This window comes from Ahaetulla prasina, chromosome 13 (genome assembly GCF_028640845.1).
Source record: "Ahaetulla prasina isolate Xishuangbanna chromosome 13, ASM2864084v1, whole genome shotgun sequence".
Lineage (NCBI taxonomy): Eukaryota > Metazoa > Chordata > Lepidosauria > Squamata > Colubridae > Ahaetulla > Ahaetulla prasina.
In genome coordinates, this window is record NC_080551.1 from 24,176,111 (window position 1) to 24,309,676 (window position 133,566).

The window sequence follows — 133,566 nt, forward strand, 5'->3', positions numbered from 1 at the left end:
CCCCAGGCTCCAGAGCCTTTCTAGGAGCCTGGGGAGGGTGAAAACAGCCTTCCCCACCCACCCCCCTCTGGAAGTCAGAAACTGCCCATTTGCTGACTTCCAGTGGGACCAAAAGGCCTGCTTTGAGCTCGTGTGCCCACTGATATGGCTCTGCATGCCACCTGTGGCACGCATGCCATAGGTTCGCCATCACGGGTCTAGGGTCTCCTGCTTGAGGAGGGGGCTGGACTACAAGACCTCCAAGGTCCATTCCAACGCTGTTATTCTGTTAAGTCTGCAACCTCCTTGGCTTCTCATGCTTCAGTTGAAACCCAGCCACAGGAGAATTCCTCTTAGGGAATTCTTGTTGTTTTCAGATCAAGAAGAGGGACAACCAGAGGTGGTGATACGTAGCCAGTTCAATCTAGGAGTGTCGCATTCTTTCTAAGATGTCTATGCCAGATAGAGATGGAGCAGTTCAACTTGATTGCATGGACCAACACTCAACTGCTCAAGGACCTCTGATGGTTACCATCCTGATCTGGAGTAAGAGGCAGGATCTGGTATAGCCCAGGGCACTAACCTAGCCCCATTGTGTTGTGGCCCGCCGGTGGCCAGTGGAGCTGGCAGCAGAGTTGGACAGTGAGGAGTTTGGAGAGGAACACGGGCTAGTCCTGGAGGCTGGGGAAAGCTCAGATGAGGGCTCTGCGTCAGAGGCAGAAAGGGAGCTAGACAGCAGTGAGGCAGAGGAACAGCTGGAGCCTGTCTCCAGTGTGCGCATGCGCAGAGCTACCAGAAGACAAGAACAACTAAGAAAGCAGGGTCGACTTGGGAGTAAAGCCACGCCTTGGAGGTGATTGGCCCCTCCCAAACAAAAGAGGAGCGAATGGGGAGGGGGCTTTTGCAGGAAACAATTCATTCATTTGGTCGTTTCAAGAGTGGAAAGTTCTGTTCGTGACTCTAAGAGACTCTGTGCCAGGTTTTGCCTTACCCTGCATTTGGAAACTAGTTATCTGGCAGCTTTCCAAGCGAGATAAGGTTTGTGTTGATAAATATTCCTCTGAAAGACTGTTGGCCAAGCCTTGCTGACTGCGAATGAAAGGATTTCACAGTCGTGTAAATAAAAGAGGTTTTGGCAGGACCAGGACTCTGCTTCCTGTTTTTTAAGGGAGCCTAGGTCAGAATACATTGTGGCGGCTTCCATGACGGCTGGCACCATCTTCCTGCTTCTGCTCCAGCAACTGCAATTGGAAGACTCCACCTGAGACTGTTTCTGGTCGGCAGGGACAACAGCTGGCGCTTCCTCACTTTCTCCTCCAGACTTTTCTTATTCTGCTACCCCTAAGCCTCCAGCAGCTCCTTCAGCCATCCTCTCAACAGCCTGGCATTAAGATGAAATTCTGCAGTGTTAATCAAGCCAATCACGACTTGAATCATCGATTTGATTCAGCGAAATGATCCGATTTGATTGACTGTTCATCTTAGGCATTCAGATTAAACCATCAAGTTGATTTCATTTGGATTCTGAATTGATTTTCCCAAAAAAAAAAGAAAAAAGAAAAAAAGGCTGTTTTGACCCACGGGGCAAAAAGTGTGCAAATCACTCCACTCAATCCAATTCAATCCAACACTTTAAACTGACTTTCTGAGCTGGAGAACTGGAGCAGAACCACGATGCAGCCCAATCACCTCTGAATCAGATCTCCAAATACAATACTTGCGCAGTCCTCCCTAAACTCCAGGGCTTAAAGCAAATCCTCACTTTTATCGGTTAAAAAAAAAATAATAACAGAGCAGATGGAATTCTAGAGAAGCTGATTTGGGGAAGAGGTTCTCCTTGACTCCTGTCATGTCCCACCCCCACTCCGATGAATGAGTCAAGGAAGTCTGTAACAAATTTGGCAACGAAGCCACTGCAGCTTGCCAAGTGCCTTCGAGGTTTATCAGGGCAGGCAGGAGTCCAAGTTGTGACTTCAGCGATAGGATCCGATTATCAGCAAACTACATAAGACTTTGCTTGACTCAAGGTTGGAATGCCAAAAGCAGGTCCTTTATATAGGCTGTGGGATGTGGCTCCATGACTCAGCATTTATCCAGGCCTGCCCCACCCTTCCTTCTGCTGGTGTCGCCTCTCAGATCTCCGGAAGCAAGGGTCCACCCACCCTACATTGTCTTCAGCTGGATCTGCTGTCAGCGTCTGGGAAAGGGAGGAGTCAGAGGGAGTAGGCCCGGGTAATTCCACCACCTGGCTGGCTTCCTGCTCTGAAGGCTGAGCCAAAGGAACACACGCTGTATGAGTGAGGTTTATTGGGCTTCTCCTTTCACTCCTTGAATCCTCTCTGGGCATGGGGCCAGGGCCGGGGGCTGGAGTCATGACAGGCCATTCATCTTCATTATCGGAGTCTGATAAAAGGCCCGGTTGGAGACAGGAGGGGCCCGGCTGAGGAGAGGAGGGAGGACGAGCCACAACAACTCCATGGATGCGTGCAAATGCCTGCTAATTTAGGGTGTAACACCTAAGTCCTCTCCAGAGGTTGTCTAACGCCAATCCAGCAGTCGCAACACTGACTTTGGGGAAGTTGTGATGGGCATGGAAGGGAAACTAAGGTTGAATAACTTAGAGGACATTCAAGGGCAGTGATGGCTAACTTTTTCCGGACTGAGTCCCCAAAGCATGCGCGCGCCCCCGAACCTCCAAAATGCAATGCATCTGCAGCCCCTGCACTTGCTCCCCGCCATCCTGCTCATGTGTGCACGGCCCCCATGCATGTCCCCGCCCCCCATGCATGTGCAACAGAGGACCAAAGACCAGCTGGCCAGTGGGAAGTGCACGTGCATGCGCAGCGCTGAACTGGAGTGACGGCTCACGTGCCATCAGAGAGGGCACTGCATGCCACCTCTGGCACGCTAGCCATAGGTTCGTCATCATGGCTCAAGGGTATGAATGGTGTTAGACCACCTCTGGAGAGGACTTAGATTCCCCATTCATACCCTTGAGCCGTGATGGCGAACCTATGGCTAGCGTGCCAGAGGTGGAACGCAGTGCCCTCTCTGATGGCACGTGAGCCGTCACTCCAGTTCAGCGCTGCGCATGCGCGTGCACCTCCCACTGGCCAGCTGGTCTTTGGTCCTCTGTTGCACATGCATTGGGGGCGGGAACATGCGTGGGGGCCGTGCACACATGAGCAGGAGGGCGGGGAGCAAGTGCAGGGGCTGCAGACGCATTGCATTTTGGAGGTTCGGGGGCACGCGCATGCTTTGGGGACTCAGTCCGGAAAAAGTTAGCCATCACTGCCCTTGAGTGTCCTCTAAGTTATTCAACCATTAGTTACATATTCAACTCTTATTATAGCATGAAGACAGCAACAGCTGGATAATGCTAATTATTAGTGAGAAAATATCCAAGGAGATTCTAAGTCACCCAGATCGTGGTTGTCTTAAAAATGGGTTTGTTTTTTTTTCCAAAAGGCAACTGGACTATGCTTTTTCCTTGAGGAAGAGGACACTGCACACCAGAACAACTAAACACAAGAACAGTTTTTTCCCGAAGGCCATCACTCTGCTAAACAAATAATTCCCTCAACGCTGTCAAACTATTTACTAAATATGCACTACTATTAATCTTCTCATAGTTCCCATCACCAATCTGTTTCCACTTATGACTGTATGACTGTAACTTTGTTGCTGGCAATCCTTATGATTTATATTGATATATTGACCATCAATTGTGTTGTAAATGTTGTACCTTGATGAAGGTATCTTTTCTTTTATGTACACTGAGAGCATATGCACCAAGACAAATTCCTTGTGTGTCCAATCACACTTGGCCAATAAAAAATTCTATTCTGTTCTATTCTATTTCACTTCTTATCCAAGAAGCTTCATCAATTCCAATGAGAAAAATGATCAGAGAGAACTCAAGGCCAACCTTATGAGAGAAGGAAGCAACATCGAAGTTTAGAGTAGAGATTTGGCATGTTGTATTTTGACCAATTAATTCCAACCTGCTTCCAAAAACTCCTAACTTCCATTTCCTTCTTCCTTCTTCTTGTTCTTCGTTGGATGGTCAATAGCCACCAAATCCACATCAGGGGAAAATTATGGCTCCTCTAACAACTTGTGGCTTTTGGACATGGCTGACATCCTCATGCAGTTGCGTAACTATTGAGGATAAAACTACAAAGTCTTCTAAAGGGAACAGAGTCCAACAACATCTGGTCTGTATATTTAATAAAGGGTTTTTTTCTTGTAATTATAGTATTGCTTCATTTAGGAACAGTTCCAAACAGTCCTATATTTTTTTTCAAAGTGTATTTTGCAACAAAGTTCAGTACAATTAAGGGGCGTGCATTAGAGCACAAAAGTGCCTACCGTTCCTGTCCTATTGTTCCCTTCATCATATCAAATTGATATAGTTGATGCATATTTTTTTTACATATATGTATATATTTTCTTCAAAATATGTTGTTTTATCAATGACAATTGTTTGTGTATACTGTTGTGACAAAAAGAAATAAAAAAAACCCAATATTATATGTGCAATCCACTGAAAATTCACCCTTTGGTTGTCTTCTCCTTCTCCTTCTTCATCGTCATTGTCTATTCCACCATCTGATAATGCACAGTTCTCTGTTCATTTTTCTAAGGGATGTAAGATTATTTAAGATCGATAAATAGGTGATAGACAGACAGACAGGGAGACAGAAATAAGAGTATGCATGTGTCCATATATTATGCAACTAATCCCAATTTGTGATTTTCAATCAAGACCCATGGTGGTAAATAAGCACCCAATAAAGTTCACCTAAAGGCACGCACATTTATGGAATTTATTTCCTGAGTGTAACACTTTATCTGGCACACTTAAATCTGTCTTCTGTACTTGCGAACTGGCTGTTATACCTTCCCTAATGTGTGCAAGATTTGAATATTCCAAACGTTCTCATAAATGTACACGCTTGAGGTGTTGCACGACAAAGCTTTTCACACAGGCTTGAAAATATGCTTTATGGAATAGAGACCTTGCATTTCTAGAGTCTTGGGTATCAGAAGGAAAGAAGCTGGGAGCTTGGAGAAGTAACATAAGAGTTGGACAGTTCACGGCAGAAGAAAAATATATTTGGTCTTCCATGAAAAGCCATGTTTACTTACATGAAGGTAGAGAAGGAAGAGCAGGGGTGACTTTTTTCCTCTTCTCTAGGACAATGAGACATTTCAGGAATGGGGACACAGAAAGTCTAATCTCAATTGTTACTAATGTTATTGTCATACCAATACAGGCATCTAAAAAGATCCAGAACCAGGTGAGCATTTCAGAACATGATTCTGGATCCTTTTCCAATAGTGATCTGGAGTGTAAGCCCACCCACCCCAATTCTGAATTAAATCAAGATAGCTTAGCTACATGAATTTCACCCATGGAGGGGTTGACGAACGGTTGACACCAGATGGGTCTGCATGGAACATAAATAACTAAAGAATAAGGTTGGCTTGGAACACTGCGTGGTGTGCAGTCCTTTCTTTCTGGATTTGCATTTCTGAGCAATCTCAGAATAAATACTGGCCCATCCCTTTACCTTGGGGAGTTTATTTCCCAAGGCTCTGCTTTCTCCTTATTTTCTTGTCATGTTGGGTTGCTATCACCCACAAAAGGTAGAGATTCAGTGGAGACGTTCCAGATTTAGTCCAAAAACGTAAGTCGAGGGTGCCATCTTCTGGAGAAGGTCTGTAATCCTACCACTAAACTTCATATTGTATATTCCTTGATGTTGAGTGTACTTGCTGAATGACAGTTTCCAGGTGTGGGATGCTGGGAAATGTAGTCTAGCATCATCTTGTAGTTCAACATTTGGACCTGCAGATAACCCCAAGTTAAGATTCCTAAACTGAATTCCACCTGCATTTATGGCAGACCTTCAAGATATGAAATAATTCAATCAACTCTCTGGATTACAGTAAATAATCAAATTACTTTCCCAAAACGGACAGCAGGATCCAAGGCCCAGGAGAACTTCTGCATCAAAGAATTGTACTGTGGACATATTGTCTATAAATTATTTTATTGTACTTTAAGTAATCACCGAAAAAGGACGATTCGTCTCCCTTTTCTTCAGAAACCGTTTCCAAACTTAAATCCATGGGGAAGAGTAAACCATAGATAAAAACACTGCCTTGAAAAAAAAATTATCAGGAGATTCCAGAAGGCGAGGAAGAAGTCAGGAAGGACTTGGCCAGGATTTTCCAAATGAGAACTTCGGTTCCATGGACTGAAAAATGACCTGCAGCCCCAACTGGGCCACCTTCCATCCACAACTTCTTAAACTCCTCACACTGCCCACCAGCTGGCTTGAACCTAGTGGATGAAGCTCTCCCAGGATGAGACCTTGGGTAGCTGAACCTCGCTGAAGATCATCTGGTCTTCCAGCTGTGGTCCACACTCACTCTTGGATGAGGCAAACCGTAGGCGTGCCATGGGAATATTCAGAGTGGCGAACGCCCAGACTGAAGCATGGGGCTCTGGGCTTGTGGATAGTGACCTGCTCTGGGCTATAGTCCAGAGGGCCCGGAGTATGTTCCTTGCTGGAAGGAATTAACCTTTGAGACAGTGTATAGGATGGCTGATGTCTCAAGTAAACGTCTGGCTCCGGAATAGTGTAGGCGGCTGGGCCAGGCCCTTTTCTCAGCATATAATCTCGTCCAGGAGCAATGGAAGTGATTGACAGGCAGGGAGCTGCTCTTTTATTGGGCACCATGGGGCCCAGGGTCGCAGGCAATGTATATTTGTTGGGAGCCGGAGTTGGGTTGTTCAGCCAATAGGGCGTTCTTGCACCGATGGTATAGGCGGGAGCATTCAGCTCATCAATGGGGTGCAATTTCTCCACATGATACTCATTCGGAGAAGGAGTTGTCACTATATCTAGGAAGCCAGAGAAAATCATTACCGGCAATGAGTCTAGCAGAAAAACAGAGTTGGAAGGGACCTTGGAGATCTTCTAGTCCAGGTGTCAGCAACCTGCGGCTCCAGAGCCGCATGCAGCTCTTTAGGCCGTCTGCTGTGGCTCCCTGTCAGGTGATCCCACCACTGGCTGGGCCCGCCCCTTGCCCTCCCCTCCCAGTCACTCGTCTCCTGTCCTGAAAAGGTAAGGGCGACCGTGAGTGATGGAGAAGCAGGTGGGGCAGAGACAGAGAGATATAGAGAGAGGGGAGAGAGAGAGACATAGAGAGATACAGAGAGGGAGTCATGTGACTGTGTTGTGTCCTCCCTCGCCTCCGTCCGAGTGATGGCTTAATTAGCTGGCACTATCAGCTCTGGCAGCAGAATAGCCAGTGTCTGCCAAGAGCCTCCGTTATCTTCCACGACGCTGGTGAGTCACCCAGAAACAAACTTCAGCTCTTAATCAGTGGATTTGCCTGTTACAAAGAGACACAGCAGCTCTCGCTGTCTTTTATATCCATAAAAGATATAAAAGTTATGGCTCCATAACTCAGCACTTCCTGGGCCTGCCCCACCCTTGCTTCTGTTGTTCCCTCCTCCACCTGGCCTGCTCTGGCTCCTGGAGCTGAGCCAGGGAAGCCGGTGCTCCTGAGGTAAGTCCTGACAGCCCTTCCCCCTCACTGTCAAAGTCGCTTTCTGGCAGCAGGCCCGGCTTAGGGGGCGCAGACACAACAGACTGGTGGAAGTGAGTGACATGAAGTTGGCCACGCCCACCCAGGTTTTGTGGGCCCCGGTGTCTTCTTTTCTGTGGGAAACGGGTCCAAATGGCCCTTCGAGTATTTTAGGTTGCAGACCCCTGTTCTAGTCCAACCCCCTGCTTATGGTATGGAATGGACATATTGTCTTTATGCTTAAGCTATAGAATGGAATGGAATGGAATGGAATGGAATGGAAATGTATAGAGTAGAATAGAATAGAAATAGAAAAAAAGTTCTGTCACTTTAAATGTACATTAATCAGCATACATTAAAATGAAATTTCGTTGCTTTCAGCTCTCAAACGATAAGCATTACGCATATACCCACATACACCCACATATATGACACAGAGAAACATCACAGTCTAGTTCAAATTTATACATATACATGGGGGGGGGGCAATCTTGCGAATTGACCATTCAGAATGCCTAGGGTCTCCTGCTTGAGCAGGGGGTTGGACTAGAAGACCTCCAAGGTTCCTCCCAAATCCTGCCCTCCCATTTAAAAGAACTAGCCTAGTTCCTGTAAAACATGTTGGTTTGCTGCCGGAACTAGTAAGGAGACACCATATCAAGGCCAAAGGAACTGCATATGTGATCCTCCATCTTGAATATGGTTGGACTTGAACTCCTAGAAAATACCATATCAAGAACTTACTGTAAAGTATCTTTTCATCCCATTCATGGTTTCTAAAAAGTGGCCGCCAAGCTGCTTCCCTTTGACTGGGAAAAGCTTCGTTTCATTCTCATTTTCGTCCCCATAGCTCCATCCCATCCACCAATCATTCCGATGGAAGCACCTACAACTTGCAACTTACTTGTGCTCTTTCCTCGCTGTTGCATGAAGAATGACACCGGCCTCCATATCCCTAAGCGGGAAACGCTAGGATCCACGTAGTAACAAGGTCCAGGGCTTTCCAGAACCATGATTGCTTCAAAGAAAAGAAGAACTGTCATAGGAAGCCAAAGCTGGCTTTACTGGATGACTTCATGTGGTTCTAATGACCATCCATTTCTCTAGCTACCAAAATGCTTGAGGTGGCAAGAAGGGCCACTTTCCAAATAAACTGGCCACAGTCTTTCAGGAGGTAATTAACTTCTAGCTGAGCTACGGTCCTAAAATTGCCGATTCAGGAAATGAATGAATCAAAACGGGCCTCTAGGAATCATCTGCTCGGGAAAGGAAACCACTCGGTCCACTAAATTCCCAGCAGGTGGCCGTCCAACCTTTTTCTCAACTTGTAGGGAGGAGAATCCAGCATTCTTCCAGCCCTTTAAAGAGTTGGCTGTAATAAATGCTCAGCTGGACTTTTATTTTTGCAACGACTTTGGGAAAATAGCTGTTGCTAAGTCATCAAAGGATATGGAAGACATCACTGCAATATTACACCATCTTAGCTTCTTACTCAGTTGCCAAGCCCAGCTCAACCTTTTGATGGAATGAATATGGACTGCTTTCACACCCACATACTCACACGTGTGTGTGTGTGTGTGTGTGTGTGTGTGATATATATATATATATGTATGTATGTATGTAGGTAGGTCTTTGGTTATTCGGGTTTTCTCCCGCGTAAAATTGGAAGTGTCTTGGCAACGTTTCGACAAAGTCTCATTCGTCATCTTCAGGCTTCAGCTTCAGGCTTCTGGGAGCAACGAAGCTGAAGCCTGAAGATGACGAATGAGACTTCGTCGAAACGTCGCCAAGACACTTCCAATTTGACATGGGAGAAAACCCGAATAACCAAAGACCTACATACAAACCCCCGCGAAAACCTCAGAAAACACACACATACACACATATACACACTCACTTTTGTTGTCAGCAGTTTGGACATTAATGGCTGCATGTTGCGTTATTTTGAGGGGACAGCACATTTACACTGTTATACAAGCTGTATATTCACTACTTTACATTGTAGCCAAATGTCATTTCTTCAGTGTTGTCACATGAAAAGATATATCTATATCATCTATCCATCTATCTATCTATCTATCTATCTATCTATCTATCTATCTATCTATCTATCTATCTACATACAGTGGTGACATATGAACCGGTTTGCTACCAGTTTGTTGGCCGTGCATGCTCACTGAGCACCAAGCGTTCTGTGTGCGCATATGCAATTTACACCAAATGCGCACTGCGTACGGATGCATAATACACACCAAAAGGAGGCTTGGGAAGATAAGTAGGACAGCAGGGGGAGGAATCAGCTGTGGCACGCGATCTTGGGAATCTTTTAAAAAACTTTTTTAAAGCATTTTTTACTACCGGTTTGACGAACCAGTAGCATTTTTTACTACCGGTTCGGGCAAACTGGACTGCAGCTCCTGTCAGCCCATAGCATTAGTCAAGCTAAGAATTGCTGATGAGAACTAAAGTTCAACAGGTAGAGAAGCCATAGACTGATCATCCTTATTTTAGATCAGGGGTCTCCAAACCTGGCAACTTTAAGACTTGTGGACTTCAACTTCCAGAATTCCTCAGCCAGCCAGGTTGGCTAAGGAATTCCGGAGTTGAAGTCCGTAAATCTTAATGTTACAAAGTTTGGAGACCCCTGATTTGGATGAACTTAGAGGTTTTTCTCCAGGTTTTCAGGCATATTACAAGAGTTGCTTATGAATCAGGCCACTTCGATCATAACCTCATTACACTGAGAATGTCTTCTGAAGAAGCCGCAACAGAGTCGTCTACCGTGTCTTTAAGACCTCATTTTCTCTAAAGCCTTGAAAAGGGTCATTTAGAACAGTGAAGAGTGTCATTGAGCTAATCTCATTCAGGATTAGCTGAAGATTCTGTTGGAAATAGGAAGGTTTAATATGGTTTGTTTGCTTCTGGACTCAAGTCTTTTAAACCCACAAAGTCCTACTTTGATTTTTGCTATGAAGGTGAGAATAACCGAATTTAGCTTTTATCCTGTTCAAATGGAGACTTTAAAAAAAAAAAAAAAAGAACAGAGGAGAGGAGTTTTGATCACAAATCTCCTGAGTTCTTATTCATTTTGGGCTTGAAAACATGGTAGGTCTCAGGAACACAAATTGCACAATACAGGTGAAGTTTGCTTGGTATGGTGATTAGAACACATGCAGTCATGATTAGCATGAATCCATAAGGATCCTTGATGAGTTTCTTCGGGATCCAGAATCCCTTTCCCGGCTTACTTTTTGGGCTGGACTTCACACGCATGGTATAAGCTGGCTCAGCATACTTAGTGCAGTCATGATTCTTAATACCAGTACAAGGATATCGGTTGTACTTCCCAGGTCCTGGACCTAAAACGGGATCAAAATCACCAGCTGATCATGAGATCACAAGCAGAGAACCAGAGAAAGCTTTCCGTAGAAACACAACATCCAAGTCTTGGCAGAAAAGTAACAGGACTTGGTCTGGCCATTCTCTTTTGGGAGCATTAATCATCTGGTCATCCAAGTTTTCTAGTGAGCATTTCCCCTTTTCCTGAAAGCTCAATTTTGGCAAGATTATTAGGCAATATGTACCCCATTGGGTCATCATTTTGGAGGTATTTCCCTACCTAAACAAAGAAACAGAATGACCAAAGATGGGCCAAAAAACTCAGAAGTGACTTCCCACTGGCTTCCCCATTGAGTTTCCTTGTGAGAATCTGGCAGGAAGCATTGTAAATCTTTCCTTCCCTTCCCTTCCCTTCCCTTCTTTCCTTCCTTCCTTCCTTCCATCCTTCCTTCCTCTCTATTTCTTTCTCCTTTCCACTTCTCACTTCCGTCCCTTCTTCCCTTCCCTTCCCAGCAGAGAGGTAAGTGACTGCTGCTGGATGGGGGAGGAAGTGAGGGATTGCATGAGTGGCTGGGAAATTGTCCCAAAATGTTGTAAATGAAGATCATGTGACCACAACAGCAGCAGCCAGTAGCACTGAAACAGCCACAACTTCCCCAAGGGTTACTCCATTAGGAGTAATGGATTGTGGCTGCATTCTATAAATTAGCCCCATCTGAGTACCTTGATTCAAAAATTGTTGCCCTATGATACACTGTTTTTCCCCATTGAAAGTCACCACAAGAGTGTTCTATTACTCTATTCCAGAAAATGATAACTCCTTTCCGCTTCCTGTTCTAAGTTTTCTAGTAGTCTCACCCATAATTCTGAGCTGGGCAGATGAGGTGAATGGCTGAAGGCTGATGATTCTATATTTGTGGAGACATCAAGAAGAATAAGAATAAGAGTAGAGTAGAATAGAATAGAATTAGAAATAGAATAGAAATAAATAGAAATAATAGGAATGGAATGGAATGGAATGGAATGGAATAGAATAGAATAGAATAGAATAGAATAGAATAGAATAGAATAGAATAGAATAGAATAGAATAGAATAGAATAGAGTAGGCTAGGGTAGTGTAGGGTAGGGTAGACTAGGCTAGGGTAGAGTAGATTAGAAGAATGAAGAATAGAGAAGAGGAGAGGAGAGGAGAATAGAAGAATGAAGAATAGAGTAGAGTAGAGTAGAGTAGAATAGAATAGAATAGAATAGAATAGAATAGAATAGAATAGAATAGAATAGAATAGAATAGAGTAGAGTAGGGTAGGGTAGGGTAGGGTAGGGTAGGGTAGACTAGGCTAGGGTAGAGTAGAGTAGAAGAATGAAGAATAGAGGAGAGGAGAGGAGAGGAGAGGAGAGGAGAGGAGAGGAGAGGAGAATAGAAGAATGAAGAATAGAGTAGAGTAGAGTAGAGTAGAGTAGAGTAGAGTAGAGTAGAGTAGAGTAGAGTAGAGTAGAGTAGAGTAGAGTAGAGTAGAGTAGAGTAGAATAGAATAGAATAGAGTAGGGTAGGGTAGGGTAGGGTAGGGTAGGGTAGACTAGGCTAGGGTAGAGTAGAGTAGAAGAATGAAGAATAGAGGAGAGGAGAGGAGAGGAGAGGAGAGGAGAGGAGAGGAGAATAGAAGAATGAAGAATAGAGTAGAGTAGAGTAGAGTAGTGTAGAGTAGAGTAGAGTAGAGTAGAGTAGAGTAGAGTAGAGTAGAGTAGAGTAGAATAGAATAGAATAGAATAGAATAGAATAGAATAGAATAGAATAGAATAGAATTCTTTATTGTCACTTTGAATGTACACTAATCAGCATACATTAAAATGAAATGACACTGCATACATGCAGTTCTCAAAGTATCTCCTCCTCTAATATAAATGTAAATGTGACAAGAAGCTAAGAGACCCTCCTTTCCTGATCGCTGGGATCACTCTTGTACCTGGGCATCATTTCTTTCCCTCTGGCACCCAGCTCACCTTTAAATTTGGCACTGATTAAGGCGTACTTTTTCTGGCTTCCTGGTGCTCTGACTGGATTTGGAGAGGAACCAGGCTTGATGAAGCAAGTAACTTTCTCATTGGGTTTTTTCAGTGCGGAGGTTGCCATTTGAATAACAATGCTACGCTCTGTGAGGAGTAATGCACCACTGAATTCCCTATGTATAAAATAAAATTGAAATGACTTGAGTACGTGCAGATCTGGAACCTCAGGAGCTGAGATCAGGGCCGAAGGGATCAACAAAGGCAAGATGGCACCCAGAATGCTCTTTGATCAAATCCTCAACCAACCCAAAAGGGTAGGGCTTCCTCCAAGTAATTGCTTTAGTTCATTACAAGATGCAAATCTTTCATTATAAGCTACAGATACGAGCTGGGCATTGTGGTATCAACAAGTAATCGTTTAGACTAGGGAAGTTCAAAGACATTGAAGATAAGTTCAGATAAATGAATAGATAAGAAGAAAAAGGTTACATCAGGGACAGTGTTGAGCAGAGGTGGGTTTCAGCAGGTTCTGACCAGTTCTGGAGAACTGGGAGCGGAAATTTTGAGTAGTTCGGAGAACCGGTTGTAAAAATTCTGACTGGCCCCGCTCCCATCTATTCTCTGCCTCCAGAGTCCCAGCTGATTGGGAGGAAATGGGGATTTTGCAGTAACCTTCCCCTGGAGTGGGGAGGGAATGGAGATTTTACAGTATCCTTCCCATGCCACACCCACCAAGCCACGCCCATCAAGCCATGCCACACCCAGCAAGCCACACCCACAGAACCGGTAGTAAAAAAAATTGAAACTCACCAGTTGGTGTTGAGTATAATTTCAAATATGCGAATAAACATGGCTGAAGGAAAGGACAGGACAGGAAAGGAAAGGAAAGGAAGTACAAGAAAGTACAAAAAAAAATTGTACTTGAAGTATTGCATATTTGTTTCATGGACTCCTTTGACTGTTCTGCCCATCCTGCAGATGTCCCTGCTCCTAGCAGCTTAAGACAAACCCACCACATTCCCCCACCCTCAAAAAAAAGCCATTAACAGAAACTAAAACCCGGATGACAACAACCCGTAAGAGATGAAGGAAGAAAAAGACGGAGGGGGATCAAGGCGCAGGAAAAACATGACCAGATGAAAGCAGCCATCATGGCCATCTGAGAGACAGCTCTGACAGGACTCCAGAAGGATATTCCTCACTTGGGAACATCAAACATCCTCCTGCCTCAGGATCACAAGTGTCCACTCAGAATCCAACAATGGAAATTGCTGCCATCACAGGAGCTGACAGATCCCCAAACAGATGGATGCGAGCATTTTTTTTTTTTAAAAAATGGTCCTCTTTTTCAGGAAAATGGGAGGGAAGGAGGGAAGAAGGAAGGAAGGAAATGGGAATGAGAGCAGGCAGGGAGACAGGGAGGGAGGAAGGGAGGGAGGGAGGGAGGGAGGAAGGAAGGAAGGAAGGAAGGAAGGAAGGAAGGAAGGAAGGAAGGAAGGAAGGAAGGAAGGAAGGAAGGACGGTGCCAAATATAAAAAGTGGACATTTCTTTTTATCTTGACAACCCAGTGAGCAAAGAACCCCTTCCAAGCCATCTTGACCTACCCAACCTTGACAGATCTCTGAAAATTCAAGCGGCTTGAAGCTGGCCAAGGCTGGGTAGGGAGATCCCTGGGCAACCCAACAGACCTTGAGGTTTACGCTATGGCAGAAGCCAGATGGTTCTTGTCATTAATGGGGAATGAACCTGGGGTGGTTCTTATGACAACCAATTAAAATCACCGCTCTTTCTTTCAATCGTCTTACTCTGCCAAGGCAGCTTTTCAGCTTAGCTGGGAGGTGAAGCAGGCGGTCGATTGAAAAGAAATCACTTCTGAAGCATCTTTCCGGCCCCTTCCCCTGGATCCACACGCCCACCAGCTGCCTTGTGGAACATCAACAGTTCCTCCTCTCCGCATTGGCTGCCTGGTTGCTAAGGCAACAGTGATGCAGGCCAGAAGGCTGACTTGTTTACTCTCATTTTGCTATGATTCTGGCAGAAAACGGCCAAAGCTGACCTGCGTCGGAGGCTCCTGGCTGGGCTTTCTCCTTGCAATGCACAAGAGCTCTGGAGCAGGAGTCTCCAACCTTGGCAACTTTAAGACTTGTGGACTTCAACTTCCAGAATTCCTCAGCCGGCTTTGCCAGCTGAGTGTTGTAACCGAGGCCCAAATAGTGATTACCAAACACAATTCAGCCCTGAACAAACTTATTTTATTAAAACGGCTGAGAATTCATTCATTCTCGGCTTAGTCCAAAACAAATTCTTCATAAACAGTCCTTCGGCCTTATCACCAACCTTTGATGGCAACCTGCCAAAGGATTTCCTTGGCAAAAACCCCACAAAGTTCAAGAGACACTGACAAGAAGCAATGGAATTCAACGTTGCTTTTCTACAAAGAACCCAAAGGCTCGTTGCTGCTCTTTTAAGCCTTATGGGAAGGGCCAATCATCTTCTGGCCTTACTCTCGAGTTGTCCTTTTTGCTTCAGCTGCTCTTGCCTTCTGGCAGCTCTTCTCATGCGTGCCCTAGGAACAGACTCCTCCTGTTCCTCTGCCTCTCTGCTGTCCACCTCTGGAGACTTCGGAGTCCATGCCCCAGGGAGGGAGGGAGGGAGGGGGATAAATAGAAAGTCAGAGCAAGGGATAAGAGAGAGAGAGAGAGAGAGAGAGAGAGAGAGAGAAAGACAGACAAAGACAGAGAGAGGGGGAAGAGAGGGAAAGAAAGAGAGAGAGAGGCAGAGACACAGAGAGACAGAAACAGAGAAAGACAGACACAGAGAGACAGAGAGAGAGTAAAGTTAGAAGAAGCCATTCCAGAAAAATCATGAGGGGCCCCCATAAAATTATTTGTTTATTTATTTTTCTTTTATTAATTTGATTTCTATACCGCCCTTCTCCCAAAGGACTCAGGGCGGTTTCCAGCCAAATAAAACACAATTATACATGTAATATAAAATTTAAAAAATATATTAAAAAACTAATTCAACTTAGCTGAATTAAAGCTTAAAAACAAGAATAAAACTATGATAAACCCCTATTAAAATTACTAATTATTTCAAGCCAGCCCTGCGCGGTAGAATAAAAACGTCTTCAACTCGCGACAAAAGGTCCGGAGGTCAGGAAGTTGTTGTAATCCTGGAGGGAGCTCATTCCAGAGGGCAGGTGCCCCTACAGAGAAGGCCCTCACCCTGGGGGTTGGCAGTCAACATTGTTTGACTGACGGCACCCTGAGGAGGCCCTCCCTATGGGAGCGCACAGGTTGATGGGAGGCTATTGGTGGCGGCAGGCGGTCCCGTAAATAACCCGGTCCTATGCCATGGAACGCTTTAAAGGTGGTAACCAACACCTTGAATTGCACCCGGAAGACCACCGGCAACCAGTGCAGCTTGCGCAGGAGAGGTGTTACATGGGAGCCTCGAGTCGCTCCCTCTATCACCCATGCAGCTGCGGGTGTTTGTTTGTTTGTTCATCAAATGTTGGTGCCGCCCATCTCATTCTCTTTCTCACCCCCACTGAGATGCTGTTGGACCATTTTGGTTGCTCCAGTCTGCAGATGATCCACTGGGAGCATTTTTTTAAATGGCAGGCATTCTATGCTGTCTTGCGGGACGCCAGGGGCGAGATATAATTTGCTTATTGGCTCTTCAGAAGGCTCTTAAAACATGACATTCTGGGCAGAGCTTCTTTTAACCGGGGATGGCTTCCATTCATTTTTCATATTCATGGTTTTCACCTTGGTTTTATGGCCTTATCGTAAACTGCCTAGAAAGGTTGATAGCTGCGGGGAGATAGGAAATTCATCGTTATCCCTGTCTTGGGGAGAGATTTGCAGAAGTGATCATGGTTCTTCCCTTTTTTACGACTTGGGTGGGCGATGCGCCATCCAAAAATAACAACCATGAGAGCCATTCAGTGGGAATTTTTTTTAGGCTGGAGCCTGGGTGTTCAGCATTCAAAAACAGCACACCATTGCTCCTTGGATGGATGGGGGCGGAATTGCTGACATCCGACTCCTTGGCAAATTTACGCATCGGGTTTGAGACCATTCAGGCCCAAACCAATCTATTTATTTATTCCTCCTTGACGCAAAAGACATGTGGATAATATTTAATCTGCTAACCTTTTTTTGAGTCAGTCTACTGGTGGGGATATCAGCTGCCCTGAACTCCTGGAGAAAGAAAAGGATCAAAAATCTGTCAAAAGAATAATTTTTGAAGCGTGCATCTCCATTGACTAAAAGCATGGTTTGCTAGTCTGCTTGGAAGTGCAGAAAAAGCGGGATGACTCACACTCAAGGGTCCTTGAGTGGCTCAGACTGCTAAGACAGTCTGTTATTAACAGCAGCTGCTTGCAATTACTGCAGGTTCAAGCCCCACCAGGCCCAAGGTTGACTCAGCCTTCCATCCTTTATAAGATAGGTAAAATGAGGACTCAGATTGTTGGGGGCAATAAAGTTGACTTTGTATATAATATACAAATGGATGAAGACTATTGCTTGACACAGCGTAAGCCGCCCTGAGTCTTCGGAGAAGGGCGGGATATAAATGCAAAAAAAACCCAAAAAACCCACGTCTGCTTTGGGCACCAGGGTGGGGCGGAAGATAAATGAATGATCCTGCATGGACTACATGGTTTTGGAGAGGAGAAGAACTTGGCAAGGGCTGATCAGTGGCCGAAGAAGTCCAGAGCAGTTGGCGACAAAGGTTCTTCCCTCCCAAACAATGAGAAAAAAAGGATGATAGCATCTCTGAACTTCTCAAAGGAAGAACGCCAAAGAACTACAGTCTGTCGCAACCATAATAGGGATGTTTGGTTTATAGGCAGATGGCCAACATCTCATCCTTGGATGGAAGACACTGAAGGATGTTGAAGGCATAGCTGTCCGCTGCACAGGAAGTCAAGCCCCCCCCCCCACCATGGCCTGGCTGGATCCCTTACAGTTGACTCTTCCCCGCACATGTGGATCCAGATGTTGAGCTGGAAAGGAAGGGAAACCAACTGCTGCAGAGACATGAAATGTTTCTATGGAGAGCAGTCTTGGCTGGATGGCTGCAGTTCCCCTAGACCTTTCTGATGGTGAAGGAACCAGGGGGAAGGAAGGGAACATTGTTCTGAAGTGAAGACCCCTGTATAATTTATTTATTAAATTTGTTTGCTGCCCATCTCATCACGAGAGGACTCTGGTCCATCCCCATGTTTTCTTTGACAGGAATCAGAATTAGTGAGTGGCAAATGTGAGTGAAAAGGCAGCCCGCATCTCAAAACCACCTGGAAAGAAGGCTGCTCCACACAGGAAGCCCAGGAGGGCCTGAGTATTCACAGAATACCATGATAAAATGTAAGAATATCTATTCTTACAAATAGGATATTTATAAGTTGGAGTTGAACTGTGGGGTCCTTGGTGCTCCCTGAGCGTGGCGGTTTTCTCGCAGACGTTTCAAGACCCAACTACGTAACAACATCAGTGCTAAAAGAGGCTTATGGAGAGGAGGAGGAGGAGGAGGAGGAAGAGGAGGAGGAGGGGCGGGAGCCCTTGCATTCAGGAGTATCTTTAGGAGTGTTGAAAAAAGCCAAGTGGGCTGCCCTAACTACCCAATCAAAGCCCTACAAACTCAGTGTACCCCCCCCCAACTTTCCAGCAACCCTTCCCCCCCACCCTTTTTGTTTTTCCATACTCCTATTTTGGCTCCTGCCCTGATGTCGTTGTGATGAAAATGACAACTGGTCCCACATATTCGCCCAGAGGCCTTTGAGAGCTTTCGCCCTTTGGCTTTCACCAAGAGACACTTCTTGCGTTTGACACAAACCCGGTCAAGTGTTCAGCGGATCATCTGATAGGAGGATTAAGGAAGCCCTCAGATGGAAACGGCGCTGGGGAGGGTGTGATTGTGATGGCATGATAGAGGGAACGGGGAGAGCTGATGGGCTGCCCTTTATTGAAATGAGATCCAGAAGATTATTGGTTGCAGCTCATTAAAGTCTCCTTACAAGGCGGGTGGAAACGGGCCAGATCTAAATGGTTGTTAGAATCAGATTGTAACAGGACAGAATCAAGAAGATAATTTTGAAGATGGAGTACTTTTTGCTATTTGTATCCCTCCTTCCTTCCTTCCTTCCTTCCTTCCTTCCTTCCTTCCTTCCTTCCTCCCTTCCTTCCTCCAATCCTCCCTCCCTTTCCTTCTTTTCTCTCTCCCTCCCTCCCTCCCTCATTCCTTATCCTTCTTCCCTTCCTCCCTCTCTCTCTATCTCTTCCTTCCCTCCCCCCTCCTTCTTTTCTTGCCCTTTCTTCCTGAATCCCTCCCTCCAACTATGGTAGAAGGAGCAACTACCCAGCCAAACTGGAGAAGAATCATCCCAACAGACTGTGATGAATATTAACTCCCGGTGCTGAACTGGGCCAAGATTTCTCTACCAAGACTCACTCCCAACTGAACCCTGGGAAGATGCTACAATAGTCAGAGCATCTTGAGTTATGTCTGCTTTTCCTCCGGTGCAGGGTTGCAATGTGTAACATCCAATAATAAGGCTTGGAAATCTCAGCATTTTACAGTGCTGGAGATTTTATATCCAACCTCTTGGAAATGCTGCTGTCTACAAGCATCGACATTCCTGGGAAAGGGAAGGAAAAGGAATGGTGTAAACAGGAGTTAGCAGGAGCAAGAATCTATACATTGCATTGTTGTGGGGTGTTACCCATCCCCAGCCTATAAATAGGACTGGAAGAGTGGGCAGAGCAGTAGGCCCAGCATGAAGGAAATGTTTGTCCGGGCAGTTGGCAGTGGGGTGAAAAGGAGCCTTTGGGTCTCGACTCTGGAGCAGGAAATAGTTGTGTAGGAGACAGTCCATTAGTAAACCTGACTGCCTTGGTCCTACTGCGGTTGCTGTATTCGTTGGTTCCATTTTCTGTTGGCCATAGTTGGTTTCAGCATAGTTTGTTGAATAAGCCCAAGTTACTGAGCTGAAACAATAACAAAGCTATAAACCATGCCTTACAAACATGGGTTTATTCAACACGGGAAGCCAAAGCCAAGCAACCATTGTGTGGTTTTGGACAATAGGCCAATCGGTTGCTTGGACCGATTCACATAATGTTGCACAAGTCATGGTATACATACCAGGGGTGAAATTCAGCAGGTTCTGGAGAACCGGTAGTGAAAATTTTGAGTAGTTTGGAGCAGGGGTCTCCAATCTTGGTCCCTTTAAGACTTGTGGACTTCAACTCCCAGAGTCCCTCAGCCAGCAAAGCTGGCTGAGGAACTCTGGGAGTTGAAGTCCACAAGTCTTAAAGGGTTCAAGGTTGGAGACCCCTGGTTTGGAAAACCAGCAAATATCACCTCTGGCTGGCCCCAGGGTGGGGTGGGAATGGGGATTTTGCAGTATCCTTCCCCTGGAGTGGGGAGGGAATGGGGATATTGCAGTATCCTTCCCCTGCCACGCCATTAAAGCTTACCAAGACAGGAGAAACATCTTAGCAGTCCCAACTGGTGGATGGGCAGATTTGCAGATTAACAAGAGTTGGAAGGGACCTTGGAGGCCTTCTAGTCCAACCCCCTGCCCAGGCAGGAAACCCTACACCATCTCAGTCAGATGGTTATCCAACATTTTCTTAAAAATTTCCAGTGTTGGAGCATTCACAACTTCTGCAGGCAAGTCGTTCCACTTATTAATTGTTCTAACTGTCAGGAAATTTCTCCTTAGTTCTAAGTTGCTTCTTTCCTTGATCAGTTTCCACTCATTGCTTCTTGTTCTACCCTCAGGTGCTTTGGAGAACAGCCCGACTCCCGCTACTTTGTGGCAACCCCTGAGATATTGGAAGACTGCTATCATGTCTCCCCTAGTCCTTCTTTTCATTAAACTAGACATACCCAGTTTCATATGTTTTAGCCTCCAGTCCCCTAATCCTCTTTGTTGCTCTTCTCTGCACTCTTTCTAGAGTCTCAACATCTTTTTTACATCGTGGCGACTTTTTAAAAGCATTTTAAAATGCTTTTAAAAAGTTTTTTAAAAGGTTCCGACAATCGCGCGGCACAGCTCTGATCTTGGGAACCTTTTTTTACCTTTTTTAAGCATTTTTTTCCTACCGGTTCAGGCAAATAGGTAGTAAAAAAAATGCTTTTAAAAAAGGAAAAAGACGGCTCAGACGATCAAACCTGTGCCATGCAATCATTTTTACTTTTTAAAGCATTTTTTTTACTACCTATTCGCCTGAACTGGTAGTAAAAAAAATGCTTAAAACGTAAAAAAAAAAAGTTCTAACGATCAGCTGAGCGACGTGTGATTGTTGGAACTTTTTTTTTTTACTTTTTAAAGCATTTTTAACTACTGGTTTGGGTGAATAGGTAGTAAAAAAAGTTCCAATGATCGTGCGTCACTCAGCTGACTGTCGGAACTGGGTTTTTTTACATTTTTTTACTACCAGTTCAGTGAACCAGTAGCATTTTTTACTACCGGTTCGAGCAAACTGGCCTGAACCGGTAGCCTTTCACCCTTGGTTTTAGCCTCCAATCCCTTAATCATCTTGGTTGCTCTTCTCTGCACTCTTTCTAGAGTCTCAGCATCATATTTATTTGAATATTTGTCACCTTCTTCACCATTGTGAAAAGTAGTGGAAAGGACGGAAGCATCTGTTGTAAAATCCAATCAGGCCAAATCACTCAAGCTTGGCCAAAGACGATATTCCAGAATCTTAATTCAATTAAGCAATGTATTGACTAAAACCCAGAGGGAGAGGCTCATAAAAGTCCTCCAGAGCCAAGCAAGCGCTACATTTACGTAAGATCTTTATTAATGATCTAGGAAACAAGTATAAACAACCCATTAATTCTGTTTCATAGTTCTTGCCCAAACAGGAGCCACCACAAAAAAGAAAAAAAGAAAAAAGAGAGAGGTCAGACTTTTAAGTAGGAGCCAGCAAATCCCCAAGCAGGTCTCCAGGCTGGATCAAAGGCCCTGATTGCCTTGTGTGAATTGTGGGAATTTGTGAAAGAAGCAGTCCTTGTAAAACTGGGGCTCCAGCAGAAAGCTTGCTAGATTCTGGAGTGGGCTGCTGGGGGTTTGCAGGGGTTTGGGAGAACCTCTAGCTAAGATTCTGTGCAGTTCAGAGAACCCCCAAATCTCACTCCTGGCTGGCTCCTCCCACCCCCACCCCCCCTCTTCCCAGGAGTCCCTACGCAGCAGAGACATCTATGTTACCAGTAGCATTTGGAAATGAAGGTTGCCATTTATGTGATGAGTGCTCCCTTACTAGAAGTTTTCAAGAAGAGACAGGACTGCTGATCAATGGATAGAAGGAAGATATTTACCCAGTGGTGGGATTCAAGTAATTTAACAACTGGTTCTCTGCCCTAATGATTTCTTCCAACAACCAGTTCACCAAACTGCTCAGAAAATTAACAACCGGTTCTTCCGAAGTGGTGCGAACTGGCTGAATCCCACCACTGTATCTACCATATCTATCTCTTCCACAGACTGAGGAGATATTCCACACTCCCAAAGCAGTGAAAGAGGAACTGGACAAACACACAACCGGTCGGTGATTTTTTTCAAGAGCAAATCCACCGGATCCGCCTTCCAAGTTGGCCTTCGGGTTTTAAGTCCAATTCTCCTTCTCTGAGTCGCTTCACTGTTCCTGTCCCCCATGAAAACCCCAAAATGATCTGGGGGGAGAGAAAGAAAAGAGAAAGGAAGTGTTATGTGCCTCTGAGGAGAGAAATGGGGAGGAATTGACGTTCCCTTTAAGAGGGGAACTCATCTGTAATATGAGAGCCTTTAGCCCAGCCTGCTTGTGACTGCTGAGGAAATTCAGATTGTCCCTCCCTTGTCCCAGCAGCAAGTTTATTAAATATAGTAGTAGCTGAAACCTCAATTGGAAACAGACAGCCTCTGTTTCTAACGCCTGACTCACCCACTTGATCCTCCTCGGGGTGAGAGGAATGATCTGAAGCCACCGGCCAGAGTTGTAGGCAATATCATGGCATCTAGACTTCCTCGAGGGACCTGGGCTTGCTGGCCAATCTTCCAACTTCTGCTGCATCTTCTTCCTATCTACGCCGATCCAGCATCCGGAGGTAAGTCATCCTTCTAGCCTTTCCTTATTGTTTCTTCTTCTTCTGGACTCGGGTTCTTGCTTTCCAGGGGATGAAAAGCAATGATGATGGAGCTTTAGCCAAAGAAAAGTATGAGCAGAATTCACATGTCAAGCCAAGTTAATACATTGGAAGGCAGAAGGTTTGCAATGCATCCTTAAGGGACTGAGAGAGGCGGACACTTGTCTGACAGCCTCACAAGGAAAGGAATGGGGGCAAGGAGTGAGCCAGAAATTTGAAGAGGTATACAGTTTTGGGGGTGTGTTTTTATCCTTCTAGCTAGAACTTTTGGAATTTTCAAGGATGATGTTTGGTGATCTTTAGAGGAAAAAAACATCTTCCAGATTGTGCTTAAATTCCAGTTTTCCAGTAGCAGAAAGAGCAGCCTTCTTAAAGGCAGACTCCGTTGAGTAGATGAAATCAGAGATCATCAGTTGAAGCTGAGGGCTACAAGAGCATCAATCTGAGGTGGACATCTCAACTATGTGAGATGTGGACTCAGAAATCCCCGAGGTCCCAGTTTATGACAAGCTGGGTGCATGCTAAGCTATGAAGTGAGTTTCATTGGTGGAAAGGTGAGAGGATTTGGCCTCAGTTTATCTTTTTGTGGGAAATTAGAGATGAACGCAGTCTGAAGGTCAAGGTTCTACCCAGCAAGTTATGGGATTTGAATCAGTATCTTCTTCAGAACTTCTTACAGAGGGCACAACAAAGTCCTCAGCCCTCTTTTCCCTTACTGAGATTGCTCTGAGGACATCACTTCTTAGAGGGTAAGAGCCATGGAGATGTTGAGTGCCAATTACTGAATGCAAACAGGGTAGAATGCCATCTGCCTAGTTGCTTGAATCTAGCTGAATACTAGGTGATGAATAATGTTTCTTGACATACAAGGAATCCTACCTAGGTCTCTAAAAACCTGAACTGCTGATTGTTCTACCGTGCAGAGAAACTGCTTTTCCACTGTGGAGCTAGTCAGCAGTTACTTGAAAAGAAGCATGACCTTAGATTTTCATTATTATCAAGAGGAAACTGAAAACGTTACAGATCCGATAAAGGCTGTGAAGTTAAAAGGAAGCTGTACGTTAACTGCAGACCTCGTGAAGCACCTATTCATCACTGCTGCCCATTTACGACGCCATGTGCTTCTTGCCCTTATATAGCAGAAGTATTTTGCCCTTATTTTATTTATCTTTCCAATTGGAATATGCTAGGAGAAATAAATGCATCTATTTTTATTTCGTTGGGTTGGCCTAGGTTCCAAAAAATGACATGCCATACATGCATCCTTTATTTGCCCATGAGAAGGAAGCTTCGGATGCCCTTTGCCTTCACAAACTGCTTAGAAAACAAATCCGCTTTGAGTTGAACTCCCATGTAGGAAAGTCATCAAGCTGGCTAGAGTGAAAGAAACACTGATTTACATGATACTAGTTGGTTAATGCCAAACAAAGACTTTGAGGTCTTCTTTTGGCATTAACCAACTAGGATCATGTACTAGTATCAACCAACTAGAGACAAGAAGAAAGGAATCAGGATGCTGAAGATGTGGAAAATGGGTTGAACTTTTAGGAAGAGTAGATTCCTTTTAGGAAAATCTGATTTAGGAGAATCAGACATTTGAATAAAAAAGTCTTGATCAGAGAGAAGAAATCTCATGGTTCTTAAAATTAGGAAGACCTGATTGATTGATTGATTGATTGATTGATTGATTGATGAAGGAAACAAAGGTTATGGATGTTGGTCAAAGGTCACTAAAGGGTCCAAGACTCTTTTAGGGTCCAAGACTGAGAAGGGGATTTGGTTTAATTACCGACACCACAACTCACAATTCCAAAATTATGTAGCTAGGACTATTTACTTAAAAATAACGTTTGTATCAGATGTCTGCTAGTGATGATCAACCTGAACATGTGCACATTGTTCTAATCCCCAATTCCAGCCTCCTCATCACCAACCATATACTGATTACATGGAAATCACAATAGCGTAACATCTAGAAGACTTTACGTTCTCCACCTCTTGGCATAACCTTAGAAATAATTCCTCCGTAGGTTTACTTTGCACCTACAATGCATGCTCCACCATTGATGGTATCAGGGATCTTTCATGACACTTAAAGCAGGAGGCCACCAAAGATCATGGTGGTTTAGAACGAGAGAGGTCGAAGTCAAACGCATTGGGGGAAGGCTACTTTCCCCATTTTTCCATAAATATCTTGTGTATGTCTGCAGACTTCGGGCTCCCTGGAGCCTACTGAAATATTCCCCCGTTTATGGAGTGGTGCCACGTTGGCTGGAGCAACCAGGGAGTGCCCAGCCCACATCCTAGGAATAGAGCAAATCCTGCCAATGAATCCGTCTCTTTTGAATCTGCCTGGTTTTTGTTTTTTTTTAAAGTGAAGTCAGGTGGTGCCATATAGGTGGGGAACCGATCCCGGAGAATGAACAGTTACTTTCATTCTTCAGGATAAACAAGCATGCAAAATGCCAACCAATTTCCAGAGGGTGTTGACCACATTTTATCCACTGGGTGGTTTCTGTAACTTGGCCCTGTAAATCTTTGGCAGTTCTCCCTTGCTTGTTCCACTGTCTTTTCTATTTCACCCTTATCCTTGCTAGAACAGCCCTCTGGATCATTAAGGAGAGAGCTTTATCCAGCTGGATCCAACCTAAGGCTGCATTCTTCTGACCATCCAAGAGATCCCTCAGCTTCCCATTGGCTCTTGCTTGAACGTTTTGTTGCAGTAGAATAGAGAGTAACAGAGTTGGAAGGGACCTTGGAGGTCTTCAAGTCGAACCCACTGCTCAAACAGGAAACCCTAGATCCGCGAGGGCAAGCCTATGGCATGTGTGCCACAGATGGCGCACGGAGCGATTTCTGTGGGCACGCGAGCCTTCACCCTAGGTCAGCTCCACCACACATGTGCAGGCGCCTCCCTCTGGTCAGCTGATTTTTGGGTCTCTGCTGTGCATGGGGGAGCCGTGTGTGCATGCATGGGAGGCCTGGGAGCCACGTGCGCATGCACGAGGTTGTGGGGCTGCATGTGCATGCGCCGGGGGCCGGGGGCCGGGGGCGGCTTGCCCCCAGCGCCCCGTTTTTGCTTCCAGGAGGCTTCAGGGAGGCCACCTAGGGCCGTGGGGGAGTCACACACACACATGCACAGGGAGCGGGGGTTGCGGGGGGGCACGCGCGCATGTGCAGGGGGTGGGGGAGCGTGGGGGGATTATGCGCACATGCACAGGGGGCGGAGCACACAGGGGGGCATTGCATTATGGCAATGCATTATGGCAATTACATTATTCTTCTTAGTGGGGAGCACCCACTAATTTCTGGAAGCAAACCGCTCCACTGGTAATTTTTTTCTCACTGATTTCTCCCCAGTTCTAGGCTGAAATTCTTAATTCTAAGTTGGACTCCTAGGTTAGAATTCTCCTTAATTCCTATCTCCCACTTCATTCCTTTAGTTCCTCTTCCCCATCTATGAAGGAGGATCAGATTTGCGAGAACTCTTCGACCAGCCTTAGATTTTCTGAAAGCCAGATTATTTTTTTTTCCAACATCACACCCCTACATTGGAAATTACTCAGTTTCTTTTGTCGGTACCTGTCATGAATAATTTTTTCCATTATTGTTCATGCTTGTTCTGGCATCAGCCATTGATCATGCTCTCTGTAAAACGCATGGATCTGAATTTTAAAAAAATGATGATGGCGAGATGGTATTTCAGTTTATAGCCACATGTTGAATTGCGCTTCGTAGCTAAGAGGTGGAAAAAATTACCTAAAACAGCAGAAGTAGTTGGGTTTTTTTCTTTTTTCTTATTTATTTTTTTTTTTTTGTGTGCCCTAGGAAAATTGATTTGATGACTATCAAGCATGGCTGCCTTGTGAATTAATAGTCAATATTTGAGTCAGGTACTGCTGAGATAGATTGGGTTGGATAGATAAACTAATCTTCATTGCACTTCTTAGAGAAACATAGTGGGCCATAAATATTGCGCTTAGATATTTGTATATTTAGTGCCCTGAAAGATTTTGTCACTGGCTAATTGCTTAATTGATTGAGCTATTGGATTTGGTATTTTCTGGCATTTAAAAGAATAGAATTAAATTACATATACATGGATTCAAATAGCTTGTTTGCTCATCAGTTTAATGAGCCTGATTAACGGTAATTTATTTTCTCTTGAAAGCTAATGTGGAATTAATAGATTCATTATCATGGAGAGATCATCAAAAGAACAAAAGAACTGTTTATGTATTTATTATTGGAAAATCAGTAGATCATTAATGTGAGAAACGTTTTCAAGGTAATAACGGTATGATGATAAATACAATTAATTATATTACTTCAGATTAATCAGCCAAATAGCATTATGGAGTATTTTACATTACTCTCTGATGTGTGCATTTCTGTACAATTCTTTGACCGATTGTGCTAGTCATTAATTCTACAGGCTTGCACATCTGTTCTGACATCATATTTCTTATACCATCTGCAGCCAAACCTTTGCATTGTGACAACCCATCGCTGGTTCAGTTCTAACGTTAATACTAAAGGTGTGCAATTTCTCAATTTTTTTCTTCTTTATCTGCAATCGTCTCACCCTTGATCATCATGTCACCCAAATTCTCTTCTCCGCAAAAGAAATCTTGAAAGCTGCTTCTTCATTCCCCAAAGTGATTTTTTTTCCCTCCACTAGCTAAGACTCTTCTCTCTTTTCCAAGTTTTTTGAACTCCATCAACTTGAACCAGACATAACCCTTGATTATTTCATTGGCTTGATTGTGGCTCTGGCTGTGAAGTTTCATACGAGCACATGGTTTCCAAAAGGAAAAAGATAAAAGCTGGATCACCAGACTTGGGTCCAGCAAAACACCAGGGACGTTGAATCCATGTTCCTCCTGACTTTTGAGAAGAAGACAGGGACAGCTTCCAGCTACCTCAAAGAAAGCATTCTCCTCAGACCTTCCTTGCCGTTACACACTATTAGCATATGGAATAGGATGTTTGGGTGTGACTAAAGCTGAAAGGAATGGTAAAATGCAATTATTTCTCTTTGATGCTGTTGTTTGCCATTCCTGACCTTAGTTTGGATTTCCTGCTGCAGCCTATGAATTTAGACGCACTTCGTAGTACAATATCTGAATTCTCAAGATTCCTGATATTTTCCTTGGTTCTTGGACCAATTAGTTGCTCACCCAAAGGATCCAGGAACTGTTTGATCCTTGCTGTCACTTGCCAATCTGAATTCTACCAGATTAATTCCTCTTCCTTCTATTAATTCAGTATGCCCTTGCTAGTCCCAGCAGGGAGACCATCCCAGGGAATCAGTTCCATAACAAGCTAAAACTTTGGCCATGATTTAGTGATGGTGCACTCACAACTCCAGAAAGCAAGCCATTCCACTGATTAATCCTTCTCACTGTCAGGAAATTTCTCCTTATTCCCAGATTGGATCTCCTTTTGATGAGCTTCCACCCCTTGCTTCTTGTCCTGCCCTCATGAAAAACAAATTGACCCACTCTTCCCTGGGACAACTCTTCAAGTATTGGAAGATGGTGTCATGTTTCTCCTAATCTTTCTCTTCGTTAGATTAGAAATACTTAGTTTCTCTCAACCGTTCATTTTGTGCTCCAGACCCCTGATCATTTTAGTTGCTCTTCTCTGCACTCTGTGGTTTTTTTAAAAAAAAATCTTCGTTGTCTGAACGTGTCCAGCTGATCTCAAAGACATTGTTGATCACTGATGGTGAAGGCTTCTGAACATTTAGCAAACGGGCATTTTCTAGAGGGACTTTACAAATTTGCTTTCCTGTTTCTACAGGCTTCTTCTTGACCTCAAAAGTCAGGACAACCCCTTGCAACACCCTTGGCAGGGCATCTGGCTGAATTTTCTGTGCTACTTGGAACTATCTGAGTAATTTACTCGTTCTCTCCCTATATTCCGTCTGCCCCCACCCTTCACCGCCTCACTTATTTTAAGGCTGCTGCTGTTCTAAAACAGATGGGAAAAAGAACTTCCAGCTGATGGGAACCAGGGGATAAAAAATAATTGAGTCAGAATAGGGAAAAACCACCGATATCGTGGGAATCTAAGAGGGATATGTTGATCTCACTCTCATTTTTAGCAACTCAATGTAAATTCATATGGCCAAGGTTAAAATGGGTTTAATCCAGGGAACTGGAATTTGTTTTTGTTTTTGTAGCCTGATTTAAAGTCAGCAGGAAATGCGGTTTCATCAGCAGATAAGGAAGGATGATGTAGATTCTTCAGGAGCCTCTGTCCTTTTTCCCAAAGCTGGATGAATTTTACTCTTCCAAGGGGTCAAAAAAAAATGAGTGCAACGTTTATTTTCTTTCCTCTCCCCCTCCACCCTCCCTCCCTCAATGGCAAAATTGTTCATTTTGTTGCAGGATGCTTCAGGTTTCGTGAGCTCTTGCCTGTGAAACGTCTCTCCTTCTTGGAAGGCAGCTGAGTAACACATAAGCTTTAGAAGGCGGGAGGGAGGCAAAAGAACGAGAGAGGACACAACGTGAAATTCAGAGTGAGTTACGAGCTGAGCTCTAACATCTCCAAAGTTGGTCACAGTTTGGAAATAGTGCAGCCGTGTTTGTAGCTGCCTGCCTTCCTTGCACCCACTGATGCAGGAAAATCTTGTTTATAGATCTTAAATGTAAAGGTATTGCAGTGTTACATTGATTTGTAGAGTGGGGAAGGGTCTTGTTAGGATATCTATCTATCTATCTATCCATCCATCCATCCATCCATCCACCCATTTCTCTATCTGTCTCTCTGTCTAACTAGCTGTCTCTCTCTATATATATGTCTGTCTGTCTGTCTGTCTACTTACCCACCCATCTGTCTGTCTGTCTGTCCACCTGACTACCTACTCATCCATCCATCCATCCATCCATCCATAGAATAGAATAGAATAGAATAGAATAGAATAGAATAGAATAGAATAGAATAGAATAGAATAGAATAGAATAGAATTTTTTATTGGCCAAGAGTGATTGGACACACAAGGAATTTGTCTTTGGTGCATATGTTCTCAGTGTACATAAAAGATACATTCATCAAGAATCATAAGATACAATACTTAATGATAGTCATAGGATACAAATAAACAATCAGGAGACAATATCAAAATAAATCATAAGGATGCAAGCAACAAAGTTACAGTCATACAGTCATAAGTGGAAGGAGATGGGTGATGGGAACGATGAGAAGATTAACAGTAGTGCAGATTCAGTAAATAGTTTGACAGTGTTGAGGGAATTATTTGTTTAGCAGAGTGATGACGTTCGGGAAGAAACTGTCCTTGTGTCTAGTTGTTCTGGTGTGCAGTGCTCTATTGCGTCGTTTTGAGGGTAGGAATTGAAACAGTTTATGTCCAGAATGCGAGGGGTCTGTAAATATTTTCACAGCTCTCTTTTTGATTCATGCAATATACAGGTCCTCAATGGAAGGCAGGTTGGTAGCCATTGTTTTTTCTGCAATTCTAATGATTCTCTGAAGTCTGTGTCTGTCTTGTTGGGTTGCAAAACCAAACCAGACAGTTATAGAGGTGCAGATAACAGACTCAATAATTCCTCTGTAGAACTGGATCAGCAGCTCCTTGGGCAGTTTGAGCTTCCTAAGTTGATGCAGAAAGAACATTCTTTGTTGTGCTTTTTTGATGACGTTTTTGATTATCTATATCTATTTACCTATCTATATCTACCTATATTTTCCTTTTATATGCATCCAGCCATGCCTTTCAAGAGGCCAAAGTATTTCACCCCTCCCAGATTTCTACTTCCCCTACAAATAGAGTTGGAAAAATGGAAGAAAACATCTAAAAAAACCATTGTTTCACCACTATTACTCAAAGTCTTCAAAGGCACTTGGATCACCCGAGAATTTGATTCACTTTTAACGGCAAAGCAAACTCTTTAGAAATAAGTCAGATCTGAGCCTCCATAGGAGAATTAAAAACAAGCTTAAAACCAATCATTCTCAAGCCCTGGTGATATTGTTAGAAGTTATACAACTGCGTTTTTGCTATAAATTGGCTGAACAAACACACATTGCAGTAAACCATTATGTGGTTTCTTTGTTTCTGGCTTAGCGTACAATATAAATCTGGCTATTTGAGCTATAATTATGGTTTATATCTTCACCTTATCTGTGAACCTAACCAGGTGTGTTTTGTACAACAACCTTGGTTGAGCAATTAATGGCTTGATGCAATATAGGAATTCAGACCCTTAAAAATGGCATGCTTTGATTCATATATTGATCAATGATTTGACTGAATTAGTATGCATAGAATTAAAAAAAATAGGATGTAATGGAGGGTCTTGCCCAAGGATGTTATTTAGCTGATTTGATCCAAGTTACAAGGCCTGGTTGCTAAATTTCGACACACATTATGCCTAAACCAAAAACTCACCAAAGCCTGAAATCTGAATGGGACTGGACTCTTGCAAGCCCAAGGAAAGTTAGATCCTTGATAGATCCAAGGTCCACATTTTGCCGATAGAAGCAAAACAGGGGAAAATGCAGACTTACATCTTAGCTCTAAATGTATTGAAAACACCGGGACTCAAGCACAGAATGAAGATTTTAATTTCTATTAATCTCTTTTTAATAGAACTTCACAGACATAATCATGATTTAGGCTTGAGCATGTACGTATTCCTATTTAGTCCAGCTGGTCACAAGCTGTATTGCCTCAAGCCAGGTTTAATAAGAAGTGCGCCCAGTGAGTTCTAGATCAGTATGATGCCTCTTAACTGGCAAAGCCCTTAAAACTGTTTTAATTATCAGTACACCATGCCTGCAATATTAAAAAGAGAGAAGGGAAAGTTTAACGGGGGGGAGGGGGAAAGTATCTCTAAGCATTCATACTCTCACCATCTACTCTCAGTAGAGATATTAACCTATTCTCCTTCAGCCCTCTGAAAACTCAGATCTTTAAGCCTTTTATTCTAAAAAAAAAATGCCATCCAACGCAAAGGGAATTTTTTTTTATATGGAAAATGTGTGTCTGGCAGTTTTGATATGCCCAAACTGCTACTTTTCCCCAGGGTTTGGGTTTAACTTTAGTTAATTGTGGGGTTTTTTTTAGAGCAGACTCTTGAATTTGTGATAGAAAGGGCCCTTATCTGAAATGATAGTGGTTCATGACACCAACAAGTTTGAAAACTCCTGTTTTATTGGTGTTGCTTTGAACTGATGGAGCTACTTTTGTCTGAAGTGGTGTAGGGTTTCCTGCCTGAGCAGGGGGTTGGATTAGAAGACCTCCAAGGTCCCTTCCAACTCTATTAGTCTATTCTATTCTATTCTATTCTATTCTATTCCATTCCATTCCATTCCATTCCATTCCATATTTATTATTCTATTCTATTCTATTCTATTCTATTCTATTCTATTTATTTATTTATTTATTTATTTTGTCACAACATCATACAAAAAGATTATATAGTATATACACATATAAACATATATAGGAAGAAGAAAAGAAAAACAATAGGACAGGAAGGGTAGGCATGTTTGTGCGCTTATGCACGCCCCTTATGGTCCCCTTAGGAATGGGGTGAGGTCAATAGTAGAAAGTTTTTGGTTAAAGCTTTTAGGATTATGGGAAGAGACCACAGAGTCAGGTAAAGTATTCCAAGCACTGATGATTCTGTTGCAGAAGTCATATTTTCTGCAATCTAGATTAAAGCGGTTGACATTAAGTTTAAATCTATCAGTTGCTCTAGTATTATTGCAATTAAAGCTGAAGTAGTCTTTAACAGGAAGGACATTACAATAGATGATTCTGTGAGTTAAGCTTAGGTCTTGTCGAAGGCGACGGAGTTCCAAGTTTTCTAAGTCTATTCTATTCTATTCTATTCTATTCTATTCTATTCTATTCTATTCTATTCTATTCTGTGGCTTTCAGAATTGCCCAGAATTGCCCAAGGAAGGATCAAGGTAGTCCTTGATTTATAACAATTCACTCAGTGACCATTCAAAGCTGGCTGAGGAGTTCTGGGAATTGAAGTCCACAAGTCTTAAAGTTGCCAAGGTTGGAGACCCCTGTTCTAGGCAACCCAGATGTTTCCATTCAATCCCACCACTGCAGCTGTCATGTTGACTTTTTTTATAACTACCCTGAAGACCCCCCTGGCCATGCAAGCCGAGCCCGTTGCAGTTCATTCCACCGATACAGATAAACCAATATATCTCAGCATGACGGATGAACCTCACCTACGTCAAACCCTAATAAATCACGTGCTGGTTTGGCACTGAGGGCTGTAATTTGATCACTGCAGCCTTGGAGAGGAGATTGGGGTGGGTGGGATAAACAGGCACAGGGATGTGGTGCTTTGTATTCCTTTGCAACCAGAGGCTGCAAGAACAGCCAGGAAACCAGAACCAAGGGAGATCTATGGGTTTTGTTTTGGGTTTTTTTAGGTTTTAGGGCACCCTGGAGATTTTTCCAGTCCTCACAACCATGTCTTCAAATGAATCAGCGTCGTCTTCTTTTTCTCCTCTCTGTCTTCTTTTTTTTTCCCCCGTTCCTTTCCGACTAAGGGAAAGGGTGAATATTTATTTTCAGCTGATGAATACATATTTTCCACTCCTCCTCCCTTCTAAGGCATGATCCGCTCGTTGTAATATATATAATTTTTCAGGACAGCTTGTGCAGTACGGCTGGAAACCACCCCCGAGATATTACAGCACCATTGGCTGCTGGGCAGGATTGGCAAAAGCTGAGAAACAACAGCCCAGAAAGAGAGAGAGAGAGAGAGAATTTTTTTCTCTCCGAGTGGTTGCAGACAAGGAAAACTGCAACTAGATTGGGGAAAGGGGTGGGGTGGGGTGGGGCTGGGCATGTGTGCCCAAAAAATAGGGAGATGCTTTAAGGGGGGGGGGAGGAGGCAGTGAAGATACCCAAGGAAGGATGGATGAGTCAGCTTTTAAGAAATGCACATGCCTGGATTGTATGAAGGGATTAAATCCTTGGGAGAACGAATATTAGAATAGAAAGAGTGCAGAGAAGAGCAACAAAGATGATTAGGGGACTGGAGGCTAAAACATATGAAGAACGGTTGCAGGAACTGAGTATGTCTAGTTTAATAAAAAGAAGGACTAGGGGAGACATGATAGCAGTCTTCCAATATCTCAGGGGTTGCCACAAAGAAGAGGGAGTCGGGCTGTTCTCCAAAGCACCTGAGGGTAGAACAAGAAGCAATGGGTGGAAACTGATCAAAGAAAGAAGCAACTTAGAACTAAGGAGAAATTTCCTGACAGTTAGAACAATTAATAAGTGGAACGACTTGCCTGCAGAAGTTGTGAATGCTCCAACACTGAAAATTTTTAAGGAAATGTTGGATAACCATCTGACTGAGATGGTGTAGGGTTTCCTGCCTGGGCAGGGGGTTGGACTAGAAGGCCTCCAAGGTCCCTTCCAACTCTGTTGTTATATATATATTATATATATATTGCAGAGAAGAGCAACTAAGATGATTAGGGGACTGGAGGTTAACATATATGATGAATGGTTACAGGTATTGGGAATGTCTAGTCCAGTGATGGCTTAACCTTTTCTGGACCAAGTGCCCAAAGTGCACGTGTGTGTGTGTGTAAATGAGTGTGTGTGCACCCAACCCTCCCCAAATGCAATGCAGGTGTGGGCCCCGTGCATGTGCCCCATCCCTGCATATGCATGTGCGCCCCCTATGCACATGCCCCGTCGCCCCGTACATATGTGGCAGAGACTTGACAACCAGCTGCCCAGCGGGAGGCATGCACGCATACGCAGCAGAGCTGAACTGGGGCAACGGTTCGGGTGCCCAGAGAGAGGGTGCTGCATGCCATCTGTGGCACACATGCCATGGGGTCACCATCACTCTAGTCAATGAAGAGAAGGACTAGGAGTGACACGATAGCAGTTTTCCAATATTTGAGGGCTGTCCTAGAGAAGAGGAGGTCAAAGCACCTGAGGGCACGACAAGAAGAAATGGATGGACCGTCTCAAGGAGAGAAGCCATCTGGAACTAAAGAGAAATTCCCTGACAGTGAGAACAATTCATCAGTGGTACAGCTGGTTTCCATAAATTGTGACTGCTCCAACACTGGAGGTTTTTAAGAAGAGGCAGGACAGCCATTTATCCAGAATTATATAGGGCCGTGATGGCGAACCTATGGCATGTGTGCGCCAGAGGTGGCACACAGAGCCCTCTCGGTAGGCACGCGAGCCGTCACCCCAGTTCAGCTCCACCACGCATCCCACTGGCCATCCCACTAGCCAGCTGGTCTTCGGGTCTCTGCTGCACATGCACGGGGGGGGTGGGGAACATGCAGGGGGGGCGTGGTGCATGCACATGGGATGGGGCACATATGGGGGGCCATGCATGGGGGGGAGGCATGCGGGGAGCACACGCGTGCATGGGGGCTAAGGCACATGCGTGGGGGTTGCACATGCATTGCATTTTGGGGGTTCGGGCATGCTCGCACTTTGGGCACTCGGTCCGGAAAAGGTTAGCCATCACTGATATAGGGTCTGCTGCTTGAGTAGGGGATTGGATTAGAAGACCACCAAGGTCCCTCCCTTATTCTCTTACTGTTGGTGTTATTTCCTATGGTACTTGAATTGAATGGCGTTTCATTGGTGGTGCAGAATCCAGAAGACTAGGTGGAAGGAGGCTTCAAAAAAATTAACCACAAACTACAAAGGGACTATTCTCATTCTTTGGTCAACCACAACATGATCTAACACTCCACTGGGGGAAACAAGAATACACACATTAATCCACAATAGGCATTTAAATCTGTTCCCTTCACAGTAGGAAACAAAAGGGGCGTTAGACAGGAGGTCAGCAAATTCAGAAAAGTCCTTCAAGTTGGGGCACCATGCAGCCGAAGACTGTTGTTGGGTTTTTTGGGGGAGCATTGTTGCTTTTCTGCAGACATCCCGTGACCAGGTTAAGGAACATCATCAGGGTATCTTTGAAGCCAATGGGATGTTTTCTCCAAAACTTACAAGATCCTGTTAAAATGGATTAAGAATGAGAATCCTTTTAATCTTGTTGCGTCAGTTAAGAAGATCCCAATAAAATATATCCATTGTCTTCTCATTTTTAATTCCCAAGTTCAAAGAAGTCCCTCAAGGAGACTTGAACTAAATGAGGACAAGAAGATGGCAAGGGACCTATAAGACTTGCAGCTTCTTGTCACCAAAAATCCAAGTCCCAAAGGTGCTTTTTCAAAAGGTAGCTGGACTTCCTTGGTTTTCCCTGAAGACTTTTCACTTCTCATCCAAGAAGCTTCTTCAGTTCTTCAGAAGGGAAATGTCTTCAAGGAAAACCAAGAAAGTCCAGTTGCCTTTTGAAAAAGCGCCTTTGGGACAACCAGGACGTGAATGACTGAGAATCTCCATAGATAAAATCCGACAAGACTACGCTTTCTCACTTCTAGTTGACCAACTTTGTGAACTACATAATATGAACTCTGTTCAGGATTCCCTTATCCAGCCACCCACTCCCCCTAAATAAGAGCCCTCCCCCATGCCTCATTTCTTTTAAATGATTATTTGGCCCCACACACCAAATAAGAATCTGGGGAGGCCTTCGGGGAGAGATTGAAGATGATGCGTGCTACATCAGCAAAAGGAAGCTGGCTGCCAAGAAACGGAGTGTATTAATTAAAAACAGATCTTTCCTTGCCAACAGTCTAAACTTAGGAATGAGATCGTCTCTCCCTCTCTCAGCCTTTGGGAGCAAGGAAGCTCCCCAAGGAACGTGCCCGTCCTCTTCTCTGCTTGCTTTTCTAAAAACAAGGACAAAGCCGGTGGTCTTTTTTTATGCATCCTGTCCCACAGAATTTCAGGGATGCTGGTGTCATTTCCTCTGAGAACCGAGGCGGGGGCTGGTTGAGAAGAAGACCTTGTTGGCCGAGGGAGAGGAAGGTGGGCTGGCAGAATGGAGAAGAGAAGGCTCCGATTTTGCTTTTGTTTTCCGCAACCTTCCCCGCCTTCTAAAACTATCTTGGGGTTAGTTTAAGGAGAGCCATCATTTACGCCTTCCGTACCTTGTTCTCAAAATGGAAAAGAAAGCTGGGTTGTATATTTGGGTCCTGAAAACTTGGCCAGTACCTCTCCTGTAGAAAACCACAGGAGGAAAAACGCTCTCGGTTTTTTCAGGTGGAGTGGGGGGAAAAAAGGAGAACCACTTTTCAGAAGTTAGTTTTGATGGTCTAAATGTGTTTTCTTCTAAGTAGAGCAATTATTTTTAAGGAAATGAGCATTTATGTTCATCCTAGGGGGGAAAACAAGGTGTGTAGCTGTTTTCTGTGTGGTTGTTCCCATGGTGTGCAGCCCTCCAGCTTCCCAAATCCATTGGATCCTCAAGGAAAGGATACCAAGGGGGTGGTATTTCTTGAGACGGTGGGGGTAGCAGCAACATTTTTGTCAGGGTTCAGGGGGAATCCAGCCCTTGCGTTGTTTCACAACCCAACTAGATAACATCATCAGTGCTAGAAGGGAATGGAGAAAAGGGAGGAAGAGGACTGTGGAATCATTGGTGCTCTCTGAGCTTGGTTGTTTTCTTGCAGATGTTTCATGACCCAACTAGGTAACATCATCAGTGCTAGAAAGGAGGAGGAGGAGGAGGAGGAGGAGGAGGAGGAGGAGGAGGAGGAGGAGGAGGAGGAGGAGGAGGAGGAGGAGGAGGAGGAGGAGAAGGTAGAAGAGGAGAAAGGAGGGGGGAGGAGGACTGTGGGGTCCTTGGGACTCTCTGAGCTTGGTTGCTTTCTTGCAGATGTTTCATGACCCAACTAGGTAACATCATCAGTGCTAGAAGGGAGTGGGGTTTGCTCTCTTTTTATATATTAACCTGGTCTATCAGTGTTGTGGGGGGGGGTGTTCTGAGTGATTCCTTGATTAGCCTGTTGCCTACTAGGCATTAACTCGTTTGCCTGAGCTGACAGTTCCTTGATTGGGATGTTGCTTATTGCTTGATTTTTGGTCTAGTAGTGTTAGTCTTACACCTAGCACTGATAATGTGACCCTGGTCAGGTAATGAAGAGTCTGCAAGAAAACCAACCAAGCTCAGAGAGCATCAAGGACCCCACAGCTATTATACTAAGGGGTAGCGGTAAAGGAAGAAGCATTTTCCTCTTGTGCCCGGAAGGAATACCTCTTGAGAAAGGATCCTGTCCACAGCATCTCTACTAGGCACTAGTTTTTAGAAAAATGAAAGAGGCACACTTGCTTTTTAAGGCTATTAAAACCACGTAGAGAGGTATGCTGATTTCATTCATAGATTCACCGAGTAGAAAGCACTCCGCTCGGAAGATAATTGAGCTAAAGCTTTTTCACTGGGCTGAAACCTACGCTAAAGGTCATCCAAGAGGATTTAACTTCAGATAAGGACCGGTGGGATTTTGTCACTTTGGGAAAACAGCTTAATGTGTCAGCTGTCCCGCAATTCCATGGAGGTCTGGGCTTTTTGCAGCCATTTCTTTCCTCGTTTGTAATGAGAGTAGTGTATCTCCCATAATCAGTGAGAAGGAGCTGAAGGAACTTCATGGCATGGCAGAGAGTTTATAGGCTGAAGGCCCAGATGTCATTGTTTCTAGAGATCTATGGTATAGCCACATCTGGAATGGCAGTTCTGGTTATCATATTTGAAGTGGACTCAGCAATCAAAGCCCGACCAAATGTCTTTCTTATGTGTAGTTGAAGACAAAGGGAGGGAGGAAGAGGAGGAGAAGAAGGAGAAGGAGAAAGAAGGGAGATGGAGATGGAAATGGAGAGGAGGAGGAGGAGGAGGGGAGATGGTGTTTGAGAGTAGAAGGAGCAGGAGAAGGTGGAGGAGAAGGTGGAGGAGAAGGAGAAGGAGAAGGAGAAGGAGAAGGAGAAGGAGAAGGAGAAGGAGAAGGAGAAGGAGAAGGAGAAGGAGAAGGATCTGAGGAATTCTTTGCCGTAAGATGTGGTGCTCTCACTAACCCAGACTGTATTAATGTGAGATTGGATAAACTCATGGAGAATGGGGAATCAGAGCTATTTGTCCCCACAAGCTGAAGGGGACAGATCTACAAATTCCAAGCAAGAGGAACATCTCCAACTTCTGCTTGTGAGCTCTCCCTCTCCCAAAAAAAAAGTCTGCTGCTAAGAAACGAAATGCTAGGCTAACATCGCCCTTGGCCTGATCCTGCTGGTCTCTCCTTATGTTCTAGACATCTCCAAATAGGGCCATTGTTAGCCTCTTCAAATAGATCTGGCAACCAGGCCTGATCTCCGTTGACTGAGTCAGCTCGAGGGGACCAAAACAGCTTCCTGTGTTCCTAATTTAAAGCAGTTCTGTGTTCAGAACATTAAGGACTTTAGTCCTATATTATTTTTAGGGGTAGACCATAATGAGTTCGTGGTAAGGGTGGGCGCCAGCTTTGCCCACAGGAGTTCTATCCTGGGCAATTCCAAAGAGAGCTGGCCAAGGAGGGAACTGTTGAACATTACAAAGAGAGGGCTGGAACTTTGGCTCAGAAAAGTTCTCAGTAGTCCTAATACATAAAACTTCCTGGGTTCCTACATTATACTAAGACATGGCTTAATCTTGGCTTTTTGAACAAACCAATGGTGGCTGAGTTGGCACAGTACAATACTGTAAGCCAGCAGTGGTGAAATCCACATTTTTTTACTACCGGCTCTGTGGGAATGGCTTGGTGGGCGTGGTGTGGCTTGGTGGGCATGGCTTGGTGGGTGTGGCAGGGGAAGGATACTGCAAAATCTCCATTCCCACCCCACTACTGTATTCCCCAAACTACTCTAAATTTCCGCTACCGGTTCTCCAGAACCTGTCAGAACTTGCTGGATTTCACCCCTGGATCACATATTATGTTATATCAATGCCAAAAATCACAGTATGACATGGGGTTCAACTACCGGCATTGACAGACCAGGCATAAGGTAGATGAATGAACAGCTAAAGGAACTGGGAATGTCTAGTCTAATGAAGAGAAGGACTAGGGGTGTCTTGATAGCAGTCTTCCAATATTTGAAGGGTTGTCACAGAGAAGAGGGGACAACCTATTCTCCAAAGCCTGGAGGCAGTGGTGGGTTGCTACCGGTTTGCCCCGGTTCAAGCGAACCTGTAGCAGCGGCGGCAGGAGGCTCCGCCCACCCACCCAGACATCATCAAATAAGCTCTGCGCATGCGCAGAAGTGTGTGACTGAGCGAACCAGTAGCAAAGGTAATTGAAACCCACCACTGCCCAGAGGGCAGGACAAGAAGCATTGGGTGGAAGCTCATCAGATGGAGATCCAGTCTGGAACTAAGGAGGAAATTCATTAACACTGAGAACAATTTGTTAATGGAACAGCTTTCCTCCCAGTGTTGTGGTTCTCTATCACTGGAAGTTGTCAAGAAAAAATAGAACAACCAATTGCTCAGGATGGTCTCAGGTCTCCAATATATAGTATATGGACTAGAAGACCTCCAGGGTCCCTTCCAACCCTATGAGTCTATGAATTTTTGATGCTGCAACTTGCAAGAACAGGAAATGTTTTTTAATAATCTTAAGACACTTTCTGGAACTATAACCCCCTACAAAAAAGTTGGAAGGACACTCAAGGAGCTGTACATCCCTTCAAAATCCACAGTTGACCATTGCTGCCTTGCCCATCTCATGGCCTTCTGTGGCTTACAGAGATAGCTGCCTAAAATTGGGTAGGAGGGCATGAAGAGTTCCTGACCCAACAGCACAGCACACCCACCAGAGACCAGCCTCAAGTACAATGCATAATGTCTTTCTCGATGACATTACAGGATAAAGAAATTCCACCAGAAATAAGGAGGGATGACATGGGAAGGAAGAAATAGTGGCGCTGGACACACCTCAAGTGCAAACTTTACAACGGGGAGACCAGCTGAGTTCTGGATTGCACAGTAGAGACTTAATAATAAGTTGGCTTTCCACACCTGCCAATGTTTCACTATTAATAGCTGTGAGTCATGCTTTTGCTTTCTTTATTTTGCTTTATTTTCCCCTTCCATGCCAAATGTAGTTTGCTGGTCCTCCATCAGAGGCCCTTCTGGTCTTCCCACAGTTGTCTCAAAGCCAAGAGATCCCCCAGGAACCTTCCAAGGGGAGGTTCAAAAAGCAAGTTGGTGGCCTGCCAGCAGCTGCATTGGCTGAAGAGAGAGGGAGCAGATTCCTAGGAGAAATTCAGCAACGGGATCTGCAAGCAATTGATTTTTCAGCCCACACAATCTGTCCTCTGGGTTCATCAGCAATGCAGCTCCGGTCTCAGCAAAGGTGGTGAGTTCCTGAGGTCCAAAGGGCTGTAGAAGACCTACAGGATTAGAGCTTTGCTCCAGTGATGGCTTTGAGGTCTACCAAATCAAGAAGAAAGAAGGGTGCTTGGACTAGAAGGAATTCCAACTTCGTACTTCGTCAAAACCTTCTGGTTTTGAAAGCATTCCAACAGAAATATTTTTTTTGTTTGTTTGTCACTGGCCATGGTGGTTGCAGATGATGGGACCTGGAGTGGAACACCTCTGGAGGAAGAAGCCGTACCTCCTCTTGCAGACATCTATCGCCTCTCTCAAGAAATTAGGCATCTGCTTGGACTGGACCAATAACCACAAAGCCAACACTTGTTCAATGTGTGGACCAATTTTTTAATGATGCTTATCTACAGTTTTCACCGTAGATGAGGCTGCATCCTGGAATTCACTTAAGAAAGTAGAGATGCTGTAATTGCACTTCAGATCCATCTGTGGGTCAAAGTTTAATATAGTTACCTAAAATGTTTCCTAACCTTTGGTGGTTCTATGAAAGTGGATGAGAAATCATTGAACACTCCTTTTTTTTTTTTTTAGTTTCCTATATAAGTAATTTTATTGCAATTTTGCCTTTATATAACAGTAGTCCATAATCAACAGACTGTGTCATTTTTATATACTTCGGATCAACATTCCACACAACATATACTTTATATACATTCAATATCTAATCCTCAATAGCCTTATGTACATTTCCAATTTTTATTTCTATTGTCTATCCAGGTATACCATGTTTCCCAAACCGCGTAAAATTCCGAACCATCTTTTTATTTTAGTTCTAAGGTAAGTTTATCCATTTTGGCACAGTCATATCTCTTCTGAACGATCAATCCCTCTGATGATGTATTGCGTTCCTTCCAATATTGTGGGAACACTCTTGAACATAGAATCTTAGGGCTGGAGAGACAGCCAAAGAACGTGTGAAGGCAACCCCATGAAAACATGGCAGAAAAGAGGAGGTAGATGGAACCTGTTGGTGCCACGGTGTGAGAGACAAATGGAGAAAGTCATGATTCACAACATATCTTGGTGTGGGCTGGTGAAGTTGCAACCAAGTTCACCCTTCCTCAACCAGTTACGACACCCAAGATCCAATTTGGGTCAGTCACCAGGGCCAGAGGTTTAGTCTTTCAGACTCATGTTGGAACCCCATCCTCAGGGAACTTCCAAAAGTTGGATAGGCTCCAGTATGAGTCCAGAAGCTCGGAAGATTAAACCTCTGGACCCAGTGACTTACCCAGATTGGATCTTGCAACATTATCCTAGGATACGTATATTTGCCTTCCCTCATGAGTTACAACACCCTCTCTCTTAGAGAAGGCTGACCCATCCATAGTGTGCCCAGAGACGTAGATGCTTTGTTCCTTCTCTTTTTCCTAATATTTACAAGTTTTCCCTTTTTTTTTCTGGGCAGCTGTTCAACGGTATCTGTTCTGTAGACTTTTCCCTTGGGGAAAAACAATTTATGAGTCAGCCACAGAGAAGCATTCTTCAAAGCTGATGCCTCAGGAGTTCTTCTGGCTCCTTTTTAGCATCATTCCTCCAGAACAGGAAGTTTCACATTCCCAAAGGAGACTTTTCACCCTCATACTTCCTTTTTGGGTGGCTTTCCATGGCCCAAATCTACATTGCTGAGATGAGCATTTGGGATCAACATCTTGCAAGGAGTGGGTGGGGGGAAGCTGTTACTGTTTCTCCGTATTCATGCACGTTAATGTGCTGTTTCCAAGCTACCACTTGACTGGAGTCAACCTCTCAAGTAGACCAGACTGGAAACATGACACAACGAGCTAATCTTACTTTATTGTAGGGCTACGTTGACAGAACCTTGCAAGTCTGAAAGTGTAGATCTGCCATCATCTTCTTTTATTCCCTGATCAATCAATCAAACCATCAAACTGCCCAAGGAACTGCTGATCCAATTCTACAGAGGAATGATTGAGTCTGTCATTTGCACCTCTAGAACTGTCTGGTTCGGTTCTGCAACCCAACAAGACACACACAGACTTCAGAGGATCATTAGAACTGCAGAAAAAATAATTGCTACCAACCTGCCTTCCATTGAGGACCTGTATACTGCACGAATCAAGAAAAGGGCCGTGAAAATATTTATAGATCCCTCACATCCTGGACATAAACTCTTTCAACTCCTACCCTCAAAACAACGCTATAGAGCACTGCACACCAGAACAACTAGACACAAGTCAGTTTCTTCCCGAACTCCATCACTCTGCTAAACAAATTCCCTCAACACTGTCAAACTATTTACTAAATCTGCACTACTATTAATCTTCTCATCGTTCCCGTCACCCATCTCTTTCCACTTATGACCATATGATTGTAACTTTGTTGCTTGTATCCTTACAATTTATATTGATATTGTTTCCTGATTGCTTATTTGTAGCCTATGACTATCATTAAGTGTTGTAAGTGTTCTTGATGAAGGTATCTTTTCTTTTATGTACACTGAGAGCATATGCACCAAGACAAATTCCTTGTGTTTCCAATCACACTTGGCCAATAAAAAATTCTATCTATCTTCTATCTATCTATCTATCTATCTATCTATCTATCTATCTATCTATCTATCTATCTATCTATCTATCTATCTATCTGATGAGTTAGGACAGATCCTATCTAAGTTTTTCCCCCACTTCCTGTTATTCAGCTCTGGGCTCCCCAGCCTTTTATCAGATCATTCTTTGGGTAGCATCTCTCCCCTTTGTTTCTTGAAGTCATTCCCACATATCACTACATTTTGTATGAAGGAAAAGATGGGAGAAAACCTCACCCCAAGTGAAACTCTTGGCCAAACTGTCTACTTTCTAGAATCTGCATTAAGTTTCTGCTTCCTCAGTGCGGGGGCAGGGAATCAAACAAAGCAAGATGTCAGTGGCATGCAATCTTAGCCCCATCTATTCTTCACACCTTGTAGGTGTGACCCATATCTTTGATGGCATCAGCATGCCATCATCTTGATATTTGGGCATCCATATTCAAGTGATCCCTACCAGGTGTGTTTCATTGACACATGAAAATCCCATTCCTGCATAGACAATTACTTGTTCTAGAGCTCAACTAAAATTCTGGCCAACATTTAGACATAGCAGGCAGCACGAAAGCAATCTAATTTTTAAGCTCTCATTTACTCATCCTTCCTCTCTCTCTTCTGCTAATTAGCAGCTTTCCTTGAGAGTCAAGCATAATAAGATTTGTCACCCTTTCAGATATGGCGAGTCTTGGCTGTTCTTCGTAAGGAACGATAACACAGCTACCTCTCCAGAAATTAAATACCAAGGGTTGTACTTGGAGTATTAATGTTCATTGATTGAATATTTTAAGAGTGGACAACAGTCCCAAGTACAACAACCTCTTATTGATGTCTGCATTTCTCTATCGATTGCTCTCTTCCCAAATTGAATCTGGTGCCGTTGAATCTGTTGGAGAGCAGTCATCCCAGTCGGGAGGAGGGATCAAGTGAGGAATTAGTTTGGACTCCTTACATAAACACAACAGGGCAACAGCTGATGGCAGGTAGCGATGGCAGGGCAGAGCTCCGCCCACCTGCCCGGGTGTCATTACTTCCTGGTTTTAACCAGGAAGTAATGTGTTTTTTACCTTCTGCACATGCACAGAAGGTCCGTGCGTGCATGTGACATGCGTGTGTGCATGAGCGAAGCGTGCACTTTCGAACCAGTATGGAAGGTAAGTAGATTTCACCCCTGAGTTTTTCCCAAGTGAAAGCTGCCAGTGTTGGGAGATTCCTGTGTTATAGGCAGAGAACAATAAAGTAAGTTAGAACTAGTCTCAGTCTGGTTGTACAACAGACTCCTTCTTTTCCCCGCTGTTTTGTGAAAGGGGGCAGCCCAATTCATCAAATGAAAGCCCACCAACCTCTCTCCAAATTGATTTAGGCCAGAGAGGCTGTAGACCTTCGCAATTCCTCATCTGCTATCCAGGTTGGAGATGCCTTTTCCCAGAAGCTTCCCGGCAGGATAGAGAAATCTGGGAGTCAGGGTGGAGTCCGGATGTCCACACCATCAAATAGAAAGCAGGAGAGGGGTGGGGGAAAGAGCAGCGGGTGAAGTTGCAAACCACATCCTGTGGGGCTGTGATCATTTTTCCAAGCCAAATTCACTCTGGCAGGGCTTAGACCATAAGCGCAACTGAGTCACACTACAAAGGCTTCATTTAGACTAAGAGAAACGCAGCCGTCTTTTCCCCTCTCTGGCTTCGCTTCCCTCTCCTTGTGCAGCTTCAGCCTTCATTTCCAACTGTTTGGGGAGAGGTTTCCAAGGCAGGACGTTGGAGGGACGTAACTTATCCTCATTTGTTCCACTCGACAGCACCCTAAAGAGCTGTTCCTGGCTCGGCTGTGGTCTGCTCTTGATAGACATCGGGCCAAGCCAGGATCTGCCTTCCGACTGCACACAAGTCTTCTTCTGTCACTAAAAAAGAGCTTCTCAGCTGTAGTCTCAAACTTCTGCAGAGATTATTCTCCCTCCTCCACCCAATATTTCCCTGAACAAGATTTTGGAGCTGACTTCGTTTGGGACGATGGAAGATGCAACTGTCTGGTTCTCTCAACCACGTCATTTCATTTCTCTCCAAAAGGCCCACACTAAGCAAACTCCATCCTGAGTTATTAAGGAGAAGCCCATGAACCTTCTTAACTTTCCTTTCCCCAAAATTTTCGATTGCATTTTTTGCAGTCATTCAAATTCCATCCGGGACCTCTGATCCCATCATCCAATTCTTCTGACTTCCCCAAAGCAAGTGCCTATCAGAAGGAAAGAGACCTCTGCACAGTATCAGCTGTTCTGCTGCCACAAAGTCTCTTTCCAACACATTTAGCACAAGATCCGCTTTAGAGCCCACACGTCTTGGTGGGTGGGTGGGTGGACGGGGGGGGGGGAACGCTTGACTTTTCCAATCAAGCCTCTTGAGGTCTCTTCCTCCATAATGGGGGTCTTTGTCTCTCTTATCCAAGCTGCCAAATCAAAAATTTTGCTCTGAGCGGGGAAAAAAAAATCCCTGTTATTGTTAGTCAGAAACACACAAGGAGTGGATCTTGTTATAATTATTATTGCAACTGTTTTATTTACACACTGGGCAAAAGAAGGAAATTGTTCATCCCGCAACAGAATCTGGCTGGCCCTTTCCTGCTGTTAGGAAGGGAGTGTGTGTGTGTGTGTGTGTGTGTGTGTGTGTGTGTGTGTTTTCTTGGAGCAAATCGGCTGGGCTGTCTGTGCGGGGAGACGGGTGGGTTGGCAGAGGTTTACCAACCTTTTAGTGGGGCAGGACTCCATCCGGTGATTTCCTGCAGGGCCTGCCATGGGCTTCCCACCCTTCTTCAGTAAACATCTTCATAATTCTGAATGCCAGCCTTGTTATCTGGAAGGATGGATTTGAAATACTGGGTGGGGGGTTGTGTGTAAATGTATAGTGTATAGGTATATCTATCTCTCTAAATATATCTATAGTTGTATCCTAATCTATATATCCATATCTGAATCATCTAAATCGATCAATTGATCCATCGATCCATCGATCCATCGATCAATCAATCTATCGATTGATCTATCCAGAGGTGGGATTCCCTTACCTTCCCTACCAGTTCGCAAATGTGAGTGCGCTCCCTCTCTCTCTTCGCTGGCGCGCACCACCTCTGCACATACACACGACCTTCTGCGCATGCACAGTAGCCACGCATTACATCTGGGAGGGTGGGCGGAGCCTCCCACAGTCAGTGCTACCGGTTCGCACGATCCGGACAGAACCAGCTGAATCCCAGCATTGTATCTATCTACCTATTTATTTATCTACCTATCTATCTATAACTTTATCTAAATCTATCTATCTATCTGTCTCTCATCTATCTATCATCTATCTATCTATCTATCTACCTACCTATCTTTCTATCTATCATCTATCTATCTATTTATCTATCATCTATCTATCATCTATTTATCTACCTACCTACCTTTCTTTCTATCTATCTATCTATCTATCTATCTATCTATCTATCTATCTATCTATCTATCATCTACCTAGCTAGCTATTTGATAGCTCTCTATTACTTCTATTGATATCCATACATCTTTGCAAAGTGAAGAAAAAGATAATAAAGGTGTAATGGATGGAGATTTTGGATCCAACTTTTCTCTTCCAGGGGTTAGAAAAACTCTGTTGAAGCCTGCAAGCATTCATGGTTAACTTGCGCTTTGGAAGACAGGCCCAGTAAAGGCTGTTTATATACCAGTCGGGGGTTGCCAGTTAAAACTCCTTAATATTATACATTTTAAACAAGCTTCTCCTTTCTTAAGTTCGTACTTTTCTGCGGCAGAGTAACTGGAAGCTAAAAGCAGGGAATGAAAAGCCCTCTTTTTAAAACGTTGCATCTGTGGGAGCCTCAGAGTGGTCCCTGGTGGGTTTACATATAATTGAGTCTTTTTGCATGTGTCGAAAGTGGGAGGGGAATGTTTGTACTGAAGCAGAATCAGAGATCTGGAAAAATGTAATTTAAAGGAGGGTCTCAGAGCCTCTTCTGTCTTCACCGAAGGTGGGTACCATCACCACCTTTTCCGGTCTCAGGATTTCAGCTTGCCCACAAATTTCAGAATTCTCCACCCAGATTTGTGGGCAAAACAACCAGACAGACGAATCTTGAAGGTCTCCGGATCCAGGAGAAATCCTTCAACCATCACCAATGAGGGATCATCCCTAGGAATATCACTCATGAATAAGATTCTGGGAAGAGATCCTTCAAGGTGGTCTTGCTTAGACTGGAAGGGTCAGAAGCCAAGGAGGCTGCAGATCACGGGTGAAATCTACTTACCTTCCTTACCGGCTCTGAAGTCCACACACCCCACGCGCCGCATCCGGTTAAAACCAGAAAGTAATGACACCCGGGCGGCGGGTGTCTCCAGTGGTTCGGCGATCGCTACCGGATCGCTGAACCACAGGCCACGATTGCTACCGGTTTGCGAGATCCAGTCAAAACCAGGAGCATTTCACCCCTGCTGCAGATCCTTGGAGAAAAAAGGTCGAGTGAGAATTTTTCCCAATCTCCTTGCTCAACGATTGACCCATTTCTGAAACTCATCTGATGGATGGGGCGGATCTTGGAGAGAGAAACGCAAGATAATTTGTCTGTGTTAACCCACTTCTTCTCGTTCTCTGCTCTCCAGTGTCACGCCCTACTACTGCAAAAAAAAAATGGGAAGGATCGGGCCCTCTTCCATCCATCTGGGCCTGCCTTTCAGAAAAATTTGACCCCGTTTATAGCTGGCTTGGAGTACGCCAAGTTTTTTTCTGCCTTCTAAGGTCCTCCTTGGATCCCAAACTCTGCTTCCACCCGTGCATGGAATAGGGTGTGTGGGAGGGACTGGAACTGCTAACTTCCTCTTAAAAGGACAGCCACAAAACAAGGCTGGTTGGGGGTCCAATCCTTGATCGCCCATCTTCCCTGGAAATGCAAACCCCCTCCCCACTTTCATAGGATCTATAAAAACCAAGAATGATTTGTTGGGTTTCTTCCAACATATTTCTGCTCCTCCTGCTTTAACTTTTCTCGACCTGTAAGAATCGTAGGAATAAGCATACAAGTCAGAGAAATAATGGACTCAGTCAAGCCAGATGTGCTCAGGAATGCAGTTATTCCTCTCCTTTCCTCCATCCAGTTTCCCTTTGAGAATTCCAGCTTGGCTTTCCTAAAAGAAAACATTGAGATCCACAATTTCAGGATGCTCCTTTGTCTGCGTATAATGGAGGCATTCTTTCTTCCCCAAAGTAAAAAGAAAAAATTGGGAAGAAACCTTTGGTCACCTGCCCTGAAACGGGTCCTATTCTTGCTGTCATCCTTTTTTTCCTAGTGCAACTGACAAGGGGAGCTAGAAGCCTTCAAAAAGATGGATCTTCTTGAAGGACAGCCCTTCTCCAGAGAGAAAGACCTGGCAGGGCACCTAGGTTGGAGTCCAGTTTGGCGGTTTGGGAGTTGAGGACAAAGAAGGTGCAGAGATGGCCTGACTCAAGAATGTGGGGCCTCTTCAAACCCTTGCAGCTTCATGGGAATAAGCACATCTTGCTTGCTTTTTCATTCTATGAGCTGAGGGAGAGGAAAGAGGAAGGAAGGAGAGGAGAGAGGAGAGGAGAGGAGAGGAGAGGAGAGGAGAGGAGAGGAGAGGAGAGGAGAGGAGAGGAGAGGAGAGAAGAGAAGAGGAGAGGAGAGGAGAGGAAAGAGGAAGGAAGGAGAGGAGAGGAGAGAGGAGAGAGGAGGAGAGAGAAGAGAGAGAGGAGAAGAGAAGAGAAGAGAGGAGAAGAGAAGAGAAGAGAAGAGAAGAGAAGAGAAGAGAAGAGAAGAGAAGAGAAGAGAAGAGAAGAGGTCTCTCTCATTAGCCATGGTGGGATGCCATCTTCTCTAAAAGCAGCTTTCAGTTTTGCCTTCGGCCTCAGGAAATCGTGTGGTGGCTTAGCTCCCAACACGTTCCACAAACACAAGCAGACAAGGCCCCGGCTGTTCGGCACAGCAAGGAGGTCCAGTCCCCTGATGTGTTTTTCTGCCTTAAGAAAACGGTGCGGCTCCAGCCAGAAACGGACAAGAACAGATGGTCCCTTTCAGGATGAGAAATACTCCGTGTGTGCTCATAGGTAATTAAAGAATTCTTTTAATAAAATCTTGCATACGCCACTGATTTCCTCTGGCATACCTGCCATCTTCGTTTTCTCTTTGCACACACATACACACACACGCACAATCTCCTCTGGTCTTTTCATCCAAAACCTGGCCATTCTTCTTGTTATCAGCTGGGACCACCCTGTTGAAACACCCTGTGCCTTTCTACAGGAAAGCTCTTTTCCCATGGATGGACCAACCCATCAAACTGAGTTGAAGAGTTGACTCCATCCGAGACCTCTGCAAAATCCCACCAACTCTTCAAACAGATTCAAAGATCCCAACTGGATCCCATATCTTGGCCCCAGTAAGCTGCTTCACGGTTGAACAGCAACATGATCCAGACGGCTCTCTTAACTTCTCTTATGGCATTGCTCTCCATCCATTCATGTATCAGCTGGGATAGCAGAAATAATATTTATGCAGCCCGTCGTAAGGGTGGCTATGTTTGTTTTGGAAACAGCGAAAGGAGATCCTCTCTCTTTTTTTATGATTTAATATTTTTCTTTTTAAAAAATTAAATTTTGGAATTTCAGTCCAAAGCAGTTGGATAATGCCACCTCACCAACCTTGCGCTAGAGGAAATGATGACTAAGATTTAGGGTAGGAAATGACTAGATCGGCTATGGACGGTTAGGCAATTAATGCATAATTCATTAATCAAATTAATTCACAATAGCATAAAAGTAAGCCAACGTATCCTCTCTGTTCCCTTTCAAGTAAATCTCTTCTCCCTCTCTCTCTCTCTCTCTCTTTCTCTGCCTCGATTTCCTTTCTGCTGTCCTGATCTGCATTTGCATTTGCTGTGGGGGGGCGGGGAGCCATTGATTTTAGCGGGGTGGCTTCAAAACTATTTCAAAGGATTTAATTTCTTTGTTCCTAGACTCAGGAGTTCCTCTTTGCTCTCTCTGTCTTTTTTGGATGAGCTACTTCTAAGAGTACAAATGAAGCGCATGCTGGCACTGACTGTTCATTGTTTGGAGACAAAACAACACACAATGGCAATCAAATATACAAGAATCCTGAACGAGTTTCTCTCGGTCTCTTGAAAGATTCCTTCTCTTCATCCCCCTCTCCATCTTTCTCCGGATTTCAGATGCAAATCTTTTTCTTGAAATACAACAGGGTGAAGTTTTGAGAAACAAGGAAGTGCTGATGTTGAAGGGTCGTGGACCATATCTATCTGTGGGGGTGGAATTGTTGACCTATTTGCAAGTCAAGAGATGCTGTAGAAAATTTGTTTATGTAATAGGGGAAATCGAATTTCTAAACTATTTTTTTAAAATGAGATGGTCTAGTAGGGACCAGAGAGGAGGGACAGTCCTGCCTTGGAGTCTTCTTTAGAGAAAAGACCACCTGAGTTTTGTATATTGGGAATGCAAGCTATAACAACATATGCACTGGAATTCATTTTTGGATTTCCAACCAATCATGATGTAGAGAATAAATTCTAAGACAGTGTTTCTCAACCTTGGCAGCTTTGAAGATGGATGGACTTCAACTTCCAGAACTCTCCAGCCACCTGTGCTGGCTGAGGAATTCTGGGAATTGAAGTCCACCCATCTTCAGGCTGCCAAGGTTGAGAAACAGCATTATAGGAGAAGGATTGCGGTGGGAAGCTACAGCATTGTCATTATTGTTTGTGCAAATTGGGAGTTTGGAAAACATTGCACGGTTTCTTTTGTCTGATTGCCCTGCCAATACTCATCATATGCTCTGATGAAGCAGAAAGATCTAAGAGAGGCTTGAAGCTGGGAATAAGAACTAGTTGTAACTTGGGGAGCTAGTAATTTGTAGATAGGGGGGAAAGAAACACACAACAGCCCTAAAAACACTAGTTATCACTCCCTGCAATCACTGTTGAGGCTCGTTTTCAGGAAAAAATGGTCTAAGATCCTAATTCTCGTATCTCCAAGGTTGCACAATTTTCTGGAAATCAGGAAGACGAGTGCAAATAATTTGAGGTCCGATTGGGTATATGAGACACAGAACAGCTGATCTTAAAGGCATAACAAGACAATTGATCAGGTCATGAAATATCTAACAAGACATGCCAATCCTTGTTAGCTTTGTGGTGGTTGTTCAGTTGCTAAGTCATGTCCGATTCTTCATGACCCCATGGACCAAAGCATGTCAGGTCCCCCTGTCCTCCACCGTCTCCAAGAGTTTGCTCAAACGCACGTTCGTTTTGCAATGACACTATCTAACCATCTTGATATTGATTGTTTCCTTATTTGCTTATTTGTACCCTATGATTAAGTGTTGTATCATTAAGTGTTAAATTTGTATCCTATGACCATCACTAAATGCTGTAAGTGTTGTACCTTGATGAAGGTATCTTTTCCTTTATGTTGGAGTTGCTGGCTGGGTTGGCAGTTGAAACCCCTAGATTGTTGGTCATGGGGGATTTCAATCTGCCATCAATTGGCGCGGCATCCTCGACTGCTCGGGAGTTCATGGCTTCCATGACGGCCATGGACCTGACTCAATTAGTTGATGGCCCTACTCACATTGGGGGAGGCACCCGACCTGATTTTTATCTCTGGCCAGTGGTTGAATGATCTGATTTTAAATGATTTAGTTGTTGAACCTTTGTCATGGTCAAATCATTATCTCCTTTGCCTGGACTTTCTGACCACTATCCATCACCGCAGGGAGACGGAGCCAATTCATTGGTTCTGTCCCAGGCGCCTGATGGACCCAGAGAGGTTCCTGATGGAGCTTGGGCCGTTTCCCGAGAATCTGGCCCACGACACGACTGAAGAACTAGTCGCGGCCTGGGAACAGCTGGAGCTTTGGACCGTGTTGTGCCTTTGCGGCCTCTGACCCAGCGTCGGTCTCAACCAGCTCCTTGGTTTTCCAAGGAGCTGAGGGAGATGAAACGCCGGAGAAGATGCCTAGAGAGTGTCTGAAGATCCAGCCGTTCTGAGGCTGACCAGACACTAGTTAGGTCCTATAGCAGGACCTACCTAGTGGCATTGAGGGATGCGAAGCGCTCTTACGTTTCTCCCTCATTGCGTCAGCAGATAACCGCCCGGCCGCCCTGTTTCGGGTGACCCGCTCTCTCCTTCAACAGGAGGGGCGGGAGGACCCCTTACAAGGGCGTGCCGAGGAGTTTAACGGTTATCTATACGATAAAATCGTTCAGCTTCGGGACGGATTGGATCAAAATTGGGTAGATCCAGGTGAGAGTTCCGAGACCCGTCTTGTTGAGGTGGTTTGGGATAACTTTGACCCTGTGACTCCCGAGGACATGGACAGGTTGCTGGGTAGGTTGAATGCCACCATATGTTTATTGGATCCGTGCCCCTCCTGGCTGGTGCTGGCCACGCAGAAGGTGACACGAGGCTGGCTCCAGGGGATTACAAATGCTTCTTTGTGGGAGGGGGTCTTTCCCGCTGCCTTGAAAGAGGCGGTGGTGAGACCTCTCCTCAAGAAGCCTTCCCTGGACCCAGCTGTTTTAGGAAATTACCACCCAGTCTCCAATCTTCGCTTTACAGCAAAGGTTGTAGAGAGTGCAGTGGCATGTCAGCTACCCCAGTACCTGGATGAAACTGTCTATCTAGACCCGTTCCAGTCCGGCTTTCGGCCCGGATACAGTACGGAGACGGCTTTGGTCGCGTTGGTGGATGATCTCTGGAGGGCCAGGGATAAGGGTTATTCCTCTGCCCTGGTCCTATTAGACCTCTCAGCGGCTTTTGATACCATCGACCATGGTATCCTGCTGCGCCGGTTGGAGAGGTTGGGAGTGGGAGGCACCGTTTATCGGTGGTTCTCCTCCTACCTCTCTGACCGGACGCAGACGGTGTTGACAGGGGGGCAGAGATCGACTCCAAGGTGCCTCATGTGTGGGGTGCCGCAGGGATCGATTCTCTCACCCCTCCTGTTCAACATCTATATGAAGCCGCTGGGTGAGATCATCAGTGGTTTTGGGGTGAGATACCAACTGTACGCTGATGACACGCAGCTGTACTTTTCCACCCCAGGCCACCCCAGCGAAGCTATCGAAGTACTGTCCCAGTGTTTGGAAGCCGTACGGGTCTGGATGGGGAGGAACAGGCTCAAACTTAATCCCTCCAAGATGGAGTGTCTGTGGATGCCGGCACCCCAGTACAGTCAGCTGCAGATGCGGCTGTCTGTTGGGGGCGAGTTGTTGGCCCCGTTGGAGAGGGTGCGCAACTTGAGCATGCTCCTGGATGGGCGGTTGTCTTTTGAAGAACATTTGACGACCGTCTCCAGGAGAGCTTTCTATCAGGTTCACCTGATCCACCAGTTGCGTCCCTTCCTGGACCGGGATGGCCTATGCACGGTCACTCATGCTCTCGTTACCTCTCGCTTGGACTACTGCAATGCTCTCTACATGGTGCTCCCCTTGAAGAGCACTCGGAGACTCCAGCTAGTCCAGAATGCGGCTGCGCGGGTTATTGAGGGAGCAGTTCGGAGCTCCCATGTAACACCTATCCTGCGCAGACTGCACTGGCTGCCTGTTGTCTTCCGGGTGCGCTTCAAGGTATTGGTTACCACCTTCAAAGCGCTCCATGGCTTAGGACCGGGATACTTACAGGACCGTCTACTGCCGTCTTCTACCTCCCAGCGACCGGTTTGTTCCCACAGAGAGGGACTCCTTAGGGTGCCGTCAGCCAAACAATATCGGCTGGCGGCCCCCAGGGGGAGGGCTTTCTCTGTGGGGGCTCCTACCCTGTGGAACAAGCTTCCCCCTGGACTTCAACAATTACCTGACCTTAGGACCTTTCGCCGCGAACTTAAAACCTATTTATTTCGCATGGCTGGACTGGCTTGATTGTTAAAATTTTAATTTAATTTAATGGGTTTTAAATTTCTGTAATTTTATTGGGTGTAATTTGTATTTTAAATTTTTTGGCCAATTGAATAAGTTTTTTAAGGGTTGTTTTTAATATTGTATGTGTTTGAGTTTGTATTTTATTTGGTTGTTCACCGCCCTGAGTCCTTCGGGAGAAGGGCAGTATACAAATTAAAATATGATGATGATGATGATGATGATGATGATGATGATGATGATGATGATGATGATGATGTACACTGAGAGCATATGCACCAAGACAAATTCCTTGTGTATCCAATCACACTTGGCCAATTAAAAAAAAAAATCTATTCTATTCTATTCATCCTCTGCAGTCACTTTCTCCTTTTTGCCTACCATCTTTCCCAACATCAAGGTCTATTTTATTTTATTTTTTGCACTCATTCATTCATTTATTCATTAACTTACAGCTTCAGATTTATCACTCTCTAATATTGACAAATGATGCAATTAGCAATGAACAAGGCTTGGTGTCAGACAGGAATACACAGTTACTAAGTGGATGGGACCCTGAAAGTCATCTGGTCCAATCTTCTGCACAGGGGGAAGATTGACATTTATTTATTTATTTATTTATTTATTTATTTATTTATTTATTTAGTAACAGTATAGACATAGACGTGGACACATGAAAAAAAATTGAAGATAATCACAGCTGAGCCACATGATCATCAGAGCCTTTTTTTTTTTACTTTTAAAAGCATTTTTTTTACAACCTCTTTGGCCGAAGAGGTTGTAAAAAAAATGCTTTTAAAAGTAAAAACAAAAAAAAAGATTGCACGCCACAGCTGGTCACCCACCCATACACAACACACACACACCCCGGTGTGCTGTTCTACTTACCGCATACTTCCTTTTGGCGTGCACTGAGTGTACAAGCACCTTGCATTTGGCGCGCGGGGCACACTGCGCAAGCGTAGCGCGCATGCGCAGCCAGCAAACCAGTAGTAAACCAGTTCAGATTTCACCACTGCTTGCCAGGCAACTTGAAAAAAAAAATGAATTGCAAATGATAGTCCTTGGCTGGGTTTCTAGTGAGGTATAATTTTTATCGGGTGTTTGATATACGCAGTTTGCATTCAATCTGATATGAAGTCAGTACAAGTAGATATAATGGTTTCAAATTTCCCTGCATCCATTTCATACCGTTTGTAGTGCTTCCTCTAATACATGCTGGAAATCAATAAATGAGCAGACAATGAGCATTTATTAAAGGAGAAATCATTTGTTTTCACTCTCTCTTATACATTTTAAAAAGGTAACATTCTTCTCAAATTCTACTTGTTCCTGGGATTGTAAAGAGGACAGGCGAACGATAAATGTGGTATTCTATTTTCCTAAAATGAAAGATGCAATGCTCAGAAATGAAGATATGCCTTAATTAAAACCCAGAATGAGACCAAAATGTCAAAATACTCACAGAAATAATTACTGGAGGGCCAATAGAATTGTTTTCAGAAATCAGCAACTCTGAAAATTATTAAACATAGAAAACCAACATGTAGCACTAAGTATAATTTTCCTGTTAACATGCTGGAAGATACCTTTTCCAATTTAATACCAAAATGATAGGCATGGTGTTGCTGAATTTTTAAAACGCAGTGTTCTAATTCTTTTTTTTTTTTAAAGCATGCAATGTTAAGAAAAAGCAATGTTTTAGGTGGGTTCTATTTCTTCGGAAGATGTAATTTATTTTGAGTCTAATAGGGTAGCAGCTGCCTTTTCACCAAAGGGAAGCAGAAGGTTTAAAACTGAAAGTCGACCTTCAACGTCCTCTACAGATAAAAAAAGGAAGCTAATCCCTCCGTTTTGCAAAGGGCTGGGTGTGTTTGGGACTCCAGACTCGGAGCCCGTGTCAATCTTCAGGCCGAACAAGAAGCCCCATGGCCTGGTGACATCCTAGTCCTTAGAGGATTTGAAAATGAGGACAAGGTTCCACCAGATCTTAAAGTCTCCCTGCTGTCTAGATTAAAAGATTGCACAAGGCAATGGGAGCAGAGAGAGTGGCATGGAATTCTGAGGACATCTTCATCAGAAGGGAGGAGGAGAAGAGAGGGAAGGAAAAGGGGAAGAAGGAAGAAGGAAGGAGAAGGGAAGGAGAAAGGGGAAAGGGAAAGGGAAAAGGAAAGGGAAAGGCATGGTGGTTTTCTTGCAGATGTTTAATTATCCAACTAGATAACACAATCAGTGCTAGAAGGGAGTGGGATTTGCAGAAAGGAGGAGGGGGGCAGGAGGAGGAGGAGGAGGAGGAGGAGGAAGTTTGCTTTGTCCAAGTGCATATCTTGCAAACAAGCTTTGAATTATTTGAACAGGCCAAAGGTGGATAGAATCTAGGCCTGTCTTTCCTCAATCTTGGCAGCTTGAAGATAAATAGACTTCAGCTCCCAGAATTCCCCAGTCATGCAAAGTCTGCACATTCTTTAATGTCGGGCAATTAGACTACACAATTGAGAAAAGTGCAGCTTCCAAAAGCTAATTGCGTTTCATGTCACAATATTGGCACTAAAATGCGCGTTTGAGTAAATCTGCGGCATCAGATGTAAATAGAATTAATTTCTTCTGCGATCCTTAAATAGAAAGAACAGGGTTTTTTAGAAAATTGGTCATTTGTCCTCCTTCTGCCTGGAATCTGACCAAGAAGCTCTACGGTTAGCACACCCACTCTTGAAATGAATCGTTTTCTTTGCTGTTCATCCCTTCTCCCTGCAGATGTGTTTCCCAGAATCTAGTGGAAATCTTGCAGAGAGAGGAAGCATAAAGCTGTTCTCTGCTTCAGAGAAAGTAGCTGGGCGTTAGTGGACATGCAGTAGTTAATTGAGGAGGGGGCTAGATTAGAAGACCTTTCCTCAGGTTGGTGTGGGTGACATCATCTGCCTCCTGCCATTGTAGAGGTTCCATGGCTTGAAGTTTTTAAGCCATGGTTGGCTAGTCCATTGTCTGGGACAATGTTACTCAGCCTTGGCAACTTTAAGATGTATGGACTTCAACTCCCAGAAAACCAGTTGGAAAATTCTGGGACCTGAAGTCCACACATTTTAAATAGAATTCTTTATTCTTTATTGGCCAATAAAGAATAAAGTGTAATTTATTGGTGTGATTGGACACACAATGAATTCATCTTTGGTGCATAAGCTCTCAGTGTACATAAGCAGAATAAAATACATTCATCAAGTTGAAAGACACAAGCAACATGGTTATACTCATAAGTGGGAAGAGATAGATACTAGTACGGAAGAGAAAAATAATAGTAATAGAACCTTAGTAAATTATTTGACAGTGTTGTGGGAATTAGTTGTTAAGCAGAATGATGGCATTCGGGGATGTCCTTGTGTCTAGTTGTTCTGGTGTGCAGTGCTCTGTAGCACTATAAGATAGATAGATAGATAGATAGATAGATAGATAGATAGATAGATAGATAGATGATAGATAGATAGATAGATAGATAGATAGATAGATAGATAATCAGTTCTTCTGAAGAAAGCCATCACTTTTTTGAGCATGTAGCTTTCCCATTTGATAGATTTTTTGGTCTATCTCCCAGTTTTTAATTCAAGTAATATGGCCCTCACAGACAAAGGCATTTCCTCACTTCCGCCCAAATGCATGATGTGTGGGGATTCTCTGGTTAGTGTTACTCAACTTGTAATGTCTTCCTTGGGTGATGTTGCATCTTATTCCTTCTTTTCGGGTCTTGAAAACTGAGCTCTGTCACAGATTAAGCAAGAGCTGGGTTTTGTAAACTGTAAATCCAATCAACTAATAAATAGGTTTCATCAGTAGCTAACCTCAGCTATACTTGGAGCTGAGATGGCTGAGTGTTCAAGAAACTGGTCTTCATAGATGGTATGATCTCCCCATCTAATGTCTGCGACTGGTACTGCAAGGTTTACCTCTCGGAGGTCTTGATTTTCCTCCAGCCAGCCGCTTTGCAAAATCAGTTCTCCCGTTGCATTTGCAAGAAATATTCTCAAGTGCCTCACTGGACTTACCCAAAAAATTAATTGTCAAATCCATCTGTTGTTGTTGGGGTTTTTTTTGCAAGGAATTGTTGGGGGTGAGGAACATCTCTCTCAACGTTGCTTCTTTTTCAGTGTCTTTTTTTGGAGATGACCATGTGGAGATCCCCTTGGTCCACACCTACAGCACCATCCATCTTCACGTGCAGTTCCTCACCGGCTATCACAGTGCCCTTCTCTTCTTGGCTGCTGGGCAAAAGGACTATCTTCTTCTAGAGCTCCGTGCTGGAGCCCTGCAGGTCAGCAAAATATTTCCCTGGCTTGGGGAGGGAGGAGGTGAAAGGAATGTTTAGAACACAGAATAATAGGTTGGGAGGGACCTTGGAGGTCTTCTAATCCAATCCCCTGCTCAAGGCAGGAGATCTTATACCATTCCAGACAAATGGCTGTCCAATCTCTTCTTAAAAGCCTTCAGAGATAGAGAAGGAAGGAAGGAAGGAAGGAAGGAAGGAAGGAAGGAAGGAAGGAAGGAAGGAAGGAAGGAAGGAAGGAAGGAAGGAAGGACAGCCGAATAACAGAGTTGGAAGGGACCTTGGAGGTCTTCTAGTCCAATCCCCTGCTCAAGGCAGGAGACCCTATACCTATATCTACTCTACTGCTATTTCCCATTGCTTGGAGCTAAAAAAAAAGAAGAAGAAGGGGAAGGGAAGGAACAGAAGTCTTTGGGAACAAGCTTGCAATTATAGACTGCAGAAAAGCTTGTGATTAATTAAGCATTAAGCTGGAGGAACAAGAGAGCTTTATTTCTGAGGGTGGGGTGGGGTGGATATGTCTAAATTTTGAATGCCAGAAGCAGAACATTGTTTTTCCTTGTTTATTTGTTTGTTTATTTGTTTGGAAAGGAATGGTATACATAGAATGCAGAAAGGAGTTTGAAAAAAGACTATTTCTTCTTGGTTTGTGCCGGGGTGAAATGCTCCCGGTTCAGTCCGGATCACCCAATCCAATAGCGATGGCGGTGGGTGGTTCGGAGAACCAGTAGCAAAAATCCCTGTGTGTCCCCCACCCCCACCCCCACACTATGCCCAGCTGAGCCATGCAATCATCAGAGTTTTTTTTGTTTGTTTTTTACTTTTAAAAGCATTTTTTCTTCGGCTGAAAAAATGCTTTTACAAGTAAAAAAAAAAAAGCCTCTGATGATCGCACGACTCAGCTGGAATCGTCAGAGCCTTTTAAGAGCATTTTTTTACAATCTCTTCAGCTTTTAAAAATGCTTTTAAAAGGCTCTGATGATCCCAGATGAGTTGCCTGATCATCAGAGCCTTTTAAAAGCATTTTTACATCTTCGGCCGAAGAGGTTGTAGAAAAAATGCCTTTAAAAGTTAAAAAAAAAATTGGCCACACCCACCCATTCACATTACCACCACCACCACCAAGCCACGCCCACAGAACCGGTAGTAACAAATTTTACATTTCACCAGCTGGTTTGTACCATCTGCAAAAGTGACGTCATCTTCACTTCACCCATCCAGGCAGCTAGCGAAAGCAAAGTTCTCCCCATCCTTCACAAGATGGAACCTGCCAGTACAATGCGTTTCTGATGCCTTTTGTCTTCTCTTCCTGCAGGCCACAATGGACCTGGGCTCAGGAGAACTGTCTGTCAGGTCCCCAGCAGAACTACAACTCAACAACCTTGTGACTCATGATGTTGATCTTCTGGTGACGGATGGCAAGATGATCTTGATTGTGGATGGGCTCTTTAATGCTTCCACAGAAATTCCAGAGCCTCTTCGAGAATTGGACATTGATTATGGGCTCTATGTGGCAGGTACAGGAAACCTGGAATTGCCGTACCTCACTGGAGTGAGTTTGTCATTCCGGGGCTGTCTCCATACTCTGACATTTAATGATCGTGATGTCCTCACTGCGCTGGCAACTGCCACTGGTGTCAAAGCAACTCGTGGCATCCATGAGGGATGCAGTGAAGAATTCTCTGCTGGCCCCGAGGTTCCTTTGGGCTTCCTAGGATCAAACTCTTACATCACGTTTCCTGGTTGGAATGCAAGGAACGAAGGAACCATAGAGTTTGTGATCACCACAGGTGTCAAACAGGCCCCTCTGTTTTACCAATCGGGGCTGGAAAAGGATTTCTTCTACCTGGAAATCTTTGACGGACACTTAAGAGGTGTGGTGGAGAAAGGGAATGGCCTGGTACTGCTTCACAACAACATCTACCTCAGCAACGAGCAGGATCACTATGTCAAGGTCTACATGGACAATCGAAAATTTGAGATCCTGGTTGACTATTATGTCTCACAGACTTCTAGCAAGGAGATCCATAGCCACTTTGACCTTCAAGGACCTCTTTTTCTCGGCGGTCTGAATGAGAAGGCTGCCGGCAGAATGAAAGACCGTGGACTGGGCTTTACATCTGCAAAGAGCTTCTTCAATAACTCCTTTGTGGGTTGCATAGAGGACTTGAGGATTAATGAGGAAAGGATGAGCCTGAGAGATGCTCTTGTGACGAAAGACGTAAGCGCTGGCTGTGGAAAGTCAGATCAGTACTTGGATTATGATAGTGTTTATGAACAGGATGAAGCCACCACAAGCTCCCCTCTTGACAGTTGGCAGGGCCCTGTTATGGAGCCCTGTCGCCCAGATCCTAGCTTGCCCCCAGTCTTCACTAACTTCACCAAACTCTTGCACGTCAGTCCCCTGGTAGTTGCTGAAGGAGGCACGGCTTTTTTGGAGTGGTGGCACACTCAGCCGACCATTGACCTCAACCGTGCAAACATCAGGCAATCTCAAGTCCTCTTCAGTGTCACTACGGACCCAAGACATGGGCAGCTGGAATTAAACCTCTCCAAAGTCAGGAGCAGAGGCAAGTTCACTCTCTTGGACATTGTGAATCGGAAGGTCAAGTATGTTCATGATGGTTCTGAGGGCCCCATGGATCAGCTGCTCTTGGAGGTCACTGTGACTGCCAGAGAAGATATTCCAGAGTGCTTGTGGCAAGGCCAAATATATTTGCTCCCCATTAAGATCAACCCAGCCAATGATGCTCCTGAAGTGGTTTTCCCACATGGAGATTCCATGGTCATCCTGGAACACACACGCAAACATCTCAACCCAGCCATCTTTCAAGCCCATGATGACGATACCCCCTGTGACAGCTTGCGATTCCAAGTGGTTGGTGGGAAGAGAATGGAAGAAGGATATCTGGAGTACGACTTCCATCCTGGAGTCCCAATTGAAGAGTTTTCCTGCAGAGATCTGGAAGCAGGCCAGGTGGTCTATGTCCATCAAGATGGGCCTGTATCCACCCTTACCATCCAAGTGAACGATGGCATGGTGATGAGCCCGGTGGCCACCTTGAGGATAGATGCAGTGGAGCCAGATATCCAGATCCACAATAACACAGGACTCTTTGTCCTACAAGGGGACAGCATTTCAATAACCAAAGCCAACCTTTCTGTGGTTCTTAATGCCGTCCAGCAAAAAGTACCTGTGTTGTATCACTTGGTCTCTCCTCTTCAGTATGGTGAGATCCAGAAGCAAGGAGGGATGAGTGGAGAGTGGAAGAAAACAGAATCTTTTTACCAGCAGGATATTGATCAAGGACGCATCCGGTACGCTAGCACAGATGATGAACATCGAGCAGAAGACATGATTGAGAAGCTTCAGTTCACCATCCAGGTAGGCCAGAAGATCCTGAAAAACAACACCTTCCCCATCAGAATTCAAAAGGCTGCCATCAGGATGAAAACTATGGTCCCCCTCCAGATGAAACATGAGAAAGAGAAAAACATCACATCTGCTGAACTGGAGGCAGCTTTGGATGAACCAGGTTCTGAGCAAGTGACTTTCCACTATGTGATCCTTCAGCCACCCAAAAAGGGAAATCTTGAACTTCGAGGCACCAGGCTGGCTGAGGGCTTGAGTTTTACCCAGGAGGATTTACAGAGAGGACAACTGAGTTACATTGCAACTGTTAGAGACTCCAAGGAAACAGAAGACCTTTTCCAGTTCCGGGTCATGGCTAAACCCTATTATTCCCCTGTATATTTTTACAAATTAGAAATAGGGGGGGATCCAGATACTCCTGTCTTAACCAATGTCCTTTTGTCCGTTTTAGAAGGAGGACAGGCCATCATTACCAAGGACTATTTGTTTGTCAAGAGTGCCAACAGCATGAACTACATGTATGAGGTGATAGATGGTCCTACACATGGGAAACTTATCTGGAGGACCTCTGAGCCTGGATCAACCAGGAAAGAGATGATAACAACATTCACAAATGAAGACATCCTACAAGGTCGCCTTGTCTACCAGCATGATGATTCTGAGACTCTAGAAGACGACATCCCATTTGTAGCCATCAAGCAGGAGGAAGGAAGCTTTGACTCAGAGACTGAGGAGGTGAGAGGTGTCTTCAGGGTCTCCATTCAGCCCGTCAACGACCACACCCCAGTTCAGGTGGTCAACAAGGTCTTCAACGTGGTGCGTAAAGGGCAACGCCTGATGACTACAGAAGACATAGCCTTTATCGATGAAGATTCAGGTTTTTCAGATGTCCAGCTAGTGTTGGTAAGAAAAGATATTCTTTTCGGTAGCATCATTGCCGCAGATGATAGAAATAGCCAGCTCTATCGCTTCACCCAAGATGACTTGAGGAAGAAAAAAATCCTCTTTGTCCACTCAGGAGCTGACCGAGGCTGGATTCAGTTCCAGGTTTCTGATGGTCTTCACCAGATCACAACACTTCTGGAAGTGCAAGCTTCAGACCCTTACCTCAAGATCAACCATACTGGCTTAGTCATTCACCAAGGTGGCCAAGAAGCCATTGACACCTCTGTCCTCAGGTTGGAAACCAACATAGACATCAGGAACGACCAGGACATTCTCTTCCGTATCTTGGCCCCACCCATGTCAGGAATGTTGCTACGAGATGGCCAGGAAGTCTCGTCTTTTACCAAAAAGGACCTTCTGGCAGGAGATATTATTTACCATCACAACGGGAGCAGAAAGTCCCAGGATGCTATTCATTTTTCTGTTGAAGCAAATCAGGTGTCTGTGGAAGAGACACTGAAGGTTACCATATTAGCAGATTCCCATCTTGACCCACTAAATCTTGTCCACAACGAGAAGATACATGTCCTCCAAGGAGAAGCGATGGCGATTAAAAATGACTACTTGCTGGTAAGCTCTACTTGTCCTATTTTTTGATGTTGTTTCTATATTTACTTTTCCTTCCCTCAAGGCTAAAAAAAAAGTCTCTATGAAGATTCTTAGTCATCTAGGTCAGGGATCTGCAAACTTCGCTCTTTTAAGACTTGTGGACTTCAACTCCCAGAGTTCTTCAGCCAGCAAAGCTTAAAAGAGCCAAGTTTGCAGACCCCTGATCTAGGTTATCTCAAAGGTGCTTTTTCAAAAGGCAACTGGACTTTGTTTTTTTTTCCTTGAGGAAGAAGATGTTTCGCTTCTATCCGAGAAGCTTCATCACTTCTAATTCCATCTTTCCATCCGTTTAGTCAGAACTGATGAGGCTTCTTGGATGAGAAGTGAAATGTCTTCTTTCTCAAGGAAAAAACATAATCCAACTGCCTTCTGAAAAAGCACCTTTGAGATTAAAAAAAATCTCCAAACAAACAAGAAAGCAAGAGGAATAAATCTGTGGATTTATGAATTAAGGGGGTCTTTAAGACTTATTGTTTAAGGGAATTTAGATAGCAATCTTGTAATATGTGGAGCCGTAGCAGTGCTAGAAGTTCTTCTAGGCTACCTAAGCTCATCAGAGTTTTATTACATTAAGAGATTCAAACGTTTACTATTAAGATTATCATGAGAGCAGCTGGTTCCATTCAAGAATCACCTTTATTATCAAGATAGTAAACCACCATCAAATGTGATCGGTGTGAACCAAAGAAATCTCAAACATTTCCTTCCTCGTCCAATCTGCAGGTTGAGCATGATGAAATTGAACCCCAAAACATCATCTATACAATCATCAACTCTCCCAACTCAGGGTTTCTGGTGGCTTTGTCTCAAAACCATGCTTCGGATGAACCTCCAAGCCTGGATCCCATCCAGACCTTCACCCAGGAAGATGTAGATGAAGGCAAAGTTCTCTTTCTCCATTCCAGCCCCGAGATTCAGAGGGATCAGTTCATGGTTGATGTTACCGCTGATGGCGTAGATGCTCTGAACGGGGTAGTAGTAGACCTGGAGATTCTTCCAATTTCAGTTCCTCTGGAGGTTCACAATTTCACAGTGACTGAAGGCCACAGCCAAGTGCTTTCCATGGACATTCTGAATATTCCCAGCACTTACTCCTCATCTTTCGACGTAGAATTTGCGGTTGTTGAGATACCAGAGCATGGCATCTTCCGGAATATGGAAAGACCTGAAGCAGGCAGCTTAAATGTTTTCTCCTGGTATGAGGTAGGAAGCCACACAATCTCTTCAAGTTTTTTTTTTTATTATTTGAAATGAATAAATGTATGTGTTCATTCATTCCAGGCCTCTCGAAATATCTCTGCTGTCTTAGAAATACTGCAGAATTTATTATCACATTTGAATTAGTTTGGTCTTTATGACCATCATGATTTATGTCTATAATGAGCAGGCTCCATGGTGGTCATAAATCAAGGAGTGCCCATAGTTCTCCAATCTGCAGGTCTGCAATTCTATATGTGTATGCAAAATGTTCTTCCGGGTGCAATTCAAGGTGTTGGTTACCATCTTTAAAGCGCTCCATGGCATAGGAGCGGGTTATCTATGGGACCGCCTGCTGCCACCAATAGCCTCCCAATGACCTGTGCGCTCCCATAGGGAGGGCCTCCTCAGGGTACCGTCAGTCAAACAATGCCGACTGGTGACGCCCAGGGGGAGGGCCTTTTCTGTGGGAGCACCTGCCCTCTGGAATGAGCTTCCTCCAGGGATACGTCAACTCCCCGACCTCCGGACCTTTCGACGCGAACTGAAAACTTTCTTGTTTTATCGTGCAGGGCTGGCCTAACGTATTTTAAAGCTGGGTTTTTATTATGGTTTTACTACTTTTTATTTACTTCAGCCTTTAATTGAATATAGATTTTTAAACATTTCTTGATTTTTGTACCTCTGCTTTTTATCTGGCTGTAAACCGCCCTGAGTCCTTCGGGAGAACGGCGGTATAGAAATTGAATTAATAAATAAATAATAAATAAATAAATAAAAGAAAACTACCTCTATATTTGTATGCAAAAGAAAATAAAAGGGCATTTTTCTTTTAATTTAAAACACAACTGTTGGTTTTTATCCAACCATATGGACACCTATAGAGGAAACATGAAATGCAGAGCTGATAGTCATCCATTATATGGAATCTTGATATATAAAAAGTTGTCTTATGTTGGCTCACTTTGTGATATCCTCTCTCTAGACTATTTGGGATCATGTCTAATCTCTTTAGGATTAACTGGCTGGTTCAACTGATCCCGTTTTCCTCTTGACTCAACACAATCTGTTAAGCAGGTTATGCAAACTGAACTACCAAATTAAACATTTGTCCATTGGCTCAAAAAGTACACACCCAATATTGTCCATCTAACAGGCCACATCTCTGAGTTTCTAGTTTTCCCAGTCCTTCATGGCACTGACTGAACTTTCTACATCTGTGTATCCTATAACATTTAAGCATGAAGGAGTATTTGTTTGCCCAAACATCTTGGTTGACCCAACTTTCAGAATTAAACCACCCCAGTTTAATTGAAATTTAATTGCTCCACAGTGCTTTTGAAATAAATGTGAAACAGGTAGAATCCTAGCCCTAACCCTTATCATAATGTCCTCTTTGCATTTAGGTAGAGAATCAGCTCATCAAGTATGTGCATGATGGAAGTGAGTCCTTGACTGACAGATTCACAATCATTGCCAATGTTTCTGAAGTTAATCAACAGAGTCAACCCAAGACCATCTCCATTAGCATCTCTCCAGTCAATGATGAGGCACCGGTGCTAATGATCAACACAGAACTGCAGGTATTTTCTTCAAGAGTGGCAGATGGAATTTTGAGGTTACCCCAATGGATTTTCCCCAGAAATCTTATTCTAATTATAGCTATTAAGTAGAAGCTTCAGATGGTCATGGAGAAACCTACAACTCTTGGCTGAACCAATGGGAGTACCCTAAAATATATATTTATTGTGACTGCTTTCACTTGTTGAGTTACCTCCAGCTCTTTGTGAACGAACAGGTATTATTTTGCCGAGACTGAATTTCTTTCAGTCTTGTAAGGTCCTCCTTATAGGTAGTCCTCAATGTACAATCACGGTTGGGACCAGAAAATCCACCGTTAACCAAAGCAGTTGTTAAGTGAATCAACATCCCCTGGAAGGGAGTGCCCCAAAACCATTTCATTCTTTTATTGACCATCAATTGTGTTGTAAATGTTGTACCTTGATGAACGTATCTTTTCTTTTATGTACACTGAGAGCATATGCACCAAGACAAATTCCTTGGGTGTCCAATCACACTTGGCCAATAAATTCTATTCTATTCTATTCTATTCTATTCTATTCTATTTTTTGCCATCTTTTGCCTGGCAGTGTAAGAAGTTGGTCGCAAGATGGCAGTAGAAATCTTTGCAACAATTTCCAACTTGCAAGAGAAGTTATGGCCAAGAGGAAAAAGGAAAACATTCACTCAAAGGCAGGCAGTTTTGGATCACTGGAGCTTTGCTTCTTGATCAGGGATTCTGGGAATTATTATTTATTAAGAGGTCCGATCCCTAAAAGTTGGAAAACCTTGCTCTAGATTATCTCTGACTGAGGACCATCCAAGGTCTCTCATGAAGCGGAATTCATATTTTGCAGCTAGTGCAACCGTTAGTCATTTCTCCCCTTCCAGTGTTAATCCTCTAGTTCTCATCCTTCCTTCTGGGATTAATAAAAGAACTGACTGCCTAGTGTTGTGATGATTTAGCAAGGAGCTTTGTGTTAATCCAAACAAAGAATAATGATGGCGAGCAAAGGCTGGCCAGCAGAGTCCCTAGATATTTATGACCGCCAAGTCCCTTCAGTCAGTTCTGCTCTAAACGGATTCCAAAATTAATCCCCTAAGGAATTTTAAAAATACCAAATCCGAGCTGCAAAATTCCAGAGAACCATTGCCAGGAAAGATGGGAGTTCTGCTTCTCCTTCTCCAGCAGACCAGGATAAGTGGGGTCAAAGGCCATCTCCTGAAGAACATGTCCATTGGGTCAGCACAAAAGATGGAGCTGGACCTTATGCCAGAGGAAGGAGGACAATTTCCACATGGAGGGTTTTTTTTGTTTTTGTTTTTGTTATTGCTGTTTAGTTTTATTTTGAGAGAGAGACTTGTTGTGGAGAACAAAATTGAGGGGGAAGATGTTATTAAGAAAGACTAAATCCAAAATGACCAAAGGCGATGTCCTCATTCTGTATGATCTCATTGTTGAACAGATGCTCAACAGGATCATTCAGGGGCCAGAATTTTTCTGGGATTCATTCTTTCTTTTTCTTTTTTTTTAAGAATTGTTTTGCTTTCAAGAACTTGTAGCAACTTGGGATTTATTCCTGCTGCAATTCTTGCTTAATGCCAGCGACCAAAACAAATTGAAACAAACAAACGCTAAATGGGTTTTCAGGGTCAGAGTTGGAGATCTCTGAGTTCTCCTCAGCTGAAGCATTTTTAATCTCGTCCGTATCGTAGTCAGACTCAAAGTTGTGTTGGTGACTGTGTTTCTCCATCTTTCCTGCCAGATTGAAGAAGGCGGTGCTGCTGAGATTACCCCGGAGATGCTCCAAAGTGAAGATGAAGACACCCCTCTAGAAGAAGTCATCTATTCCATCAGGACCCCAGTCAATGGGAAGGTGGTCTTGAAATCATCACCTGACAGTCCAATCCAGCGGTTCACCCAGGCCCAGATAAGCAGCCATCTTGTTCAGTTCATCCATGAAGGTTTGTACGAGAATGGAGGAAAGCAGGAGGTTTGGGCGCAGAGATGACAAAGTAGACAAAACTCTGCCAAGTCAGATGGTTGGATTAAGTAGTTCAGCTTTGTCAGCTCTTCAAAGTTTCAGATATGGGTCTCCCCAGTCTTCCCCCCAAATGCCAAGATTGTACTTGAGACCTTTCTCCAGACCAAGACATGAGATAAAAAAAAAATATTTCTCAACTCCCTATGATTTCAATTCATGAAAGATATCTAAAAGCAGAGTCCCTACGACATCAAATCATTTCTGAATTCAGTTGAGTTCCTAGTAACATCAAATAGCATGTTGTTGGATTCTCATGGCCTTCTCCTAGAAGGTCTTCCAATTTCCAATCTAGCCTTAGATGGGTTCATCTCCCATCTCAGTCTTACCCAAGGTCAACCCTGCTTAGTCTCCAAGCCTACACAAGATTAGCCAGGTCTTTCCCCCTGCTGAGACATACTTTTAAATCCTTAATTTGCAGCCCAGCCCAAGGCCGCCACATAAATGAATCTGTTCAAGGCAAGCTTGCAATCCAGACCATGCATTATGCTTACTTCCACAGTAACTTCAAGCAAGGATTGCCACTTTCCATGTGGTCAAGACAAGATATGAAATCCGAACTTTTGCAAGGCAGAGCAATCACTTAAACATCAACAATACAAGCGCAGATTAAACAACAGAATGTTTTAGTGAACAGATAGCCACAATAAAAGTGGTTGGTGAACATTGAATGAAAAAAAAAAGAAGCTAAGCCACACATCAGAGTATCCCAACAGAAAGGCACAAGCAGAATTAGCCTTACCAGAAGTAAAAAAAAAATTCACATCAACATTTTTTTACAGGTCCCAACTGCAGCATCCAGAGGTGGGTTTCAGCAGGTTCTGACCAGTTCTAGAGAACCGGTAGCGGAAATTTTGAGTAATTCAGAGAACCGGTAGTAAAAGTTCTGACTGGCCTCACCCCCATCTATTCTCTGCCTCCCGAGTCCCAGCTGATTGGGAGGAAATGGGGATTTTGCAGTAACCTTCCCCTGGAGTGGGGAGGGAATGGGGATTTTATAGTATCCTTCCCCTGCCACGCCCACCAAGTCATGCCATGCCCACCATGCCACACCCACAGAACCGGTAGTAAAAAAAATTTGAAACCCACCACTGGCAGTATCCAATATCCAAGAGTAGCAGAGGTCAAGAAGTTAGAGTATGAATAACCACCACTGGTGGGTTTCAAAAAATTTTACTACCAGTTTTGTGGGTGTGGCTTGGTGGGCATGGCAGGGGAAGGATACGGTAAAATCTCCATTCCCACCCCACTCCTGGGGGAAATATACTGCAAAATCCCCATTTCCTCCCAATCAGCTGGGACTCGGGAGGCAGAGAATAGATGGGGGCAGGGCCAGTCAGAATTTTTACTACCGGTTCTCCGAACTACTCAAAATTTCCACTACCGGTTCTCCAGAACTGGTCAGAACCTGCTGAAACCCACCTCTGGATCACACCATGTGTCCTTGTATTTTAAGCTTCTTTTTGGTTGTTCATCTCCAGGACCTCTGGAGGGCGGGTTTTCCTTTGATCTATCTGATGGTGAGAACATGTCTCCTGGACACTTTTTTGCTGTGAAAGCCCAAAAGAAACTTGTCATCACTTTGGAAAATAAGCAAGATCTGATGGTGTGCCCAGGTAAGAGATATATACCGACGTCTTCTGTTTCAGAGACAACGTTATACTTTGTGAAAGGCTAGTCTGGTCCAGCTTCTGACTGATGAGGTCATCAGCCTGGCTGTGAAATCTTTCCTGGAGCACCTGTCTCCTGATGTCCCCTCCATTTATGTCCCCAGCTCTACCATTAAACTAAACTTCCTCTCCTACGCATTTAAGTCACTTGTGCCTTCACCAGCGGCGGGTTTCCAATATTCTTACAGTACCATTGGTTCGCCGCATGCGTGCATGTTGCTTTGTGCAGCCACCTCTGGCTTTCACGTGTTGTCAATGCATGTAAGCACTATGAGATGAACATGATGTGTATGTGGAACACATCAAGCATTTAGAACTCGGAGAAATCGTTTCCAATGGTTTCATAAATGAGCAACCTTTTCGTTGCAAGGCATCCTAAGGGGCGGTTCTCCCTATCTTTTACTTTTCAAGGTTCTTCTGAGCCAATCAGAAGTCAGAACCTGAAAGCAGTGACCAATCAAGGAGAAGCTGAAAAGTCTTTACTTTACATCATACGACAACCTCCACAGTTTGGCAAGCTGTTGAATAGCCAGAGGAACAACGGAGATGAGCTGAGAAATTTCACCCAAGCTGAGGTTAAAATATTTGGGACTTTTTTTGTGTGTGATGCAGGCCACCAATAAAAGATCTTAATAATGATCCTAATTGATCATCAACTCTAGGGGGAGAGCTAAAAGTGATAATCTTTTGGGTGGGAGGCACCATTTTCATCTCTTCCTGGTTTGAGTGATGACCGGAATCGGATGTGGAATGAAACTGTTTCCTTTTAACCACGTGCAAACTAGGTCCTACAATATTCTTCCTGAGAAGTGTTTTTTTTTAACAAGGACCAAAAAATAGGAGAAGAAAAGGAACACAAAACCCATACATTTTTTTCAGGGGGGCAAAGTCAGTTTACTGTAACCTGAGTGCACCAAAATTAAGTTGTACAAGACAAACATCATAACAGGGCTCTGATGTCCTCTCTCCCTATGGAAAAATGATACCATCAGGACATGAAAGAGCTTAACTAGTGGCTGTGAAACACCACCAGCATTTCCATGAGGAAAACAGAATGAGAAAGGATACAGGAGAAGAGAGTTTGGATGGAGGGAAGTGGGCAACCTACATATCAACTTTCTCCAACAAGATGTTCTCATGAACGTCAACATCTCCCATCAGCCCCTCAGCCAGAAAGACCCCCTTTCGTGCTGACTTGGTTTTATAGGAGTTGATGTCCACCATATCTAGAGAAAACCAATTGGGGGAGGTTCCTTTTGTGTGGCCATAAGTAGACATGTCTAGAACCCAAAGGGCTAGAGAATAAGCGGTTCCAATCAAACTAACGTTCTCGTTTCTTTTCACCTTAATGAATGTTTTGTCCTTCCTTTGTCTTTTGCAAACAGGTAGATGCTGGGGTGATTGCATACCAACATGATATGCCGCCAGAACCTTTTTGGATCCGTGAGGATAATTTTCACTTCCAAATTTCTTCTCCGTCGGGGACCACAGACCTATTTGTTCTTGGCGTGATGATATCGTTCGAGGCCAGCTGTCCTCAGGGCTCCTCTCAGCTGTGGAGAAATAAAGGTAGGAAGCAGAGACATGGAGACATGCTCAGAAAGCAGATCTGTGGCTGCTAGGAGACTGGAAGGTTTTTAAGGGAGTGGAGTTATTTTGCAATGGTTGGGCTGATCCATGAATCAGAGCACAGTTATCCAACCAACTGTGTACTTCTTAATTTTTTTGTTGTTGTTCGTTTTGTAACAGAGATCTCCACTTCTGGGTGGGTACAAAAAAATGAAGTGGGAAAGGCATGCATACAAAATCCAGAGTTTAGGATAATGTGGGTGTAATCGTGAGCATTGGAGAAGAAAGATGTTCAAGGCTCACATGCAAATATTCATGCCTTTAAAAATGTAGAAACCGGGAAGCGGAGGTCGTGAAACAGGCCTGGATCAGAAAAAAACAGAATCGATCCATTTCTAGCAGTGCCTCTCCTGAGAAATGAGAGCAGGTGGCAGGAACAGAAGCCCTGGAGAAAGGGAAAGAAATGTTCTGTTGTTATTTGGAAAAAAAATATGGGTTACAGAAGTCCTCGATTTATGACCATAATGGAGCCTGCCAAGTCACATGACCTCAGGAGGGGGCCAACCATTGGAACGTCGGAACAGGGTCAGTCATGTGCCCCCAGGGAGAGCTGTCAAAACTTCAAAAAGTAGGACAGAATAGGACAGAGCTGGAAGCAGAGGTGGGTTTCATCAGGTTCTGACCAGTTCTGGAGAACCGGTAGCGGAAATTTTGAGTAGTTTGGAGAACCGGTAGTAAAAATTCTGACTGGCCCTGCCCCCATCTATTCTCTGCCTCCTGAGTCCCAGCTGATCGGGAGGAAATGGGGATTTTGCAGTATCCTTCCCTGGATTGGGGAGGAAATAGAGATTTTACAGTATCCTTCCCCTGCCACGCCCACCAAGCCACGCCCACCAGGCCATGCCATGCCCACCAGGCCACACCCACAGAACTGGTAGTAAAAAAATTTGAAACCCACCACTGGCTGGAAGGGAACTTTAAGGTCTTCTAGTCCAGCCCTCTGCTCAAGCAGGAGAACCTGTACTATTTCAGATAGGTCAAAGACAACCTGTTGAATTTTCTCATGGCCAGGTATGAAGAAAGGCAAGTTAAGTACAGCTCACGAAAGTAGTTTTGGAAGCCAGACCTCTGGAATCTTCTGATGCTACTTTCTTGAACTGTCCTTAACCTGCCTTTCTTCATTCTCTTCCCTTCTTCTATTTCTCCTTCCCTTGTCCATTCTCTCTTTCTTCCATAGCAGCTTCTATATTGCCTCCTTGTTCTGAACCAAGATGACCACCCGTTGTTTCTCCTTTGCTTCTCTCTTTCAGGCCTCACTGTCTCAGAAGCTCAAAGTGCAGCCATCGACATCTCATTACTTGATGCCTCCAACCTTCTTACCAAGGAACTGGAACCAACGAGAGCCTCCTATGATGTGGTCTTTCTGGTGACCAAATTGCCCATGTATGGGGCCCTTTCTCTTCCAGATGGTCGAGTTAATAACAGACACCCCTATTTTCTGCAATCTGACCTTGCTGCAGGTGGACTGGAATATTCTCACAACGGTCCTGGATTCCTGGATGATTATTTCAGATTTGATGCTTGGCTCCGGCACAACACGGTGAAATCTATTCAGCCCCCACAAAACGGAGAGGAAGTGGTTATTTCTGGGTTGTTCAACATCACAGTGAAAGACAGTAATGAGATGCCACCAAAGCTAGTCACCCAAGGAAAAGTCTTACAAGTTCTCCAAGGTTCCTCCATCATGATCTCCCAAGAACATTTGAATGTCATAGATCCAGACAGTTTCCCTGAAGAAATCCAATTCAACATTAGTTCTGAATCTTCAACTGGATTTATTGCTAAGGCCCATAATACATCCGTAGTTATAACCCAGTTCACACAAGCAGACATCAATGCAGGGCACCTGGTGTTTGTTGCCAATAGAACAAGTTCAACTGGAACTTTGAAGCTTGTTGTGTCAGATGGACTCCACAAGCCAATGTCCATTTCTCTGGAAATCATGGTTCTTCCAGCAACCACATGGGCAACCAATCAGACCATCTTGGAAATACCCCAAGGCTTGAACATGGCTTCACTGTCTCACAAACATCTTCTAGGGTCTTTAGACCAAGGAGAGCAAAACACCCTCTATGAACTCATCAGGGACCCAGAGTATGGGCAGGTGGAAGTCCATCAAAAGGCCGTGAGACGTTTTTCACAACAACAGGTGGACAATGGAGAAGTGATCTTTACTTTCACAGATTTGGCCTCCTCCTCCAAAGATGAATTTCAATTCCTTGCCACCTCAGGAGCCATCAATATTTCAGGGATTGTGAATGTAACAGTCAAGGCCTTAGTGAAAACCCAGCAGGAGATTCTTTGGCCCAGAGGAACCACTGTGCTGCTTAATACCAATGTCCTTGATGCACGTGATCTTGCCGACAGGACAAACAGCACCCCTGAATTCAGAATTCTCCAAGCACCTCAAGGGAGCAACTTGGTGAAAGTCTCCAGGGACAACACGGATCGGCCTGTCTCCATCGACACTTTTACCCAAGATGACCTCAAGGAAGGGTTAATTGGATTAGAAATCTGGGAGACAGAAGATTCAGGGCCAAATCTCCAAGAGGATCGCTTTCAATTTGAATTGATTGCAAAAGGTGTGCCCCCTGCCTTGGCCTGGATGGTGTACACCACTGAGACCTTCAACTCCTCAACCCCCTATAGGGCCACCTTGATCAATATGCCTGGTCCCCAGGAAAGCAGCCATAGCTCTACCCCACAGAGCATGACCTCCCCCTTCCAGACTTTTACAATCGTGCCTTATGAATCCAAAATGCCCCCCTCTAATTCCAACAAGTCCCACGTCCTTCCAACAACCAGATCAGGCCAAGAACCAACATCTCAGACAGAAAAGAGTTCTCTCCTGGGCTTCATTGAAGCCAACATGTTCAGCGTCATCCTCCCCATTTGTCTCATTCTTCTGCTTCTGGCTTTGATCCTACCTCTGCTTTTCTATCTCCACAAACGGAACAAAACTGGCAAGCACAATGTTCAGGGGACGCCACCCAAATACAAGAATGGAACGGTAGTGGACCAAGAAACCTTCCGTAAGACTGATCCTAGTCAAAGCATACCTCTGACCACCATCAATACCTTGGAGGCCAAAGAACCAGGATCCAACTCAAAGGGACCCGGGCCGGGAAGACAGCAGGATCCAGAATTGCTCCAGTACTGTAGGACATCTAACCCAGCTTTGAAAAACAGCCAATATTGGGTTTAAGTACTGGAACCAAAGACTAAACAGCCCATCAGTTTCTCTGCAGGATGCCACCATTTCTTGAAGTTTTCTTTCACCTCATCCTGCCATTCCTTCTCCTCTATCTGCAGATATGTAGAACAGATCAAAACCTTTTTAAGAGTATGAAGCTTTGGTGCCTTCAAAGATATTTATTCAGTGGGAATGATGCCTTTGGAGTAGGGCTGGGCAGCTGTGGCCCCTTTGCAACCTGTGGACTTCAACTCTGGGAGTTGAAGTCCTGAATCAGCCATGATTGGTTTAGGAATTCTGGGAGTTGAAGTCCTGAATCAGCCATGATTGGTTCAGGAATTCTGGGAGTTGAAGTCCTGAATCAGCCATGATTGGTTTAGGAATTCTGGGAGTTGAAGTCCCAGGTTGTAAAGGAACCATAGTTGCCCATTCCTGCTTTGGAGGGTATCATAAACTACTGAAAGTCTTTAGAAGAACGAAAGCTTTTTTAAAAGATCTATTTTTATGTCCTTATGGATGCAACAGAGTCCTCAGGGGTCTGCAGATGAAATTTGAGAACCCAAAAGGTAACCAGCCATGATATCCAGAAGCTGGTGGGAGAGGTTTGGGGCAAGATTCGTTGACTAGAAAAGACCATTGTGAACGTATGGAAAAGTGGAACCATTGCAAAGTAAAAGATGCAAAATAGAAAAGGGAACAAGCACCTCTAAAAACACCATTTACCCTTGTGGAAAATTCCAGTTTTTGGAAGACCATGGAAGTGAAATGGGTTTTACGCAGAATTTTCAGTCTTCTTTATCCACACCCTAAATCTTAGGAATTAACAGGGTGATTCCTAAAAGAGAGTTAAAACATGCAGATGGCTTAAAAGTTCCCAAAAGACTGTCAGGATATTTTTTCTTTCTTTCTTTTTGAGAACTTAAGTTTTCAGTGTTTAGTGATTAAATGTCAGTTGATCCCATAAGAGAACAAGCGCACTTGAGTGTCTTGTTCCAACAAGCCAAACATGGCACAGTTCTAGATTACATTTGTGTCATCCTGAATCACTTGCTCCGGCTCCTGGCAGGAATTTCCCACATGGAAAGTTTTTGAAAAGTTGTCTGTAGAAGTTAGTTAGAAATACCAAGGTTGTTTCTTCCAGTATAAAGCCTAAAGAGCTTCTAAAGCTGGTTTCAGAGAGAGAAATAGATTTCTTTAGTAAATCTAGAAAATCTAAGCAAAAGCCATGGTTGAAATCTGGAATTAGAAATAAGAATCTAAAAAAAAAAGCAAGATGAAGGAAGGAAGGAAGGAGGGAGGGAGGGAGGGAGGGAAAGGAAGGAAGGGAGGAAAGAAGGAAGGAAGGAGGGAGGGAGGGAGGGAAAGGAAGGAAGGAAGGAAGGAGGGAGGGAGGGAGGGAAAGGAAGGAAGGAAGGAAGGAAGGAAGGAAGGAAGGAAGGAAGGAAGGAAGGAAGGAAGGAAGGAAGGAAGGAAGGAAAAACGACTAGTTTTCTTCTAATTTTCAAGCTACAATAAAAGACTCCTATCAAAATTCCAGCTACCTATACAACAGGCTTTCTTCTGCTTTTCTGTGAATCAACAGCTGAAGGATAACTAAAAGCCCAGCCTTTATTTTGAAGGAGATATGTATTTAATGCAATTTCATAATTTTGCAAATATTATGTCTGTGTTTATTTATAAATTGGTTATCCTAGGATGATTCTCAGCTCTATTGTGACTTCCCCCCAAGCCTAAAAAGAAGGAAAGAAATCCAGAATATCCTTTTTTCCCTGATCTTTCCTGCGCTATCAACTTTCAGATAAGACTCCAGCAGGAGCAGTAAATTACATTACCCAGCTTTGGAGAGGCCTGTGGTTTTAAATAGTCTGAGTGAAAAGAGGACATTTCACATGCAGAAGACCCAAGTAGGGGAGCCAACATCCATGAAGGTCATCTGAACACCTGAAGCAGATGACTTCTCTATAAAGCAGGGGTCTCCAACCTTGGTCCCTTTAAGACTTGTGGACTTCAACTCCCAGAGTTCCTCAGCCAGCTTTGGCTGAGGGATTCTGGGAGTTGAAGTCCACAAGTCTTAAAGGGACCAAGGTTGGAGACCCCTGCTATAAAGCATAAGACTTGAATCGGTAGGTGAAAAAAATCAGGGAAACAAAGGTTGCATTCCACACATAGTTAACGTGGACCCTTGAAGACCAAATGGCTTCAAACATGATATGTTTGCTTTGTGTTGTGACCTAGGCCCAAGTAGTTATTACCAGACACAATCAGTCCTAAACAAACATATTTCATTAGAACAGCTGAGAATTACTTCATTCTCAGCTTAGTCCAAATTAAATCCAAAACAAAGTCCTTCAGAAAAAGTCCTTTGGCCTTATCACAAACCTTTGTCTTCTTTGGCACCCTGCCAAAGGCTTTTCTTTGCAAGAACCCCACGAAGTTCAGAAACAAGAGACGCCAACTAGAAACCAATGTAACAACGTTGCTTTCCTACAAAAAGCCCAAGAGTCGTTGCTGCTCTTTTAAGCCTTATGGGAGGGGCCAATCATCTCCTAGCCTTACTCCCAAGTCATCCTTTTTGCTTTAGCTGCTCTTGCCTTCTGGCAGCTCTTCACATGAGTGCACTAGGAACAGGCTCCTCCTGTTCCTCTGCTTCTCTGCTGTCCGTCTCTGGAGGCTCCGGAGTCCACGCATTGCTCCCAGATGGCTCTGGCTCCATCTCTACCTCCGACGCAGAACCCTCGTCTGGGCCTTCCCCTGACTCCAGGACTGACCCATGGTACTCCCCAGCCTCCTCACTGTCCGACTCCACTGCTAGCTCCACAGGCTGCTGGCGGACCACAACCCTTTGTTCAAACCATAACTGTATGATTTGGGTGGTTGAGTATTTTAGGCAAACCCAACATTTTGATGGGTACCCAGCTTTGTGTCAATCCAGAACGTGGGTTATCTCCCTTAACTGGATGAAGAATGCAAAGAAAGATAATGAGGAGAAACAAGGGTAGATGTTCTCCTACCATCTTGAAAAGGTAGAATTTCTTTGATAGTAAGGATGTAAGCAACATCTGGATAAACTTTGCCCACCAGTTATAGCTGACACCTGTATGAAGGAGGGAGCTGGATTGATTAATGATTGTATCATGCTGTAACTAAGGTGGACCCACTGAATTTTCTCTCGGTGGAATTTTCTCTTCTAAGTGGAAGTGCACTAAGAATCCATCTCTCATCCTACAAAGGTGAGACCAATCCCTTCATCCTTTCTCTTCCATAAATCCTCAAGGAATGCTAGTGACATTTCAGAAGCACCAGGAGACACCAAGGTGCACCTCCCAAAAGGAATGAGAAGCACAGATCTCCATGAGTTGGTTAAAAGAAATGCCCAAACATTTGGAAAAACAGCTCTGGTCCCATGTTTCTTCATGCTGATTGAGCAATTTGGCCAACTTTGTAAAGGATAAATAAAGCAGGTTATTTTTAAAAATTGTGGGTATGTGGAAAATTCTGGGGGGGGGGAGAAGATGCCTTTTAAAGCTGAGCAAAGATATTTGTCTAACCTTCACATTTTACAACTGGAAACATCTGGAATCTATCTTTGAATGCATGGTTACAGCTTTGAACCCATAGTATTTATTTCCATCCCTGTGTTTCTCAACCTTGGCTGGTTGGGGAATTCTGGGAATTGAAGTCCCCCCAGCTTCAAGTTGCCAAGGTTGAGAAATCCTGATTCTACCTTATTTCTATCAGACAAAGGAATACACCGGTTGGTTTATAATGCCTTTGAGTAACTCCTGGAAACACCAGGAAATATCCTGGATAACTCTAATAACTGTTGGATCAGCATGGGCCATTTTCTTGGCATCAATCCAAAAGGTGACTTCTGACACAGCTGCGCATCTGAAATATGGACCAGAGACCAACTGTATGGTTATATATAATTTCATCTACCACCAGTAGAATGAGAAATGATTGATCACTTTGGTCCTAGGTGGTCTTCTCCTTCTTCAACTCCCCCTCCCAAGGTGGTTGGGCTACACTAACCATTGTTATGGCAGCTGCAACCTGATGCTTTTGAAAAGCCACCCAACTGGAGAAGACTGTATGGAATGAAGTGGGGAAAAAGGATTTCAGGCTTTGGTTTTCATGTGGCCCAAGCCGAATGGGAGAACTTACATTTCCTAGTGAACCTTCACCGAATGTAGAACATCCTGTTTTTCATCTCAAATTTTCTGGAACAAGTTCCAGGAAGAATCATTTTTCTCTTTCTGTTTTGTTTTCTTCCGACATGTAGAAATCCTGTTTCTTCCACCCTGCTCCACACAGGGAGGCAGAGGGTAAAATAACCACATGAATAATGTCAAACACTCACCTAAGTAAATGTCAAATGGTCATCAACAAACAGCTGCAGTCCACCACCCCACCGGCCCTTTATGAGATTTTTACAGCACAACCACATTCCTGCTGCAGTTGTGAGCCAAGATCTGGTCTTTGTGAGACCAGCTTCAACCACACACACACACACACACACACACACACACACATCTTCCAGTTTTTACAGCCAAGTGTCGAAATTCCCCAGGAGGGTGAAAAAATATTTTTCAGTATGCAATCTCCAGACTTAAGGACACAACTTTCTGAAGCGACGTGGTTGTTGCACGAGTCGCATCCAATTTTACGAACTTTTTTGTCACAGTTGTCAAGTCAATCACTACAGTTGTTGAATTACTAACATGGCTCTTAAATGAATCTGGCTTCCCCCATGAATTTTGCTAGTCAGGATCACATTACCCCGGGACATTGCAACAGTCATAAATATGAGTCAGTTGCCATATGCCTGGATTTTGTGTTCAGGTTACAATGGTCATAAGTGTGAAAAATAAGTCAGTTTTTCAGTGACGTCGTAACTTTGAATGCTCATTAAACAAATGGTTGTAAGTCAAAGACTACCTACATACCCCACAGTTTTGAAGAGATAGTTGCTATGTCCTACTCTATTTATTCCCCCAAAATCTTGTCTTCTAGTTGTGTGATTTTAGACACGAAAATAATGTTTGCCGTTCCAATTCAGAATGTACTCTGGTGAACTCTGCTTCAAATTAAATTCAGTCTCTTTTCTCTGACTGGGATAAAGGGAATGTAAATACATGTAACACAAGGAGACAGGCTAGCCCAGCCAGATTATCAATACTTTCAAAATCTTTCAGTTTGTAGAATTCAGCGCCAAGTGTACAAATTGTGAAATGGCTGCAGCAACCAGCTTTTTCATTATTTTCCACCACTCAGTGCCTTTACAGCCAGGGGAAACAAAAATAAGATTAGGTCCATTTTACAGATCCAGTGGCTGCAAATTCAACACGATACCAAATGTACAGCTAACAAGATCCAAAGACTCAGGTTTCGCCAAGCCTATTTAAGCTATGCATAAGTTGGCAAGAAGTGAATGTTGGTCTCTTTGATTTTGGATTTGGGGTTGGCTGGGGGATTCTGGGAGTTGAAGTCCAGACATCTCTAAGTGGCTGAAGTTGAGAACCATAGCTCTGGGGAAGCAAGTTGTCCAAACAAGACCATTTCTGCTCAGCAAAGGTTATATAAAATGGTGTTTGTTGGATAGCAGATGTCTCCTGGTTATCTCTTGGTTGTCCCAGAAATTACACAACCCTTCCTTTTGTCAGCTCTTTGAGATAATCAAACCCAGAAATAGATTGTAGAGAGTCCAGGAATGGACTTTATTGTTGTAGGGCAGGGGTCTGCAAACTTGGCTCTTTTAAGACTTGTGGACTTTGCTGGCTGAGGAACTCTGGGAGTTGAAGTCCACAGGTCTTAAAGTTTTCAAGGTTGGAGACCCCTGTTCTAGTCCAACCCTTTGCTCAGGCAGGAGATCCCATACCATTTCAGACAGATATTTATTTTATTTGTCAATCATATATAAGATAACAGGTAAAAGTATAAACATAATTTGGATGCATGAAAAGAGTAAGTAAAAAAGGAATATTAGGACAGGGACGGTAGGCACGCAAGTCTCTATTAAGGAGAAACTTATGTCCAGTCTCTACTTAATAGAGACCCTGTCTCCTCCCCAAAAGTTTGAGCGTTACATAATTTTGGCATGAGAGGAGAAATATCTTGAGGCTTTGACAAATCTGACCGTGTAAAGGCAGGGTCCAAAGGCTGGGTGAGAACCACACAAAGATTTGGAGGAGACAACCAGGAAATCAAACAATATTTGATGCTGGATATGAGAAACACAGCTGCAGGTAAAATGACCCTCCAGGTCTTTAATCATCTCCCCTATTGGTTGCGCTGAACAATTTAACATTTGATGGAACCTGCTGGGTCAGGTGGCTGCTGGGCCCAAGGCTGTGCGGCCTTGTGGTGTTTGTGCAAGATGTCCAGAAAAGTTGAAGCCTTGCAAAGTGCAAAGGAGGATGTTGTCTTTACTGGAATAGCAGCTATCCCCAGATGAATAACGCCTCCTTTGTCCTTAAAGATCTACAAACCTCACCTGATCCCCACACAATGACAGGGAGGAGAAGAAGCCGGAAGGATCGAAGGCAGCAGGTGGTGGCTTTTGTGTTCCACAATAGCGGCTTACGTAAACTTGAATCGGAGCAAGTCTTAAATAACTGGGAATTTCATTCTCTCGGTTTTCTCCTGGGAAAGAAATCCCACCCGTTGGTAGTTAGGGCAGGAGGCGGTATCAAGTTTGAAGGTGCAGACCATTCTCAAGAATGGAAGGAGCAACTGCCTACTTTTACCGTTCAGTTTAACTTTTCGAAGGTAGTTCATTTCCTCGTTTTGCAAACAGATGATATCATAAGCTTGGGCTAAGTTTAGCTGCTTATCTGCCACCCCATTAACCTTAGATATATATATGTCACTTCTGGACTTTGGGATTCAAAGGATGCACCATTAGCAATGGACAAAGAGTAATCTTGAGCAAACTATCAGCTCTAGAGAGATAAGCAGTAGCTCAACTGGGTAACTGGAGACCTTGGAAATGTTTTAAGGCACAACTGAAATTTTTGAAGTTATTAGTCCTCATCATCCTTTGCCCCAAAGTTCTGGTGGAGAACTTTCAAGAAGATGTCTATTGTCATTGATTGCTAGACATGCAAAGTGTTGGTCATTTATTAACATTAGAGCATGCAAAACATGTTTATGTTCATACAATAATCTAGTTGAGGTTCTCCGGAACTTGTGCATGTCATCCCTCACACTAATTTGCAAAGAGAATAGAAGCTGCATCTGTATTATTTTGCATCTGTTAGCTAGAGCAACTGATTCTTCTCCACCCTGGTGCCCTCCAGAGTTGCTTGATTCCCATGGAGTACCCATCGTCCCCAACCAACAGGTCTGGAGGATAATGGGTTTTAAAGTTCAATATCATAGGAAGGCACGAAGCAGAACTAGGGAGAAACCATAAAACACAAATCCTGTTTTGTAGCTTTGTTTTGCTTTTTGTGAATTTAAGAGTTTCCATCTATTATCTAGAACAGGGGTCTCCAACCTTGGTCCCTTTAAGACTTGTGGACTTCAACTCCCAGAGTCCCTCAGCCAGCTTTGCTGAAGTTGAAGTCCACAAGTCTTAAAGGGACCAAGGTTGGAGACATCTGATCTAGAAGCTAAAGAACAAAGTGAGACCATAGTTGAGTTTTCTACTATGGACAAAAAAAATGAGCGGGAGGGCTTTTTGCTTCCAGGAGACAAATGACCTCTGTTCAGACAAGTAGCTGTTTTAAAAAAAAAGATAGTTTTGGCTTTCATATGAAATGGAACTTTATGAAGTTTGGCTGTCATATGAAATGGAATAGTAAAAAAATAATATTGAAGGTGAAATGGGAGATTGGAGAGAGAAAAGACAAGCTGCATAGTTCTGTAAATCCAGTTGTTGTTTTTTTAAGTCCACGGTTTCTTGTTTTTCTGTCTGGCTTCCTCTTCATTTCCACTGTTAAGCATGTGGATTTTATTTTTGTAAAAATTCAGCTGGGAGGGAGGCGAAGTCACATTCCTCAGATTCCAGAGGAGGAGGAGAAGAAGAAGAAAACCTGACATTTTGCATGTAAGCGACTCTATGCCAGGAGTCCAAAATTGCTGAAGGGGGTTTACTGTGTATAAGCTGGGGGAAGAGTTATTGCTTTGGTCATCTTTGGAACAATGGACAAGCATGATGGGGAATGGAGCTCCTTCCTTAAACTTCTACCCAGGGAAGACTGAAGGAATAAAATGATCTCTCCATGAGATGGTGCCAACCTGTAGAAGATCCAACAGGCTGGAGGGTGTTGAGTCACTTTTCAAACGGAATACAAACACACCCACACCCTCCACACATTTGTTGACTTTGACCCAAGAACCAGAAACATCAGACCGTGTTCGGCCTTTCTCTAATTCAGTTTCAAATCGAAATTGGTCAACCCCATCATTGGTGAAGAATATCAATCACCGATCTGGAGGGACAGAGTCTGCTGTCTGCTTTAGTGTTATTTTTTTATTATTATTATTTATTTATTTATTTGTCAATCGTATATAAGATAACAGGTAAAAGTATAAACATAATTTGGATACATGAAAAGAATAAGTGAAAAGGAACATTTGGACAGGGAAGGTAGGCACGCGGGTGCTCTTATGCACGCCCCTTACAGACCTCTTTGGAACGGGGTGAGGTCAACAGTGGACAGTCTTAGATTAAAGTTTTGGGGGTTTGGGGAAGAAACTACAGAGTCAGGTAGTGCACTCCAGGCATTGACCACTCTGTTATCTAGAGTTTTGTAGTGTTTTGTTCTCTCTCAGCTCTTCCATGCTCCATTTCTCTCTTCCGTCATCACTTTCCTGTGGGATTTTGGTGGCTAGGTGGATGGATTTTGGAATCGGTGGGGCCAAATGATTTCTAATTGCCCCTACAGTAGACTTTCTGCTCATTTCCATGGTGGGAGACCTTCCAGTTCCATCTCTGATCACCCTTAAGAATGGAGCAACCACAACTTCTGGAGAGAAGCCATTTCACTGATTAATTGTTCTAACTGTCAGGAAATTCCTCCTTAGTTCTAGGTTGCATCTCTCCTTGATTAGTTTCCATCCATTGCTTCTTGTCCTGCCTTCAGGTTTGTGTGTGTGAAAGTATTTAAACTATGAACATACATAAACCTTTCCAACAAGATATTGTTTTCTTCTTTCTGTTGGTTACTTTCTTCTTTTTTTAATTGAAATATTTCCTTTTATTTATTTAACAAACACTAACATCTTGAGTTCTGAAGAATTTGTGTTAAAGGAAAGAAGGAAGGAAGGAAGGAAGGAAGGAAGGAAGGAAGGAAGGAAGGAAGGAAGGAAGGAAGGAAGGAAGGAAACAACAAGAAGCAGCTGAAGGAAGAAGGATTAAGTTTAAATAAATTAAACAATCAACAACATATGTACAGACTGAAAAAACTTTGCTGAGCTAAGGAGGGACAGAGAGAAAGAGAGAGAGAGAAAAAACAGAAAAAGGAGGGAAAAGGTCTCAGCAGGGTCGGGCTTGGAAGGAGAAATCAAACGGAAGAAGTTTTAACGCGCAATTAAATTAAAAATACAAACACCAAGAGAAGGAAAGTCCTATGCTCTACTTGGTGGCTGTAGAAGCAATCTATACAAGAAAAATTCAGTTCAGGCCTTTTGCCCCTGGGCTGGAACGACAGTGTTGTGATACGTTTTAAAACAGAGCAAACATATTGCTTAACTTTTGAGATGTTTTGACTGTAAAAATATTAGTTGAGGGGAGCCAGGGATGGGAGGACAATGGAGCAATGGAACGGGACAGGAACTTTCTTTTGCACTGAAAAAAATCCTCTCCCTTCTGTTTATGTCCCTCTTTATAATAAAATTTGCCTTGCAGTCTCGGAGCCTCAGCCAGAGTAGAGTTGAGACAAAACTAGCAAAATTCTGGACCCCTTTTAAAACCTGGCAGGCGTTTCGAGCCCTCGATACCCAGGAAAAGAAAATGGAAAGACATGTCAGCAAGTGTTTTAGTGATTATGCATTTTTCACTTGTGGTTCCTGGCGTGGCCTCGTTTCAGATTCCAGGTCGCTTTGAGAATCGGAATCTGCTCGCGTCTCTTCCCCACAACAGCCTTAAGCTTCCTTTCGCACAAAGGGGAATAACCGACGTTCCATTTCAAGGGAAGTCGGGGCATTTTGAAATCAGCGCAAAAATATCCCATTTTTTGTGCACGGCCCAAAGGGATCCTGGAAACAACGGATTTTCCTTTAACAGGCACTGAACTGCTCTGAATCTGCAAAACAGATGTTTTCCAAAAGCCTCCTCTTACACAAATTGCCAAAAAAAAAAAAAAATCCCCCAAAATTATTTTATGGCATTAAGGAATGGACCGAGATAGGGGTCTGTGACCAGTTTTGAAGAAGACTTCGTCTTTTAAAAATGAGAAGATCTGTTTCTAGATTTACTGACAACTTTAAGGACGGATTTAATCCCATACTGAGCAAATGGATATTCTCTCAACTTTTTCAATTAGTTTTTTTTTCCCCCTTTCTGTTATTTTAGTTTAAAATTTCACTTATTGGCTAACTTATAGAAGCTCTTACTGGGAAGGGCTCGTAATAATCCCAGTCGAATTTCTGTCTCAATATTCACCAGTCCTCTTAAAGGTAAACACAGGGACGATGAATTATTAGAAGCAAAGCCCATTTGGGAAAAATGGTGGTTTTCTATTTTTCCAAAAATAGAGAGCACACAAAACCTTCAGGTTCTGAATTCCGCAAACCATGGAGGACATGGATTCATCTCCATTAATCAGGTATTTGGACAAGGAAGGATCCATTCGGAGACATCTGAAGACTTCAAAACACACGGGAAACTCATCTGCAGTTTTAGCCCACAAGCCAAAGAGAGAGAGAGAGAGAGACTGCTGGAGACCCATCTGCCTCAACTCAAGGAAAACCAGAAACACCCTGGACCATTCTGTGGCTCCCGGTATTATTTTGCTTTCACCAAACCACAGGCTGAAAAAAAAGAGGCTGGATCGAAAATAGCATTGGAAACCACTAAAATATTTCTTTTTTTTTTTTTTTTTTTAATGCCCTTCCTGCATTAAATTAGCTCGATGTTTTTCCGTTACAGCCTGGCACAACAACGTGGACATTAGAAGAAGGGAAGGAGAAGGGAAAACACTTCTGGGGAAGGAGAGCTAGATGGTGATTCAGAACCAGATACCAGTCCTTCTCGCCTGGAGAAGACAGTGGACGTTAGGAATTTAGGATTGTTTTTACCCTAGAGAGCATCTTGTGAAGTTAGCCACCTACCGCTGTAGAGGGTGTTGAAATGTTGATTTGGGACCTCTTGGATGGAAAGCACTGGAAGATGCTGTAAATCTCTAGGGTGGAATTGGCTGCAGAATGAAGGATTTGGAGACCTTCAGAAAACAGAAAGTTTATAGAAGATGAGGATGGACGTAGACATTATGGATATTCCTTCCTATTATCTTGCTTGGATGGATGGATGGATGGATGGATGGATGGATGGATGGATGGATGGAAGGAAGGAAGGAAGGACCAAGCATTGGATTAGGATTGGAGACACCCAGCTTCAGACCTATCTTCAGCCATGAAGTTCATAAATTGCCTTTGGGAAAGTCTTGTCCAGCCTAACCTACCCCTTGTGGACATCTTCACCTTCACCTCATCCTCATCCTCATCCTCATCCAAGACACCTTGGAACTCCTGAAGTAAAAGCAGGATATAAATCTAAGCAACAAGGCATATAAAATCTCTATCCTGCCACAAAGTTCTCTGGGTAACATAGAGCTGTCCAATAAACTTCTTGATATCACCCACCACCCCTGGGTTCCTTACCTAAAGTTTATTTATTTTATTTTATTTATTTATTTTGTCAAGCATGTATTTTATGACAGATAGAAGTATAAACACACACACACACACACACACACATACACACACACATATATATATATTGGGGTGAAATGTAAAATTTGTTACTACCGGTTCTGTGGACGTGGCTTGATGGAGGGGGTGTAATGTGAGTGGGTGGGCGTGGCCAACTTTTTTTTTTACTTTTAAAAGCATTTTTTACAACCTTGGCCGAAGAGGTTGTAAAAAAATGCTTTTAAAAACTTCTGATGATCCCAGCTGAGCCACGTGATCATCAGATGCTTTTTTTTTTACTTTTAAAAGCATTTTTTCCGCTGAAGAAAAAATGCTTTTAAAAGTTTTAAAAAAAACCTCTGATGATCGCACGGCTCTCCGAACCAACTGCCACCATCGCTACCGGATCGGGCGATCCGGTCCAAACCGGGAGCATTTCACCCTCGATATGGGTGTGTGTGTGTGTGTGTAAATTTAAATAAATATATAAACCATGAGTGGTTAAATATTAAACCATATATATAAACCATGAGGGTTTAAATATTAAACCATGAGTGGTTGGGCCCCATCACAGTGCCATCAAGTCATTTTCAACTCCTAGTGACCACATACAGTACATAGACCTTCTGCAGGAGGATCTGCTCCCAATTGGACCTTCAGATCTCCCAAGGTTGCCTTCATCACCACCATGACTGAGTCCAACCCTGTGGCTGTTGGTTGTCTTCCTCTTCTCTTCCCTTCCATTTTTCCCAACATTAGAGGTTTCCCCAAGGAGTTAGGTCTTGGCATAGTTAGACCTTAGCACCCAATATGCAGAGCTGTGAATGTCAACCTATAAGCCACAGTAGTCTTTCCACTATGCATTAAATTAAACCAAGGAAACCATGTTACCAATTGGCATATTAGGAACCCACTCCTTTAGAATCGTTATGAATAGGGTTACGATTGCTTAATCGTGGTTTGTTGAATAACCCTCTTTTGGTTGGGTTTGTGCATCAAACACTCCTTGTTCCATTTGCTCTCAAGCAGAACCTACATCAACATGATTTCATCATCAACATGAAAAATGCAAGACGATAAGGAACGAAATAATTCTGGAAATGGGCCCGTCTCAAGATCATTTTCCTTTCCTTCAAGGGTCTTGCTTTAGCAAATGTCAGGGTGTTGAAAGAAACCATCACCTCCTACATTTCACCTTCTGTCACAGTTAAGCTGAAATGCTCCTCACCACCTGGTATCCATTAAAAGTACCATGGAGACATCTTAAACACCAGCTGCAGCTCCTGTTGATGGCTTCCGGCATGGATCCCATTTAGAGAACCAGACCTGCAGCCTGGCCATCTGCCTATATAAGTCCAGGCCCGTTTCTATTCTCCTTGGAGAATTTCTACTCGGCTTCAACTTCCCCTCCAGACATCTCGCTGGAGACAGCCGCTGAGAGAATAATTAATAAACTCAACATGACTCTCTCTCTCTCTCTCTCTCTCTCTCACACACACACACACACACACACACACACACGTGCACCTCTTATGGGTATGGTGTCATTTGCTATAGAGAAATTGAGGAAAATCTCCATGCTTTGGTTTCTTTCACCTTTCTATGGCTCAGCTGTTGTGGTCTGCCAGCAGCCTGCGGAGCTGGCAACGGAGTCAGACAGCGATGAGGCTGAGGAAGAGTGTGAGCCAGTCCTGGAGGCTGGGGAAGGCCCGGATGAGGGCTCTGCATCGGAGGCATAGGTGGGGCCAAGGCCATCGGGGAGTGATGTGCAAATTCCAGAGCCTCCAGAGGCTGACAGTAATGAGGCAGAGGAATAGGAGGAGCCTGTTCCTAATGCACACATGAGAAGAGCTGCCAGAAGGCAAGAGCAGCTCAAGCAAAGAGGATGACTCGGGAGTAGGGCCAAGAGATGATTGGCCCCTCCCATAAGGCTTAAAAGACCAGCAATGGTGTTTGGGCTCTTTGCCGGAAAACAATGTTGATAGCTTCGTCTTCTTGCATTTGTGTGGTATCGGTGTCTTCTGAACTTTTGCCAAGAAAGACCCTTTGGTAGTTTGCCTAATTGGACCAAGGTTGGTAGTAGGACTGAGGAATTGTGTTGGGAGGAATTTGCTATAATTTAGTTAATTCTCAGCTGTTATAATAAAGTTTGTTTGTTTTTACACTGACTGAGTTTCCTACTATCTACTTGGGCCTGGGTCACAACATCAGCAGAGCCTTTTTCACTGTTGTCCTTGAGATCTAAGGTCTTGTAGCTTGAGGCGCCTCAAAGTTTGAACTGTCTTCATGTAAACCAAGGTTTCTCAATCTTAGCAGCTTTCAGATGGGTGGACTACAAGTTGAGGTCCATAGAGCTGGCGTCCACATAAGCTCAAAGTTGCCAAGGTTGAAAAACATACGGATGCGGACAAATAATGGTAAGGGAAGCTGTGATGAAGCTACCTAACCTGGGGTGTTAGCAGGAGACCAAAACCTAGAGGTGAACTAGGATACCTGCAGAGCACCCTGCCCTGACTATCCCAGAGGCATGTCCACATTGGAGATTTTGCTTCTGCCAAACCACATTATGTTCTTATGACAACAGCTGGTTGCCGTAGAGATGGGATGAAAAGCAAAAATATTGGAAGGAGACACCGGTCTCTGTTTTTTGAGCTTCCTACCATATCATCCAGCACAGTTGGAGGTCAGAGTCCATTTGAAGCCACATCTTCTTTTTGGTGCTCTGCCTCGAAGGCCAAAATTTATTTATTTAGTTTTGTTTCATTTCTCTATTCATTTGTTGACTCTGCTTGGGTTGATGGACTTCTTCCAAGCATAGACCATCTCATGGCACATCATCTGGTTTGTGGCATGCTCTCTTGGCAGCTGGGCAGTGGCCTGAATTTAGAAGATGAAAGCGACCCAATCAAACTATATAACTTGGTTAATAGCCCCTGGAGCTGACCAACCAAACATCCACTAAGTTTAGAGTTTTTTAATCTGGCCAATGAGTGCTACGCTCAATTTGCCGGCAAATTTGGAAAACTCAACAGTAGCCACAGGATTGGAAAAGATCAGTTTACATTCCGATTCCAAAGAAAGGCAATGCCAAAGAACGTTCAAACTATCGCACCATTGCACTCCTTTCACATGGTAGTAAAGTTACGCTCAAACTCCTACAAGCTAGGCTCCAGCAGTATGTGGATCGAGAACTATCAGAAGTACAGGCAGGATTTCGAAGAGGCAGAGGAACTAGAGGTCAAATTGCCAACATACCCTAGATCATGGAGAAAGCTAGGGAGTTCCAGAAAAACATCGACTTCTGCTTCATTGACTATGCAAAAGCCTTTGATTGTGTGGATCACAACAAATTGTGGCAAGTTCTTAAAGAGATGGGAGTACCAGACCATCTTATTTGTCTCTTGAGAAACCTATATGCAGGTCAAGAAGCAACAGTGAGAACTGGATACGAAACCACTGACTGGTTCAAAATTGGGAAAGGAATCCGGCAAGGCTGTATACTGTCGGCCTGCCTATTTAGCTTATATGCAGAGGACATCATGAGAAAGGCGGGACTAGATGAATCAAAAGTTGGAATTAAGAATGCCTCAGATATGCAGATGATACCATTCTAATGGCAGAAAGTGAAGAGGAACTAAAGAGCCTCTTGATGCTGGTGAAGGAAGAGAGTGCAAAAATTGGCTTGAAACTCAACATTAAGAAAACTAAGATCATGACATCTGGCCCTCTCAATTCCTGGCAGATAGATGGGGAAGAAATGGAGGTAATGACAGATTTTATTTTCCTGGGCTCCAAAATCACCGCAGATGGGGACTGCAGCCAAGAAATTGAAAGACGCTTGCTCCTGGAGAGGAAAGCTATGGCAAATCTAGACAGCGTACTAAAAAGCAGAGACATCACCCTGCCAACAAAAGTGTGTATAGTCAAGGCTATGATTTTCCCAGTTGCAATGTATGGCTGTGAAAGTTGGACCATAAGGAAGGCTGAGCACCAAAGAATTGAAGCCTTTGAACTCTGGTGCTGGAGAAGATTCCTGCGAGTCCCTTGGACTGCAAGGTGAACAAACAAGTCAGTACTAGAGGAGATCAACCCTGACTGCTCTTTAGAAGGCCAGATCCTGAAGATGAAACTGAAATACTTTGGCCACCTAATGAGAAGGAAGGACTCCCTGGAGAAGAGCCTAATGCTGGGAACGATGGAGGGCAAAAGAAGAAGGGGACAACAGAGAAGGAGGTGGCTGGATGGAATCACTGAAGCAGTCGGTGTGAGTTTAAATGGACTCCAGAGGATGGTAGAGGACAGGAAGGCCTGGAGGAATATTGTCCATGGGGTCCCGATGGGTCGGACACAACTTCGCAACCAACAATAACAACAACAACAATCTGGCCAACTTTAAGATGGTGGACTTCAATTCCCAGAATTGCCAGCCAGCATGTAGGGTGTTGATTTCCACCTATCTCTAAAGCATGCTGGCTGGGGAATTCTGGGCTAGTCTTAAAGTTGTCAAATTTGAAAAACACTGCAATAATTTAGGGGGGGGGAATTTCAGCTCCTGTGATCCTTAGTTTGCCTGGTAAGAAATGGTGAAATGTTTTCCTTGAAAGATTGATCAAGGAGGACCCAAGGTTATTGATCCAAGTTGATACCAGTTGCGACCACAATGGAGCCCAAAATTTATATTGCTAAGTGAGAAATTTGTTAAGTGAGTTTTGCCCCATTTTACGACTTAAGTGCAGTTGTTAAATTAATAATATGGTTGTTAAGTGAATCTGGCTTCCCATCAATTTGTGTCAGAAAGACACAAAAAGGGATCACATGATCCCGGGGAACCGGCAACCATCATAAGTATGAGTCAGTTGACAAGCATCTGAAGGTAGATCACATGACCGTGGGGAATAAGTGTGAAATAGGGCCATGAGTCCCTTTTTCGCTGCCTTTGTAACTTCAAACAGTCACTAAGCAAACTGTTGTAAGTCAATAAAATAGAATAGAGTAGATATTTTTTTTTATTGGCCAAGTGTGATTGGACACACAAAGAATTTGTCTTGGTGCATAAGGTCCCAGTGTGCATAAAAGAAAAGATACGTTCAACAAGAATTCTAAGGTACAATACTTAATGATAGTCATAGGCAGTAGTGGGATTCAAATAACTTAACAACCGGTTCTCTGCCCTAATGATTTCTTCCAACAACCAGTTCACCAAACTGCTCAGAAAGTTAACAACCGGTTCTCCCGAAGTGGTGCGAACTGGCTGAATCCCACTACTGGTCATCGGGTACAAGCAACAAAGTTACAGTCATAGAGTCATAAGTGGAAGGAGATAGGCAATAGGAACAATGAGAAGATTAATAGCAGTGCAGATTTAGTAAATAGCTTGACAGTTTTGAGGGAATTATTTGTTTAACAGAGTGATGGTGTTCGGGGGAAAACTGTCCTTGTGTCTAGTTGTTCTGGTGTGTAATGCTCTATAGCATCGTTTTGAGGGTAGGAGTTGAAACAGTTTATGTCCAGGATGTGAGGGGTCTGTAGATATTTTCACAGACCTCTTTTTGATTCGAGCAGTATACAGGTCCTCAATGGAAGGCAGGTTAGTAGCCATTGTTTTTTCTGCAGTTCTAATGATCCTCTGAAGTCTGTGTCTGTCTTGATGGGTTGCAGAACCAAACCAGACAGTTATAGAGGTGCAGATGACAGACTCAATAATTCCTCTGTAGAACTGGATCAGCAGCTCCCTGGGCAGTTTGAGCTTCCTGAGTTGGTGCAGAAAGAACATTCTTACTTGTGCTTTTTTGATGACGTTTTTGATGTTAGCTGTCCATTTTAGATCCTGCGATCTAAAATTTGTTTTAGATCTTTACCTATGTATTTTATATCATCTTAACCATCTATTTTTTCATATCTGTATCCAGCTATCTTTCCTCCGCTGCCCACATTCTGCCAATCAAAGGACAAATTCTGCAGCCCTGATGGCCCAGTCCCCCCACTCCTCCTCCTCCTCCTCCAAAGATTGAACCCTCACCTCCGTTTGACAGCTGCCTCTTAAAACTCCAGAGTACGTGCCGATTGGTCTCAGCAGCCTCCATCCATGTGCAAAGAAAGAGGCTGTTTGTTTGAGGTTTCTGCAGAGAACGTCTTTGTCAGAGGCAGAGCCCACAAGGACGCATGTACTGGCCTGTGGATGGCTTCCCGCTGGCCCGCATACCTTATCTCTGAGCTCACCCTCTCTGCGGCAAGCTGGGCATGGAAAGGCATGCAGGGCACACATTCTTTTGCTTTTGCTGCTAATTGTAAAAAACCCAAATGGTGCCCAGGCTGTTCAAAAGTTCTGCAGCCTGGCTGTTTGCTCCTTGGAAAAGCACTGAAGGAAGCCATGGCACTTAAGACTTATATACTACTTTCCAGTGCTTTATAGGCCTCTCTAAGCAGGGTCAGCTTATCGCCCCCACACAACAACAATCTGGGTCCTCATTTTACGCATCTCGGAAAAATGGAAGGCTGAGTCAACCTTCAGCCAGTTAGGATCCGAACTACTGACAGTGGGCAGAGTCAGCCTGCAATACTACATTCTAACACAAAGCCTGCAATTACTGCAGGTTCGAGCCCGGCCCAAGGTTGACTCAGCCTTCCACCCTTTATAAGGTAGGTAAAATGAGGACCCAGATTGTTGGGGGGGCAATAAGTTGACTTTGTAAAAAATATATATATATATACAAATAGAATGAGACTATTGCCTTATACATTGTAAGCCGCCCTGAGTCTTCGGAGAAGGGCGGGGTATAAATGTAAAAAAAAACAAAAAAAAACTATTGCACCAGGAAGGAAGGAAGGAAGGAAGGAAGGAAGGAAGGAAGGAAGGAAGGAAGGAAGGAAGGAAGGAAGGAAGGAATAGCACTTAAGACTTATATACCGCTTCACAGTACAGCTCCTCTCTAAGTGGATTACAGAGTCAGCCTCTTGCCCCCCAACAATTTTGGGCCCTCATTTTACCCACCTCGGAAGGATGGAAGGCTGAGTCATCTGTGAGCCATTTAGGATCAAACTACTGGCAGTAGGCATAGTTAGCATGCAATGCTGCATTTTAACCACTAGGAAGGGAGGGAGGGGAAAAAATAGCATTAGCCCTTAGACTTATATACCACCTCACAGGGCTTTTACAGCCCTCTCTAAGCGGTTTAGAGAGTCAGCCTGTTGCCCCCAAGAATCTGGGTCCTCATTTTATCCACTTCAGAAGGATGGAAGGCCGAGTCAACCTTGAGCCAGTCAGGATCGAATTCCAGACTGTGAGCAGACGTTTGCCTGCCATGCTGCATTCTAACCACTGTGCCACCACAGTTCTTATGTAGCCCTTGGCATATTCACCTCTCGTAAATTTGCACAACCGGCTTAACCCTGCTCCCCATTTCCAGCTTGGAGCCATCAAACAAGCAAGCAGGATTGGCTTGGCAGAACACACTAAGCCATGTTTCTCCAAGTTGAAAACCTGAAGATGGGTGGACTTTCAATTCCAGGAATTGCTGGCTGGAGAATTGTGGGAGTTGAAGTCCTCAAATCTTCATGCTGCCAAAGTTGAGGGACATTAATTTAGAGCCTAGTCCTTGAGTTATGATTTTAATTGACTCCACAGCTTGAAGATGCATGGACTTCCAATTTCTGGAATTGCCGGTTGCAGAATTCTGGGTGCTGAAGTCACCCAGCTTCAAGGTGTCAAAGATTGAGGAACATTCATTGAGAGTGTCATCGACTGCAATTGATCCTGCAACTTGAAGATATATGGCAGGGGTCTCCAATCTTGGCAACTTTACGACTTGTGGACTTCAACTCCCAGAATTCCTCAGTTATGTGTGCTGGCATGTGCTGGCTGAGGAATTCTGGGAGTTGAAATCCACAAGTCGTAAAGTTGCCACGGTTGGAGACCCCTGATATATGGACTTCCAACTCCTGGAATTGCCAGATGGAGCATTCTGGGAATTGAAGTCCACCCAGCTCTAAGATGTGAAGGTTGAGGAACCCTGCATTGCTATAATGTATAACTATGGCTTAGTGCAGGGTTTATAATTAGATGTCCGAGTCTGGATGTTTGTACTTCCTTTTCAGTGCGTAGAGCCAAAGTCCTGCTCTGAAGTCCCACCGGACTTGCAAAGTCGTCTTGAGTGGGTACAAGCGACGTGTTTTTGATAAGCCGAGCCAGGAATCTGCTTCTCCCGGTCCAAAGTTCATTGAACTTCTGCAAAGCTGCTTGCCAAGGAATTCTTAGGCAGAACAGCATGCTCTAAAACCCTGAGCAAGGAGCCTCTGTGGGGGAGGGGGGAGGCGGGGGGAGTTAGCTGGTTGACAAGAAACAAGAGCCTCTGATAGATGATGACAACCTTTCTCCAACTTGTCTCAGATTGGGCCAAAATTCCCAGTTCACCCAGGGCTTTTGCTGATCTTTGCAGAGAGTCGCTGGGAGTTTGTCAAATGCAGGAAGCAGAAAACCAGCTGCATGTAGCTCTGATGATGTTACCTATTTGGGTCATGAAATGCCTTCAAGAAAACCACCAAGCTCAGAGAACTCTTCCTCCTCCTCCTCCTCCTCCTCTTCCTCCAGAGTTCCAAGGACTTTACAGTCCTCCTCTTCCTCTTCCTCTTCCTCCCCTCTGTAAAATCCATTCTTTTCTAGCACTGATGATGTTACCTATTTGGGTCATGAAATGTCTTCAAGAAAACCACCAAGCTCAGAGAACTCTTCCTCCTCCTCCTCCTCCTCCTCTTCCTCCAGAGCACTCCAAGGACTCTACAGTCCTTCTCTTCCTCCTCCTCCCCTCTACAAATCCCATTCTTTTCTAGCACCGATGATGTTACCTAGTTGGGTTACGAAATGTCTGCAAGAAAACCACCAAGCTCAGAGGGCACCAAGGACCACCAAGCAACTCCAGGTATTGGATTGTCAGGGATGTCCCATCAATCCAAATTTGGGACGTTCATACATCCTCTTCTTCACCCGAGAAGAATCTAATCCAGCTACCTGGAATCTGCCCTTCCTTCCTTTATTTTTTGCCTTTCTCGGGGGGGGGGGGGTCCTCCTTGCAGCCTTGTACACAAATCACTTTTTTTAAAAAAAAAAACCTGCAACTTTTCCTTCTGAAGTGACACAGTCTGTGTGCGCATGTGTACCAGGCCAATAGAGTTTGTTGTTTTGGGGGTTGCATCGTTTGTCTTGCTTGTTGTGTGAAGACAGCAATCCACTCTACCAATTGCAAAGCTGGCCGGGGAATTCTGGGAGTTGAAGTCCACCAAGCTTCAAGTTTCCAAGTTTGGAGACCCCTGGCTGGCCCGTAGGCTAATCACTAAAACTAAGTGAAACTGAGACAGATTTTAAGCTCCGTTGCTTATTTGAAACAAGATTAAAACAGCCTGAAAGTTAGACCCACAACGTACCCAGGATGGGATGGCACAATTCGGAGACCCTTTTCGTGTGACAAAGTTGAAACCAGGTTCTCGAAGCTGCAACGGGCCCGTCTCTCAATTTGCACGAACCCGAGGATTTCGTGCAAAATCAGAAACAATCCATTCTGCCAATTGCTCCTATTATCCTTTGGTAAAGAAATAGCTTTTTTTTAAAAAAAGAAAAAAGAAAATGCAACCCAGACACAATCCGGTCATCATTTTGCAAAACCACAAAAAGAGCGGAATGCAACTTTTCACTGTAGTTTTCCACAAGCATTTTGCCCGGAAAAGGAGACCCGACAAAATCGCTAGGATGTAGCCGGCAAAGGTGAAGGGAGTTTTGGTTTCCTAAAGCAGACAGGAGGCTGCTCAGAAGAAAATATTTGAGATTTATAGATGGGGGAGGGCAGGGGTGAAATGCTCCCGGTTTGGACCAGATCACCCGATCCAGTAGCGATGGCGGCGGATGGCTCAGCGAACTGATATCAAAAATCCCTGTGTCCCCCCCCTCCCCGCCCATGCCCAGCTGAGCCGCACGATCATCAGAGGTTTTTTTTAACTTTTAAAAGATTTTTTTTTCGGCCGAAAAAAATCCTGAGGATTCCGTGCAAAATCAACAACCATCTGGATCAGGCGTAAAAGGGTTTCCATGCTTGTTTCGGGGGCTCCTCCTATTTTCCAGGGAAGCCGGGGTTACGGCCTCCGTCTGCCATGGAGGTGCCAGGCTCCTGACCACAACAATAAGCCAGTCTGTTGCTGATCCCGGGGTCACAGGCGTGTGTTTTGTGTGTGTTTCCCGACAAGACTAATCGTTTCCTTCTTGCCCTGGGTGACATTTTGAGTTGGCCGGTTTCCTTTCCGCACTTTTGATTTATCTGCAAAATCTCCCTGGAGAAACAAAGCCTGGTGCATCCAGCCAATTGACCATCCAGCACCAGTGACGTTTGCAGGGTCTCCCACTCCAACCTCCAGACCCTGGGAAGGAAGTGCCCTCAAAAGCTGCGTGTCTAGCTCTTTCCCTAGAATTCTCTGCCGCTGCAAGGAATTCAGATGGTCCTCGGGTTATGACTGGGTGCTCAGCAACCATTCAACATTGCGACGGATCCCCCCAAAGACACCCAGATCCAGTGACGTTTGTAGGTTCCCCTGCCCTCATCCCCCCAGGGGTGAAATCCAGCAGGTTCTGACAGGTTCTGGAGAACCGGCAGCGGAAATTTTGAGTAGTTTGGAGAACCGGCAAATACCACCTCTGGCTGGCCCCAGAGTGGGGAGGGAATGGGGATTTTGCAATATCCTTCGCCCTGGAGTGGGAAGGGAATGGGGATTTTGCAATATCCTTCGCCCTGGAGTGGGGAAGGAATGGGGATTTTGCAGAATCCTTCCCCTGCCACGCCCACCAAGTCACACCATGCCCACCAAGCCACGCCCACAGAACCGGTAGTAAAAAAAATTGGATTCACCACTGCAGCCTCCATGCCTCGGGAAGGAGCTCAAACGATGTATGTGCCTAGCTCCTTCCCTAGAATTCTCTGCCACTGCGAGTAACACAGGTAGAGTAAGTCCTCAACTTACAATACTTCACTTAGGGCCCGTTCGAAGTTTCAATGGCCCTTAGGACCATTTTTCACACAACAGTTGCAGTATCCCCATGGTCAGCTTTGCTGGCTGAGGAACTCTGGGAGTTGAAGTCCACAAGTCTTAAAAGAGCCAAGTTTGCAGACCCCTGACCATGGTCATTCGGTCAAAATTCCTCTGCTTGACCAGTGACTCGCATTTATGACGGTGGTAGCATCACCTGATCCCCTTTGGTGACCTTCTGACAAGCCCAAGTCAATGGGGAAGCCAGGTTCCCTTAGCCGCTGGGTTACTAGTTCGAGAACTGCAGGGATTCACTTAACAGCTGGAAACATCGGGAACTGAAAGCCAAAAGTGGAGCAAATTTCTCACTTAGCAAACCTTAATTTTGGGCCCCGTTGGGGTCTTAGGGCGAGGACTTCCCCCAGAGACAATGAAGACGAAGCTCTCTTTATCTCCCAGACCCCAGATTTTATTCGCCAAACATGTCAAAATGTACATCCCCATCCCCCAATTCTTTGGAGAGCAAGAGGAGGAAAGAAGAAATGGATCACAGCAGGTCAGAGGACAAAGGACACAGAGCCCCAAGGAGCCATTTTTGATTAAGGCCGTGGACAAATCCACCTCAGAGTTCCAGTTACCATGGAGAAAACCTTTTTTTAAAACAAAAACAGGTATCAGCCCCTTTGGACCTCTGACCCTCCGTCTTGCAGACACAAATCCAAACACGTAACTGCAGTTTCCACGGACTGCTCTGATTTCAAAGATGGGGTGGGGGGAGAGAAACAGTAATTCTGGATTTACTCAGGTGAGTGCAGAGATGCGTGGCTTTAAAAACACATTCCTATTACCTGTGTACAAGTAGTCCTCGACTTACAACCATCTGTTTAGTGACTGTTCAAAGTGACAACCGCACTGGGGGGGAAAATGACTTACAACCGTCTCACTCTTACAACCGTGAGAGGTTACAGTGTCGTGATCGAAATTCAGATGTTTTGGCCACTGTTTCGTATTTATGACGGTTGCGGTGTCCCGGGGTCACGTGATCCCCTTTGGCGACCTTCTGACGAGCAAAGTCCATGGGAAAACCAGGTTCACTTAATGACCGTGTTAACTAACTTAACGGCAGCGATTCGTTAATAACTACGTCAAGAAAGGTCCTAACATGGGGGGAAGGGAAACTCACTTAGCAACAGAAATTCTGGGCCCAGTTGTGGTCGTAAGGCGAGGACTACCTGTAACAGGCCTCAGAAGTGAGATTGTGTTGCTTGTGCGACTTCCTAAAGAAGAGTCGTTTTGGTTGGCCAACCTTTTCGCTCTTTCCACTTCACCTCCATTTTTTGCTCTCTGGCTTTGCACAATCATCCTTTCTAGAGAGAGAGAAAAAACAACAACATCAACAACAACAATAACATCAACCCTTGAAATCAGGTTCAACCTGATTTTGTTCCTTTTTCTGGAGGGGAACGGGAAGTGCTGGTGTTGGAAAGGATCTGGATAAATAAAAGAGTGTTGTTGTTTTTTCCAGAAAATCAAGCCTGAGAGGAAATAAAGGAAGCCGGCTGGAGCAAAAAGCTACATTTCCTTTGGAAAGCAAATTCTTTTACTTCCTTTGTAAACAACAAGGCTAGAAGCTGGGCTCTTCTTGAGGAAAAGAATTCCGCTCGTCAAAATGTTCTTTTTGTGCAATGATTCTTGGCTGGGTCCTTGCGATGGGATCGGGATGGGTGGGGAAGACACCATCCCAAGCTTTGGTCATGACGGGGCTACAACCTTCCCTTTCGGCGCTCAAAGTTTAGCATCGTGAAGATGACGGTGAGCAAGTCACCGGGGAGAACCTCCCAGGATCCACCATGAGGAGAAGACCTCCCTTTCTCAGAGGCAGAGAAGACAACATGGTCCCTGCTGCTCATCCCAGCTGAGGGCACGGTAGCGTTGAGGACCATCCTGAGCTCCAACATCCGGCAAGCTTACTAGAGGCTGTCGTATCTCCTCAGCGTCTCTTCCAGCTTCTGGCTGACTCTCTGGTAGAAGACGATTTGCTCCCTGATGTAGGACTGCATCATCTTTTTGAAGTCCAAGATGCGCCTCTCGTGGAAGTGATTCATTTCAGCCTGCAGGGCAAAGCCAACCACTCGACAACGCTTCCGGATCCCGTCTGCCTCCTCCTGGTCCATTTTCCCTTCGTCGCTCATCCGCTGGCTCTCCTTCACTTTGGCAAACGCACCTGTGGGAGAGAAGTAAAAGGACAGCTCACCGAGGTTATAGAGCCCTCCGGAGATCGAAGTGACCGACGTTGAGTTGGCCAAGCGAGAGGAAAGAATATTCAAAAAACGAAGAGAACTGTGTAAGTCGGAATAATAGAGATGGGAGGGACCTTGGAGGTCTTCTAGTCCAACCCCCTGCTCACACAGGAGACCCTATACCATTTCAGACAAACAATTGTCCAATCTCTTCTTAAAAACCTCCAGAGATGGAGCAGCCTACCATTTCTGGAGGCAAATTGTTTCACTGACTGTTTTTTTTCTAACATCAAGGAAGTCTACTACGGCCAACAGTTAAAGAGAAGTTCTGTAAGCATCTCTTGAGTTCTATTTGAGTCTTGGGTTTCCTGAGCTCACTTCAAAAGCCAGGAGTGAATTTTTGGTAATGAAGTGAGTTGTAGCTCACAAATTGGCTTGGTGGAAAATGTGCAATGAAACTTCTGATTTGTGGTCTTTGGGGAAGACCTGAGGTTTATTCAGGAGCTGGAAGAATATCTGTTTATAATTTATCACCACCACCTTCATCCACCTTATTTCATTCTATCATGCCAAGGAATTTGGGGAAATGGGCAAGCTGTCCTGCTCCCCCATTTCTCCATGTCTGCCCACGTAGCAATCATGATTATCTAAGGAGATTCTCAGTCATCCAGGTCACGGTTGTCCCAAAGGTACTTTTTCAAAAGGCAATTGGACTTTCTTGGGTTGTTTTTTTTCCCCTTGAAAATATTTCACTTCTCATCCAAGAAGTTTCTGAGACCCAAAGAAGCTTCTTGGATCAGAAGCAAAACATTTTCAAGGAAAAAAAAACCCGAAGTCCAGTTGTCTTTTGAAAATCATTTTTGGGACATCCGTGATTGCCTTTATTTTCGTCAACCCAAGTTTGCCATTTGAGTACCTGGGTGAACCCATCCATGGTGTCATGTACAACATCCCAGTTACATCTCGACCTGGCCAATCGCGGTTTGTTCCCTGAACTACGGCTTCTCCTGAGCTGCAACCCTTGTCTTGCTGACGTTCCTGCAAATTCAGGAGTTAGGCAACGGCGGGGGGGAGGCTCTGTTGCTACCTCCGCTTGCACGCCTCAGGGCCTGCAAACATTTGCCGTCCCCCCCATGATTCAGACTTTTGAGAGAAAAGCCACGGCCAACTTCACCCTGAATCGACAGGTGTGGCTTTGGCGTTGTGTATGAATCACCAGGGAGATAAACCACGCCAGCCAAACAACCTTGTCCCCAGATTCCCCTTATGGAATGTGCTGCTCGGGGACAGGTAGCACATTCTCCCACACCTGTCCAAATTTCAAATCATTCTGCTGTCGTTCATAGATTTTTAAGCCTCAGGGAGCATCTGTTGCACGCACAATAGTTTTCGATGGTTTACAATAGTTTTTTAATGCCTTGGTAAGGCCACACTTGGAATCTGACATCCAGCTTTGGTCGCCACAATGTAAAAAAGATGTTGGGACTCTAGAAAGAGTGCAGAGAAGAGCAACCCAGATGATTAGGGGACTGGAGGATAAAACATACGATGAATGGCTGCAGGAACTGGGCACGGCTAGTATAATGAAAAGAAGGACTTTGGGGGACATAATAACATCTTCCAATATTTGAGGGGCTGCCACAAAGAAGAGGGGGTCTACCTATTCTCCAAAGAAGCAGTGCCGGCTGGCGACACCCAGGGGAAGGGCCTTCTCTGTGGGGGCCCCCACCCTCTGGAACGAGCTTCCCCCAGGACTCCGCCAACTTCCTGACCTTCGAACCTTTCGCCGCGAGCTTAAGACACATCTATTTATTTGCGCAGGACTGGACTAGATTTTAAATTCGAATTGGTTTTAATGGGGATTTTATTATTTATATTGTCATTTTTAATTATTCGGCCATTTGTAATAAGTTTTTTAATGGATGTTTTATGTTGTATTTATATGTATATTTTTATCTGGCTGTGAACCGCCCTGAGTCCTTAGGGAGATAGGGCGGTATATAAATACGAAAAATAAATAAATAAATAAATAAATAAAGCACCAGAAGGCAGAACAAAAAGCAACGGATGGAAACTAATCAAGGAGAGAAGCAACCTAGAACTAAGGAGGAATTTCCTGACAGTGAGAACAATTAATCAGTGGAACAACTTGCCTCCAGAAGTTGTGAATGCTTCAACACTGGAAGTTTTTAAGAAGAGATTAGATAACTATTTGTCTGAAGTGGTATAGGCAGTGGTGGGATTCAAGAAATTTAACAACTGGTTCTCTGCCCTAATGATTTCTTCCAACAACCAGTTTGCCAAACTGCTCAGAAAGTTAACAACCAGTTCTCCCAAAGTGGTGCGAACCGGCTGAATCCCACCACTGGGTGTAGGGTTTCCTACCTAAGCAGGGGGTTGGACTAGAAGACCTCCAAGGTCCCTTCCGACTCTGTTATTTTATTCTAAAAAGCATTCTGCTGGACCTGTGTTTCTCAACTGTGGAAACTTTTAAGGGGTGTGGACTTCAACTCCCAGAATTCCCCAGCCAGCATGAATGCATTTTCTGCTCCCAATCGTGGCCGTAAGTCGAAGACGTGTTGGCTATTCCTGCCAGTTTGGTGTCATCTGCAAATTTGATGAGTTCGCCATCTATCCTCTCATCCAAGTCATTGATGAAGATGGAACCATAAAAGATTTCAGCTTAAGTGCTGTGAATAGAATAGAATAGAATAGAATAGAATAGAATAGAATAGAATAGAATAGAATAGAATTTTTATTGGCCAAGTGTGATTGGACACACAAGGAATTTGTCTTGGTGCATATGCTCTCAGTGTACATAAAAGAAAAGATACGTTCATCAAGGTACGTTTAACAGAATCCACATGTGTGGATTCTGTTAAGGAATTGTGATTTGGACACACACATGAATGGTGCCTCTGTTAATATTAGTTTTCCGCTGATGTCCGGGACTTGAGCCAGTGAGATAAGACACTTGTCTGGCATGGCACAGAAAAATGTACAACACTGCTCAGTGGCCCTTTGTGTGTTTTGAACTGGGAAGCCTTTTAAATATTAATCCTGGCTGTCTGAGCTTCCCTTGGCCACACGGCTAAGGTCAAGACTGATGGTTGCCTGCAACAGGCATTAAATGAGGCACCCAGGGAAGTGTATCGCAAAAACCTTGGGCCTGACCCAGAGGTGGATTTCAGCAGGTTCTGACCAGTTCTGGAGAACCGGTAGCAGAAATTTTGAGTAGTTCAGAGAACTGGAAAATACCACCTCTGGCTGGCGCCGTCCCCATCTCTTCTCTGCCTCCGGAGTCCCAGCTGATGGGGAGGAAATGGGGATTTTGTAGTAACCTTCCCCTGCCACGTCCACCAAGCCATGCCCACCAAGCCACACCCACAGAACCGGTAGCAAAAAAACCTGAATAGCCTGATCTACAAAGTGATAGGCCCCGATCCAATGCCCAAATTTCTAATGAGTGAGCATAAGGGAAGAGGAAGCGAGTTGTTTTCCACCTAGTAGAAAAATAAGAGAGGCATTTCCAACTGAATTACCCGCTGATCTGCATAATTATTGCAGACGCCTAGATGCGGAAGAAGCCTGAATGATTTCTATCATTGCAATGGAAATGTAATTCAGGTTTATTGCAGTCCCATAGGAAGGGAAAGAACGCAGTCCTTTAACACCTTTTTTAAAAAAACTCCAGAATAATTCTGCAGAGATTAGGCTGAGATGGGGAAAAGGTGATAGGTCTTGTCTCTCCTACACCTGAGTTGTCAATACACACCTAATAAAACCATCTGTTTAATGAAATCCTATTGAATGGACATTGGAAGCAGGAGGGGGCATGCTGGCTGGGGAATTCTGGGAGTTAAAGTCCGCCTGTCTTCCAAGTTGCTAAAGTTGAGAAACGCTGGTCTACCAAACAATTTATGACCACCAACCGGGAGCAGAATTTCCATAGCTAAGCAAGGCAAGGGAGTCACGACCAATTTTATGATTCTTTCACCCTGGCTGAGTTAAATCTCTGCAGTTATTAAGCCAATCACGCAGTCATTAAGTGAATCGGCATTCCCCGGACCAACTTTGGTTGTCAGAGGTCGGCGGGGAAGGTCACCAATGGGGGGGTCATGTGACCTAGAGATGCTGCTATCGGCGTAAATACATGCTGGTTGCCAAGCAGATTTTCATGTGGCCGTAGGGATGCTGTCATGGTCGGAAGTGCGAGAACCAGTCATTCATCTTTTTTTTCCCCAGTGCCACTGTAACTTCAAACAGTCATTAAACAAATGGCTATAAACTGAGGACTATTTGTATTCTGCAGCTCCAATGATATATCATGGTCTGTTTGCAAAGCCGTTAGCATTTGCAAGAACATAAATCCACAAATTATTAAGAATGTTCCTGAGCAGGTGCATCTATATATATATCTATATCTATCTATTTATCTATCTATCTATCTATCTATTTATCTATCTATCTATCATTAGTCTCTTTCGCCATCTGTCATCTATCTATATATCATTATCACCCAACATCCATCCATCTATCTATCTATCTATCTATCTATCTATCTATCTATCTATCTATCTATCATCTATCTCTCTATCTATCTATCTATCTATCTATCTATCTATCTATCTATCTCCATATTCCATCCAACTATCATCTATCTATCTATCTATCTATCTATCTATCTATCTATCTATCTATCTATCTATCTATCACCCATCAATTATCTATCTATCTATCTATCTATCATCAGTCTCTCTCTCTCTCTCTCTCTCCATCTGTCATCTATCTATCATCTATCACCCATCAATTATCCCTATCTATCTATCTATCTATCTATCTATCTATCTATCTATCTATCAGTCTCTCTCTCTGTCTCCATCTGTCATCTATCATCTATCACCCATCAATTATCTATCTATCTATCTATCTATCTATCTATCTATCTATCTATCTATCTATCTATCTATCTATCATCAGTCTCTCTCTCTCTCTCTCTCTCTCCATCTGTCATCTATCTATATATCATCTATATATATATATAAAGCCTTCCTTATCCTGGAGAAAACAATTCACAAAAAACCTGGCAAGGATTGCTCCCTGTGACTCTCCAAAGATCCAGGATTTTTCCACTGGAAAGCAATTCATTCCATCCCTGCAACCTGCAAGATTTTTTTTTTGTTGTTTGTTTGTTTGTTTTTTTGCAGCCAAGATCATCCTTCCGCTTCCCTCCGGTCTGCAAGTGTGAATTTAAGAAGATGGATATCCCTCGAAGCCACCCAATCAAAGCCGATCACAGTTCTACCTAGCCGTTCCGAGCTGTATTAAGAGCACAGCTCTATCTTTAGAGACAGCTTTAATCTCTGGAGCTTGTTCCTCTAACTTCCGGCTACAGTCAGTGTTTGCCTTCAGCCGGTTCGACCTGCTCATCAGACAAGCTCTCCCACTTCCTGGTTGGAGAACTTCTGTCCAGGAGGCTTTCAATCTGCTAAGAAGTCCATGGGCAAAGTTAACCTTGTAACTCATCCACATAGGTGCCCAGCCTCAACACTTGTGAGTTTTTTCCAAAAGAGGACATGCCAGCTTCTTCTGCATTGCCATTCTGAGGTTCCTCCTGGCCTTCAGGTTGACTGGGACTCTGCCCTTCTGCGGAGGCACTACAGAAGTACCACCCCACCTCCTCTCTCAGTGCAAATGTCCTAGGCAGATGACTCAGGGGTGTCTGGGGACCCTCTGCCTCTCTTCTGCTCTCTCTGCAGGGAACTCCATCCTCTCCTGATGTGGCTTCCTTTGAAGGCTGTTTGGCCTGACCAGAACCCGACCTCACCTGCCGGGCTGCTCAGTTCTCTGCTCTCAAAGGGATTCTGTCCAGCTTTATGGCTGAGTGGAGGAACTGTACAGATGTGCATATGGGTTTGTATGAGTCGTCTCTCTGTCTGTCTATCATCTATCATCTATTTACCTCTCTATATCTATACATCTCTCTAATATCTATCATCTATTTATCTATATATCTATTTATTATTTATCATCTCATCTGTCTGTCTATCTATCTATCTATCTATCTATCTATCTATCATCTAATCTATCTTATCTATCATCTATTTATGTATCTCTATATCTATTTATTTATTTATTATATTTATTATATTTTATTTATTTATTTATTATATTTGTATTATATTATTATATTATTATATTTATTTATTATATTTATCCATCCATTCCTCCATCTATCTATCTGTTGATCACATCTATCTACCTATCTATCTATCCATCCATCCATCTATCCATCTACTGTGTTTCCCCGAAAATAAGACCCTGTCTTATATTTTTTTGAACCCTGAAATAAGCACTTGACCTTATTGCCATGCGCTCAAAAGCCTGATTGGGCTTATTATCAGGGAGTGTCTTATTTTGGGGAAAACAGGGTATCTATCTATCTATCTATCTATCTATCTATCTATCTATCTATCTATCCATCTGTTCGTCCGTCCGTCCGTCCATCCATTCGTCCGCCTGTCTGTCTGTCTATCTACCAATATCTATCTAATCTCCATCTACCCTGTTTCCTCCAAAATAAGACCTCCCCTGATAATAAGCCCAATCGGACTTTTGAGCGCCTAGCAATAAGGCCAAGCGCTTATTTCAGGGTTCCAAAAAATATAAGTCAGAGTCTTATTTTCGGGGAAACACAGTATCTTTCTTTATGTAATCACTATTTGTGACTTCCCAGCAGCTTCCAACAAGCAACATGAATAGGGGATGCTAGATTCGTCTAACAGCTGGGTGATTCACTTAGCAACCATGGCAAAACAGATCATAAAATCAGGCCTGGCTCCCATATCAACTGCTTTGCTGAGCCAAGGAAATACTACTCTTACTCTCAACTGTGGTCATAAGTCGAGGGCTACCTCTCCTCCTATCTCCTCCTAATCAGCTGCTCACTGCTTACTCACAGGCCCATCTCCCTTACCTGCCCCTACTCGTCTTCCATAGTAACTTCCTGAGCACCTGGGATCCCTTTCCAGCGCTCCTCCTCCTCCTGTGGGAACCATTTGCTTTTCTTTCTCACAGGCAGACACCCAAACGCACCAATTGCCCGCTGAGCCCTTGGAATGTCTGCAGACCTTCTGCGCCCTCCCAACAGGCAAGGCAAGACCAATTATGCCCCAGTTATCAAAATACAAGACGGCTGGATGCCATCGCATCCACTAGAGCCAGGGGTGAAATGTAAAATTTGTTATTACCGCTTCTGTGGGCGTGGCTTGGTGGGTGGGTGGGGGTGGTAAGTGTGACTGGGTGTGCGGGGCTAACTTCTTTTTTTTTTTTTACTTTTAAAAGCATTTTTTCTACAACCTCTTCAGCCAAAGAGGTTGTAAAAATGCTTTTAAAGGGTTCTGGTGATCAGGCAACTCAGCTGGGATCGCCAGAGGAGCCTTTTAAAAACTCTTTTTTTTTAACAATCTCTTTGGCCAAAGAGGTTGTAGAAAACATGCTTTTAAAGGGTTCGGACGATCCCAGTTGAGCCGCGCAATCATCAGAGGCTTTTTTTTTTACTTTTGAAAGCAGTTTTTTTTGGCCAAAGCCAGCTGGAGCAGGGGCGGGGGGCAGGGATTTTTGCTACCGGTTCTCCGAACCTCCCGCCGCCATAGCTACTGGATCGGGCGATCCAATCCGAACCAGAAGCATTTCACCCCTGTCTAGAGCCCCCCCAACATACTCTCTCCTGGTTTACCTAGATCAGTTTAACTTTGTAGCAGGCCCATTTGCTGCTTTAACTTTAAAAGGAAAACAAGTGGAGCACACCTGGGAGGTGTTGCAGAGGAGTGGCATGATCTCCGGGCAACTGGTTTGTGAGATCAGCTTCTCCTTTTCCTGCTTGGGCAACCCCTCCTTCCTTCTCCTCTCTTCCAACCAGAAAAAGCCCAGGTTGGTTTCCTAGAGATATTTTAATGATGGATTTCTTCAAGCCGTCTAGTTCCGGCTGTGTAAACAGGGCGCCTTAACTCCGTCTGCTCTTTTCTTAATTGTTTGCTGGATTGAGGAAGTTGGCCTCCCACTAAAGTGGGAATTAGATCAACCCAGCAGTCCCCAGCTTTATTTGGGGTTGGGCTTGCGTTAAGCCAAATCAATGAATCAGATAACTGGACTCTGGAAACCACCGTCTTCCTAAATCAAAAATCCTGCAAATACTTTGCCTTGGTATTGTCATAATCTCTGCCCAACAGTCTACCGGCCCTGTAAAATTATTCATATGGAACAGAACAGAATAGCATAGTTGGAAGGGGGCCTTGTTGGTCATCTAGTCCAACCCCCTGCCCAAGCAGGAGATCCTACACACCATTTCTGACAAGATGGCAGTCCAGTCTCTTCTTGAAAGCTTCCAGGGATGTAGTTTTCACAACTTCTAAAGGCATATATATTCTAAAGACCATAAGAAAGGCTGAGCACCAAAGAATTGAGGCCTTTGAACTCTGGAGCTGGAGAAAACTCCTGCGAGTCCCATGGATGCAAGGCAATCAAACCGGTCAGTCCTAGAGGAGATCAACCCTGACTGCTCTTTAGAAGGCCAGATCCTGAAGAGGAAACTCAAATACTTTGGCCACCTAATGAGAAGGAAGGACTCCCTGGAGAAGAGCCTCATGCTGGGAACGATTGAGGGCAAAAGAAGAACGGGACGACAGAGAACGAGGTGGCTGGATGGAGTCACTGAAGCAGTCGGCGTGAGCTTAAATGGACACCAGAGGATGGTAGAGGACAGGAAGGCCTGGAGGAACGTTGTCCATGGGGTCGCGATGGATCGGACACAACTTCGCAACTAAGAACAACAACAAAGGCATATAAACTCCGTGGACTGCTAAATTTATTTGGGAATAGATCAGTTGGGGGTGGGGGAGGGAGGGAGGACTGGGTTCACCGAAACAAATGAGGCAAATGACTCACATGGCTCCTGAGTTTCAAGTTTCAATGAACCCCAGACGTCCTGAACCTCAAGAGCTCCAAAATCCATGAGTCCTCGACTTACGACCATAATGGGGATCAGAATACAGTGCTTGTTGAATTAATTGGGCCTGATTTTACATACTTTTTTTTGCCACCAATGTTAAGTGAATGACAGCATGATAGTAGGGATGCTGCAACAATCGTGGGAGGTACCGGTCATAAGTCAGTTTTTTCCAGTTGTAACTTTGAACGGTCATTAAACGAATGATTTGTATGTCAGAGACTACCTGTACATTGAAACTCGCCATCCAACATGACCAACGGTCTCTAGCTGTGTTTCTCAACCTTGGGCTACTTTCAGGTAAAAGACAGTGTGGACTGTCTCCAAAGCACCTAAAGGCAGGAGAAGTAACGGATGGAAACTGACCAAGGAGAGAAGCAACCTAGAACTAAGGAGGCATTTCCTGACACTGAGGACAATCAACCAGTGGAACAGAAGTTGCCTTTGGAAGTTGTGAATGCTCCAACACTGGAAGTTTTTAAGGAGATTGAACAGTCTGACATAATCTTAGGGTCTCCTGCTTGAGCCAGGGGTCGGAGTAGAAGACTCCAAGGCCTTTCCCAACTCTATTATTATGTTAGTCTGCTATTCTATCTTCCTCCCCACCCCCGTTCTTTCTCCATCACTGGCAGTTTTCAAGAAGAGACAACCACGTGTCTGAAATAATCTAGGGTCTCCTACTTGAGCCGGGGGTTGGAGTAGAAGACCTCTACTCTTAGACCTTCTACTCTTATTTTTGTCATTCTACTATTCTGTCTTCCTCTTTCTCTCCCTCTCTCCATCACTGGAGAGACAGCCACTTGTCTGAAATAATCTAGGGTCTCCTACTTGAGCCGGGGGTTGGAGTAGAAGACCTCCGAGGCCTCTTCCAACTCTTATTTTTGTCATTCTACTATTCTGTCTTCCTCCTTCTCTCCCTCTCTCCATCAATGGAGGTTCTTAAGAAGAGACAGCCACTTGTCTGAATTAATCTGGGGTCTCCTGCTTGAGCCAGGAGTTTGGACTAGAAGACCTCCTCCAAGGCCCCATCCAATTCTGTTGTTCTGACTTCAACTCCCAGAAATCCCCAGAGGCTGCTGTCCTAGCCCTCAACACTGTGCATTTGCAATTGCCAAAGGCAGACTCTCCGCCCTTTGCCATTTGTATCTCTTTTGCTCCTTGACCTCTCCTGGGAGACTGAAACGTTTGCACTGCCTTTTGGAAGGTCTCAAAAGGACTTTCCATGGGATGAAAGGCGAAGAGGCTGCAAGATGAGCCGACAATCCTGGCTCCAGCCTGCCTTCAAACCAGGAAAGAAGCTGTCCAACCTCTCTGCCTGCCCCCCCAGGGGCACCCCATGCAAGACCGGTTCTGCCGCATTCGGGGCCAGAAGAGATAGGACCTACCTTTTTGAAGATGGATGATGTCTGGGAAGTTGGAGAGGAGTCCCTGGTACAAAGAGAGGCTATCCAACATGAGGAACAGGTCATTCTTGGGTTGCTCGGCAAACATCTCCCCCACCATCTCGTAGGTCTTGCCCGTGTGGGAGATGGCGTTGTTGAGGGCATCAAAGCTGTAGGGTGGGTCCATCTGGAAGGCTTGGCTGATGGCTTGGAAAGCATTGCCCAGTTTTTGGAACTCTTTACGGAAGCCCCCAACATGCTTCCTGGCCAGCTCAGAAGCTACGCCGGTCAACTGTAGGACACTGTCGTCCATCTTCTTGCTGAAGGCCTTGAAAGTGTCCACTCGGTCCTCCACATCCTGCAGGTCTTGGTGCTCGGTTGGGATCTGGAGGGTCAGGAGGAAACTAGCCCCCACCATCTCGTCCTTCTCCGCCCGGCGTTTGCCCATCTTCCACTGCTTGTTGTCCCCGCAGTTGAGGAAGTGTTGGAAGCCCTCGTACTGGGAGAGCGCTGGGTGGCTGGTCATGTGGTCCATCCACAAGATCAGTCTCCGTTTGCGCTTCTCGATGAAGTCCTCCCCAAAGCGCCCCGTGGCTTGCTTCTCCGGCAGGTGGGGCACTGAGATGACAGTGAACTTGTGCAACAGGCGGTTGTACAGCCAGTCGAAGTGTTTGTAGCGCCGGTACACCGGCGAATTGCCGTTGCTGGGCGTCAAGCGGTAGGAGATGTAGCTCTTGATGCCTTTGAACTTGGTCTGTTTGGTGGGCTCTTCCACCGAGCAGAGGAAAGGGTGTGGATTGGCTCGCCACTGCGGACCTTTCGAGCCCATGTCTATGTAGTAGGCCTCCGAGATCTTGCCCATCATGGGCACGTCTCCCAAAACGAAGGCCTCCACTCCCGAGCGCACAAAGCTGGAGAAACGGTTGAGGTTCCGACTCACCACGCTGCCTCTCTTCGAAGACCCGATGCTGTCCTGCCTCTCCAGAGACGGCTTGGCCCGGCTGCCGACGTTGTTGGGATGAGGAGCGTAGGGCCTGGGGCAGGACAGGCTCGGCGAGGGGTGCCCGTTGGTCCCTGCCCCGCTCCTGGGCTCCTCCACCACCGTGCTTTCATCGTCCCAATCGTCCCAGTCATCGTCATCATCTTCAAAGCTGCCCTGGTGGGGAATGCCGGGGATGGACGAGGGGACGTAGAAGGAGGAGCCGTTCCCAGGAGACCCAGCGGGACTGTTGGTATAATTGGAAGAGGACCTGGAGCGAAGGATCTCCACGTAAGAGGCGGGGAAGAGGCCCGTCTCCCCTCGGGAGTTGGTGCCTTGCAGCCATCCATCCAGGGACTTCTCGTTGAAAAGCACCAACTCCTCATTCTCACGGATGCTGATTTCTTCCTTGTTCTCACTCTGGAAATCGTACAGCGCTCGAGCTCGGATTGCCATGGGGGTGTCCGGTGAGGCGGCCGGGTCTGCCCCCAACCCCTCCCCCTGGGTGCTGTTGAAAAGGGGCCGAGTTAGCAAGGCCCGCAGCAGCAGTTTCGGCAAGGGCTCGAAACAAGGAGCAGAAGAGGACTATGTCCAAAGAACAAAACCATCTGGTATTTTTATAGAAGGAGGTTTAAGACAGGTCAGCTGCTTTCCCAATCAGCGGAGGGAGGTTAAGAAGTGGGCAAAGCAAAGAGCATTTTCCTCGGGGTCGCAGACCTCAGGCAGGGACCAGGAAAACCAGAAAAGGCTCATTACTGTAGCCGTATCCAAGCAGCCCATGGGTTATCCATCAATCTCAGGCCTCTTTTGGAAGGCTGCAATTATAGGTCAGCATTAAGCTTCTTGATCCGAAGAGGTTTGGTCTGTGCGTTCTAAATCTGTTTGGTCTACAATTAAGAAAGACCAAACGTGGGTCTTTTTTTCCCTTCTTTTTTCTTTCTTTTTTTTTTTTTTAACAATAAGGAGAAATACAGGGCAATTCAGGCTTTCTCAGCCTTTCAATCCAAGACTCTCTGGAAGGGGAAAAACCAGGAAGAAAAGTCTCCGCTGTTATAAACCAGAAAATGTTTTTGCAAGGCTGAATAATAATCCCTGTTGGATGGGATTGGAAACCCACCAGGCTCCCCGAAGGGTGGAGGAAAAATGTGAAAAAGCTACAAATCAACTCTTCTCCATCTAGAGGTCACGCTTCAGTCCACACACACAACAAAGTCCACGTGAATCTGTTGTTGTCTCTTCCACCGACAAACCCCTTGTTTTTTTGTCCACCCCACACACACACAAAAAAGGAAGAGAGAAAAGAAAAACAGCCCCCTAAATAGAAAGTTTTACCTCTTTGCAGGATCTGAAACTTTGGGGCAAGGAAGAAGAAGACCCTCCAAAGCAAGCAGAGGGTCCACCCACCAAGGTGTCCTCCTCCCAACCCACCGAAGCGCTCTCTGCGAACCGATTCAGATCCACCAGCCAAGCGTAAAATCCCTCGGGGCGCTCCGAAGATGTCTCTTTTGTTGTTCGCTCTCGCTCTCTCCCTACTCGATTTCCAGCGGTTCAGAAACCAGGACAGCGTTCAACAGCAGATCGCCAACAGGGTAGATTTAGAAGAGAGCGGGGGGTGGGGGGAAGGGAATCAGAAATAAAGAGGAAGGACGCGGGTCGCTGCCCGGGAGAGTGGATTTCAGTGCGCCCGCTTGACTTCGCAGCAAAGCCCCGGGAAAGCCGATTGCGCGAGGAAAAGGAGGAGGAGGAGGAGGAGAAGGGTGGAAGGCCAGGAGAGGAAGAAGGGACATCCATCCACTGCAGAGCTTGGAGAAGTCGGGAAGAAAGTTTGCAGGACTGGCAGGGAGACAAAAGGTGGGGGGAAGGCGGCAGACCCCCCTTTTTGGAGAGCCGCGCGGGGCCGACGGGTGTCCGGGCGGGCAGGCAGGCAGGCAAGCAGTCCAACCGGTTCCACCGCAGGCGCTTCCGGGAGGGACGAGCGACAGCCCCGGGGACAAGGGACAGGGCGCTGGCGGAGTCCCCTCCTCTGGTGGCGCCGGGCGGCCGAGGCACCTTACGCGATCCGGGGTCCCCTCGAGCGCAGCCAAACGGTTCTCCTGCAGAGGGACGCGCGGCTGCGCTGCTCCGATGCCAGCGAGCCCCGCGCGGCCACCTCGCTGGGGCGCAATGCCCGTCCGCCTCTCCGCGGGGCTCGCAAGTGGGGGGGTCCTCCGTGCGCCCCGCTGGCAGCCAGCGGCAGCCGGGTCTCTCGGGGGGGGGCGCAGCTGCTTCGTTGGGTACCCCCCGTCCTTCCGTAGGGTAGCGAGTGCTGGGCGCAGCTCACCCGCCGGGCTGTTCCATGACGCACGGGCGCAGCTGCTGCAGCCGCGAACTTTTGCCAAAGGCGCCGGGCGCAAAGCGACCCGCGGACGCAGCAGGCGGGCGGGCCAACCTGCGCCCGCCCTCTATTGGCAGCAGCCGCGGAGGGCGCCGCCTTGACGCTCCGGCTCGGCCCTGGAACTCCGGCGCTTCCAGCCCTTGCTGGGGTTTTTTCCTCTAACACCGGATTGTTTTGATTGCGAGCGCGGATGGGGAGCAGGGGGTGGGGACGGTCAGTAGGAAAGCCACCGGCGCTGTTGGGAAGCCGAGGATGGTTGTTGAATTGCAACTCTTGGAAATAATGTGGAGTGCTTGGTGCTCTCTTGAGCTTCCTTTGCTTACAGGTGTTTCATTGCCCACCTAGTTCAGAGAGTATCAAGCACCCCCCCACCCCCCAGTCCTCCTCTTCCTCCCTTCTCCTTCACGCTGCAAACCCCACTCCCCCTTAACACTGATGATACTACCTAGTTGGGTCAGGAAATGTCTGCAAGCAAATAACCAAGTTCAGAGGACCCCGCAGTCCTCCTCCCCCTCCCCCCTCCCATGCCCCATTCCCTAGTAGTATTGATAATGTTCCCTAGTTGGGTCATGAAACGCCTGCAAGCAAAACTCAGAAGACACCACAGTCGTCCTCCTTCTCCGCACCCCCATGCCTCATTCCCTAGTAGTGTTGATGATGTTCCCTAGTTGGGTCATGAAACGCCTGCAAGCAAACAACCAAGCTCAGAGGACCCCACAGTTCAACCCAGAGCCACACCTACGCTCTTCTGCCGGGTATGACATAACGACTTGCAAGCAAGGAGTTTTAAGGGTGCTCTTTGAGTTGGGATGATCACCAGAGAGGCTTCTACTGGGTCATGAGATGCCTCCAAGCCAACCAGCCAGCTACACCAACCGCTTCTCTCTTTGCAAGCCTGGCACCAAGGGGGGATAGCTTGGCCTCACAAGGTGGAGTCGGGCTCCATCCAAAAACCTCCAGAGTTGTGCAGTTGCACCTGCCCTAGCCTGGCCTGGGCCAGGTTGCTCAGCCTCGCAGGTGCCAGGATGATTTCCACAGCTTGGGCACCCATCCCAACCCTTCTTCTGGGGTAGGGGTCTCCAACCTTGGTCCCTTTAAGACTTGTGGACTTCAACTCCCAGAGTTCCTCAGCCAGCTTTGAAATCCACAAGTCTTAAAGGGACCAAGGTAGGAGACCCCTGCTCTGGGGATTGATGTTGGCCATCCCAACCCGCTCAGTTTCCAATGGAATTTGGGTGACGTGCAAAGGCTGCCTCTCCAAAAATGATCACCGTCGTTGGAAAACCAAGGGTCCTTTATGGCTCCGCTGCATCAAGCAGGCAATCGAAGCACAAAACCTCAGTGTTGGTGCAACTCGGCTGCTTTAAGAGGGGTGGACTCCAACTCCCAGAATTCCTCAGCAAGCCAAGCCAAGCCAGGAAAGCAAAACAAAGCTGGCTGGGGAGTTCTGGGAGTTGAAGTCCACCCTTCTTAAAGTAGCCAGGTTGCACAAACACTACTAAAAAAAAATGGAAAGCTTGGATTGCAAACCACATTTCAGGGTGGATAGGCGCCCCTCCCTTCCCCCCCCCCTAACCAAGAGGGCGCAGATGCTGGATGGAAGGGGCGGGGCAAGCTCTACCTTAGCCCCGCCTCTCGATCGGCGCATGCTTTTAAACGCGGCTTGCAGCGAAGCCAGCTGGACGTTCCATTTAAACCTGTACGCATGCGCCGCTTCCAAGTTCCAAGCGGAGGGCGGGAGGGAGGGAGAGAGAGAAGAGGAAGAGGCGGAGCGGCCCTTCCGGAAGCCCCGCCCCTCACGCTGCGTGCGAGTGACGCAATCGCGGAAGGGGCGGGACGGAGCGCGCTTCCGTTGGTCGCGCTCTAAGGAAGGTGAGTTCGCGGGTTCGAATCCCGCCTGGAGGCGAGCGAGGCTGGGTTGGGTAAGCGCCGAGCGGCGGGGGTTTTTTCTCCGGCCATCAGGCCTTCTTTCTCTCCCTGGTCCTCGTTCCCGGGTTGGGAGAAAGAAACAGATGTTCTTTTAAAAAAGAAAGAAAGAAAAGAAAAGCAGTCCCCTGGGCATGTGCAGAGTGCATTCAAGAGATGGGAGTGGGGGAGGGGGTGGGCAGTCTCCTCTTCCCTCCCTCCGTCTTTGGATTCCTCTCTGTTCTTCCCACCCCTGCAGGGAAAGGTCGGACTACGGTTCCCATCCTGGCTGGGGATGATGGGTGTTGCAGCACCAGACCTCTTGTGGGAGGTGAATCAAGCTGGTGCGGTTTACAGCATCCCTCCAGGAGAGCCACGCCTGATTTTATGACCTGTTTGCTCGTGGCTGTTGAGCGAATCATGGCAGTCATTAAGTGAATCATACGGTCATTAAATGAGCCTGGCTTCCCCCCCCTCCCCCACATTGACTTTTGCTCGTCGCAAGCTGGCTGGCTCTGGGATGCTGCAAACCGTTTGTAAATACATTCCGGTTGCCAAGCAACCCAACTTTTGATCACCTGATCCTGGGGAACCTTATATGACGGTTGTAAGTACGAGGAGCAACTTTTTTCAGGGCCGGCGTCACTTGTGGAACGGCCACTAAACAAATGGTTGTAAGTAGAGGACTATCCCGGATGGACGGGGTGGCCAACCTCCATAACTTTTAAGGCGTTTGTGGACTTCAACGCCCAGAATTCCCTAGAAAGCATGGTTGGTTGGCTGGCTGGGGAATTCTGGGAGTTGAAGTCCACAACTGTTAAAGTGGCCACAGGCTGGAGACGCTGGCTTCATTGCATGCATCCATGCCCTTATTGAGGGAGTGGATGATGCGTCTATGTGCCCTCCGTTTGGCCCGGTCCCCCAGCCTGCCTGCCCTGAGCAAACTCGACCCTCTCCGTCCTCCTTGAGGGGCGGCCACTAGAGAGGATGGGGTCTGCTGTGGGCCGCCAGCTGCCAACGATGAGGAGGTTGAGGGGGAACTTGGGCCAGTGCTGGAGTCTGGGGAAGGCTCTGATGGATGCTCTGCATCGGACGCGGAGATAGAGCCAGCTGCCTTTGGAGGCTGAGATGGGTGAGGAGGGAGAACAGCTGGGGCCGTTTCCAGATGCACAAATGCGCAGAGCGGTTAGGAGAGGAGAACTCAGGAAGTAAAGCACACAATGGCCCCTCCCTGGCTGGGGAATAAATAGAAGAAAAGAGGTTGTAGTAAGAGACAACAATTCGTATTTCTGAAGATTTTGGCTCATTGTGTTTCGTGCCACAAAGACTACTTGCCAGAACTTAATTTGCGGCTTTTCGGCTGGGAGCTCACAGCCTGGCAATTATCGCAAGGAACTGATAAGGTCTGTTGCTGCCGTTAACTCCTTGTAGGACTCTTGCCTGGACTTTTTGGTGGGTGAATGCCACCAAATGAGGGCCTCTGGTGGCTCAACAGACTAATGCTGTCTGTTATTAACACAGTTGCTTGCAATTACTGCAAGTTCAAGTCCCACCAGGCCCAAGGTTGACTCAGCCTTCCATCCTTTATAAGGTAGGTAAAATGAGGACCCAGATTGTTGGGGGCAATAAAAGTTGACTTTGTATATAATATACAAATAGGATGAAGACTATTGCTTGACATAGTGTAAGCCGCCCTGAGTCTTCAGAGAAGGGCGGGATATAAATTCAAAAAAAAAAAAAATTCACAAGAGGTAAATAAAGATGGGGGTTTTCAGGACCAGAAGTCTTGTTTGGCTGAGTCAGAACAGGGTCAGGCTATTTTCCAAAGCCCCCAAAGGCCAGACAAGGAATAAGGGATGGAAACTGATCAAGGAGAGATTCAACCTGGAAATAAGGAGAAATTTCCTGACAGTGAGAACAATCAGCTGATGGAACAGAAGTTGCCTTTGGAAGTTGTGGGAGCTTCATCACTTGAGACTTTCAAGAAGAGACTGGACTGCCCTCTGTCAGAAATGATGTAAGGTCTCTTGCTTGGGCGGGGGTTGAATGAGATGACCTACAAGGTCCCTTCCAACTATGTTATTCTGTTATATCTGTTATATTCCTTCCTCCATCCAGGCTGCCCAGGAGGAAGAATGGAGGAGCTGAGCCAGGCTTTGGCCTGCAACTTTGTCGTCTCGCAGGACCTCAACAGCCCCGCGGCTCCACACCCGCGCCTGGCCCAGTACAAGCCCAAGTACAGCTCTCTGGAGCAGGGCGAGAGACGCCGGCGGCTGCTGGAGTTTCAGAAGATGTAAGAGAGCCCCACCCCCGCATTAAAGCCAGCAAGTCTCTTGTCCTGCCCCCCCCCCGGGATGCGGGGGTGGGGTGGGGGCTTCAAACAGCCCCCTGCTCCACTGGACAATCATAGATTATTATTTTTTCCTGCATGGTTGGAGCAGAAAGCACTCCATTTAGTTGTAATTTCTTTCCTTTTAAAAAGGGTAGTTATTTTTATTATATTTATTATGGCTGCCCCAAAAAGTCTCAGAGGTGGTTATAGTATCCAGGTAGCAGATTAAAAACAGTTTAAACAAAAATTTGTAAAGGGCAGCTCAGACTAAAGGGAACCATAGCAATAAAAACATGATGTTTGAACTTCTTTCCTTCCTTCCTTCCTTCCTTCCTTCCTTCCTTCCTTCCTTCCTTCTTTCTATTCTCCCTCCATTTTCCTCTTTCTCTCCTTCCTTCCTTCCCACTATTCTCCCTCCATTTCCCCCTTTCTCTCCTTCCTTCCTTCCTTCTCACTATCCTCCCTCCATTTTCCTTTCCTCCCTGTTTTCTCCCTCCCTTCCTCCTCAGTATCCTCCATTTTCTTTCCCGTCTTCCCCTTTCTCTCCTTCCTTCCTTCTTTCCGTCCTTCTCCATTTTGGGAGATCCATCATAACGTCAAACAGTCTTTAAGCGATCTGTCCTTAAACAAAGACTTCCTGCATTCAAGAAAATTGAATGCATGTTTGTTCCCAAGGCAACCCTTTGTGCAGAACTTGCAGACCTCACCTCGTTACTGTCCCTTTGAGGTGTTTCTTCCCATGTAGGGTTAAACTTAATTTTAGTTGTTTTTTTCTCTTTCTCTTGTCTGTCAAGTAAGCGGCTGGACTATATAAATCATGCCAGAAGGCTGGCGGAGGATGATTGGACCTACACAGAGGAGGAGGAGGAGGAAGAGGAGAAGGGAGAGACGGAGAAGGAGGGAGAGACATCCAAGGCTGATAGAGATCATGAAGACATGGAGCTAGACATTGTGAAGAAGCTACCCAAGCGATATGCCAACCAGGTAAGCAGGACAAAACGGGGGTCCGTTCTCCTTATTTTTTCATTATTGTCGTTTTATTATGACTGTATGACTGTAACTTTTTGTTGCTATCATTAAGGGTTAAATTGCAACCTATGACCATCATTTGTGTTGTAAATGTTGTACCTTTGATGTATTTTTTTTTCTTTTTTCTTTTTCTTTTATGTACACTGAGAGCATCTGCACCAAAACAAATTCCTTGTGTGTCCAATCACACTTCTATTCTATTCTATTTGTTAGTGACCCAGCCCTCTGAAGAAGGATCTAAGTAACAGGTTGTTGTTGCATGAGGCAGGTGTTTTCAGTATTTCTCTCGTTGGTGGGTTTTCATCAAAGTAAAGCCATTGACGCCTCCAAAAAGTTCAGCTTCCCTAGAAAACTCAGGAAATAGAAGTTGGGTTTTTATATCAGCATCTAGCTGAAGGCAGAATAAATCAAAACTGGTCTCAAAATAAAACACTGACAGAGGTAGGAAACAGCAGGCAGGGTGGCCCAATTAAGAGAGTTTTAAAAACTTCACAAATCTGTTTCTAGTTGTTACAGTTTTTTCTTCCCTTTAAAGTAACACATGCATTGAATCTTTTTAAAAAAAAAAAACAGCAAAAACAAACGGGAAAGGAATACTTCTTCATGCATAAAATAAACTTTATATTAGAGCAAAAAGTGGAAAGTCTTAATTTTTTGATGTAATTATATTTTCACATCCAGGTTTTTTTTAATCTTGGTTTGATACAATTAAACCATGTTGTTTTTTTTAAAAAAAGGAAAACCGTCCATTATTTTCCATAAGCCTTACAAAAATACTTTGGCAACTTTGTGTTACATTATTCTTCAAACTTTAAAATAGCAATAAGCTCCTGCAGGGAAAGAGAAACATTGGTGTTGAAACGTTTTCTGTGTGTGTATAAACGCAGTCGTGAAAATAAATAATACTCAACCTGTGAAAATCATGGAGTTTTTTCCCCACTCTAAATTCCTGCCTGCCTAGAGATTTTTAAATGATTTTCAGATACTCTAAATTCTAAAAAAACAAACGAAAAACCATCAAGCTACCAGGGTCCCAGAATCTCTTTTTCAAAAATAGTTCACAGAAGAACAAAAGACCCACAATTATTTATAATTTTCCTTCCTGTTTTTATTTCTATTGTTCAGATAGGTAATCAAACTTCTAAACAAAATTACTCCCCCCCCCGACCCCCCCCCCCCGGGAAACAGAGACTGGGTTTTCCTTAGCAACTTTCCACTTATCCTAAATAGGACCTTCCATTTCAGAAAAAATTCCTAGAGAGTTGATTTCCTGTTGTTAATTTTTTCTTATACATATATGCACGTTTTATTCTAAGTTTTAACAACAGTAGTAAGAAGTAAGAGAAACTAAAATAGAATGAGAAAGAAAGGGAGAAATAAAAGAAAAAGTTAAAGGTACAAAAAAAGAAAAAAAGGGAAGGGAAGAAATTAAAAGTAGAAAGAAGAAAATATAAAAACATACTGGCTTTTGACCATCTTCAGAGCAGCTATAAGTACAATTATATTTTAACTAATCTCTCTAAAATTGCATCAAGACTCTCTTCATTCTATAACCTATCCTGCCTTGTGGTCAAAAATAGAATAGAATAGAATTTTTTATTTGCCAAGTGTGATTGGACACATAAGGAATTTGTCTTGGTGCATCTGCTCTCAGTGTACATAAAAGAAAAGATCATCAAGAATTCTAAGGTACAACACTTAATGATAGTCATAGGGCACAAATAAGCAATCAGGAACCAATCAATATCAATATAAACCGTAAGGATACAAGCAACAAAGTTACAGTCATAAGTGGGAGGAGATGGGTGATGGGAACGATGGGAAGATTAATAGTAGTGCAGATTTAGTAAATAGTTTGAGAGTATCCTGCCTTCTCATCAAAACTATAAATTGCAAATTCATTTTTTCCCCTTAAGGGGCTTCCTGTCACTGATAAATGTAGATATTGTCCTTTCTCTGATCAGTTTAGCCATTTTCGCAGGTCCTGTCACCTTCATTACTGTAGTGTTAATTATTTTGATGGCTAAGTGGCTCAGCAAGGCCATTCTTATCACTCCCCAGAAAATTATCAACCCAGGCAACCAAACCATCTCATTAAACCCAAGGTCTTTCTGTTGCTCCTGTGGCTTCCTTTAATTTTTATTTTTTTTACAGAGGCTGCCCAAGGCTGAATTTTTTTTCCCCCTGCTTATTCATTACATCTTCTTAATCACTCACTAAGCTTTATATTCTGCAAACTAAAAAACAAAATGAGAAAAAGGCATTTTTCTAAGAGTTACAAAGAAAATCACATGTCTGTGTGAGATTCTCAGTACTCCAGATCATAATTGTCCCAAAGGTGCTTTTTCAAGAGGCAACTGGACTTTCTTGTTTATTTGTTTGTCCTTTTGAAGACGTTTCGCTTCTCATCCAAGAAGCTTCTTCAGAACTGAAGAACTTCTTCAGAACTGAAGAAGCTTCTTGGATGGGAAGCGAAACATCTTCAAAGAAAAACAAAGTCCAGTTGCCTCTTGAAAAAGCACCTTTGGGACAAAAACAACAACAACAATGATCACCAAGGAGCTTTGAACTTCTCAGAACAAGCCAAGATGGGTTTTTAACTCACAGTAGGATCCATTGAAAAATTAAACTTTGGCAGCTTATCTAATATTAGGGAGGTGAAAGCTAGTTTGATCTTTGGAAGAAATGAGGAGCAGATGGAGATATTCAGCTCTATGGGTCCTGAAGATTAGAAGTCCAAGAAGGACTTTGAGGCAGGTCTACCTCTTCTGGGAGTCTCTTCAATATACAACTTCTGAGTTGACTCAAGATGTTGGCCCAGGGATGTTGACTCAGGAGTTGGGTTGGCCGAATCCTGTGGCCAGGCAGAGGTCATGGGAAATGTTGTAGAACATTTCCACTGTTGGGATGCTCGTACACTGTTGTAGAATGCATCATTGGTTCATTGGTTGGGGGGATTTCAGATCTTGGAGACATCAGGGGAGAACTGAAAATCTTGGGCGTTTACAGCAAGCACTTAAGAACTGACCTTCAACTTGGTGTTTCTTCATTGGGGCCAGATAGTTCCTCTTCTCGTTCTGGATCTTTGGTGGGTTTTCTCAAGGCGGTTGAACTGTCCTCTTCTCTGCAGCTGATGCTCTCTGAGTGGCTGATTGATGTCCCCCCAGATCTGGATCAGGAGTGGCTCTTCGTGGTGTGTCCAACGGGGAAGAGGGCTCTTGTGGTGGCCTCCAGGGTAAGAAACCAGGTGGAGAGCCAACCTGGCGTTGCGGTTGAGGGTTGGACGGTCAATGGGAAACTCAGATTCGTGTTCAGTCTTGGCCATGGAGACTTTGTGAGTAGCTCTGGGAGGGTCCCTCTCAGCCTTAACCTACTTCTTCAGATTGTTGTGGGGAAGAAGACGAGGGCAGTGGGTACATCAACTTGTGCTTCTATGTGAAGAAGCAGGAGGCCATCCTCCTCCTTCTCCTCTTAGTCCTCCTCTTCTTCCTTCTTTCTCCTCCTTTTTCCCTTCCTTTCTTCCATTTCCTCCTGTTCTCCTCCTCTTCCTGCTTCCCTTTCTTCCTTCCTTCTCCTCCTCCTCCTTTCTCCTCCTCCTCTTTTTTTCCTTTTCCTCCTCCTTCATTTCCTCTTCTTCCTTTTCCTTCTTCCTCCTCCTCCTTCCTTTTCCCTGTCCTTCTTCCTTCTCCTCCTTTCTCCTCTTCCCATTCTTCCTTCCTTCTCCTCCTCCTTCTTTCCCTTCTTCCTTCCTTCCTTCTCCTCCTCCTTCTTTCTTCTCCTTCTCCTCTTTTTCCCTTCTCCTCTTCCTTTTCCTCCTGTCCGCCTCCTCCTTCTTTCCCTTCTTCCTTCTCCTTTTTCTCCTCCTTTTCCCTTCTTTCTTCCTATTCCTCCTCTCCTCCTCCTTCCTTTTCCTTCTTCCTTCTCCTCCTTCTTCCTCCTCCTCCTCTTTTTCCCTTCTCCTCCTTTCTTCCTTTTCCTCCTGGTTCCCTCCTCCTTCCTTTCCCCATCTTTCTCCCTTCTCCTCCTCCTCCTCCTCCTTCCTTTTCCTTCTTCCTTCCTTCCTCCTCCTTCATTTCCTCTTCTTCCTTTTCCTCCTATTCGTCTTCCTCCTTCCTTTCCCTGTCCTTCTTCCTTCTCCTCCTTTCTCCTCTTCCCCTTCTTCCTTCCTTCTCCTCCTCCTTCTTTTCCCCTTCTTCCTTCCTTCCTTCCTTCTCCTCCTCCTTCTTTCTTCTCCTTCTCCTCTTTTTTCCCTTCTCCTCTCTTCCTTTTCCTCCTGTCCGCCTCCTCCTTCATTTCCCTCTTTCTTCCTTCTCCTTTTTTCTCCTCCTTTTTCCCTTCTTTCTTCCTATTCCTCCTCTCCTCCTACTTCCTTTCCTCTTCTTCCTTCTCCTCCTCCTTCTTCCTCCTCCTCCTCTTTTTTCCCTTCTCCTCCTTTCTTCCTTTTCCTCCTGGTTCCCCTCCTCCTTCCTTTCCCCATCTTTCTCCCTTCTCCTCCTCTCCTCCTCCTCCTTCCTTTTCCCTTCTTCCTTCCTTCCTTCTTCTCCTCCTCTTTTTTCCTTTCTCTTCCTTCCTTCCTTCCTTCCTTCCTTCCTTCCTTCCTTCCTTCCTTCCTTCTCCTCCTCGTCCTCCCAAGCTTAGCCCAAGATGCCCAGGTCAAAGGAATGCTTTGCCCTGGAAAAAACCCCAAATTCTCATTTTTCTCTCTCTCTCTCGCTTCGCCCATTTCTAGGGCACCACAGCAACGTACACCAAAAGCGGTTTCTGCGTCAATCGGTTCCCTTCTCTTTTACCTGGTGGGAACCGGCTGAATTCGGCCACAGGGAAAGGTGAGTTTCCAATTCTTTCCTCCTCGTGGCCATCACTGTTGCTCGGGGTAAGGACGGAATCCAAACGGAAACTTCTGCATAACCTCCCCGATTTACGAGCCAGACAGAACTTAACACACAGACTAATCCCGGTTGGTGTCGCTTACAGAATACACCATCCTGGACTGCATCTACAATGAGGTCCAGCAGACGTACTACGTCCTTGACGTGATGTGCTGGCGTGGACACCCTGTTTACGACTGCCAGGTAACTATGGCCGAGCTCATGCCGCTAGGTCAGGGGTCTGCAAACTTGGCTCTTTTAAGACTTGTGGACTTCAACTCCCAGAGTTCCAGAGCTTTGCTGCCTGAGGAACTCTGGGAGTTGAAGTCCACAAGTCTTAAAAGAGCCAAGTTTGCAGACCCCTGCGCTAGGTCAACAAGAGTGCCAGACCTGGAAGCCATATTCCCTTGGTGCTTACCAGGCCTGCCACTGTGGGAAGTCAGGCGAGGGGAGATTGCACGAGGGAAGTAGAATTAGCCATAACAAAACTTTGCAGAGAAGTTCAAGGCCATGGGGTCCAACAGAAGTGCAGAGAAGAAAGCGGAGGTTGTCTTCTGTACATGAAGGAACTGATTGGAGCAGGGTGGATGTGTGGGAGGAGCAGGCAAAGTCTTGGACTTTCTTTTGGGTGAGGAAAACCCGGAAGATCTCAGATTCGGGTTTTCCACAGATGCGGCAATATAACATCTCCAATAAAAGTTAGCTTTGGGGAACTGCGAGCCCTGGAGTTTGATTTCGTTGGGGGCGTTACTTGAACCCTGACAGAGAGATAGATGCCTCAGAGGTTCCTCCTAAACCTGGTTAGTGTTAGGCTTGATTTGGTAGTTTGTGAGTTAGGATGCTGGAGGGGGGGGGGTCCTAGAATTCAGTTGCTTGGGTGAACCATAGAGACAAGGTTAAACCTGTGCTGCAGAGGTCTTCAAACTTGGCAGCTTTAAGACTTGTGGACTTCAACTCCCAGAATTCTCCAGCCAGCTGGCTGGAGAATTCTGAGAGTTGGAGTCCACAAGTCTTAAAGCTGCCAAGTTTGAAGACCTCTGCTGTAATGGGATGCGCGAATGACACTGGGAGAGGAAGGAAAGAGCCTTTCACACCTCTTGGTCCCTTTTTCTTCCCTTCTCCAGACAGATTTCAGATTCTACTGGCTACATTCCAAAATGGAAGAGGAGACGGACTTGTCGGAGAAAAGCCGACTTAACCCAGTGAGTCATTTTTATTTTTTTGACCGAAACACACAAGGTGTTTCTATCAAACAAAGCAGAGGGTTTACATATGTGCGTGCTGACTTCTTTGGCTTCTTTCTCAGTATAGGTTTGTGGGCCTCAAGAGCTACTCCTGCAGTTCAGCCAACCTGTGTGAGGTTCTGGCCATGACATTCCCCTTCGAGGTGAGTTGGCCTTGTTCACGTGGAATGCATCTCACTTTTAACGTCATCTGTAAATGGCTTTCGCACCAGGCTGGGTCTGCTAGGGAGGGGTTCTCCTGCTGGGTTCCCCAACAAAGGGGTCCCCAAGGCAGCATCTTCCAGATACCAGCACCCCCATCACATACATAAAGACCCCAGACAAACAACGTACTCGCTATTTGGGTATTCAGTATTTGCCTCCAGAAGTTGTGGGTGCTCTACCCCTGGAGGTTTTTTTAGGAAGAGACTGGACGGCCATTTGTCTGGAGTGGTTTAGGGTCGCAGGGGGTTGGACTCGAACAGAGGTCTCCAACCTTGGCAACTTTAAGCCTGGAGGACTTCAACTCCCAGAATTGAACTGGGGGGTTCTGGGAGTTGACGTCCTCCAGGCTTAAAGTTGCCAAGGTTGGAGACCCCTGGACTAGATGACCTCCAAGGTCCCTTCCAACTATTCCGTTATTCTGAATTCCGCTTAAGCAAAGTCACTCTGACCATATAGGCGTCTCAAAGCATAGAGCTCCCCCTGCTGGGCTTTCAGTGCAAACACAGCTCCCCTGGTGGAGAAAGACAGGCACCCCGAAAACTACTAGAAGTTCCCCCTTTGGAGGCGAATGGTGATCACATGGCCCTGAGATGCTGCAACCGTCTTAAATATTTATTTTATTTATTTTATTTATTAAATTTTTATACCACCCTTCTCCCTAAGGATTCAGGGCGGTGTACAGCCAAAAATAAAACACAAGATATATACAATTAAAATCAACATTTAAAACATAGCAGATTATAAAAGGCTGATAATTAAAAATTTAAATTTTAAATTTTAAAATATTAACAAAACCCCAAATTAAAATTCAACACTATTATGCCAGTCCCGCTTGAATGAATAAGTGTGTTTTGAGCTCACGACGGAAGGTCCGAAGATCAGGCACTTGACGTAGGCCAGGGGGAAATTCGTTCCAGAGCGTCGCTGCCCCCACAGAGAAGGCCCTACTCCTGGGGGCCGCCAGCCAACACTGTTTGGTGGACGGCACCCTGAGGAGGCCCTCTCTGTGAGAGCGTACGGGTCGGTGGGAGGCAAAGGGTAACAGCAGGCGGTCTCGTAATATGGGTTGCCAAGCCCCTGAATTCTGATGCCACGGCTGTGGGAATTCTGCGATGGTCGTAAATGCGAGAACTGGTCATAAATAACGTTTTTCCCAGTCGTGTTGTTGCTACGAATGGTCATAAGTGGAGAACTACCTGTGTTATCATCAAAATTCTTAATCGGGAACTTCAAATCACACTGTTTTGGTTGCCATCTTGACTTTTTTCGCCCTCTTTCCCATGGACGCCTGCGCCTAATCCTGAACCGGACCTAAACTGTTTTCTTCCCGTTTCTCCTCGCAGGTAGATGGGATCCTTTTCTACCACAAGCAAGCGCACTACAACCCCGGCAGCACTCCGCTGGTGGGTTGGCTTCGCCCTTACATGGTGTCCGACATCTTGGGCATCGTGGTGCCCAGCTGCCCGCTCACCTCCAAGCCCGGCTACGCAGGGGAGCAGCTGCAGCAAATCATCGAGCACAAGAGGAATAAAAACCAGCAGCCGGGCGCGGCTGACAATCCCACCTCGCCAGACGGGCGTTACGAACTGGAGCATTTGTCCACTCCCCGAGTGGAGGCATCTCAGCCCGTCTCACCCGACATGGAGTGCCAGATGGGCAACTGATCGGAGACTAGAAAGTGACCAGGATCGGTCAAGAATATTCTCCGTCAGCCCAGATAGGACACCCCCCCCATAATACCGTGTTTCCCTGAAAATAAGACCCTGTCTTATATTTTTTTTGAACCCCGAAATAAGCACTTGGCCTTATTTTCAGGGAGGTCTTATTATTTTGGGGCGCGTGGTGCAAGACGGGGCTCCTCTTGCCGTCTTACCTGATATCCAGCTCGTGTCTCCCTAACCAGAGGAAATAGTGGGGACTAGCTGTACATGCATTTAAATATTTTCGGCGAGGGCTTATTTTCGGGGAGGTCTACACGGTATATACATCGTCAACATCTGGGTGGAAAAACCTTTAACGCAGTATTTTCGTTCAGAGGGTTTTTGGCTTTTGTCCTGCGTTAGAGAGGCTGCCACTTGCTTAAATGAGAGTCAGATCCATCCATGTGAGTTTTTGAACGAATTGGGAGAGACAAGCTAGTTCGAACCTGGGTTCAAATTCTCACAGGTCACACACACACACACACATCTTGGATTGCAGGGCATTTTGCCACACTCATCAAGGCCGTTGGGCTTCACCGGTATACCGGATCCCATGTTTGAAAAAAAGATGTGAAGTTTCAAAAAAAAACCCACACAGACAAAAGACACGGATTGGGCCATTAAGCACTGCAGGAGAAGTTACTTTTCAGTCTAGAGTCAATGGCGATCAAGTCCATTTCAGTGCAGGGCAAAAAGTCAAAAAAAAGTCAAGATGGCGGCCACAGGGTGGTGATTTATAGTGGGCGGAGTTTCGCTCACACCCTGTAGCCGCCATCTTGACTTTTTTGACCATACCTTGCTGTCATCGCTGCACAGATTGGATGTTAGGGGAGAGCGCTGCTCTATGCACTCCTCACGTAAAAGGGAAGAAAACCCAGAATAGATAAAAGGCACCGTTCACATGCTGAAGCCTTTGGGCTTCCCTCTTAATTCTGCCACATTTGTGGTGTTGGGAATTTGCACTTTTGAGATTCACCAAATAAAGAACTTCTGAAAGATCTGAAAGAACTTTGGAAAATAATTAATCCTCCACCCAATCCTTCTGATCACCTTTGACTTCAGGTGATTTCATGGGCTAAGAGAATGGCTGACTCAAAGTCATTAAAATTCACTGTTAGTCCAATGAGTGAACCAGGAATCCAAGGGGACTCTTAAGTTTCAGATATTTTCTGATTCTTGATTTAAATAGTTCTTGATTCTCTCCTTCCTCGACATTGTTGGTTCCCCCTAACTTCAGAATTACAGCCTTCCCTGTGGTGGTTCCTCCTTTTTTCTTGCTGGGGTTTGGAAAGTCTATATATATACTTTGAAAGTATATATATGTGTGTGTTTGTGTGTGTGTATATACACAACCAACCCGCTCACAGCAACACTCCCCACCTCCCCACCAGTATTTATAGAGAGACGGCAGCTCCGACCACCCTTTGCTCGAGAAGCACGAAGCCGAAGACACCAGCCTGAAGATGATGAGTGAGACCTCGTCGAAACGTCGCCAAGATACTCTCAACCTTGCACGGGAAAAGACCCGAAAGTGCCAAGACCTACTTACCTATACCCGTGAAAACCTATGAACGTGCTGGCTGGGGAATTCTGGGAGTTGAAGTCCACAAGTCTTAAAAATGGCCAATGTTGAACATGGTGGATGGGGAATTCTGGGAGTTGGTCCACAAATCTTAAAGTGACCAAGGTTGGAGAGCTGGACTTCACACTGTGGGACAGCTGGATTTTTTTTTTGTTAAGAGGCTCTTTGGGGAGCTGAAAATTCAGGTTTTTAAAAAAAACCTCTTGAGTTTCTCGTGTTATCACTGAGGGCTTTGGAGCGCTGAGAATTTAGGGTCCCTTGAGTGAGAAAGCTAACAGTGTTTTGAGCCTGGGAAATTGGCTTTCCTCTCGGCATCCAGACAGGAAATGCTCTTCATTCTGGGGAAAAAAACAAAACAAAACCCAGAGCATCGTCTTAGCAGAGAAAGGGACTCCCCACTTGGATCCTGGCCATTTTCATCTAAAGCCAACTCCCAAGCGTAGCTTTTGGGAGCAAAAATCTGCAAGCAAATCCCTCCTGCAAATTCCCCTCCTTGCCTCATTCATTCCTGGTCAGCCCTCAGCAATAAATCCTAGCTTGCTTGGGTGATTATGTCCGTTTCAGGTCCCCTGCAGGCGGAAGCATTTTGAGAGGACTTTTAAAAAAATCAATATTTGCACTCGGCTCCTTCGGATTCCAAGTGAAGAGAGGCCAAATTCTGCAAATTTGGTTAAACCAGGCCGCCTCTCCAGCTTGGCCTTTTGTATCCTGCCTGGGAGTCAGTAGTCACCCCTTGTTAAGTTTTCCTGCCATAAGGACTAGAAACTTCCCAAATCCAGACAGTTGGCTACCTATTTTCGAGTAGGCGCCTCTTGTTACTTTTCCTGCTGTAAGGACTAGAAGCTTCTTTTTTTCAAAGGAAGGAAATCGTGATCAACTCTCGCTACACTTTCCTTATTCAATTTTTTTTTTTAATACCAGAACGCCAGCAGGCCTAAACTCCCGTCTGGTTGCTCAGCAAAAAAATAATAATAATGCAACAAATTAAATACATTTTGAATTTGCACACCCGTTGGAAGATTCGAAGCCGGGTGCTCTCCTCCTGGAGAAATCCATGGCTTACAAAAGTCCTGGGTGTTGAGCAAAAGAGGTGCCAGGAAGCCAACCCAGAGCTAAAAAGCTGCAATGAGGTGCAAGCTTTCTAAACTATAAATACGGCTGTGCAGCCTGTCTCCAATTCTCTGAATAGCCCAGGGTGGTTTTCAAGAGAAATGACATCATGGTTAAGGGGCCGATGCCTTTCTCGATAAACTCCGGAGTCGTTCTCCATCTGCAGACAGTGGGCCTTTTTAAAATCCACCCCGCCCCCCCCCCTCCAGCCCTCTTTTCTCAGAAAGCCACGTTTTCCTTGCCAAGAATGTAAGCGGCTGGCAACTCCTCGCTGGCTCTGCAGCCAGAAAGCAACCTAGCCCACGATTTTTTTTTCGGGGGCTGGGGGGGGAGGCATAATTCTGCACCCCTTTGCAAGCTAGAGAAAGCTGCAGTCTTTAAAAAAGATGATTAGGGGACCGGAGGCTAAAACATAGGAAGAACGATTGCAGGAATCAGGTATGTCTAGTTTAATGAAAAGAAGGAATAGGGGCGACAGAATAGCAGTCTTCCAATATTTGAAGGGCTGTCACAAAGAGGAGGAGGGGATGGTCCACCTATTCTCCAAAGCACCTGAAGGCAGAATAAGAAACGGATGGATGGAAACTAAGCAAGGAGAGAAGCAACCTGAAATTGAGGAGAAACTTCCTAACAGTGAGGACAAATTAATCAGTGGAATGGCTTGCCACTAGAAGTTGTGGGGGGCTCCACCACTGGAGGTTTTTCAAGAAGAGACCGGACAACCATTTGTCTGAAATGTTATAGGGCTTTCTGCTTGAGCAGGGGGCTGGACTAGAAGACCTCCAAGGTCCCTTCCAACTCTTTATTTATTCTATTCTATTCTATTCTATTCTATTCTATTCTATTCTATTCTATTCTATTCTATTCTATTCTATAGGTTCCTTCCAACTCTTTTTCTATTCTATTCTATTCTGTTCTATTCTAAAGGTTCCTTCCAACTCTTTTTCTATTCTATTCTATTCTATTCTTCTCAACTCTGTGTTCTGTTCTGAAAATCTATATATGAATGCAAGCCGCAGACCCCTGTCTCTTAGCCAGAGGCTGCCCTGAAGGGGTCTTCTGACTGAGCTTTGCAAAGACCAGATCCCTCCCTCATTTGTGGGTGGGTGGGTGGAGGAGGATGGAATAGGATTGCAGGAAGGTTGACTTGATTCTATGGATGGAGAATGCCATGTCCCATCTGGGCATGCAGTTCAGGATGGAGCTTTGCAAAGCATTCAGAACTTCAGAGGACTCGGCTCAGATGCGACTCCCAGCTGCACCATCCTGAGACCTAAAGAGAGCTCTGGGTTCCTCTTGCCTCCCCGCTAGCTGTGGGGAATTGCAAGATCAAAGCGACAGCCCTGCAAGGTAGAGCAGCCCAGGAACCTGACCTTGAGAGATGGTGAAGACCAGCTTGGCTTTAAAAAAGCTCAACTTTTGCAAGTCTAACCGTGCTTCCCCCTTCTAATGCTTCCGTGAATTAGGTCTCGGTGTCTGCTGAAGCCACTTCCAGATGTTGTCTGGTTGTTTTAGACCTTAAAAGAATGTTTAGGCCAGTGATAGTGAACCTTTTCTAGACCGAGTGCCCAAAGTGCTGGCACACGTGCGTAAATGTGTGTGTGCGCGCCGAAACCCTCCAAATACAAGGTGTGTGCGGGCCCCACACATGCATTCTGCCGCTGCCCCCGTGCATGCAGGCAGCCCCCATGCATGTGCCCCACCTCCAGCACATGCACGGCAGCAATCCAAAGACCAGTTGGCCAGCGTGCGCATGCGCAGCGGAGTTGAACTGGGGCGACAGCTCACGCGCCATTAGAGAGGGTGCTGAGTGCCATCTCTGGCATGCGCGCCATAGGTTCGCCATCACGGGTTTAGGTGATGGATTTTGTGTATTTCCAACAAGGTCACATTTGTTATTCTGTACACAAGCTGCCTTATCATCTTCACCAATGCGTTTTTACCCCTAGCTTCTATGGCTAACCTTTCAGAATAGGGAAACCTCGAGTTACTGCAGAAAAAACAATTGCTACCAACCTGCCTTCCATTGAGGACCTGTATACTGCACGAATCAAGAAGAGGGCTGTGAAAATATTTACAGACCTCTCACATCCTGGACATAAACTGTTTCAACTCCTACCCTCAAAACGACGCTATAGAGCACTGCACACCAGAACAACTAGACACAAGAACAGTTTTTTCCCGAAGGCCATCACTCTGCTAAACAAATAATTCCCTCAACACTGTCAAACTATTTACTAAATCTGCACTACTATTAATCTTCTCATCGTTCCCATCACCAATCTCTTTCCACTTATGACTGTATGACTGTAACTTTGTTGCTGGCAATCCTTACGATTTATATTGATATACTGACCATCAATTGTGTTGTAAATGTTGTACCTTGATGAACGTATCTTTTCTTTTATGTACACTGAGAGCTTATGCACCAAGACAAATTCCTTGTGTGTCCAATCACACTTGGCCAATAAAAAATTCTATTCTATTCTATTCTATTTCACAACTGTTCAAGGTTATGACGGTCTTGGGGGAAAAAAGTGACTTATGTCCACTACATAAGTACATAATTTTGATCCCTGCCATCCTGGGATCAAAATTTGGGCGCTTGGCAACTGGCCTAGACTTATGACGATTGCAGTGTCTCCTTAGTGACCGAGGATTGTTGAACGTGCGGAGATAAATCTCTCTCAGCCCATCTCACAGGGTTGTTGTAGGGAAAAAGAGGAAGGACTGTTAGGTATGCTCACTGCCTTGAGTTATTGAAATGAAGACAATAAAGGTGGAATACAAATAAATACCATAAAATAAAAACAGATAAATAAATGTTCTTGTAGTCCCTGGATGATTTGATGCCTGTCTGTCTTTCTCTTCATCCTTCCTTCACCCTCTCTGCTCTCTTCCTCCTCCTTCCTCTTGCTTTTCTTCTTCTTCTTCTTCATCATCATCATCCTCTTCTTCCTTGTCCCTTCTTTTTCCTCTTTCTCCTCTTCCTTCTCTTGGTGGTTCTCCTTTTTTTCATTTTTCCTTCCATTTCTTCTTCCACCTCCTCCTCCTTATCCTCTCCCTCCTCCCTCTTCTTCCTTGGCACTTTCTGTCCACATTCTTTCCTCCTCCTCCTTTTTTCCTTCTCCCTCTTCCTTCCACTTCTTCTCCTCCCTCTTCCCCTCCTTTCTTCTTCCTCTCTTGGCACGTCCCTCCACATTCTTCCCTCCTCCTCCTCCTCTCCCCTCTTTCCTTCCCCCTCTTCCTTCCCCCTCTTCCTCCTCCTTCCTTTTCTTCTCACACCCCGTCTCCCTCTTCCCCTCCCCTCCTTCCTCTTCTCTCCGCACTTCCTCTCCGCATTCTTCCCTCCTCCTCCTCTTCCTCCT

General features: G+C 45.0%; 4 protein-coding genes and 1 long non-coding RNA gene across 7 annotated transcripts; 2 read left to right on the forward strand and 3 right to left on the reverse strand.

Annotated features, from left to right (window-relative positions):
- Positions 1-6,021: 6,021 nt before the first annotated feature.
- Positions 6,022-14,763, reverse strand: CIMAP1C (ciliary microtubule associated protein 1C). 2 transcript variants are annotated; one of them, XM_058156848.1, is made up of 5 exons: positions 14,738-14,763; positions 12,926-13,104; positions 10,833-10,943; positions 8,489-8,602; positions 6,022-6,895 (listed from the first exon to the last, which is right to left on the reverse strand). In XM_058156848.1, exons 2-5 carry the CDS (start codon positions 13,053-13,055, stop codon positions 6,417-6,419), a joined length of 834 nt encoding a protein of 277 aa, XP_058012831.1. In that variant the 5' UTR covers positions 13,056-13,104; positions 14,738-14,763; the 3' UTR covers positions 6,022-6,416. The 2 variants fall into 2 exon arrangements, with proteins under 2 accessions (XP_058012831.1, XP_058012830.1); XM_058156847.1 differs by lacking the exon at positions 14,738-14,763 and having other exon boundaries at positions 12,926-13,243.
- An 8,017-nt stretch (positions 14,764-22,780) lies between these two features.
- On the forward strand, positions 22,781-76,685 carry CSPG4 (chondroitin sulfate proteoglycan 4). Its single transcript, XM_058156845.1, has 10 exons — positions 22,781-23,039; positions 58,989-59,152; positions 60,480-64,052; positions 64,815-65,294; positions 66,695-66,871; positions 68,615-68,813; positions 70,372-70,506; positions 70,972-71,135; positions 71,946-72,129; positions 73,440-76,685. The coding sequence occupies exons 1-10, from the start codon at positions 22,943-22,945 to the stop codon at positions 75,392-75,394; spliced, it is 7,128 nt and encodes a 2,375-aa protein (XP_058012828.1). The 5' UTR covers positions 22,781-22,942; the 3' UTR covers positions 75,395-76,685.
- On the reverse strand, positions 72,188-79,943 carry LOC131184934 (uncharacterized). Its single transcript, XR_009152058.1, has 3 exons — positions 79,743-79,943; positions 73,640-73,736; positions 72,188-72,574 (listed from the first exon to the last, which is right to left on the reverse strand). It is a non-coding gene; the product is annotated as an uncharacterized LOC131184934 (long non-coding RNA).
- Positions 79,944-98,427: 18,484 nt separating this feature from the next.
- SNX33 (sorting nexin 33) lies at positions 98,428-112,306 on the reverse strand. The gene is made up of 2 exons (XM_058156846.1): positions 110,875-112,306; positions 98,428-100,466 (listed from the first exon to the last, which is right to left on the reverse strand). Exons 1-2 carry the CDS (start codon positions 112,304-112,306, stop codon positions 100,213-100,215), a joined length of 1,686 nt encoding a protein of 561 aa, XP_058012829.1. The 3' UTR covers positions 98,428-100,212.
- Positions 112,307-115,995: 3,689 nt separating this feature from the next.
- On the forward strand, positions 115,996-128,504 carry SNUPN (snurportin 1). 2 transcript variants are annotated; one of them, XM_058156703.1, is made up of 9 exons: positions 115,996-116,096; positions 118,248-118,422; positions 119,256-119,445; positions 122,621-122,725; positions 124,220-124,316; positions 124,465-124,562; positions 125,483-125,560; positions 125,665-125,745; positions 127,150-128,504. In XM_058156703.1, the coding sequence occupies exons 2-9, from the start codon at positions 118,265-118,267 to the stop codon at positions 127,468-127,470; spliced, it is 1,128 nt and encodes a 375-aa protein (XP_058012686.1). In that variant the 5' UTR covers positions 115,996-116,096; positions 118,248-118,264; the 3' UTR covers positions 127,471-128,504. The 2 variants fall into 2 exon arrangements, with proteins under 2 accessions (XP_058012686.1, XP_058012685.1); XM_058156702.1 differs by having other exon boundaries at positions 116,043-116,146.
- Positions 128,505-133,566: the final 5,062 nt, after the last annotated feature.

Coding starts and splice junctions, on each gene's coding strand:
- SNUPN (XM_058156703.1), top strand. CDS start 118,265: ATGGAGGAGCTGAGCCAGGCTTTGGCCTGCAACTTTGTCGTCTCGCAG. Junction 118,423..119,255: donor CTGCTGGAGTTTCAGAAGAT/GTAAGAGAGCCC, acceptor TTGTCTGTCAAG/TAAGCGGCTGGACTATATAA. Junction 125,746..127,149: donor CCATGACATTCCCCTTCGAG/GTGAGTTGGCCT, acceptor TTCTCCTCGCAG/GTAGATGGGATCCTTTTCTA.
- CSPG4 (XM_058156845.1), top strand. CDS start 22,943: ATGGCATCTAGACTTCCTCGAGGGACCTGGGCTTGCTGGCCAATCTTC. Junction 71,136..71,945: donor GAAATTTCACCCAAGCTGAG/GTTAAAATATTT, acceptor TTTTGCAAACAG/GTAGATGCTGGGGTGATTGC. Junction 72,130..73,439: donor TCAGCTGTGGAGAAATAAAG/GTAGGAAGCAGA, acceptor TCTCTCTTTCAG/GCCTCACTGTCTCAGAAGCT.
- CIMAP1C (XM_058156848.1), bottom strand. CDS start 13,055: ATGGCAACCTCCGCACTGAAAAAACCCAATGAGAAAGTTACTTGCTTC. Junction 10,944..12,925: donor AATCAGTGCCAAATTTAAAG/GTGAGCTGGGTG, acceptor ATCCCGTTTTAG/GTCCAGGACCTGGGAAGTAC. Junction 8,603..10,832: donor TGTGAAGTCCAGCCCAAAAA/GTAAGCCGGGAA, acceptor TTTTCTTTGAAG/CAATCATGGTTCTGGAAAGC.
- SNX33 (XM_058156846.1), bottom strand. CDS start 112,306: ATGGCAATCCGAGCTCGAGCGCTGTACGATTTCCAGAGTGAGAACAAG. Junction 100,467..110,874: donor CATCATCCATCTTCAAAAAG/GTAGGTCCTATC, acceptor TCTCTCCCACAG/GTGCGTTTGCCAAAGTGAAG.